Source organism: Haliotis rufescens, unplaced genomic scaffold (genome assembly GCF_023055435.1).
Source record: "Haliotis rufescens isolate VD_foot unplaced genomic scaffold, xgHalRufe1.0.p SCAF_61, whole genome shotgun sequence".
Taxonomy (NCBI): domain Eukaryota; kingdom Metazoa; phylum Mollusca; class Gastropoda; order Lepetellida; family Haliotidae; genus Haliotis; species Haliotis rufescens.
This window is the reverse complement of record NW_025964346.1, coordinates 140200-263697: the sequence shown is the minus strand read 5'-3', so window position 1 is coordinate 263697 and position 123498 is coordinate 140200. Positions and strand designations below refer to the sequence as shown.

Here is a 123498-nt window from a genome sequence, read left to right as displayed (position 1 = left end):
GGGAATCAAAACAGTGGCAATTAAACTTTCACGTCGATTACCAGTTATCGCCATCGTCTTAACAGCATGTGCCACGTGATCACGCGCACCGTTTCAGTTATACAAATTACGTTATTTAGTATCTCGGGCATCCAACTCAATTTATTTATTCATCAAAATGAATAAGAAATGCTAATTTTAACTTGTCGTCTGCAAACTGACAAAACACAACATTCGCCAAATTCGATCTGGATCCTCAATTAACACTGTATGTGCTGTGGATTTCGCGATGTTTACTGGGTTATGCAGCAATAGAAACTAACAGTTTTACTCCACTAGTCCTTACAATGATAGCATATAGCAAAACCCTAGGACAGACAATCCAGTGATTGATATCATGAGCATCGATCCACGCAGTTGGATACGATGACGTGCATCAACCAAGTCAGTGAGCCTGACCACTCAATCTCGTTAGTCACCTCTTAAGACAAGCATGGGTTGCTGAAAACCTATTCTAACCCAGAATCTTCACGGGACTATTGCAGTTATAACATATAGCAAAACCCTTAAAATTGTCAAATTTCTACTAGTCCTTACGATACCATAACTATTGGGCAGTTTGGTAAAGACTGCCGGACTAGTGCCAATTCCTAACGCTGTTATGCAGTTTTTGAAATATAGCTCAAATAGGTTTGAGTATTGTATTTTGGTGAAGAAATGACAGACAGTAAACTATAAGCGAACTGAATGTGCATCATCGTGTTGTTTGATTTATATTTTCTTGTGAATTAGTCACGTGACACCGCCCGCCTCTCTTTACGAAGACCCGGGTTCGATTCTTGACATGGGTACAATGTGTGAAGCCCATTTCTGGTGTCCCCCGCCGTGATATTGCTGGAATATTGCTAACAGCGGCGTTAAACCATAATCACTCACTCACTCACTGAAGAAGAGAGGGTACTAGGGTCGCTTTATGTCATCAGAAGCAATGATTAAATGTGAAAGTGATACCCACAAAAGGCCCCTCCTCTGGGAAAAATAAATAGTTGAACCAATTTTCGAACTCAGTCTTCACAAGTATCTCTTAGATAGACGCGCAAACTTTCATCTATGTAACTTCAGTAGTTTCTCAGAAAACGTGTCCCCATTTCACGCAGTATGTACGTAAACCAGTCTGGACCAGACAATCCAGTGATTATGAGCATCGATTTATGCAAATAGGGTACGATGACTACATCAAACAAGTCAGCAAGCCTGAAAATTCGAGTTTTTTCTCGTTACATCGATTATTTTCTCTTTGCTTCGATGTTTTTCTCGTCATTCGATTTTATTCTCGTTATTTCATTTTTGAGGAGAAATTTTGAATTAAAAATATAGATATTCTGCCAAATTGGCATATCATTAGGCTTTCGTAAACACATGTGAACGTTGTGCGAGGATTGTGTTCACAGCACTGGGGCTTGTCACGCAAACATTAGCAGCAAGAGCACTGGCGGGGTTATTGGGTGGTCAGGCTCGCTGACTTGCTGGATGCATATCATCGTATCCTAATTGCGTGGATCGATGCTCATGATGTCAATCACTGGATTGTCTGGTCCAAACTCGATTATTTACAGACCGCCGTTATATAGCTGAAAAAATATATTGCTGAGTGCGGCGCTAAACAACAAACAAACAAACATAGCATAATAGTACTGACCCGTTACGGATCCGATTGTCTTATCTTACCATTTTGATTCGCTTTCGTGGCATTATAATTAAGAGAAATCGATTCGAACTTTGTCCGCTCTTTTATAAATGTTTTACAGAAAAGGTTGTTTCTAAGGTAAACTTTGTACACGGAATATTTCAGAAATAACACGACAGGAATGGCGAAAACCAGTCGGTGGCACAATGACATTCTCTGTAAGCGTTCATTTCGCTCTTTTTAGCATAACGTTAGTGTCTTCAAACGTTTCATTTCTTTGTCAAAAGTCATTTTTGTTGGTGAAATTTATAAAGACACATTACTACAATGTTTTGAACCGGTGCAGAAAGAAAAGAAGAAACTTAAAAACGAATAAGTTGTGTCTTGATCTGTATTATTACTGTAGCATATAAACAATCGTGTGTGTAATATGCTGTGTTTGTGTTGTGTTTATTTTAATGCCCTATAAGCTTCCCGTTTAATTAATATATTTGTAGTAAATGTCGATGCCAACAGCAACCCAAACATCCTTGAACGAGGTAGAATAAGACTTTAGCAATCCATGCTTGCCGTAAAAGGCGACGATGCTGCATGTTATCATATCCCAATTGAGTAGATCGATGCTCGTGATATTAATCATATGATATAGTGATATTATTGGTCCAGACTAGATTACTTACAGACCGCCGTCATATAGCTGAAATATTGCCGACAACAAACAAACTGAAGGAAACTGAATGAAGCACTGGTAAAATCTATCCATATATACAAACCTTGGATATCCTTTGGGTATTCAAAATATACACAATTGTCAGTATTTTGGTTCAATGAAATGTATAAAATTGTATAATGGGATTTCCGTTGTGTAACCACCTGATTTAGCCACCTGTATCAAACTTGCTCTTTCTACCACGATTTCAAAGAGCGTCATGCAACGCTTGGTCAGAAGTTGTTTTATCAAGGTTACAACATTCAAGGTCTCAGTGAAGTTTTCAAACAGTGTTATGGTAAAAATGTGGAGGAGAGTTCCAAATTTGACACATCAGTGCCAAAAATGATGTCCGATGCAATTTCCTATTTTGACTTGTATCATACGTTCCCATGTTTCTTCAGGCGAACACTTGACTTGCCTGTGTATGTATTTGTGACGCGTGTCACTGATTGGGCAGGATACGCTCACCTTTTCGCGAACGCCTGGCATCATCACTATTTGATAGTTATTCATAAACACTTCCTCATGATATGGTCGGAATCGTACAATCGGCTCTGGTTATGGCAAATATTTCCTGTGGATATGGGAAGGGATTTGTTGCTGTTATTCCAAATGTCACCCAGAGATTAGCCGTGCCTGACGGTGACGTGGAAGCACAACTGGGCGAATTGCTGGTCGTAGGGGCATTGGTAAGCGTTATTTAACGTTAAACTAAAGTGTTTTTTATGAGGACGATATAGCTAACCAATCATTGTGCGCTGTTCACATTACAAGAACAAGTGTGTGAGAATCATGCTCCCAACAAACAAACAAAAAACATCCAAAGAGAGCGCCACGCATATTGTAATGTACATATTGTAATCTAAACAATAGCGAAGATCTGTATCTTTTCACTTGTGCCTGTCCGACCCACACCTAGCCAGCTGCGTTCCTGCGATTCGTTCACACCTAGCCAGCTGCGTTACTGCGATTCGTTCACACCTAGCCAGCTGCGTTCCTGCGATTCGATCACACCTTGCCAGCTCCGTTCCTGTGATTCGTTCAAACTCATCCCTGATTCAGACTCGACATTCACCCCAAACACACACTTACTTCCCGTTATCTTGCCAATAACCACTTGCATTGGCCGCTTTTATCAAGTAACTAATTTTTCTAGACATGTGTTTCGGAAAGGCATTTCTGGAGATCCCTCCAGAAATAGACCTGAAGGAATATCACAGCAAGCAGTTGATCATGTTGACCTTGGTCTGAGGGACACATCTCTTCCACTGATCAACACTCCCGCTGGACATAAGAAAAGTCATTTACAAGTCTGCACAAGTTTCAGGTTTATTTACTGATTGGCTAGTACTCTTCAGCCATGGAAATAACTGATCAACTCTCTGGCTGGACATAAGAAAAGTCATTTACAAGTCTGCACAAGTTTCAGGTTTATTTACTGATTGGCTAGTACTCTTCAGCCATGGAAATAACTGATCAACTCTCTGGCTGGACATAAGAAAAGTCATTTACAAGTCTGCACAAGTTTCAGGTTTATTTACTGATTGGCTAGTACTCTTCAGCAATGGAAATATATGATCAACTCTCCGGCTGGACATAAGAAAAGTCATTTACAAGTCTTCACAAGTTTCAGGTTTATTTACTGATTGGCTAGTACTCTTCAGCCATGGAAATAACTGATCAACTCTCTGGCTGGACATAAGAAAAGTCATTTACAAGTCTTCACAAGTTTCAGGTTTATTTACTGATTGGCTAGTACTCTTCAGCCATGGAAATAACTGATCAACTCTCTGGCTGGACATAAGAAAAGTCATTTACAAGTCTTTACAAGTTTCAGGTTTATTTACTGATTGGCTAGTACTCTTCAGCCATGGAAATAACGGCTAGTGCTGTTTGTGGTGTCATCACAATCCCATGACGTGACAATAGGACCATGGCATTGTCCAGCTTTAAAAGACTGATAACTTTGCCACGGTGCTGTACACCTGTCAAATTGCCATCGATGGCAACTTAGAGGGGTCCTGTGATGCCTCCCCACATCATTTCCCTCCCAACCGACGCATGCAGAACGTTGACAAAACAGTCAATGTAACGTTCAACCCGACGTCGATAAGCACGCTGACGGTCGATCACGGCAACGTTTCTGTATGGATGGCTGCCTCCACCTAGCTACCGGACTCACTGCACATGTGGTCATCTGGGCATTGCACATCCTGTCTGTACCTAGATACCGGAGTCACTGCACATGTGGTCATATGGGCATTGCACATCCTGTCTGTACCTAGTTACCGAACTCATTCACTACACATGTGGTCATATGGGCATTGCACATCCAGTCTGTACCTAGCTACCGTCCCTCACTGCACATGTGGTCATCTGGGCATTGCACATCCTGTCTCTACATAGCTACCGGACTCACTGCACATGTGGTCATCTGAGCATTGCACACCCTGTCTGTACCTAACTACCGGACTCAGTACACATGTGGTCATCTAGGCATTGCACATCCTGTCTGTACATAGCTACCGTCCCTCACTGCACATGTGGTCATCTGGGCATTGCACATCATGCCTGTAACTAGCTACCGGACTCATTCACCACACATGTGGTCATCTGGGTATTGCACGTCCAGTCTGTACCTAGCTACCGAACTCATTCACCACACATGTGGTCATATGGGCATTGCACATCCTGTCTGTACCTAACTACCGGGCTCACTCAGTGCACGTGTAGACATCTGGGCATTGCACATCCTGTCTGTACCTAGATACCGGACTCACTGCACACGTGGTCATATGGGCATTGCACATCCTGTCTGTACCTAGCTACCGAACTCATTCACTACACATGTGGTCATATGGGCATTGCACATCCAGACTGTACCTAGCTACCGGACTCACTGCACATATGGTCATCTGGGCATTGCACATCCTGTGTGTACCTAGCTACCGGACTCATTCACTACACATGTGGTCATATGGGCATTGCACATCCAGTCTGTACCTAGCTACCGGACTCACTGCACATGTGGTCATCTGGGCATTGCACATCCTGTCTGTACCTAGATACCGGACTCACTCACTGCACATGTTGTCATATTGGCATTGCTACATCCTGTCTGTACCTAACTACCGGGCTCACTTAGTGCACGTGTAGACATCTGGGCATTGCACATCCTGTCTGTACCTAGATACCGGACTCACTGCACACGTGGTCATATGGGCATTGCACATCCTGTCTGTACCTAGCTACCGAACTCATTCACTACACATGTGGTCATATGGGCATTGCACATCCTGTCTGTACCTAGCTACCGGACTCACTGCACATATGGTCATCTGGGCATTGCACATCCTGTGTGTACCTAGCTACTGGACTCATTCACTGCACATGTGGTCATATGGGCATTGCACATCCAGTCAGTACCTAGCTACCGGACTCACTGCACATATGGTCATCTGGGCATTGCACATCCTGTCTGTACCTAGATACCGGACTCACTCACTGCACATGTTGTCATATGGGCATTGCTACATCCTGTCTGTACCTAACTACCGGGCTCACTCAGTGCACGTGTAGACATCTGGGCATTGCACATCCTGTCTGTACCTAGATACCGGACTCACTGCACACGTGGTCATCTGGGCATTGCACATCCTGTCTGTACCTAGCTACCGGAGTCACTGCACATGTGGTCATATGGGCATTGCACATCCTGTCTGTACCTAGCTACCGAACTCATTCACTACACATGTGGTCATATGGGCATTGCACATCCAGTCTGTACCTAGCTACCATCCCTCACTGCACATGTGGTCATCTGGGCATTGCACACCCTGTCTGTACCTAACTACCGAACTCACTGCACATGTGGTCATCTGGGCATTGCACATCCTGTCTGTACATAGCTACCGGACTCACTGCACATGTGGTCATCTGGGCATTGCACACCCTGTCTGTACCTAACTACCGGACTCAGTACACATGTGGTCATCTAGGCATTGCACATCCTGTCTGTACATAGCTACCGTCCCTAACTGCACATGTGGTCATCTGGGCATTGCACATCATGCCTGTAACTAGCTACCGGACTCATTCACCACACATGTGGTCATCTGGGCATTGCACATCCAGTCTGTACCTAGCTACCGAACTCATTCACCACACATGTGGTTAGGTACAGACAGGATGTAGCAATGCCCATAGTAACAAGGATGTGCACCAATAGTGGATGTGTATGTTATGCAGCTGTTATACTTCAGGTGGTGAGACTGACGGGAATAACAAGGATGTGCACCAGTAGTGGATGTGTATGTTCTGCAGCTGTTATACATCAGGTGGTGAGACTGACGGGAGTAACAAGGATATGCACCAGTAGTGGATGTGTATGTTCTGCAGCTGTTATACATCAGGTGGTGAGACTGACGGGAGTAACAAGGATGTGCACCAGTAGTGGATGTGTATGTTATGCAGCTATTATACATCAGGTGTTGAGACTGACAGGGAATAACAAGGATGTGCACCAGTAGTGGATGTGTATGTTCTGCAGCTGTTATACATCAGGTGGTGAGCTCGACAGGGAATACCAAGGATGTGCACCAGTAGTAGATGTGTATGTTCTGCCGCTGTTATACATCAGGTGGTGAGACTGACGGGAGTAACAAGGATGTGCACCAGTAGTGGATGTGTATGTTCTGCAGCTGTTATACATCAGGTGGTGAGCTCGACAGGGAATAACAAGGATGTGCACCAGTAGTAGATGTGTATGTTCTGCCGCTGTTATACATCAGGTGGTGAGACTGACGGGAGTAACAAGGATGTGCACCAGTAGTGGATGTGTATGTTCTGCCGCTGGTATACATCATGTGGTGAGACTGACGGGAATAACAAGGATGTGCACCAGTAGTGCATGTGTATGTTCTGCCGCTGTTATACTTCAGGTGGTGAGCTCGACAGGGAATAACAAGGATGTGCACCAGTAGTGCATGTGTATGTTCTGCCGCTGTTATACTTCAGGTGGTGAGCTCGACAGGGAATAACAAGGATGTGCACCAGTAGTGGATGTGTATGTTCTGCCGCTGTTATACTTCAGGTGTTGAGCTCGACAGGGAATAACAAGGATGTGCACCAGTAGTGGATGTGTATGTTATGCAGCTGTTATACACCGGGTGTTGAAATAGCTAGGTACAGACAGGATGTGTGTACCTAGCTACCGGACTCATTCACTACACATGTGGTCATATGGGCATTGCACATCCAGTCTGTACCTAGCTACCGGACTCACTGCACATATGGTCATCTGGGCATTGCACATCCTGTCTGTACCTAGATACCGGACTCACTCACTGCACATGTTGTCATATGGGCATTGCACATCCAGTCTGTACCTAACTACCGGACTCACTCACTACACATGTGGTCATATGGGCATTGCACATACTGTCTGTACCTAGCTATTTCAACACCCGGTGTATAACAGCTGCATAACATACACATCCACTACTGGTGCACATCCTTGTTATTCCCTGTCGAGCTCACCACCTGAAGTATAACAGCGGCAGAACATACACATGCACTACTGGTGCACATCCTTGTTATTCCCGTCAGTCTCACCACCTGATGTATAACAGCTGCAGAACATACACATCCACTACTGGTGCACATCCTTGTTACTCCCGTCAGTCTCACCACCTGATGTATAACAGCGGCAGAACATACACATCTACTACTGGTGCACATCCTTGTTATTCCCTGTCAGTCTCAACACCTGATGTATAACAGTTGCAGAACATACACATCCACTACTGGTGCACATCCTTGGTATTCCCTGTCAGTCTCACCACATGATGTATAACAGTTGCAGAACATACACATCCACTACTGGTGCACATCCTTGTTACTCCCGTCAGTCTCAACACCTGATGTATAACAGCTGCAGAACATACACATCCACTACTGGTGCACATCCTTGTTATTCCCGTCAGTCTCACCACCTGAAGTATAACAGCTGCATAACATACACATCCACTACTGGTGCACATCCTTGTTACTCCCGTCAGTCTCACCACCTGATGTATAACAGCTGCAGAACATACACATCCACTACTGGTGCACATCCTTGTTATTCCCTGTCGAGCTCACCACCTGAAGTATAACAGCGGCAGAACATACACATCCACGACTGGTGCACATCCTTGTTACTCCCGTCAGTCTCAACACCTGATGTATAACAGCGGCAGAACATACACATCCACTACTGGTGCACATCCTTATTACTCCCGTCAGTCTCACCACCTGATGTATAACAGCTGCAGAACATACACATCCACTACTGGTGCACATCCTTGTTATTCCCTGTCGAGCTCACCACCTGAAGTATAACAGCGGCAGAACATACACATCCAAGACTGGTGCACATCCTTGTTACTCCCGTCAGTCTCAACACCTGATGTATAACAGCGGCAGAACATACACATCCACGACTGGTGCATATCCTTGTTATTCCCGTCAGTCTTACCACCTGATGTATAACAGCTGCATAACATACACATCCACTACTGGTGCACATCCTTGTTATTCCCTGTCGAGCTCACCCCCTGATGTATAACAGCTGCAGAACATACACATCCACTACTAGTACACATCCTTGTTACTCCCGTCAGTCTCACCACCTGATGTATAACAGCTGCAGAACATACACATCCACTACTGGTGCTCATCCTTGTTATTCCTGTCAGTCTCAACACCTGATGTATAACTGCTGCAGAACAAACACATCCACTACTGGTGCACATCCTTGTTATTCCCTGTCGAGCTCACCACCTGAAGTATAACAGCGGCAGAACATACACATCCACGACTGGTGCACATCCTTGTTATTCCCTGTCGAGCTCACCACCTGAAGTATAACAGCGGCAGAACATACACATGCACTACTGGTGCACATCCTTGTTACTCCCGTCAGTCTCACCACCTGATGTATAACAGCGGCAGAACATACACATCTACTACTGGTGCACATCCTTGGTATTCCCTGTCAAGCTCACCACCTGATGTATAACAGCTGCAGAACATACACATCCACTACTGGTGCTCATCCTTGTTATTCCCGTCAGTCTCAACACTTGATGTGTAACAGGTACAGAACATACACATCCACTACTCGTGCTCATCCTTGTTATTCCCGTCAGTCTCAACACTTGATGTGTAACAGCTACAGAACATACACATCCACTACTGGTGCACATCCTTGTTACTCCCGTCAGTCTCATCACCTGATGTATAAGAGATGCAGAACATTGACATCCACGACTAGTGCACATCCTTGTTATTCCCCGTCAGTCTCAACACCTGATGTATAACAGCTGCAGAACATACACATCCACGACTGGTGCACATCCTTGTTACTCCCGTCAGTCTCATCACCTGATGTATAACAGCTGCAGAACATGGACATCCACGACTGGTGCACATCCTTGTTATTCCCCGTCAGTCTCATCACCTGATGTATAACAGCTGCAGAACATGGACATCCACGACTAGTGCACATCCTTGTTATTCCCCGTCAGTCTCATCACCTGATGTATAACAGCTGCAGAACATGGACATCCACGACTAGTGCACATCCTTGTTATTCCCCGTCAGTCTCAACACCTGATGTATAACAGCTGCAGAACATACACATCCACGACTGGTGCACATCCTTGTTACTCCCGTCAGTCTCATCACCTGATGTATAACAGCTGCAGAACATGGACATCCACGACTAGTACACATCCTTGTTATTCCCGTCAGTCTCAACACCTGATGTATAACAGCTGCAGAACATGGACATCCACGACTAGTGCACATCCTTGTTATTCCCCGTCAGTCTCAGCACCTGATGTATAACAGCTGCAGAACATACACATCCACGACTGGTGCACATCCTTGTTACTCCCGTCAGTCTCATCACCTGATGTATAACAGCTGCAGAACATTGACATCCACGACTAGTGCACATCCTTGTTATTCCCCGTCAGTCTCAACACCTGATGTATAACAGCTGCAGAACATACACATCCACGACTGGTGCACATCCTTGTTACTCCCGTCAGTCTCAACACCTGATGTATAACAGCTGCAGAACATGGACATCCACGACTGGTGCACATCCTTGTTATTCCCCGTCAGTCTCAACACCTGATGTATAACAGCTGCAGAACATACACATCCACGACTGGTGCACATCCTTGTTACTCCCGTCAGTCTCATCACCTGATGTATAACAGCTGCAAAACATGGACATCAACGACTAGTGCACATCCTTGTTATTCCCCGTCAGTCTCAACACCTGATGTATCACAGCCGCAGAACATACACATCCACGACTGGTGCACATCCTTGTTAATCCCGTCAGTCTCATCACCTGATGTATAACAGCTGCAGAACATGGACATCCACGACTAGTGCCCATCCTTGTTATTCCCGTCAGTCTCAACACCTGATGTATAACAGCTGCAGAACATGGACATCCACGACTAGTGCACATCCTTGTTATTCCCGTCAGTCTCAGCACCTGATGTATAACAGCTGCAGAACATGGACATCAACGACTTGTGCACATCCTTGTTATTCCCTGTCGAGCTCACCACCTGAAGTATAACAGCTGCAGAACATACACATTAAACTTGTAAAGTAAAATTTAATCCCAATAAAACAGAAGCAATTCAATTTTCAAGAAAACTGAACGTCACTCTCCTGCCTGATATGTTCATGAATAACGTAAAAATAAAGAAAGTTAATAGCCACAAACACCTCAGGCTAACTTTACAAAGTGATGGGCATTGGCATAGCCATTTTGAAAATCTAACTGCCAAGGTTAGCCCACTGATAAATAGCTTTCGTAGTCTGAAATATCATTTGAACAGACACAGTCTACATACGCTCTATTGTTCATTCATATTACCCTTGTTTGATTACTGTGACCATATATGGAATAATTGCACCAAGGGTCAAGAATTATCCCTAGAAATGTTATATCTAGATGCACGAAGGGCAATATGTGGTGCCGTGAGGGGCACAAGTCAAACAAAAATATATAACAAAACCGGTCTTTCCTCCTTGGCTGAAAGACGACACTTTCACAAATTATTCATTTTTCATAAAATGAAAAGTGGGACAGCGCCAAGTTATTTATGTGATATGGTACCTGTAAAAACCTTGGATCGCCCACATTATGAAACACGTAACACTAACGAATATTATAAGTCTAAATGCCGAACTGAATTATTTGAAAAATGATTTTTAACTTCCAGTTTCCGCCTGGAATGTACTAGATTCTACTCTGAGAGCAGCCGCTTCATTATCTCAGTTTAAAAAAAACTGTATAACAGTAGTAAATCAGAAGTGCCTGACATATTTTAAAATATTGGTTCACGCGTTCATCAGATAATCCACCCTAAGTTAAGACTGGGATGTAGTGATCTAAACGGTCAGATATTTGAAAAATTTATAAGCGATAATCCTGAATGTCCATGTGTTTTTTTCAATGAAAGCGCTTCACATTACCTATATACTTGCCCAAATAATAGTGAGATTAGATCTGAAAGCTAATATTATGTTAATGGATATGACCTTCGAACCGTCCTGTTTGGTAACGTCAGCCTAGACAAGGAAATACTGCTGAAATTTTTGACTCTTTACATCATTGTTTCTCTATGAGCAAAATATTTGTCTAAGCATGCACTCTTATATATCTCACCAACAACTGTTTACCTTTGATTTTCCACATATAACTGAAGTCTATACTACTGTATTATAATACTTCTGCTGCTTGTTTGAATTTTGTTGGGGAGAGATATTTAGATAGGCTCTGCCTGTATATCAGTCCCCTTTCACAGTACCAAGTGGAAATAAATATTGTTTACAAAAAGAAAGAAAAAAAGGTGAAACTGTTTCAATTATCACAAGGGTCTCTACAGAGTAATGCATATGCCGTGATTAATTATTACTAAGGTTCTTGAAGTAACGTACCGGATGAACTGATCACAACAGGTAAGACAGCTTTGAGGTGATTCAAATAACTGTCAGGCCTCGGTACGGTAAAACCTACATGACAATTCTTTGTGTGGTATGTCGCTCCTATTTGGGTAAATACGGTTAACTATTTATAGCCATTAACATTAAATGAAAATAAATATGTAGATCATATGCGGTAGACTGCGCAAACTGTGTAGATGAGGAACATGACATTTACTTAAGACGGTAAACGTTAATATTTGTGGTTTCAGAAATAATTATCCAGCATAATAACTTCGGTAAACACGGAAAGTAAATACTTGATCCAAATAAAGATATGAATGTTCGCGGTGGAAGATATAGCTCAGTTTTAGTTGGTGTAATTATTAGTTTTAGTGGTGATAGTTTGGGGACTATGGTAATGAATCACGGCGGCTTTGTTGCGCGCAGTTCCTGAATATATACAGAGCTAGACGATAGCAGCTAATGTAGTAAATACGGTAATTGTTTTCCCAAACGGTGCGCATTTGAATAGTCATTGTTATGATAAACAGAGACTGACTATAACTGTATTTAAATGACTACGGTAGTGAAATTGGCGTATAGGCTGGGTTGTACCGTATACAACTGTATGAGGGACGGTGCTATTTACAATATATTCAAATACTTACTTCGTGATGACAAAACCTAAACAATACGGAATGCGTTATTATAGCCTATTCTGTAAGCACACACGGAAGGTAAAGCTGCTCGTATAACCTTTGAACGGTGGACTAACGGAAAGTATGGAATAAGCGACCTACGTATAAAATATATCTTGCTTCGGCAGTTGTGTTAACTCTGGGAACGGTTTGTGACTAAGCTCATATACGCTACACTACTGCACGAAAATATAAACATTATATGCATCTGGCATTTTGAACAGATGACATTAGACATAGAAGGGGGATATAATCATGGATGTCGAAACATAGGAGAGAAATATTGGTTTTGACGCATTATACTTAAAACATCACTGGACAGTGCCTGAATATTAAACGGTAAATTATATTAAATGAGCAGTCATTTAGAACTTGTACACATTAGATTGAGCATTACAATATGGCAATTCTGATTCAACTTAACATTTTCTAGATAATGATAACAATGACATAAGAAGTTAAGTCATAAAATAGGAATATTTAAATTTTCTTCCCTTGAAACAAGAGAGGAGAGAGCTGTGAGGACCTTAGGGTTTATTCAAGCAAATGTGCCGAGGACCGACACCCAAGGAGTTATATACCCCCACAACTCTACTGGTATCACATTAACAATTACTTTAATGTTGTAATGTCCGTCCGGTGGTAATAGAACAGTATCAGTATTGCATAACAAATGTTGATTTTAATTACAGTTTTAGATGATGGTCACAACCTGCGCCGGCTGGTAACAAAACATTAATCAAGAGAACAAGGGCTGGGGCGGACGTCCGCGCTGATTGTATCTGTGATCACGTCATTTACTGTTCGCGTGAATGAGCTCGCCAAGGGGCAGCCGTCATGGTTGGTTGGTTGGTTGGTTTGTTGCTTTACGCCCCACTCAGCAATATTCCAGCTATGTGACGGCGATCTGTAAATAATCGAGTCTGGACCAGACAATCCAGTGAGCTTCGTTCCACGAAATTTGGATTGATGGCATACATCAACCGAATCAGCGAGCCTGACCACCCGATCCCGATAGTCGCCTAATACGACAACCATAGTCGCCTTTAACGGCAAGCATTTCTGTTATGTTAGTAAATGATTAATGGCAATACAATATATCCATGATTTGGTCGCTATCCTTTTCGTTTGTAAAAAATTGTTTTTGAAAGGGAATAGTGTTCAGGTTACTATAGGGACGAACGGACGCCCTTACATTACCACAAACAACGTAGGACCAAACTCTCTAAGCAAACAAACAGTAACCCGTGACAAGGATATGCAACATTTTACGGTCATACATACAGAAATATGTGATGCAGATTGTTCTTGTTTTGTTTGTTGTTAAACGCCGCACTCAGCAATATTACAATTATATGACGTTGGCCTTTAAATAATCGAGTGTGGACCAGATAATCCCGTAAATGCCGTCATGAGCAGTGATCTACGGAACTGGGCTACGATGACATGCATCAACCGAATCAGCGAGCCTGACCACCCGATCCCGTTAGTCGCCTATTACGACAAGCATAGTCGCCTTTTACGGCAAGCATTTCTACCCCGGATCTTCACGGGTCGCCGTCATGGCAGACCAATGGCGATACAAACGAGAAATACTGGTCTAGCGACTTTCGAATTTACGTATTTAGGTGAAGTTTAATTTCTGAAAATTTGTGAAAAATATAAAAAGTATAATGAAATAGATGCACTGTAATACAAGTATAAACAAGCAGGAGAAACGTTGCAAGCTTTTTCTTTATTTCATGAACTTTACATGATTTATTGCATATTAAATCTGAAAGAACACTTATTTCAAGGTAACTAGATTCGAAATGTAAACCTAAGGCAACAATATCGATATATCAAGGGTGGTAGTACAGAATATTTTGCATATTTAAACCAGTCACTGAATCAAGCCAGGATCCCTCCTTTACCGGGTGTTGCCCAACCTGAAAAATAAAACATGTAATTCCTACAGATGTTCTTTATTACACAGAAGACTTATGACACACTCCCTCAGTATAAAATCTATACCACTCTCCGCTCATATAATCGCCTTTTATCTCGCACCTGCGGCACTCTCCACTCATTTACACACCCCTTATCTCAAACCTGGACCACGCTCCACTCATTAATAAACCCCTTATTTCGCACTTGCACCTGGACCACTCTCCACTCATATCATCGCCTTTTATCTCGCACCTGCGGCACTCTCCATTCATTTACACACCCCTTATCTGAAACCTGGACCACGCTCCACTCATTTATACACCCCTTTTCTCGCACCTGCACCGCTCTCAACTCATATAATCGCCTTTAATCTCGCACCCACAGCACTATCCACTCATTTATACACCCTTTTTCTCGCACCTGGACCACTCTCCACTCATTTATACACCCCTTATCTCGCACCCGCAGCACTATCCACTCATTTATACACCCCTTATCTCGCACCTGCACCACTCTTCACTCATTTATACACCCCTTATCTCGCACCTGCAACACTCTCCACTCATTTATACACCCCTTATCTCGCACCTGGACCACTCTCCACTCATTTATACATCCCTTATCTCGCACCTGCACCACTCTCCACTCATTTATACATCCCTTATCTCGCACCTGCAACACTCTCCACTCATTTATACATCCCTTATCTCGCACCTGCACCACTCTCCACTCATTTATACACCCCTTATCTCGCACCTGCACCACTCTCCACTCATTTATACACCCCTTATCTCGCACCTGCACCACTCTCCACTCATTTATACACCCCTTATCTCGCACCTGCACCACTCTCCACTCATTTATACATCCCTTATCTCGCACCTGCAACACTCTCCACTCATTTATACATCCCTTATATCGCACCTGCACCACTCTCCACTCATTTATACATCCCTTATCTCGCACCTGCACCACTCTCCACTCATTTATACATCCCTTATCTCGCACCCGCAGCACTATCCACTCATTTATACATCCCTTATCTCGCACCTGCAACACTCTCCACTCATTTATACACCCCTTATCTCGCACCTGCACCACTCTCCACTCATTTATACATCCCTTATCTCGCACCAGCACCAATCTCCACTCATTTATACATCCCTTATCTCGCACCTGCACCACTCTCCACTCATTTATACATCCCTTATCTCGCACCTGCACCACTCTCCACTCATGTATACACCCCTTTTCTCGCACCCGCAGCACTATCCACTCATTTATACATCCCTTATCTCGCACCTGCACCGCTCTCCACTCATTTATACATTCCTTATCTCGCACCTGCACCACTCTCCACTCATTTATACACCCCTTATCTCGCACCCGCAGCACTATCCACGCATTTATACATCCCTTATCTCGCACCTGCACCACTCTCCACTCATTTATACACCCCTTATCTCGCACCTGGACCACTCTCCACTCATTTATACATCCCTTATCTCGCACCTGCACCACTCTCCACTCATTTATACATCCCTTATCTCGCACCTGCAACACTCTCCACTCATTTATACATCCCTTATCTCGCACCTGCACCACTCTCCACTCATTTATACACCCCTTATCTCGCACCTGCACCACTCTCCACTCATTTATACACCCCTTATCTCGCACCTGCACCACTCTCCACTCATTTATACACCCCTTATCTCGCACCTGCACCACTCTCCACTCATTTATACATCCCTTATCTCGCACCTGCAACACTCTCCACTCATTTATACATCCCTTATATCGCACCTGCACCACTCTCCACTCATTTATACATCCCTTATCTCGCACCTGCACCACTCTCCACTCATTTATACATCCCTTATCTCGCACCCGCAGCACTATCCACTCATTTATACATCCCTTATCTCGCACCTGCAACACTCTCCACTCATTTATACACCCCTTATCTCGCACCTGCACCACTCTCCACTCATTTATACATCCCTTATCTCGCACCAGCACCAATCTCCACTCATTTATACATCCCTTATCTCGCACCTGCACCACTCTCCACTCATTTATACATCCCTTATCTCGCACCTGCACCACTCTCCACTCATGTATACACCCCTTTTCTCGCACCCGCAGCACTATCCACTCATTTATACATCCCTTATCTCGCACCTGCACCGCTCTCCACTCATTTATACATTCCTTATCTCGCACCTGCACCACTCTCCACTCATTTATACACCCCTTATCTCGCACCCGCAGCACTATCCACTCATTTATACATCCCTTATCTCGCACCTGCACCACTCTCCACTCATTTATACACCCCTTATCTCCTCACCTGCACCACTCTCCACTCATGTATACATCCCTTATCTCGCACCTGCACCACTCTCCACTCAATTTATACATCTCTTATCTCGCACCTGCACCATTCTCCACTCATTTATACACCCCTTATCTCGCACCCGCAGCACTATCCACTCATTTATACATCCCTTATCTCGCACCCGCAGCACTATCCACTCATTTATACATCCCTTATCTCGCACCTGGACCACTCTCCACTCATTTATACATCCCTTATCTCGCACCTGGACCACTCTCCACTCATTTATACATCCCTTATCTTGCACCTGCACCATTCTCCACTCATTTATACATCCCTTATCTCGCACCTGGACCACTCTCCACTCATTTATACATCCCTTATCTCGCACCTGGACCACTCTCCACTCATTTATACATCCCTTATCTCGCACCTGGACCACTCTCCACTCATTTCTACACCCCTTATCTCGCACCTGGACCACTCTCCACTCATTTATACATCCCTTATCTTGCACCTGCACCACTCTCCACTCATTTATACATCCCTTATCTCGCACCTGCACCACTCTCCACTCATTTATACACCCCTTATCTCGCACCTGGACCACTCTCCACTCATTTATACATCCCTTATCTTGCACCTGCACCATTCTCCACTCATTTATACACCCCTTATCTCGCACCCGCAGCACTCTCCACTCATTTATACACCCCTTATCTCGCACCTAGACCACTATCCACTCATTTATACATCCCTTATCTCGCACCTGGACCACTCTCCACTCATTTATACACCCCTTATCTCGCACCTGCACCACTCTCCACTCATTTATACATCCCTTATCTCGCACCTGCACCACTCTCCACTCATTTATACATCCCTTATCTCGCACCTGCACCACTCTCCACTCATTTATACATCCCTTATCTCGCACCTGGACCACTCTCCACTCATTTATACACCCCTTATCTCGCACCCGCAGCACTATCCACTCATTTATACATCCCTTATCTCGCACCTGCACCACTCTCCACTCGTTTATACACCCCTTATCTCGCACCCGCAGCACTATCCACTCATTTATACATCCCTTATCTCGCACCTGCACCACTCTCCACTCATTTATACACCCCTTATCTCCTCACCTGCACCACTCTCCACTCATTTATATATCCCTTATCTCGCACCTGCAACACTCTCCACTCATTTATACATCCCTTATCTCGCACCTGCACCACTCTCCACTCATTTATACACCCCTTATCTCGCACCTGCACCACTCTCCACTCATTTATACATCCCTTATCTCGCACCTGCACCATTCTCCACTCATTTATACATCCCTTATCTCGCACCTGGACCATTCTCCACTCATTTATACACCCCTTATCTCGCACCCGCAGCACTATCCACTCATTTATACATCCCTTATCTCGCACCTGCACCACTCTCCACTCATTTCTACACCCCTTATCTCGCACCTGGACCACTCTCCACTCATTTATACACCCCTTATCTCGCACCTGGACCACTCTCCACTCATTTATACACCCCTTATCTCGCACCTGGACCATTCTCCACTCATTTATACACCCCTTATCTCGCACCTGCACCACTCTCCACTCATTTATACACCCTTTATCTCGCACCTGGACCACTCTCCACTCATTTATACACCCCTTATCTCGCACCTGGACCACTCTCCACTCATTTATACATCCCTTATCTCGCACCTGCACCACTCTCCACTCATTTATACACCCCTTATCTCGCACCTGGACCACTCTCCACTCATTTATACATCCCTTATCTTGCACCTGCACCATTCTCCACTCATTTATACATCCCTTATCTCGCACCTGGACCATTCTCCACTCATTTATACATCCCTTATCTTGCACCTGCACCATTCTCCACTCATTTATACATCCCTTATCTCGCACCTGCACCACTCTCCACTCATTTATACACCCCTTATCTCGCACCTGCACCACTCTCCACTCATTTATAAATCCCTTATCTTGCACCTGCACCACTCTCCACTCATTTATACACCCCTTATCTCACACCCGCAGCACTTTCGACTCATTTATACATCCCTTATCTCGCACCTGCACCACTCTCCACTCATTTATACATCCCTTATCTCGCACCTGCACCACTCTCCACTCATTTATACATCCCTTATCTTGCACCTGCACCATTCTCCACTCATTTATACACCCCTTATCTCGCACCCGCAGCACTTTCCACTCATTTATACACCCCTTATCTCGCACCTAGACCACTATCCACTCATTTATACATCCCTTATCTCGCACCTGCACCACTCTCCACTCATTTATACACCCCTTATCTCGCACCTGGACCACTCTCCACTCATTTATACATCCCTTATCTCGCACCTGCACCACTCTCCACTCATTTATGCACCCCTTATCTCGCACCTGGACCACTCTCCACTCATTTATACATCCCTTATCTCGCACCTGCACCACTCTCCACTCATTTATACACCCCTTATCTCGCACCTGGACCACTCTCCACTCATTTATACATCCCTTATCTCGCACCTGCACCATTCTCCACTCATTTATACATCCCTTATCTCGCACCAGCACCACTCTCCACTCATTTATACACCCCTTATCTCGCACCCGCAGCACTATCCACTCATTTATACATCCCTTATCTCGCACCTGCACCACTCTCCACTCATTTATACACCCCTTATCTCGCACCCGCAGCACTATCCACTCATTTATACATCCCTTATCTCGCACCTGCACCATTCTCCACTCATTTATACATCCCTTATCTCGCACCTGGACCATTCTCCACTCATTTATACACCCCTTATCTCGCACCCGCAGCACTTTCCACTCATTTATACACCCCTTATCTCGCACCCGCAGCACTTTCCACTCATTTATACACCCCTTATCTCGCACCTGCACCACTCTCCACTCATTTATACATCCCTTATCTCGCACCTGCACCATTCTCCACTCATTTATACACCCCTTATCTCGCACCCGCAGCACTTTCCACTCATTTATACACCCCTTATCTCGCACCTGGACCACTCTCCGATCATTTATACATCCCTTATCTCGCACCTGGACCACTCTCCACTCATTTATACTTCCCTTATCTCGCACCTGGACCACTCTCAACTCATGTAATCGCCTTTAATCTCGCACCTGCACCGCTCGCCGTTCCTTAAAACACCTTTACCTCTTACCTTCTTTTTTTAAAGTGCATGGCTTCATTTCAAACAAATAAATCGTACACAGTTTACCTGGAGGAGTTCTAAACGTGGGCGCCTCTCACTTCTTGTAATAGTGCAGCCACCCTTTCTCCGCCTTGCCCCCGGAACCCTTGGCAGCCTGGAGTTGGCAGAGAGAAGTTTCCTTGTGGTGGAAGAAAGCCTTACACTTGGGGTTCCCCAGACAGTGAAAGCTGCAAGCCCCCAGGTCCAGCTTAGTCTGTGGCATGACGACGTTGGACGTCACTATCTTGCCGTCCATGGCGGGGAGTCTGTCAAACAAGCTCTGCTCCATCTGGGCGGCGACGCAGGGCGGGAACACAAGGAGGGTGGCCAGGAATACCAACATAATGTGTTCTCTCCCTCGTTCACAAATGTCTGGAACAATGTTATACATGAAGCTACAATATTGATGACAAAAAGCAACACAGGTGTACATTTTCCAGGTAACGCTTGACGGGATGTTACGTGTTTGGCCTGGCGACAACGTTACACCAGGGACACAGGGGACAGGGCTACAAGGCAAGGCGTACAACGTTATATCATGTGCCCTGATAGGGACAGGGCGACACGGCAAGGAGTACAACGTTATATCATGTGCCCTGGTAGGGACAGGGCTACAGGGCAAGGCGTACAGCGTTATATCATGTGCCCTGATAGGGACAGGGCTACACGGCAAGGCGTACAACGTTATATCATATAGCCTGATAGGGACAGGGCAACACGGCAAGGCGTACAACGTTATATCATGTAGCCTGATAGGGACAGGGCAACACGGCAAGGCGTACAACGTTATATCATATAGCCTGATAGGGACAGGGCTACACGGCAAGGCGTACAACGTTATATCATGTAGCCTTACAGGGACAGGGGTACACGGCAAGGCGTACAACGTTATATCATGTAGCCTGATAGAGACAGGGCGACACGGCAAGGAGTACAATGTTATATCATGTAGCCTGATAGGAACAGGGCAACACGGCAAGGAGTACAACGTTATATCATATAGCCTGATAGGGACAGGGCGACACGGCAAGGAGTACAACGTTATATCATATAGCCTGATAGAGACAGGGCGACACGGCAAGGCGTACAACGTTATATCATATAGCCTGATAGGAACAGGGCGACACGGCAAGGAGTACAACGTTATATCATGTAGCCTGATAGGAACAGGGCGACACGGCAAGGAGTACAACGTTATATCATGTAGCCTGATAGGAACAGGGCGACACGGCAAGGAGTACAACGTTATATCATATAGCCTGATAGGAACAGGGCGACACGGCAAGGAGTACAACGTTATATCATGTAGCCTGATAGGAACAGGGCGACACGGCAAGGCGTACAACGTTATGTCGTTTGACCTGATAGGGGCAAGGCGACACGGCAAGATATGCAACGCCGTCAGAATTTACACACATTTCCATAAACGAAAACCTGGACCACCCCCCTCTAAACCCTTTTCCTTGAACTGCAACTGCAGTTGGTCTCGAGTCCACAACTAAGGCAATATTACATTTGGTACAGCAATGAAACACATGTTATTAAACTAAAACAATTTTCATAATTGGCTTACATTTTAACTGCAACTACACGCTACCCAAGTGCGTCAGTCCTCCTCTGATGTCTGTGCCCATATGTTTCTCGGAGGTACACACAGTTGCCTTGGCTGTGTATCAGTATTGGCATGGGAACGTCTCTCAACAGAGAGAAATAGGCAAAGAGATATGTTAGTAAATGATTAATGGCAATACAATATATCCATGATTTGGTCGCTATCCTTTTCGTTTGTTAACATTTGGTTTAGGAGGGGATAGTGTTCAGGTTACTATAAGGACGAACGGACGCCCTTACATTACCACCAACAACGTAGGACCCAAATCTCTAAGCAAACACAGTGTAACCCATGACAAGTTATCAAGGATATGCAGCATTTTAAGGTCATACATGAAGAAATATGTGATGCAGATTGTTCTTGTTTTGTTTGTTGTTAAACGCCGCACTCAGCAATATTACAATTATATGACGGTGGCCTTTACATAATCGAGTCTGGACCAGATAATCCCGTAAATGCCGTCATGAGCAGTGATCTACGGAAAGGGCTACGATGACATTCATCAACCTAGTCAGCGAGCCTGACCACCTGATCCGTTTTGTCGCCTCTTACGACAAGCATAGTTACCTTTTACAGCCAGCATGAGTTGCTGAAGACCTATTCTATCCCGGATCTTCACGGTTGGCCAGTATGTGTGAGCTGGCTCACTGTGTGTCACATTACCCCATTGGAGTACAAACCCTTATCCATCACACAAACTTCATGTCATAGTGGTGTTGACACCGTGCTTGAACACTAGAGGGACTCGTACAGCACGCTTTACAACGGTAGTGATAACAGCTCGTTTGATGAAGACCACTATAAGAAAGTGTGTGAACGTGTAGGTAACGGTACAGAGCACGTGCAGATGGATACGCTTGAGCACAACATGCCCATCTCGTACCAGGAGGTCGAACGAGCGGTTTTGCACACCAAAAAAGGCAAGCTGTCGGTCTGGATGGTGTACCAGTTGAAGTTTTTACAGAACTCTCGCTGCATAAAATTATTGCATAAATTAGTCAGTTACTGTTTTGATTATTCTGTATCACCTGCACAGTGGAGCAAACGACTTATTAGCCCTATACTAGCAAGCCACTTCTTGATGTGAAGTAAACTGATATCAAATTTTGCCTCTCTCCACCTTCCCGAGGCAAGAGAGTTAACTGAATTTTGTTGTACTTTTATTTTTAAATGCGGCCAGGTAGGCCTGTTTTTGTTAGATATATGCCTAGTGCTTTAAAGGTTTGTAAGTCATTTAGGGGGTTTAGTACCGTTGCTAGTGTCATTTGATTGCTGCAATTTAGTTTGGATTGGAGTGTTGTGCTGGTAGCGTGTGCAATATAGTAATCCGTTTCTTTTCAGTTCCAGTGGGGGCATTTATGTTTGGTTTTGTGTTTTTTTTAATTTCGTGTAGGTGGGAGTTTAACTGAGTGCGGTCTGTTTGTAGGTTTAGTTATTACTCACTTTTGGGGGTTTATGATGGATTTTTGTTTTTTCGAGTGGCTTTTGTAGCAGGTGATTTAGTTTGCAATCAAATTTCTGATAGTTTTTTGCCACTTTTAGAAGATGTTCTCCTTTGTGATACTTATAATTTCGTTTTCACCCAGTGTACTATTCACACAACATATATATAGTCAACTGTCTCGCATTGAGAGGCTTGTTGACACAGCTGTCCACGTCTTGAGTAAACAGGCTTTCATGTAGGTTAACCAGCCGACCGCAATAGACAGGCCAATAATATAATACAAAAAGGGTTTTTGTAACCTTAGATAATTGCTATGATTATCAAAAGGTATGTTACTATTGAGATATGTTAAGATCATGTTTGTATATAGAGTTGTTACACACAGTCAGATCGACCTAATTTTAGCGAGGGTATTCCCCGATATTGTACCACGCATTGTAATCCCTTTCGGTCGTTTCCTGTGACGTCATCGTTCATCACCGCTGAGGTGATGTGGTTCTAACCAGTGTGTGAAGTATTCACTGCAACATTCAGTGTGTGAAGTATTCACTGCATCATTCAGTGTGTGAAGTATTCACTGCAGCATTCAGTGTGTGAAGTATTCACTGCAACATTCAGTGCGTGAAGTATTCACTGCAACATTCAGTACGTGAAGTATTCACTGCAACATTCAGTACGTGAAGTATTCACTGCAACATTCAGTGTGTGAAGTATTCACTGCATCATTCAGTGTGTGAAGTATTCACTGCATCATTCAGTGTGTGAAGTATTCACTGCATCATTCAGTGTGTGAAGTATTCACTGCAGCATTCAGTGTGTGAAGTATTCACTGCAACATTCAGTGCGTGAAGTATTCACTGCAACATTCAGTGCATGAAGTATTCACTGCAACATTCAGTGTGTGAAGTATTCACTGCAACATTCAGTTCGTGAAGTATTCACTGCATCATTCAGTGCGTGACGTATTCACTGCAACATTCAGTGCGTGAGGTATTCACTGCATCATTCAGTGTGTGAAGTATTCATTACAACATTCAGTGTGTGAATTATTCACTGCATCATTCAGTGTGTGAAGTATTCATTGCAACATTCAGTGTGTGAAGTATTCATTGCAACATTCAATGTGTGAAGTATTCACTGCAACATTCAGTGGGTGAAGTATTCACTGCATCATTCAGTGTGTGAAGTATTCATTGCAACATTCAATGTGTGAAGTATTCACTGCAACATTCAGTGCATGAAGTATTCACTGCAACATTCAGTGCATGAAGTATTCACTGCAACATTCAGTGTGTGAAGTATAAACTGCAACATTCAGTTTGTGAAGTATTGACTGCAACATTCACTGCGTGAAGTATTCACTGCAACATTCACTGCATGAAGTATTCACTGCAACATCAGTGTGTGAAGTATTCACTGCAACATTCAGTTTGTGAAGTATTCACTGCATCATTCAGCGCGTGACGTATTCACTGCAACATTCAGTGCGTGAGGTATTCACTGCAACATTCACTGCATGAAGTATTCACTGCAACATTCAGTTTGTGAAGTATTCACTGCAACATTCACTGCGTGAAGTATTCACTGCAACATTCACTGCATGAAGTATTCACTGCAACATCAGTGTGTGAAGTATTCACTGCAACATTCAGTGTGTGAAGTATTCACTGCATCATTCAGCGCGTGACGTATTCACTGCAACATTCAGTGCGTGACGTATTCACTGCAACATTCACTGCATGAAGTATTCACTGCAACATCAGCGTGTGAAGTATTCACTGCAACATTCAGTTTTTTGAAGTATTCACTGCATCATTCAGCGCGTGAAGTATTCACTGCAACATTCAGTGTGTGAAGTATTCATTGCAACATTCAATGTGTGAAGTATTCACTGCAACATTCAGTGTGTGAAGTATTCACTGCATCATTCAGTGTGTGAAGTATTCATTGCAACATTCAATGTGTGAAGTATTCACTGCAACATTCAGTGCATGAAGTATTCACTGCATCATTCAGTGCATGAAGTATTCACTGCAACATCAGTGTGTGAAGTATTCACTGCAACATTCAGTTTGTGAAGTATTCACTGCATCATTCAGTGCGTGACGTATTCACTGCAACATTCAGTGCGTGATGTATTCACTGCATCATTCAGTGCGTGAGGTATTCACTGCAACATTCAGTGCGTGAGGTATTCACTGCAACATTCAGTGCGTGACGTATTCACTGCAACATTCAGTGCGTGAAGTATTCACTGCAACATTCAGTGCGTGACGTATTCAATGCAACATTCACTGCGTGGGGTATTCACTGCAACATTCAGTGTGTGAAGTATTCACTGCATCATTCAGTGTGTGAAGTATTCACTGCAGCATTCAGTGTGTGAAGTATTCACTGCAACATTCAGTGCGTGAAGTATTCACTGCAACATTCAGTACTTGAAGTATTCACTGCAACATTCAGTACGTGAAGTATTCACTGCAACATTCAGTGTGTGAAGTATTCACTGCATCATTCAGTGTGTGAAGTATTCACTGCATCATTCAGTGTGTGAAGTATTCACTGCAACATTCAGTGTGTGAAGTATTCACTGCAACATTCAGTGCGTGAAGTATTCACTGCATCATTCAGTGCGTGAAGTATTCACTGCAACATTCAGTGCATGAAGTATTCACTGCAACATTCAGTGTGTGAAGTATTCACTGCAACATTCAGTTTGTGAAGTATTCACTGCATCATTCAGTGCGTGACGTATTCACTGCAACATTCAGTGCGTGAGGTATTCACTGCATCATTCAGTGTGTGAAGTATTCATTGCAACATTCAGTGTGTGAAGTATTCACTGCATCATTCAGTGTGTGAAGTATTCATTGCAACATTCAGTGTGTGAAGTATTCACTGCAACATTCAGTGCATGAAGTATTCACTGCAACATTCAGTGTGTGAAGTATTCACTGCAACATTCAGTTTGTGAAGTATTCACTGCAACATTCACTGCGTGAAGTATTCACTGCAACATTCACTGCATGAAGTATTCACTGCAACATCAGTGTGTGAAGTATTCACTGCAACATTCAGTTTGTGAAGTATTCACTGCATCATTCAGTGCGTGACGTATTCACTGCAACATTCAGTGCGTGATGTATTCACTGCATCATTCAGTGCGTGAGGTATTCACTGCAACATTCAGTGCGTGAGGTATTCACTGCAACATTCAGTGCGTGACGTATTCACTGCAACATTCAGTGCGTGAAGTATTCACTGCAACATTCAGTGCGTGACGTATTCAATGCAACATTCACTGCGTGAGGTATTCACTGCAACATTCAGTGTGTGAAGTATTCACTGCATCATTCAGTGTGTGAAGTATTCACTGCAGCATTCAGTGTGTGAAGTATTCACTGCAACATTCAGTGCGTGAAGTATTCACTGCAACATTCAGTACTTGAAGTATTCACTGCAACATTCAGTACGTGAAGTATTCACTGCAACATTCAGTGTGTGAAGTATTCACTGCATCATTCAGTGTGTGAAGTATTCACTGCATCATTCAGTGTGTGAAGTATTCACTGCAACATTCAGTGTGTGAAGTATTCACTGCAACATTCAGTGCGTGAAGTATTCACTGCATCATTCAGTGCGTGAAGTATTCACTGCAACATTCAGTGCATGAAGTATTCACTGCAACATTCAGTGTGTGAAGTATTCACTGCAACATTCAGTTTGTGAAGTATTCACTGCATCATTCAGTGCGTGACGTATTCACTGCAACATTCAGTGCGTGAGGTATTCACTGCATCATTCAGTGTGTGAAGTATTCATTGCAACATTCAGTGTGTGAAGTATTCACTGCATCATTCAGTGTGTGAAGTATTCATTGCAACATTCAGTGTGTGAAGTATTCACTGCAACATTCAGTGCATGAAGTATTCACTGCAACATTCAGTGTGTGAAGTATTCACTGCAACATTCAGTTTGTGAAGTATTCACTGCAACATTCACTGCGTGAAGTATTCACTGCAACATTCACTGCATGAAGTATTCACTGCAACATCAGTGTGTGAAGTATTCAATGCAACATTCAGTTTGTGAAGTATTCACTGCATCATTCAGCGCGTGACGTATTCACTGCAACATTCAGTGCGTGAGGTATTCACTGCAACATTCACTGCATGAAGTATTCACTGCAACATTCAGTTTCTGAAGTATTCACTGCAACATTCACTGCGTGAAGTATTCACTGCAACATTCACTGCATGAAGTATTCACTGCAACATCAGTGTGTGAAGTATTCACTGCAACATTCAGTGTGTGAAGTATTCACTGCATCATTCAGCGCGTGACGTATTCACTGCAACATTCAGTGCGTGAGGTATTCACTGCAACATTCACTGCATGAAGTATTCACTGCAACATCAGTGTGTGAAGTATTCACTGCAACATTCAGTTTGTCAAGTATTCACTGCATCATTCAGTACGTGAAGTATTCACTGCAACATTCAGTGTGTGAAGTATTCATTGCAACATTCAATGTGTGAAGTATTCACTGCAACATTCAGTGGGTGAAGTATTCACTGCATCATTCAGTGTGTGAAGTATTCATTGCAACATTCAATGTGTGAAGTATTCACTGCAACATTCAGTGCATGAAGTATTCACTGCAGCATTCAGTGCATGAAGTATTCACTGCAACATCAGTGTGTGAAGTATTCACTGCAACATTCAGTTTGTGAAGTATTCACTGCATCATTCAGTGCGTGACGTATTCACTGCAACATTCAGTGCATGAAGTATTCACTGCAACATTCAGTGCATGAAGTATTCACTGCAACATTCAGTGTGTGAAGTATTCACTGCAACATTCAGTTTGTGAAGTATTCACTGCATCATTCAGTGCGTGACGTATTCACTGCAACATTCAGTGCGTGATGTATTCACTGCATCATTCAGTGCGTGACGTATTCACTGCAACATTCAGTGCGTGAGGTATTCACTGCAACATTCAGTGCGTGACGTATTCACTGCAACATTCAGTGCGTGAAGTATTCACTGCAACATTCAGTGCGTGACGTATTCACTGCAACATTCACTGCGTGAGGTATTCACTGCAACATTCAGTGTGTGAAGTATTCACTGCAACATTCACTGCGTGACGTATTCACTGCAACATTCAGTGCGTGAGGTTAGAAGGGAATGACAAGGAAATACATGTAAATAGTGGAACTCGACCCGAATTATTTGGGAGTCACACCATGTACATATCCTTTGTTCTCGTGGTGTATTTTCCCATCGGCTTGTTTCTAGTTGAGGCTTTTTTTGTATAAACACATTAATAACTAGTTGGTATTCAACAGCCATTACATTTTATGTGTGCACAGTCTGGCTTTAACGCTACAATAAAAATACCAATGTTTGAAAGTACTTGTAGAAATCCTTTTGTCAGAGTTGCAGAGTAGTTCTTTCTGGAGCCAGGTTAGACTTGTGTTGAGTATTGTTACTAGTAACACCGACACCTGCTCTTTTGTAGTTGTCATGGCAATTGGACATTTAATATTTAACCCTTTGGTACAACCACTGGCGAGTGTAACTTATTTTGATAGGTCTCTTTTATAACTATGACTCATTAGGTTTTATAGAGTTTCAATAACCTTACTCCATTACTGATAATCATAAACGCACACATACACTTCTGAAATGATGTACTCGGACGATCTGTGAGGGGCGATTACAAATAATTCAAATATTCAATGTTCTTCCGGTTGTTTGTGACAAATAGCTAGTTGACATTCCGAGTGTATTTGATTTCAGAGTTTGTACTTTCTCCTTCCCTGACATTGTATTGACTGCCTTGTCAACAACCCTTCTCTCTCCCCACTACCAACACATGTGCCCGCCCCCGTCGTACAACAACCCCTGCCCTGACCCGATCTGACCCCCCCCCCCCTCCCCCCCCCCCCCCCCCCCCCCCCAAACACACACACACAAACACTCACACTACCCACACATGTGGCCCCGTCGTACAACACCCCCTGCCCTGACACACACAACACACTACCCACACATGTGCCCCCGTGGTACAACAACCCCTGCACTGACACAGAAACACCCCCCCCCCCCCCCCCGCACACTACCACCACATGTGCCCCCGTCGTACAACACCCCCTGCCCTGACAACCTCCCCCACTACCCACACTTGTGCAACAACTCCTGCCCTGACACCACCCCACCCCCCACTACCCACACATGTGCCCCCGTGGTACAACACCCCCTGCCCTGACATCCCCCCCCCCCACTACCCACACATGTGCCCCCGTCGTACAACACCTCCTGCCCTGACACCCCCCCCCCCCCACTACTCACAAATGTGCCCCCGTCGTACAACACCCCGTGCCCTGACCCACACAACCCACTACCCACACATGTGCCCCCGTGGTATAACACCCCCTGCCCTGACATCCCCCCCCACTACCCACACATGTGCCCCCGTCGTACAACACCCCCTGCCCTGACCCACACAACCCACTACCCACACATGTGCCCCCGTGGTACAACACCCCCTGCCCTGACATACCCCCCACTACACACACATGTGCCCCCGTCGTACATCACCCACTGCCCTGACACCCCCACCCGCCCCCCACTACCCACACATGTGCCCCAGTCGTACAACACCCCCTATCCTGACCCCCCCCCCCACCCGCCCCCCACTACCCACACATGTGCCCCAGTTGTACAACACCCCCTATCCTGACCCCCCCACCAGCCCCCAACTACCCACACATGTGCTCCCGTTGTACAACACCCCCTACCCTGACACACACCCCACCCCAACTACCCACACATGTGCTCCCGTGGTACAACACCCCCTGCCCTGACATTCCCCCCACTACCCACATATGTGCTCCCATGGTACAACACCCCCTGCCCTGACATCCTCCCCCCCCCCCCCCACACACAACCCACTACCCACACATGTGTTCCCGTGGTACAACACCCCCTGCCCTGACATCCCCCCCCCCCCCCCCACTACCCACACATGTGCCCCCGTGGTACAACACCCCCTGCCCTGACACACACACCCCACTACCCACACATGTGGCCCCGTCGTACAAACTCGTGTGGCGAACTTGCTGTCAACTGTCTACATTAAGTCACGCAATCTGTAGTGACCATATGTTATATTATTGTCAACTGTTTACATTAAGTCACGCAATCTATCATGACCATATGTTATATTATTGTCAACTGTTTACATTAAGTCACGCAATCTATAATGACCATATGTTATATTATTGTCAACTGTTTACATTAAGTCACGCAATCTATAATGACCATATGTTATATTATTGTCAACTGTTTACATTAAGTCACGCAATCTATAATGACCATATGTTATATTATTGTCAACTGTTTACATTAAGTCACGCAATCTATAATGACCATATGTTATATTATTGTCAACTGTTTACATTAAGTCACGCAATCTATAATGACCATATGTTATATTATTGTCAACTGTTTACATTAAGTTACGCAATCTGTAATGACCATTTGTTATATTATTGTCAACTGTTTACATTAAGTCACGCAATCTATAATGACCATATGTTATATTATTGTCAACTGTTAACATTAAGTCACGCAATCTATAATGACCATATGTTATATCACTGTCAACTGTTTACATTAAGATATGCAATCTATAATGACCATATGTTATATAATTGTCAACTGTTTACATTAAGATATGCAATCTATAATGACCATATGTTATATTATTGTCAACTGTTTACATTAAGATATGCAATCTATAATGACCATATGTTATATTATTGTCAACTGTTTACATTAAGATATGCAATCTATAATCACCATTTGTTATATTATTGTCAACTGTTTACATTAAGATATGCAATCTATAATGACCATATGTTATATCACTGTCAACTGTTTACATTAAGATATGCAATCTGTAATGACCATATGTTATATCATTGTCAACTGTTTACATTAAGATATGCAATCTATAATGACCATATGTTATATTATTGTCAACTGTTTACATTAAGATATGCAATCTATAATGACCATATGTTATATTATTGTCAACTGTTTACATTAAGATATGCAATCTATAATGACCATATGTTATATTATTGTCAACTGTTTACATTAAGTCACGCAATCTATAATGACCATATTTTATATCACTGTCAACTGTTTACATTAAGACATGCAATCTATAATGACCATATGTTATATAATTGTCAACTGTTTACATTAAGATATGCAATCTATAATGACCATATGTTATATTATTGTCAACTGTTTACATTAAGATATGCAATCTATAATGATCATATGTTATATTATTGTCAACTGTTTACATTAAGATATGCAATCTGTAATGACCATATGTTATATTATTGTCAACTGTTTACATTAAGATATGCAATCTATAATGACCATATGTTATATTATTGTCAACTGTTTACATTAAGATATGCAATCTATAATGACCATATGTTATATTATTGTCAACTGTTTACATTAAGATATGCAATCTATAATGACCATATGTTATACAATTGTCAACTGTCTACATTAAGATATGCAATCTATAATGACCATATGTTATATTATTGTCAACTGTTTACATTAAGATATGCAATCTGTAATGACCATATGTTATATTATTGTCAACTGTTTACATTAAGTCACGCAATCTATAATGACCATATGTTATATTATTGTCAACTGTTTACATTAAGTCACGCAATCTATAATGACCATATGTTATATTATTGTCAACTGTTTACATTAAGTCACGCAATCTTTAATGACCATATGTTATATTATTGTCAACTGTTTACATTAAGTCACGCAATCTATAATGACTATATGTTATATTATTGTCAACTGTTTACATTAAGTCACGCAATCTATAATGACCATATGTTATATTATTGTCAACTGTTTACATTAAGTCACGCAATCTGTAATGACCATTTGTTATATTATTGTCAACTGTTTACATTAAGTCACGCAATCTATAATGACCATATGTTATATTATTGTCAACTGTTTACATTAAGTCACGCAATCTATAATGACCATATGTTATATCACTGTCAACTGTTTACATTAAGATATGCAATCTATAATGACCATATGTTGTATTATTGTCAACTGTTTACATTAAGATATGCAATCTATAATGACCATATGTTATATTATTGTCAACTGTCTACATTAAGATATGCAATCTGTAATGACCATATGTTATATTATTGTCAACTGTTTACATTAAGATATGCAATCTGTAATGACCATATGTTATATTATTGTCAACTGTTTACATTAAGTCACGCAATCTATAATGACCATATGTTATATCACTGTCAACTGTTTACATTAAGATATGCAATCTATAATGACCATATGTTATATTATTGTCAACTGTTTACATTAAGATATGCAATCTATAATGACCATATGTTATATTATTGTCAACTGTTTACATTAAGTCACGCAATCTGTTATGACCATATGTTATATTATTGTCAACTGTTTACATTAAGATATGCAATCTATAATGACCATATGTTATATTATTGTCAACTGTTTACATTAAGATATGCAATCTGTAATGACCATATGTTATATTATTGTCAACTGTTTACATTAAGATATGCAATCTGTAATGACCTTATGTTATATTATTGTCAACTGTTTACATTAAGATATGCAATCTATAATGACCATATGTTATATTATTGTCAACTGTTTACATTAAGTCACGCAATCTATAATGACCATATGTTATATTATTGTCAACTGTTTACATTAAGATATGCAATCTGCAATGGCCATGTGTTATATTATTGTCAACTGTTTACATGAAGTCACGCAATCTATAATGACCATATGTTATATTATTGTCAACTGTTTACATTAAGATATGCAATCTATAATGACCATATGTTATATTATTGTCAACTGTTTACATTAAGTCACGCAATCTATAATGACCATATGTTATATTATTGTCAACTGTTTACATTAAGTCACGCAATCTATAATGACCATATGTTACATCACTGTCAACTGTTTACATTAAGATATGCAATCTATAATGACCATATGTTGTATTATTGTCAACTGTTTACATTAAGATATGCAATCTATAATGACCATATGTTATATTATTGTCAACTGTCTACATTAAGATATGCAATCTGTAATGACCATATGTTATATTATTGTCAACTGTTTACATTAAGTCACGCAATCTATAATGACCATATGTTATATTATTGTCAACTGTTTACATTAAGATATGCAATCTGTAATGACCATATGTTATATTATTGTCAACTGTTTACATTCAGTCACGCAATCTATAATGACCATATGTTATATCACTGTCAACTGTTTACATTAAGATATGCAATCTATAATGACCATATGTTATATTATTGTCAACTGTTTACATTAAGATATGCAATCTATAATGACCATATGTTATATTATTGTCAACTGTTTACATTAAGATATGCAATCTATAATGACCATATGTTATATTATTGTCAACTGTTTACATTAAGATATGCAATCTGTAATGACCATATGTTATATTATTGTCAACTGTTTACATTAAGATATGCAATCTATAATGACCATATGTTATATTATTGTCAACTGTTTACATTAAGATATGCAATCTATAATGACCATATGTTATATTATTGTCAACTGTTTACATTAAGATATGCAATCTATAATGACCATATGTTATATAATTGTCAACTGTCTACATTAAGATATGCAATCTATAATGACCATATGTTATATTATTGTCAACTGTTTACATTAAGTCACGCAATCTTTAATGACCATATGTTATATTATTGTCAACTGTTTACATTAAGTCACGCAATCTATAATGACTATATGTTATATTATTGTCAACTGTTTACATTAAGTCACGCAATCTATAATGACCATATGTTATATTATTGTCAACTGTTTACATTAAGTCACGCAATCTGTAATGACCATTTGTTATATTATTGTCAACTGTTTACATTAAGTCACGCAATCTATAATGACCATATGTTATATTATTGTCAACTGTTTACATTAAGTCACGCAATCTATAATGACCATATGTTATATCACTGTCAACTGTTTACATTAAGATATGCAATCTATAATGACCATATGTTGTATTATTGTCAACTGTTTACATTAAGATATGCAATCTATAATGACCATATGTTATATTATTGTCAACTGTCTACATTAAGATATGCAATCTGTAATGACCATATGTTATATTATTGTCAACTGTTTACATTAAGTTACGCAATCTATAATGACCATATGTTATATTATTGTCAACTGTTTACATTAAGATATGCAATCTGTAATGACCATATGTTATATTATTGTCAACTGTTTACATTAAGTCACGCAATCTATAATGACCATATGTTATATCACTGTCAACTGTTTACATTAAGATATGCAATCTATAATGACCATATGTTATATTATTGTCAACTGTTTACATTAAGATATGCAATCTATAATGACCATATGTTATATTATTGTCAACTGTTTACATTAAGTCACGCAATCTGTTATGACCATATGTTATATTATTGTCAACTGTTTACATTAAGATATGCAATCTATAATGACCATCTGTTATATTATTGTCAACTGTTTACATTAAGATATGCAATCTGTAATGACCATATGTTATATTATTGTCAACTGTTTACATTAAGATATGCAATCTGTAATGACCATATGTTATATTATTGTCAACTGTTTACATTAAGATATGCAATCTATAATGACCATATGTTATATTATTGTCAACTGTTTACATTAAGTCACGCAATCTATAATGACCATATGTTATATTATTGTCAACTGTTTACATTAAGATATGCAATCTGCAATGACCATATGTTATATTATTGTCAACTGTTTACATGAAGTCACGCAATCTATAATGACCATATGTTATATTATTGTCAACTGTTTACATTAAGATATGCAATCTATAATGACCATATGTTATATTATTGTCAACTGTTTACATTAAGTCACGCAATCTATAATGACCACATGTTATATTATTGTCAACTGTTTACATTAAGTCACGCAATCTATAATGACCATATGTTATATCACTGTCAACTGTTTACATTAAGATATGCAATCTATAATGACCATATGTTGTATTATTGTCAACTGTTTACATTAAGATATGCAATCTATAATGACCATATGTTATATTATTGTCAACTGTCTACATTAAGATATGCAATCTGTAATGACCATATGTTATATTATTGTCAACTGTTTACATTAAGTCACGCAATCTATAATGACCATATGTTATATTATTGTCAACTGTTTACATTAAGATATGCAATCTGTAATGACCATATGTTATATTATTGTCAACTGTTTACATTAAGTCACGCAATCTATAATGACCATATGTTATATCACTGTCAACTGTTTACATTAAGATATGCAATCTATAATGACCATATGTTATATTATTGTCAACTGTTTACATTAAGATATGCAATCTATAATGACCATATGTTATATTATTGTCAACTGTTTACATTAAGATATGCAATCTATAATGACCATATGTTATATTATTGTCAACTGTTTACATTAAGATATGCAATCTGTAATGACCATATGTTATATTATTGTCAACTGTTTACATTAAGATATGCAATCTATAATGACCATATGTTATATTATTGTCAACTGTTTACATTAAGATATGCAATCTATAATGACCATATGTTATATTATTGTCAACTGTTTACATTAAGATATGCAATCTATAATGACCATATGTTATATAATTGTCAACTGTCTACATTAAGATATGCAATCTATAATGACCATATGTTATATTATTGTCAACTGTTTACATTAAGATATGCAATCTGTAATGACCATATGTTATATTATTGTCAACTGTTTACATTAAGTCACGCAATCTATAATGACCATATGTTATATTATTGTCAACTGTTTACATTAAGTCACGCAATCTATAATGACTATATGTTATATTATTGTCAACTGTTTACATTAAGTCACGCAATCTATAATGACCATATGTTATATTATTGTCAACTGTTTACATTAAGTCACGCAATCTATAATGACTATATGTTATATTATTGTCAACTGTTTACATTAAGTCACGCAATCTATAATGACCATATGTTATATTATTGTCAACTGTTTACATTAAGTCACGCAATCTGTAATGACCATTTGTTATATTATTGTCAACTGTTTACATTAAGTCACGCAATCTATAATGACCATATGTTATATTATTGTCAACTGTTTACATTAAGTCACGCAATCTATAATGACCATATGTTATATCACTGTCAACTGTTTACATTAAGATATGCAATCTATAATGACCATATGTTGTATTATTGTCAACTGTTTACATTAAGATATGCAATCTATAATGACCATATGTTATATTATTGTCAACTGTTTACATTAAGATATGCAATCTATAATGACCATATGTTATATTATTGTCAACTGTTTACATTAAGATATGCAATCTATAATGACCATATGTTATATAATTGTCAACTGTCTACATTAAGATATGCAATCTATAATGACCATATGTTATATTATTGTCAACTGTTTACATTAAGATATGCAATCTGTAATGACCATATGTTATATTATTGTCAACTGTTTACATTAAGTCACGCAATCTATAATGACCATATGTTATATTATTGTCAACTGTTTACATTAAGTCACGCAATCTATAATGACTATATGTTATATTATTGTCAACTGTTTACATTAAGTCACGCAATCTATAATGACCATATGTTATATTATTGTCAACTGTTTACATTAAGTCACGCAATCTATAATGACTATATGTTATATTATTGTCAACTGTTTACATTAAGTCACGCAATCTATAATGACCATATGTTATATTATTGTCAACTGTTTACATTAAGTCACGCAATCTGTAATGACCATTTGTTATATTATTGTCAACTGTTTACATTAAGTCACGCAATCTATAATGACCATATGTTATATTATTGTCAACTGTTTACATTAAGTCACGCAATCTATAATGACCATATGTTATATCACTGTCAACTGTTTACATTAAGATATGCAATCTATAATGACCATATGTTGTATTATTGTCAACTGTTTACCTTAAGATATGCAATCTATAATGACCATATGTTATATTATTGTCAACTGTCTACATTAAGATATGCAATCTGTAATGACCATATGTTATATTATTGTCAACTGTTTACATTAAGTCACGCAATCTATAATGACCATATGTTATATTATTGTCAACTGTTTACATTAAGATATGCAATCTGTAATGACCATATGTTATATTATTGTCAACTGTTTACATTAAGTCACGCAATCTATAATGACCATATGTTATATCACTGTCAACTGTTTACATTAAGATATGCAATCTATAATGACCATATGTTATATTATTGTCAACTGTTTACATTAAGATATGCAATCTATAATGACCATATGTTATATTATTGTCAACTGTTTACATTAAGATATGCAATCTGTAATGACCATATGTTATATTATTGTCAACTGTTTACATTAAGATATGCAATCTATAATGACCATATGTTATATTATTGTCAACTGTTTACATTAAGATATGCAATCTATAATGACCATATGTTATATAATTGTCAACTGTCTACATTAAGATATGCAATCTATAATGACCATATGTTATATTATTGTCAACTGTTTACATTAAGATATGCATTCTGTAATGACCATATGTTATATTATTGTCAACTGTTTACATTAAGTCACGCAATCTATAATGACCATTTGTTATATTATTGTCAACTGTTTACATTAAGTCACGCAATCTATAATGACCAGATGTTATATTATTGTCAACTGTTTACATTAAGTCACGCAATCTATAATGACTATATGTTATATTATTGTCAACTGTTTACATTAAGTCACGCAATCTATAATGACCATATGTTATATTATTGTCAACTGTTTACATTAAGTCACGCAATCTATAATGACTATATGTTATATTATTGTCAACTGTTTACATTAAGTCACGCAATCTATAATGACCATATGTTATATTATTGTCAACTGTTTACATTAAGTCACGCAATCTGTAATGACCATTTGTTATATTATTGTCAACTGTTTACATTAAGTCACGCAATCTATAATGACCATATGTTATATTATTGTCAACTGTTTACATTAAGTCACGCAATCTATAATGACCATATGTTATATCACTGTCAACTGTTTACATTAAGATATGCAATCTATAATGACCATATGTTGTATTATTGTCAACTGTTTACATTAAGATATGCAATCTATAATGACCATATGTTATATTATTGTCAACTGTTTACATTAAGATATGCAATCTATAATGACCATATGTTATATTATTGTCAACTGTTTACATTAAGATATGCAATCTATAATGACCATATGTTATATAATTGTCAACTGTCTACATTAAGATATGCAATCTATAATGACCATATGTTATATTATTGTCAACTGTTTACATTAAGATATGCAATCTGTAATGACCATATGTTATATTATTGTCAACTGTTTACATTAAGTCACGCAATCTATAATGACCATATGTTATATTATTGTCAACTGTTTACATTAAGTCACGCAATCTATAATGACTATATGTTATATTATTGTCAACTGTTTACATTAAGTCACGCAATCTATAATGACCATATGTTATATTATTGTCAACTGTTTACATTAAGTCACGCAATCTATAATGACTATATGTTATATTATTGTCAACTGTTTACATTAAGTCACGCAATCTATAATGACCATATGTTATATTATTGTCAACTGTTTACATTAAGTCACGCAATCTGTAATGACCATTTGTTATATTATTGTCAACTGTTTACATTAAGTCACGCAATCTATAATGACCATATGTTATATTATTGTCAACTGTTTACATTAAGTCACGCAATCTATAATGACCATATGTTATATCACTGTCAACTGTTTACATTAAGATATGCAATCTATAATGACCATATGTTGTATTATTGTCAACTGTTTACCTTAAGATATGCAATCTATAATGACCATATGTTATATTATTGTCAACTGTCTACATTAAGATATGCAATCTGTAATGACCATATGTTATATTATTGTCAACTGTTTACATTAAGTCACGCAATCTATAATGACCATATGTTATATTATTGTCAACTGTTTACATTAAGATATGCAATCTGTAATGACCATATGTTATATTATTGTCAACTGTTTACATTAAGTCACGCAATCTATAATGACCATATGTTATATCACTGTCAACTGTTTACATTAAGATATGCAATCTATAATGACCATATGTTATATTATTGTCAACTGTTTACATTAAGATATGCAATCTATAATGACCATATGTTATATAATTGTCAACTGTCTACATTAAGATATGCAATCTATAATGACCATATGTTATATTATTGTCAACTGTTTACATTAAGATATGCATTCTGTAATGACCATATGTTATATTATTGTCAACTGTTTACATTAAGTCACGCAATCTATAATGACCATTTGTTATATTATTGTCAACTGTTTACATTAAGTCACGCAATCTATAATGACCATATGTTATATTATTGTCAACTGTTTACATTAAGTCACGCAATCTATAATGACTATATGTTATATTATTGTCAACTGTTTACATTAAGTCACGCAATCTATAATGACCATATGTTATATTATTGTCAACTGTTTACATTGAGTCACGCAATCTATAATGACTATATGTTATATTATTGTCAACTGTTTACATTAAGTCACGCAATCTATAATGACCATATGTTATATTATTGTCAACTGTTTACATTAAGTCACGCAATCTGTAATGACCATTTGTTATATTATTGTCAACTGTTTACATTAAGTCACGCAATCTATAATGACCATATGTTATATTATTGTCAACTGTTTACATTAAGTCACGCAATCTATAATGACCATATGTTATATCACTGTCAACTGTTTACATTAAGATATGCAATCTATAATGACCATATGTTATATTATTGTCAACTGTTTACATTAAGATATGCAATCTATAATGACCATATGTTATATTATTGTCAACTGTTTACATTAAGATATGCAATCTATAATGACCATATGTTATATTATTGTCAACTGTTTACATTAAGATATGCAATCTATAATGACCATATGTTATATAATTGTCAACTGTCTACATTAAGATATGCAATCTATAATGACCATATGTTATATTATTGTCAACTGTTTACATTAAGATATGCAATCTGTAATGACCATATGTTATATTATTGTCAACTGTTTACATTAAGTCACGCAATCTATAATGACCATATGTTATATTATTGTCAACTGTTTACATTAAGTCACGCAATCTATAATGACTATATGTTATATTATTGTCAACTGTTTACATTAAGTCACGCAATCTATAATGACCATATGTTATATTATTGTCAACTGTTTACATTAAGTCACGCAATCTATAATGACTATATGTTATATTATTGTCAACTGTTTACATTAAGTCACGCAATCTATAATGACCATATGTTATATTATTGTCAACTGTTTACATTAAGTCACGCAATCTGTAATGACCATTTGTTATATTATTGTCAACTGTTTACATTAAGTCACGCAATCTATAATGACCATATGTTATATTATTGTCAACTGTTTACATTAAGTCACGCAATCTATAATGACCATATGTTATATCACTGTCAACTGTTTACATTAAGATATGCAATCTATAATGACCATATGTTGTATTATTGTCAACTGTTTACCTTAAGATATGCAATCTATAATGACCATATGTTATATTATTGTCAACTGTCTACATTAAGATATGCAATCTGTAATGACCATATGTTATATTATTGTCAACTGTTTACATTAAGTCACGCAATCTATAATGACCATATGTTATATTATTGTCAACTGTTTACATTAAGATATGCAATCTGTAATGACCATATGTTATATTATTGTCAACTGTTTACATTAAGTCACGCAATCTATAATGACCATATGTTATATCACTGTCAACTGTTTACATTAAGTCACGCAATCTATAATGACCATATGTTATATTATTGTCAACTGTTTACATTAAGATATGCAATCTATAATGACCATATGTTATATTATTGTCAACTGTTTACATTAAGATATGCAATCTGTAATGACCATATGTTATATTATTGTCAACTGTTTACATTAAGATATGCAATCTATAATGACCATATGTTATATTATTGTCAACTGTTTACATTAAGATATGCAATCTATAATGACCATATGTTATATAATTGTCAACTGTCTACATTAAGATATGCAATCTATAATGACCATATGTTATATTATTGTCAACTGTTTACATTAAGATATGCATTCTGTATTGACCATATGTTATATTATTGTCAACTGTTTACATTAAGTCACGCAATCTATAATGACCATTTGTTATATTATTGTCAACTGTTTACATTAAGTCACGCAATCTATAATGACTATATGTTATATTATTGTCAACTGTTTACATTAAGTCACGCAATCTATAATGACCATATGTTATATTATTGTCAACTGTTTACATTAAGTCACGCAATCTGTAATGACCATTTGTTATATTATTGTCAACTGTTTACATTAAGTCACGCAATCTATAATGACCATATGTTATATTATTGTCAACTGTTTACATTAAGTCACGCAATCTATAATGACCATATGTTATATCACTGTCAACTGTTTACATTAAGATATGCAATCTATAATGACCATATGTTGTATTATTGTCAACTGTTTACATTAAGATATGCAATCTATAATGACCATATGTTATATTATTGTCAACTGTCTACATTAAGATATGCAATCTGTAATGACCATATGTTATATTATTGTCAACTGTTTACATTAAGTCACGCAATCTATAATGACCATATGTTATATTATTGTCAACTGTTTACATTAAGATATGCAATCTGTAATGACCATATGTTATATTATTGTCAACTGTTTACATTAAGTCACGCAATCTATAATGACCATATGTTATATCACTGTCAACTGTTTACATTAAGATATGCAATCTATAATGACCATATGTTAAATTATTGTCAACTGTTTACATTAAGATATGCAATCTATAATGACCATATGTTATATTATTGTCAACTGTTTACATTAAGATATGCAATCTGTAATGACCATATGTTATATTATTGTCAACTGTTTACATTAAGATATGCAATCTATAATGACCATATGTTATATTATTGTCAACTGTTTACATTAAGATATGCAATCTATAATGACCATATGTTATATAATTGTCAACTGTCTACATTAAGATATGCAATCTATAATGACCATATGTTATATTATTGTCAACTGTTTACATTAAGTCACGCAATCTATAATGACCATATGTTATATTATTGTCAACTGTTTACATTAAGTCACGCAATCTATAATGACTATATGTTATATTATTGTCAACTGTTTACATTAAGTCACGCAATCTATAATGACCATATGTTATATTATTGTCAACTGTTTACATTAAGTCACGCAATCTATAATGACTATATGTTATATTATTGTCAACTGTTTACATTAAGTCACGCAATCTATAATGACCATATGTTATATTATTGTCAACTGTTTACATTAAGTCACGCAATCTGTAATGACCATTTGTTATATTATTGTCAACTGTTTACATTAAGTCACGCAATCTATAATGACCATATGTTATATTATTGTCAACTGTTTACATTAAGTCACGCAATCTATAATGACCATATGTTATATCACTGTCAACTGTTTACATTAAGATATGCAATCTATAATGACCATATGTTGTATTATTCTCAACTGTTTACATTAAGATATGCAATCTATAATGACCATATGTTATATTATTGTCAACTGTCTACATTAAGATATGCAATCTGTAATGACCATATGTTATATTATTGTCAACTGTTTACATTAAGTCACGCAATCTATAATGATCATATGTTATATTATTGTCAACTGTTTACATTAAGATATGCAATCTGTAATGACCATATGTTATATTATTGTCAACTGTTTACATTAAGTCACGCAATCTATAATGACCATATGTTATATCACTGTCAACTGTTTACATTAAGATATGCAATCTATAATGACCATATGTTATATTATTGTCAACTGTTTACATTAAGATATGCAATCTATAATGACCATATGTTATATTATTGTCAACTGTTTACATTAAGATATGCAATCTGTAATGACCATATGTTATATTATTGTCAACTGTTTACATTAAGTCACGCAATCTGTTATGACCATATGTTATATCACTGTCAACTGTTTACATTAAGATATGCAATCTATAATGACCATATGTTATATTATTGTCAACTGTTTACATTAAGATATGCAATCTATAATGACCATATGTTATATTATTGTCAACTGTTTACATTAAGATATGCAATCTGTAATGACCATATGTTATATTATTGTCAACTGTTTACATTAAGTCACGCAATCTGTTATGACCATATGTTATATTATTGTCAACTGTTTACATTAAGATATGCAATCTGTAATGACCATATGTTATATTATTGTCAACTGTTTACATTAAGATATGCAATCTATAATGACCATATGTTATATTATTGTCAACTGTTTACATTAAGATATGCAATCTATAATGACCATATGTTATATTATTGTCAACTGTTTACATTAAGTCACGCAATCTGTTATGACCATATGTTATATTATTGTCAACTGTTTACATTAAGATATGCAATCTGTAATGACCATATGTTATATTATTGTCAACTGTTTACATTAAGATATGCAATCTGTAATGACCATATGTTATATTATTGTCAACTGTTTACATTAAGATATGCAATCTGTAATGACCATATGTTATATTATTGTCAACTGTTTACATTAAGATATGCAATCTATAATGACCATTTGTTATATTATTGTCAACTGTTTACATTAAGTCACGCAATCTATAATGACCATATGTTATGTTATTGTCAACTGTTTACATTAAGATATGCAATCTATAATGACCATATGTTATATTATTGTCAACTGTTTACATGAAGTCACGCAATCTATAATGACCATATGTTATATTATTGTCAACTGTTTACATTAAGATATGCAATCTATAATGACCATATGTTATATTATTGTCAACTGTTTACATTAAGATATGCAATCTATAATGACCATATGTTATATTATTGTCAACTGTTTACATTAAGATATGCAATCTGCAATGACCATATGTTATATTATTGTCAACTGTTTACATTAAGATATGCAATCTATAATGACCATATGTTATATTATTGTCAACTGTTTACATTAAGATATGCAATCTATAATGACCATATGTTATATTATTGTCAACTGTTTACATTAAGATATGCAATCTGCAATGACCATATGTTATATTATTGTCAACTGTTTACATTAAGATATGCAATCTATAATGACCATATGTTACATAATTGTCAACTGTCTACATTAAGATATGCAATCTGTAATGGCCATATGTTATATTATTGTCAACTGTTTACATTAAGATATGCAATCTATAATGACCATATGTTATATTATTGTCAACTGTTTACATTAAGTCACGCAATCTGTAATGGCCATATGTTATATTATTGTCAACTGTTTACATTAAGTCACGCAATCTATAATGACCATATGTTATATTATTGTCAACTGTTTACATTAAGTCACGCAATCTATAATGACCATATGTTATATTATTGTCAACTGTTTACATTAAGATATGCAATCTGTAATGACCATATGTTATATTATTGTCAACTGTTTACATTAAGTCACGCAATCTATAATGACCATATGTTATATCACTGTCAACTGTTTACATTAAGATATGCAATCTATAATGACCATATGTTATATTATTGTCAACTGTTTACATTAAGATATGCAATCTATAATGACCATATGTTATATTATTGTCAACTGTTTACATTAAGATATGCAATCTATAATGACCATATGTTATATTATTGTCAACTGTTTACATTAAGATATGCAATCTGTAATGACCATATGTTATATTATTGTCAACTGTTTACATTAAGTCACGCAATCTGTTATGACCATATGTTATATTATTGTCAACTGTTTACATTAAGATATGCAATCTGTTATGACCATATGTTATATCACTGTCAACTGTTTACATTAAGATATGCAATCTATAATGACCATATGTTATATTATTGTCAACTGTTTACATTAAGATATGCAATCTATAATGACCATATGTTATATTATTGTCAACTGTTTACATTAAGATATGCAATCTGTAATGACCATATGTTATATTATTGTCAACTGTTTACATTAAGTCACGCAATCTGTTATGACCATATGTTATATTATTGTCAACTGTTTACATTAAGATATGCAATCTGTAATGACCATATGTTATATTATTGTCAACTGTTTACATTAAGATATGCAATCTATAATGACCATATGTTATATTATTGTCAACTGTTTACATTAAGATATGCAATCTATAATGACCATATGTTATATTATTGTCAACTGTTTACATTAAGTCACGCAATCTGTTATGACCATATGTTATATTATTGTCAACTGTTTACATTAAGATATGCAATCTGTAATGACCATATGTTATATTATTGTCAACTGTTTACATTAAGATATGCAATCTGTAATGACCATATGTTATATTATTGTCAACTGTTTACATTAAGATATGCAATCTGTAATGACCATATGTTATATTATTGTCAACTGTTTACATTAAGATATGCAATCTATAATGACCATATGTTATATTATTGTCAACTGTTTACATTAAGTCACGCAATCTATAATGACCATATGTTATGTTATTGTCAACTGTTTACATTAAGATATGCAATCTATAATGACCATATGTTATATTATTGTCAACTGTTTACATGAAGTCACGCAATCTATAATGACCATATGTTATATTATTGTCAACTGTTTACATTAAGATATGCAATCTATAATGACCATATGTTATATTATTGTCAACTGTTTACATTAAGATATGCAATCTATAATGACCATATGTTATATTATTGTCAACTGTTTACATTAAGATATGCAATCTGCAATGACCATATGTTATATTATTGTCAACTGTTTACATTAAGATATGCAATCTATAATGACCATATGTTATATTATTGTCAACTGTTTACATTAAGATATGCAATCTATAATGACCATATGTTATATTATTGTCAACTGTTTACATTAAGATATGCAATCTGCAATGACCATATGTTATATTATTGTCAACTGTTTACATTAAGATATGCAATCTATAATGACCATATGTTACATAATTGTCAACTGTCTACATTAAGATATGCAATCTGTAATGGCCATATGTTATATTATTGTCAACTGTTTACATTAAGATATGCAATCTATAATGACCATATGTTATATTATTGTCAACTGTTTACATTAAGTCACGCAATCTGTAATGGCCATATGTTATATTATTGTCAACTGTTTACATTAAGTCACGCAATCTATAATGACCATATGTTATATTATTGTCAACTGTTTACATTAAGTCACGCAATCTATAATGACCATATGTTATATTATTGTCAACTGTTTACATTAAGATATGCAATCTGTAATGACCATATGTTATATTATTGTCAACTGTTTACATTAAGTCACGCAATCTATAATGACCATATGTTATATCACTGTCAACTGTTTACATTAAGATATGCAATCTATAATGACCATATGTTATATTATTGTCAACTGTTTACATTAAGATATGCAATCTATAATGACCATATGTTATATTATTGTCAACTGTTTACATTAAGATATGCAATCTATAATGACCATATGTTATATTATTGTCAACTGTTTACATTAAGATATGCAATCTGTAATGACCATATGTTATATTATTGTCAACTGTTTACATTAAGTCACGCAATCTGTTATGACCATATGTTATATTATTGTCAACTGTTTACATTAAGATATGCAATCTGTAATGACCATATGTTATATTATTGTCAACTGTTTACATTAAGATATGCAATCTATAATGACCATATGTTATATTATTGTCAACTGTTTACATTAAGATATGCAATCTACAATGACCATATGTTATATTATTGTCAACTGTTTACATTAAGTCACGCAATCTGTTATGACCATATGTTATATTATTGTCAACTGTTTACATTAAGATATGCAATCTGTAATGACCATATGTTATATTATTGTCAACTGTTTACATTAAGATATGCAATCTGTAATGACCATATGTTATATTATTGTCAACTGTTTACATTAAGATATGCAATCTGTAATGACCATATGTTATATTATTGTCAACTGTTTACATTAAGATATGCAATCTATAATGACCATATGTTATATTATTGTCAACTGTTTACATTAAGTCACGCAATCTATAATGACCATATGTTATATTATTGTCAACTGTTTACATTAAGATATGCAATCTATAATGACCATATGTTATATTATTGTCAACTGTTTACATGAAGTCACGCAATCTATAATGACCATATGTTATATTATTGTCAACTGTTTACATTAAGATATGCAATCTATAATGACCATATGTTATATTATTGTCAACTGTTTACATTAAGATATGCAATCTATAATGACCATATGTTATATTATTGTCAACTGTTTACATTAAGATATGCAATCTGCAATGACCATATGTTATATTATTGTCAACTGTTTACATTAAGATATGCAATCTATAATGACCATATGTTATATTATTGTCAACTGTTTACATTAAGATATGCAATCTATAATGACCATATGTTATATTATTGTCAACTGTTTACATTAAGATATGCAATCTGCAATGACCATATGTTATATTATTGTCAACTGTTTACATTAAGATATGCAATCTATAATGACCATATGTTACATAATTGTCAACTGTCTACATTAAGATATGCAATCTGTAATGGCCATATGTTATATTATTGTCAACTGTTTACATTAAGATATGCAATCTATAATGACCATATGTTATATTATTGTCAACTGTTTACATTAAGTCACGCAATCTGTAATGGCCATATGTTATATTATTGTCAACTGTTTACATTAAGTCACGCAATCTATAATGACCATATGTTATATTATTGTCAACTGTTTACATTAAGTCACGCAATCTATAATGACCATATGTTATATTATTGTCAACTGTTTACATTAAGATATGCAATCTATAATGACCATATGTTATATTATTGTCAACTGTTAACATTAAGATATGCAATCTATAATGACCATATGTTATATTATTGTCAACTGTTTACATTAAGATATGCAATCTATAATGACCATATGTTATATTATTGTCAACTGTTTACATTAAGATATGCAATCTGTAATGACCATATGTTATATCATTGTCAACTGTCTACATTAAGATATGCAATCTATAATGACCATATGTTATATCATTGTCAACTGTTTACATTAAGATATGCAATCTATAATGACCACATGTTATATTATTGTCAACTGTTTACATTAAGATATGCAATCTATAATGACCATATGTTATATCATTGTCAACTGTCTAACGATTTCAACATTTAATATAAACACAAAGGTGGCAAAGATTTAGCACACATTGACATCTATTTGGTTCGATATCTGGTTAGTTTGTTCTAACATGATATATAACAGTGAAACAGACCATATTACTTGCTAAAGGACGATGGACGTTTGTAATCCATTCTTGTTCCCAAACTTCTTCTACAGTGGAATGAATATATGATTGGTTGGTTGGTTGGTTTGTTGTTTAACGCCGCACTTAGCAATATTCCAGCTATATGACGGCGGTCTGTAAGTAATCGATTCTGGACCAGACAATCCAGTGAATATATGAACAGTATGTACATGCTCACTCTGTTATTACCATCAGAATTCACTTAATACAATATGTTTCTGTATAAATTGTCACAGCAAAATAATAACCAGTCTTGATTATTCACCGAAACATACTTTTACTGGCGTCAAGGGCATCAATCAGTGATGACACCATGTGTTCACGACAAGACTAAGCATGTGCTGCCCTACCAGTAGCACTCACCATGAACATTGTGTGCATAAGTGCCTGACACCGCACAGCAGTACTCCTGTCATGCGATGGCAGCATGTAAACAAACCAGACAATCAAGTGATCGATGAACAAGATAATCCAGTGACAGGATAGTGCATTTACTGTTTTTGTTGAAACTGATAAAAACGATACGTTAATTTTAAATTACTTCGGGGCCCTTTACATGAACAGACTTATCAGGTAAAGAAAGAAAGCAACGGTTTCTGCTACAAAATGCCATTCTGACTTTGATACAAAGGGGCCATAGCCATCGTCACGCCCTCACATGACTCAACACATGAACTTGTGTCAACATGATGCTGTGTCCTCCTCATGTGACACAGGGAGACACACACACGATGTCCAGCTGAACAATAGCTGCACTAATGTATCTGAATCGGCTTAGATTTCAATACGGAGGAAACAATAATAGTGTTTTTATAATGATAATGATCCGTTCATGTTATCAAGAATAAGAGCGCCTTCCTGCTGACACCATATGTTCTTTCCTTGAAACAAAATGTACAAGTAAATAACAGAAAACATATACATGGATACATTTATTCTGTATGTATGATTCCATTGCAAGATTGTAAGAGTCTATATAGTTAAGTATATGTAAGCACCATACACTGCAAGAAGGAATTACTGACTTGTCTGTACTGTACATAGGGTCAAGATTCTCCATACCTGTGCCATACCTGTGACTGCATTGGTTTCCTGGCAAGTCAGACCACACACTGGTGACTGTCAACTGCTGTGCCATGTACATTGAGGAAATAGTTTCAATCAGGTAAAATCTGGCGTTTATCGAGGTCCATATCAGCACTATTTTCCTTGACTATCCACAGAAATTCGGATCATTGCCACAAGCCGAAGGACAATGGAAGTCCATCTGCTTGTACGGTATGTTTTACAAGATCGACAGGGATACAACGAACCGTTTCTACATAGTTGTTTGATGTAGCGCAAACTATGTGAGATAATAGACATGACTCTGAGAAAGACAGGTATTTACTGAAACGGAAACTGGTACACTCATACATGTTGATAAGTCTGTAGACTTTGTTTAGAATACTTTAGAATGAAAAGTTACTGTGAGTCCTCCCTTGGTGACAGATATGTCACAACTGTTGTCGGGTCATCAACAAACACATCCCGTATTGCTCGAATGTATGATGAGTGGCCTTCAGCAGAAGCCCCGGATGTAGCATCCTTTTCATCTTCGACACCACTGGACACTGGGAAGTACTCACCAAGAGCAGGTGTGGCTAGTTCGGTCTCCTCTTCGTCCCCTAAATCACTGGATACTGGAAAGTACTCAACAAGAGTGGGTGTGGCTTGTTCGCTCTCCTCTCTGTCCCCTTCATCACTGGACACTGGGAAGTTCTCACCAAGAGTGGGTGTGGCTAGTTCGCTCTTGCCTCTGTCCCCTAAATCACTGGACACTGGGATGTACTCACCAAGAGTGGGTGTGGCTTGTTCGCTCTCCTCCTCCGCCCCCTTCTTCTTTTCTTTCTTTTCCCTCTTCTCCTTCTCCTCCTCCACCATGTTGTTTGGGTTGTTTGGGTTTCTCCCGGGAAGCTCTGGGTCCACATCATCATCATGTATTTCATAGTACCTGTGTATCACCTGGTAGTCATGTGTAGGCACCTGTCCAGCATCAGTGACCATCCCAGTTTCCAGTTGGTTTCTCCCGGGAAACTCCGGGTCCATGTCTTCGTCGTGTAGTTCATAGTATCTGTGTAGACCCTGGTACTCCAGTGTAGGCAGTGACACCTGTCCACTAGCATTGACCATCACAGCTTCCAGTGGACGACGCCTGTATAAACAGTATTATTGTAAATACAAACAAGGCTTTGGGCGATATCAAACATGTATACACTACAGATAGTACCTTTCTGTGTTATGTGACACGCCACATGGCAGCGTGCATTCTCGTTTGTGTGTTCTGTTGTATTACGAGAAGAAGATTTGTGCATGTACAAAGTTCGATAATCAGTGCCTTGAGTGTAAATGGTACAGCTATTCAGCTTCAGAGGTAGAGAGATTATGATGTCATTTGAGCATTGTGATGCAAATTCATTGTAGATAAGATATCAATTGATCCTACCAAGCGATATCTCCAGTGGAAGCCAGTTTCAGTTTATTTCATTTGCGTTGGTACGATCGCGTTGGTGTTTAACTTTTAGTATAATTTGCTGTTCAGTGAACGTTCAGTGATTATTGTTGGACTCTGTAACCTCAATGTTGAATTGTACAGATTGAAGAATACAAATACTGACCTTTGTGCAGCAACGCGTTTGCGGTAACGCACACACTGTCTCAACGCTATACAAAACACAATTGCTGCAAGGATTCCAATAATGATACCAAGGATTCTGATAATGATACCATTTGTCTTCGGAGCTTTGGAAAGCATAAAATGAAAGGATAAATGTAATAAATATGTGTCGATGGACATCAGTAATATCATATACACATCTTGAATGCATGATAATCAAATTCAGTATCAATACACAGTAACAACATGTGTGAATGTTTATAAAAGTATTTTAGTCTGGCCACATGCATTCGGAAGGGGCAACATGAAACGGGTCAAAACAGAAACAACATGCTGGTTACATATCAAATCATACATAAGGCATACATTAACACAACAAAACAAAGGAACCTCAGCATGGCAACATAACATCGCTTAAAAATGCTACCTGCTTTCATTTTAAATGGACAGTGGATGTCATACAAGTCATTATAATGGATACATGACAATTAGCTTACCTGTGTTACAAGGAGCAGTTTGACGGCATTCCTCTATGGAGCAGTTGCCTGTACAGGAGGGATCACACCCGCTGATAGTGCACCCCTTGATGCATGTTCCAGTCTTCTGATGACACACCCCGTCACGACACACTGCACACGTCTGGTCACACACTTCCCCATACCAGCCCTGGCTGCATCCATGTGTACAGGATCCGGTGTTTGAGTAACAGGTGTGATTGAGGCACGTCTCAGAACACGGTGTACAGTTTTTCCCGAAATATCCAATCTTACATCCTTCAACACAGGCACCTGTCAGGTCGCACCTGTGGTTCAAACAGTTAGCGTCACATCGAGATGAACACGTGGGTCCGTACCATCCATCTTCACAACCACGTGTACACTCGCCGCTCTGGTTGTGAGAAGTCGGTGTACAAAAGTTGACTGTATCCTTATCACTGCAATTCAGTGGACATGTGTCAATAATTGACATACAATTATCACTGCATGGCTCAATGCAAAACATTTCGTAAAATATTGATGAACACTCCTTCAAGCATTCACTGTCACAACTTCCTGAACAGTGTGCGCAGGGATGTTCACAGTCCCGACCAACGTATGGAGGGTGACACTCCTCACATGTTCCTGTGACCCTGTTGCAGGATCTACATCTGCTGGAGCAAGGTCGACAGCCAGAACCGTAGTAGGAGTCAACACATCCAGACACACAGGTGGAGTTCAGCTTGCAGTATTTCTCCTCACACCCACCAGGACATTCTGTACAATTATCAACGGGAGGATCACATGGTATGATGCAGTTTGTGCCTTGGAAACCAGTAACACAGCCTTCAGAACATCGCTCAATCCCCCCATCTGTGATTTCACACGTGTTATGTCGACAACCGTCGCTGCACTTGATACTGCACCGTTTGTCCCAATAGCCAGGGTAACACTTGAGACATTGCCCAGTCTTCTCGTCACACTCTGCACAGTGCTGAATATCAGTGCAGTTGGCAGCTGGAAGAAAATAACTTCTCCTTTATAGTGTATTCCAGAGCACACAATGGTGTTCAAATACATCTAAACTACAGGTTCATGTGAATGATGAACCCCAAGTCTGGCACCCTATATCATACCTGTGTAGATATTCCCACTGACAATACATCTCACAGCATATTCCTGCTCTGCGTGTATCACTATATTAATTGTTTGATCCAAGAACTTGTACTAGTGTCAAATCACATAATGCCACATACAGGGACATTATCTTAAGTGAGGAAGAAATCTGCCAAAACAAGGCATCAGCACCATTAACTTTTGGCTTGACTCTAACACCTGAAGACATATACATTCCGCTTTTGTAGTGGATTCCAAAGATCCATTAACATCCACATGTACATTGTATATATATATATGGATCCAGCAAATGTACCACCAAATCCCTGTCTCACAGATTAACCATAAGCCTTGATAGAATAAAGGATGGACTTTGCCTTGTACTGCATATGTACTATATCTGTTTTTCAGGTGAACATTTGACTTGTCTTTGCCTGTGTTTGTGACGAGTGGCACCGGAGGGCCAGGATACGCTCATGTTCAAGAACACATCCGGTTTCATTAAAGCGTTATGGTGATTTCTTGTGATTATGAAAATGGGTTCTTCGCTTATTTTTTGTTTATAATCCAGGCTGAACCTTCTCGACCACGACAGTGAAGGTAAAACCAATACATACGCTGTAGAAATATTCACGAATACACTGTATAGCAACGTAATTCTGATTTACCTTGTGTTCCAGTAACCATACAAGCAAAGGCTAGGTACATAAAGGGAACCATTTGGTGTCTGAAACATAAAGAAGTATATACATACACAAACTCAACATGATACTGGCGATACGGGATCGTTTGTTGGTCGTGTGTACAGATGTTCTATAACTAAATGAATCCCTTATAGACTATTACAATCAATCAACCATCGCTTTGTCACTTCATTGGAATCTTGATGGCATACATGTACTTTTACACATGACATATCCATGAAATACCTTTACACATGACATATGCATGATATACATTTACACATGACATATGCATGATATACCTTTAAAGATCACATATGCATGATATACCTTTACCCATGACATATGCATCATGTACCTTTACACATGACATATGCATCTTATAACTTTACCCATGACATATGCATGATATACCTTTACACATAACATATGCATGATATACCTTTAAAGATCACATATGCATGATATACCTTTACCCATGACATATGCATCATGTACCTTTACACATGACATATGCATCATATAACTTTACCCATAACATATGCAAGATATACCTTTACGTATGAAATATGCATGATATACCTTTACACATGACATATGCATGATATACCTTTACCCATGAAATATGCATGATATACCTTTACCCATGACATATCCATGATATACCTTTACACATGGCATATGCATGATATACCTTTACACGTGACATATGCATGAGATACCTTTACACATGACATATGCATGATATACCCTTACACATGAAATATGCATGATATACCTTTACCCATGGCATATGCATGATATACCTTTACACATGACATATGCACGATATACCTTTACCCATGAAATATGTATGACATACCTCTACACATGACATATGCATGATATACATTACCAATAACATATATGCATGAGATACCTTTACACATGACATATCCATGATATACCTTTACCAATAACATATGCATGTTATACCTTGACACATGACATATGCATGGTATACCTTGACACATGACATATGCATGCAATACATTACCCATAACATACATGCATGACATACCTTTACACATGACATATGCATGATATACCTTTACACATGACATATGCATGATATACCTTTACACATGGCATATGCATGATATACCTTTACCCATGACATATGCATGATATACCTTTACCAATGACATATGCATGATATAGCTTTACACATGGCATATGCATGATATACCTTTACCCATGGCATATGCATGATAAACCTTTACCCATGACATATGCATGATATACCTTGACATATGACATATGCATGATATACCTTGACACATGACATATGCATGATAAACCTTTACACATGACATATGCGTGATATACCTTTTCACATGACATATGCATGAAATGTCTTTACACATGACATATGCATGATTAACCTTTACACATGACATATGCGTGATATACCTTTTCACATGACATATGCATGAAATGTCTTTACACATGACAAAAGCATTACATATCACAGATCATCACACATGAGATACACATGACAGACCGGCACACATGACACAGACATGACAGACCTTCACACATGACACAGACATGAAATAACTTTGCACATGACACACATACGACATATCTTTATACAAGACACACACATGACATACCTTTACAGCACACGTATGACAGACCTTTACACATGATATACGCATGACTAACCCTTGCACATGACACTCACATGACAGATCTTTATACATGACACAAGCATGACATACCTTTACACACGACAGGGACCTTGCACATGACCCATGTATGACACACATTTACACATAACACACACATAACATACCTTTACAAATGACATACATTTTAAAACGTGACATACACATTACATACTTTTACACATGATACACGCATGACAGACCTTTACACATAACGTACGTATGACATATGTTTACAACGACATACCTTTACAGATTAATACATGACATACACATGACACAGACATGACAGACCTTCACACATGACACACACATGACATACCTTTACACATGACACACACATGACATACCTTTACACATGACACACGCATGAAATACCTTTACACATTTTACCTGCATGACATACCTTCACACGTGACACATACATGGCATACCTCTACACATGACACATACATGACATACCTTTACACATGACACACGCATGACACACCCTACCCATGACACACACATGACATACCTTTACACATGACACACACATGACATACCTTTACACATGACACACACATGACATACCTTTACACATGACACACGCATGAGATACCTTTACACATTTTACCTGCATGACATACCTTCACACATGACACATACATGACATACCTTCACACATGATACACGTATGACACACCTTCACACATGACACACACATGACATACCTTTACACATGACACACGCATGAGATACCTTCACATATGATACAAATGTGACATACCTTCACACGTAACACAGACATGACAGACCTTTACACATGACATACCTTGGCACTAGTATCAGGAGCGAGAGCTAGCTACAATGAGAGGTACGTGATAAAAACTACCTTCTGACTGAGTTCAGAATCCCGTTAACTGTGCTTCACGTGGACCCCCAGTGTCATTGTATGAGCCATTGTTATTGTATGATAGATGCAGTTCCTGCTCAGTGTGAGTCACAGGTTTCGCTCGCGACTGCCACCTTTCTGTTTCCTGGCTGCACCACAGCCGTAAAAATAAAACATGTAATGCGTGAATATCACGTGTGGAAGCAGGAAGCTTTCAGAGAAATGTTGCTGGCCTTGTTACTTCTACTTTGGTAATTTGGAAGTTGATATATTCAACTCAACGTCAACTCATAACCCTCAAGTAAATAGTGTTGTGTGGTGGTTTGTGTCGGTTGGTGTCTCCCACTGAGTGACAGCTTATTCAATTTAAATCCAGGATTGCATGTTATTATTTTTCTTTATTTGCGATTACTAAAAGGACTGAATTAAACATAGTTAATTAAATAAAGCGACAAAACTCTTAACATTGCCAATAGAAATCTCTGCATAAACCGAATCGATTGTACGATTCTGAGCATACCATGAGCATGTGTTAATGAATCATGGGATATACCATGTTTCCTTGTTTGATCAGGTGCATACTTGACTTGCATCTGCATGTGTTTGTGATATGAACCGTTGGTAGGGCAGGATACCCTCAACTTTTCGCGAACACCAGGTCACACATAACTATTTAAAAGTGATTCATTGACGTGAGTCTCAAGTAGTCGGAATCCCACAATGGATTGTGCTTTTAGCGAAGATTTCGTATGATTATGGAAAGGGTTTGATTGCTTGTGTTTATAAGACTACTGTCTGTTTGCACGCTTTCTCTGATAATATATTGTTCTTTCGCGTTGCCTTTTATGCTTTTGGGAATCTGTTTCGGAGGATAATCTGGAGCGGTTATTTTCTGACGATGATTTTAAATATTTCTAGATTATATGTGAGTGGAAGGGAATTGCGTATCTGACCATTATCGAATGATATCAGATCATCGATATACCGGAGGCTTAAGTTGAAATTCTTGGCCAAATCCCCTCGTTTTTCTTATACGTTTGCACATAGAAATGGATCAGCGAATAATGCAGCAAAGTTGTGCCCATGGAAAAACTTTAAAATATAAAATATCTGTGGTCACCACATTTAGTAACAAATGCCCGTTAATTGAAGAATTCCGGACTATCCTTACGTTTCAGAGATTGTACAAATACAAGTCAAACCTTTGAGTTTTTGAGGTTCCACATGGTGTTAATTCCACTCAGATAGTTTCTGTTAATATAAAACAAATCCTTTTTTGTTGGTATTAATGATTAAGGTGAACCTTTGACACAGGGATTTCGTGATATATTTCCTGGATGCAGCAATATATCTCTTTGTGGAGATTTTTGTGGAGCTTTGGAACCGAGCACCAAGGAGTAATGGACAGGTCTTCAGGTTTTAGAGTCAAGCGAAAAGTTACTAATACTGATGTGTGGTGTTGGCACATGTCTTCCTCCACGTTCTGGTCTTAAGAATGTGTCACTTTTTCATATATTACTTATACCAAGTTCTTTCATAACACAATTACAATATGTGGACGTCTGTGGTAGACAATAGTTTCTGTGTATTTTGATAATGTTTGATTAATTACCTGCTTTACTTCATAATAATGTTCTTATGGGCATTTCAGGTAAACAAACATCTATTGAACTTATTTCAGATTTATTAAGCGGTTATTTTCATTGATTTACATACAATTGGATTTGTCATTTCAGGCTGCGTTAGGTACTTTAGGTGTCGTGAGTTGGGCGTCATCAGTAAATCCCCAGTCTTTTGTTCACCTCACGGGGTGTGTCAACTGCAACGTAGGGTGGACAGATATATCTTGGTTGATCAATCAAAGTTGAAGCTTAGGTATTTGCCTATTTGGGTTTAAAATGTTAGTGTCCTCCTTATATGTCTTGTATTTCACTCCCGCTTCATCCTTCACTGCAAAGGATACACTACCAGCAATTAAAAGGTTAGTATTCAAAGTTATTATTGTGGTGTATACATGCCAGTATGATATATAAACCATTGAAAATAAATAAATACCTTTATGATATACCTATCAATGATATGAGGCATTTTGCATGCGCGTTAGAGCCAACATGGAGACGGTCATATCACAGGAGGTGTAATAACCAGACCCGTATTAAACCCCCTGCCGGGCTGATCTGGCTTATCAATGCATTTTGAATGGACCAGCGATATCAGCCTTGGTGATAAAATAATTCGAGATACGTCCCTTCGTGTGTCGCCTGCTCGTCTGCTCAGCGAGCCTTCCCTTGACGATGACATCCAAACAAGGTGAAAATGTTTTGCATTCACTTGCAGATAGATAGAATCATTTTACAATTTGATGTGGTATATGATAAAGAGGTCATGATATGTTAGTTGTCATATCATACCCCATATCAACCCTCGACCCCCATATCAGCATACCCTCGCGTTCATATGGGCTTGGTATGGTGTATGATATGAAAACTGCCTATATAAACCTCCAAATATCCCATTAATAGTACTTTACATGTTATATGAGCTAGTGTTTGTGTGTGGTGAGTATGGGTGCCTTTTACAGATTGGGTCAGCAACCAGGATATGGGTGCCTGTTACAGATTTGGTGTCACGACCAGGATATGTTGCATACAGCAAAACCATAACATTTTATTACTTGGCTTGGTATCCGTGTATCTTGATCTATTGTCCAGACATGTAGAACAAGATGGATGTAATATAAGTGTTATTTGTTACTGAAAGTGATATGTATATTTTATACATGCATAGAGTTACTGTCAGAGATTGAACATGGTTTTTTTAGATTCTATTTTATATTTCCTGATATGGTTTTATTGTTTCAGGCTGACGGTTCAGCATCACACCCAACAGCTGTTGGTGGTCATGTGGGACGCTACCTTCATCGGCTAAAACGTATGGCTGTTACATAGTTTGAGTGAGCGAGTGAATATAGTTCAGTGAGTGAGTGAGTGACAGTGAATACAGTTAGGGTGAGTGGGTGAGATTTGGTGAGTGAGTAAGTTTGGGTGAGTGACTGAATAAATGTTGAGTGAGTTGGTTGGGGTGATTGAGGGAGTGCGTAAGTGTTTCAGCTCCGAATTTCAGTACAGTATTGCAGAACAGTATTTCGGTTATATCACAGCAAAGCGACTTGACTGGGGAAAAATCCACTGGTTGCTGTAAAAGGGCGAACCGGTGCACAGCTAGACAAGTAGGCCATATATCATGAGGTGGTTTCCCCTCAACTAGCTGGAGCACTTGTCAGGCTGTGTGTATAGGTAGGGGGGCTGTTATGAGTTCACAGTGCTTGGTTACCTAATGTTTAGGTCAGTGTTATCTAGTGGGTCGAGATGTGCCTTGCTACAGTGTATTGCGCAGAACGGTGGACAAATCCTGATATATTGGTGAAGAAAAAAGAATTTAACAAGTAAGTGTATATCTGCCTAAGAACTGTGTTCCTTTCATTGGTGATGCAAAAGGAAAACACATCCTCTTTGTGATTGTATCTAACACGGAAGTCACGTACGTTCATTAGGAAATAAACGAGTGTGTGTTGTTTATCGTACAATAACACCCTGCAGGGAGAATCGCAGCCCCGAGTGTTTTATTCTCCTTGCAGTGTTTTTCTGTACGATAGACACCGACCACTAGTCGTTTATTTCTTATTTGAGGTATCAACATTACGTAGAGCGTCTTGGAGGATGTTGATAAAATGTGCAAACTTTAAAAATAGTTACCTAAATGTTCATAATGATGACTCCATGAATAGCATCCGACCTCGGCAATGTCGGACAAGTTCATTTGATGAACAGGTGGGTTAAGTTTGGTATTTCCCTCATATTCCCACAATCCTAATGTCGATTATCTGTACCTGTTTTCCTAACCCCAATTGTCATATATCTCCCACTTTGGGATGCGGTGGTTCGATCATTGCGTTTATCCTCGTTGACCAACTACATCTCCGGCGAACAACTCACTAGAGTCTTCCTTCTCCAAAATAACCTCGTCCAATATACGTCGTCATCACGTTGCAAGCGCATGTTCAAATATCCAGAAATGACGTCATGATAGAACAATGTGTAATCGTGACATAAACCACGCTTTCTTCTGTGTTCTTTGCGATTTATCGCGCAACTACCATATATATAGCAGTTTAAACCTAGAGTCGCCTGTCTGTATAAAAGTATACTTAATGTGATTTTATAATCCCATGATGTCGGACTCATTGGGTTGAACAATAAGTACGACATGCACGAACGTCATCCCGTGAGTTTTATAGCTGCTGTGATCTACATTATTCAACATGCGTTGAAATGCATATAAACAAGCACCACACAACGAAAACCTTCAGCCTGAATCAAAACTTGCGTTGCTATGGCAGGGCAATATGTTCGATCAATAGATCAGGTTTCAACCTAAAGAGAGACCCGAGAAGATCCGGGGTAGAATAGGTCTTCAACAACCCATGGGATCGGATTGTCAGGCTCGCTGATTTGGATGATGCAGGTAATCGTATCCCAATTGCGTGGATCGATGCCAATCGCTGGATTGTCTGGTCCAGACTCGATTATTTACAAACCACCGTCATATAGCTGGAATATTGCGGAGTGCTGCGTTGAACAACAAATAAACAAACAAACACTAGCAGACACAAACCATACCACCCGTGACATGACTGTCACTAAGGTCATGTTGACCCGATGTCTTATCAGTTGTTACACGTACACTTCACATAACATTGTTTGATCAGGGTAGGTCGACTATGGTTATTTCCGTTTTAAGAGTGTCCATAACTGAAGTCAGGCAGTATGTATCGACAGGGAGTGGCATTTTAGTAACTTGCACTTTCCTGTGATAGGTGTCGCTGCCTTCTAGTTTTTACCCACTTCTGCTATGAACGTTTTCCAAACCCCTGAATAGTTGAGTGACAATGGCCTCATGTGACACGTGGTCGACCTCTAACTGTGAAGTAAAACAGGTTGATGAAATATTACGTGTACATGTAGTGTATGTGGTGCAAAATGGAATGCAAAGCTCATTTAATTATTTTTGGGTTATAAATTGTGACAAAAACTTTAAGAATCGAAATAGTGTTTGGATTACAAACAAAAAAGAAAAACTGAAATTAGTTAATAAGAACATTTTAACCATATTCAAGGTTTGCGTGAAGGTGAAGAACACACTTGAAAAACAGACAGTTCGACTTTCTGTTCCAGTCACTTAGAAACATGTATACTGAGTTAAATTAAAAACTTCACATTTTAAAAAGTAATCCCGTATATGATATACAACGGACAAATGTATCAGAGAAGGTAATTTTTAATCTTTAATGTCCAAAGAAGGATTTTAATTAACGGTGGTAACCATAATTTGTTCCAAGCACCTACGGTATTCAGTAATAACATCAACAGTTTTAATCATAAGTCCCAAGCACGATAATTTGATGGCACACAAGTTCAGTAGCGTGTATGGCCACCATGTGCGTTGACAACAGCCACACAACGCCTCCGCATGGACCTTGTGATGCTTGTGATCACATGATTAGGAAGACGACACCATTGTTGCTGCAAAATGGAGCCAAGATCTTTCAAATTCTGTGGTTGGTTCTGGAGAGTGCGCAGCCTTCTGCCAAGAGCATCCCAGACGTGTTCGATGGGATTGAGGTCGGGAGACCTTGACGGCCAGTCCATGACGTTGACTCCCGCATTCTGAAGGAAATTCCTTGTCAAAATTGCTGTGTGGGGTCCGGCATTGTCGTGTTGGAAGATCAAACCGGGTCCATGTGCCGCCATAAAAGGCAGAGGTTCTGGTGCCAGTACCTGGTCGCGGTAAGCAGCAGCGTTGAGGTTGCCACGGATGACAAGAAGCCTGGAACGCGCATTGCCACAGAAACCACCCCACACCAAAACACTTCCACCTCGAAATCTGTCAACTTCCTGTACACAACACTGGGCGTAACGTTCATGACGGCGCCTCCACACCCTCGCCCTAACCCTAACATCAGCAAATCGAAGATTAAATCGGGATTCATCACTGAAGACGACTTGATTCCAATTCCACTGAGTCCATCGTAAGTGTCGCTGTGCCCACAATTGACGTTGACGTCTGTGTAATTGAGTCAGAATCGGCCCGCAGTATGGCCGTCGAGCTTGAAGGTGAGCAGTTCTCAGACGGTTTCGAACAGTTTGCGCACTCAGTCTACCCCTAAACAGTTCATTTCTGGTTGATGTAGCCGTCAAAAGCGGTTACGGAGGTGACGTAAGACAATCTGAAGATCCTCTGCATGTGACGTCACACGTGGTCGACCTGGCTGAGGGCGATCAGCGGTGGTACCCGTTTGCTGTAGACGTGTGTGTAAATCATAAACAGTCCGTCGACTACAACCCATCGTCCTTGCGACTTCGGCTACAGACGTTCCCATCTGCAACATGCTGATGTCACGTTCACGCGCACATTTGAAAGGCGTGGCATGACAAATGGCCGTAAAGACTTTTGTTTTCGTGTGTTTTTCTTTTTTTGTTAATGACTGCTAACAAGTGGAACACGTGCGGTATTATGGCCAAGTGACCAGTTGCACGTGAAAAAACACTTTTGCCACAAAAGTGCTGTGCACATGGTTTTGATCGAATTACCTGCACAAAAACGGGTGTTATCTGAAGACAATACGTGACTATTACAATAAGGGCCCACAATGATAACTGGTCAAAATGTTAAAATTTTAGGATTGTGCTTTTAATTTGGTTCAGTATATATACACACAATACTTGCACCATGTACTTACACCACAAACTTGCACTATATACGTAAACCATGAACTTACACAATGAATTTACACCACGCACATACATTATATACTTACACTTTGTACTCACACTATGTGCTATTCACTCACACTATTGTCTTACACCATCTCCTTACTGTATGTACGTACCCCATCTACACACACTGAATGCTTACACTATGTACTTGCGCGACATAGTTACACTTTATTCCTACACAATGTACCAACATCATGTAAATACAGCATGTACTGACACAATGTACGACCCATGAAGATCCGGGGTAGAAAAGGTCTTCAGCAACACATGCTTGCTGTAAAAGTTGACTATGCCTGTCGTAAGAGGCGACAAACGGGATCGGATTGTCTGGCTTGTTGACATGGTTGATGCATGTCATCGTATCCCAATTGCGTAGATCGTTGGTCATAATATTAATCACCGGATTGCCTGGTCAAGACTCGATTATTTAAAGACCGTCGTCATATAAATGGAGTGTGGCGTTAAACAAACCAACCAACCATCTAACCAACACAATGTACATACACCACGTACTTACACCATGTACTCCCACCACGTACTTACACCACGTACATACACAACGTACATACACCATGTACTCACACCACGTACTCACACCACGTACTCACACCATGTACTCACACCATGTACTTACACCACGTACATACACAACGTACATACACCACGTACTTACATTATGTCCTCCCACCACGTACTTACACCACGTTCTCACACCACATATATTCACCACGTACTTACACTACGACTTTACACCACGTTCTTACACAACGTACACACACCAAATACATACACCATCTTACTTTCACCACGCACTTACACCACGTACTTACACTACGTACTTACACCACGTTCTTACACCACGTACATACACCACGTACTCACACCACGTATATTTACCACGTATTTACACTACGGATTTACACCACGTAAATACACTACGTACTCACACTACGTACTTACACCACGTTCTTAGACCAAGTACTCACACCACGAACATACACAACATATTTACACCCCATGCATACACCACGTACTCACACCACGTACATAGACCACGTACTGACACTACGTACATACACCACGTACATACACCACATATATACACCATGTACTCACACTACGTACTTACACCACGTTTTTACACCACGTTCTCACACCACGTACACATACCACGTACATATACCACGTACTCACTCCACGTACTTACACCACTAACAGACACCACATAGATACACAACGTACTTACACTTCGTACTTACACCACGTACATACACCACGTTCTTACATCACATACTCACACCATGTTCTCACACCACATACATACACCACGTATTCACACCTCGTCCATACACCACGTACTCACACCACGTACATACACCACGTACTTACACCACGTACTTACACCACGTACTTACAAAACGTATTTACACCACGTACTTACACCACGTACTGACACCACATACTTACACCGAATACTTACACTACGTACTTACACCACGTTCTTACACCACGTTCTCACACCACGTACTTACGCCAGGTACTTACATCACGTAGATACACCACATACTTACACCACGTACATACTGCACGTACATACACCACGTACTCACACCATGTGCTTACGTACTTGCTCTATTTACTTACACTGTGTACTTACTCCATTTACTTACACTACATGCTTACCACATACTATACTTACACGACGTACTTACATGACGTACTTACACACTGTACTTACACAACGTACTTACACGACGTACTTACAGGACGTTCTTACACACTGTACATACACTATGTACTTACATGACGTACTTACACTACGTGCTTATGCGGTGTACTGACACTACGTTATTGCACCCTGAACCTAATCAATGCATACACCAGCAACTTACACGACGTACTTACACGACATACTTTCACGACATACTTACACAACGTACTTACACAACGTACTAACAAGACGTACTTACCCACTGTACATACACCATGTACTTACACGACGTAGTTACAGGACTTACTTTAACAACGTACTTACACAATGTTCTTACACCATGTATTTACAGACTATCAAGAGCCTCTGGAGAAATCATGGGAATGTGTTGATTCTGGTTTCATGATGTGGTTGTTATATAACTTCTCTGTAAGTTTGCATGTTGACCTATAGTTGCTTCAGCTTCACAGCACACTAGTGTCACGTTTAAGTTTTTTTTGTGTTACAGAATGGATTGTGTACATGCTGTGATGTTTGGCTCGTTGCTGATCATTAAATGTAAGTGCATTTTTCAAATTGACAGGGTACAGATACAAACTTGTTATGATTATTATTATTATGTTATTATGTTACGGGACGTTATATGTGCGCGTGCGTGCATGCGTGCGTGTGTCTGTGTGTTCGAATATAAAACCATATGTATATATATTTCCTACACCTCTATTAAGTATCTAGCAATTCCATTGGTAAATCCGTACCACGTGACGAAACAGTACATTTCAGACTGCCTCAACCGTGAGTTTGTTTTGTGGCCTTTGTTATTTTCAATAGACCTGTGTTTGATATATTGTCCGAACAGTGGAATTTGGTTGCCAACAGTAAATGGTTATATGATCCAGAATGAGAATGTTTTGACCGACGTGAGGCAGGTCTACGACCCTTTCTACATAACTGCTCATTTAACTGCTGTTTTCAGTTCCTGCAGTACAGGATGTCACGGCGTGCGAGTGGGGCAAGTATGGACATAACTGTGACCGACTATGTTCAGATCACTGTGGACTTCATCATGGCAGAAACCTACGACACTGTCAGAAATATAGTGGGAAGTGTTCAGAAGGGTGTGTTCGTGGTCGGCATGGTGACCACTGTGATCAACTTTGTAGTCAGAACTGCATCAAGGCCACGTGTAACCAACCCTACGGGGGATGTACAATCGGGTGTATAGATGGATACGCTGGATATTTCTGTAACATAACAACAGGTGTACAGATACAGCTCTATACACAAATTCTGATATCAGTGTTTTCATGATACCTATTTTATCTCGCACGTTCATATCTCAGATTAATTTGGCAAATCAACACAATTGTGTCTCAAAAACAAACAATCTATTAATGACATGTATACAGTCGAAAATCATGTTTCTTTCATTACTTAATCGCAGATGTCACAAAATTCGACCATAACCAACATTGTTTTGCTGCACAAAACCCTGCATTCAGGAGTACAACATGTTAACATCAACAATGCATATGTGGTGTAGATTAATGGTTCAAGTGCATGCATGACTAAACAAACCGCATTGTTTCCAGTTTTCGTGTTTCTTGTCATACGAGTGAAATTTATGAACAACTAAGAAATGATTATCCTTTTTCTCTGTTGAGGGGATTATTGTTCTGTCCTTAGTTAAGATTAACTTTCAAGTAATGGTTAATAGACCACATTTCATCAAACGGTTTTCATTGAGGAGACTTTTGCAGGACTTTCTGCGCGAGAATGTGGACACTTATTAGATTACGTTTCAATGTAATTATTTTTATGAGTTTAAAACACAAAACTTCACCCAAGGGAGTAAATCTTGTCCCTTGCAGATTTAATGCAACAAATATTGTCCACATTAATTTGAAAGGAACTCATCCTCTTAACTTCTGCTTTCAGTTTCTGCAGTACATGGTGTCCCGGTGTGCGAGTGGGGCAAGTATGGACACAACTGTGACCGACTATGTTCAGATCACTGTGGACTTTACCTTGGCAGAAACCTTCGACCCTGTCACAAAGATACTGGGACGTGTTTACAAGGGTGTGTTCGTGGTCGGCATGGTGACCACTGTGATCAACTTTGTAGCCTGAACTGCATCAACGCCATCTGCAACCAAGGCAACGGGGGGTGTACCATCGGGTGTATGGAAGGATACAGTGGATATTTCTGTAACATAACAACAGGTACACAGACACAGCTCTATACACAAATTCTGATATCAGTGTTTTCATGATACCTATTTTATCTCGCACGTTCATATCTCAGATTAATTTGGCAAAACAACACAATTGTCTCTCAAAAACAAACAATCTATTAATGACATGTATACAGTCGAAAATCATGTTTCTTTCATTACTTAATCGCAGATGTCACAAAATTCGACCATAACCAACATTGTTTTACTGCACAAAACCCTGCATTCAGGAGTACAACATGTTAACATCAACAATGCATATGTGGTGTAGATTAATGGTTCAAGTGCATGCATGTCTAAACACACCCCATTGTTTCCAGTTTTCGTGTTTCTTGTCATACGAATGAAATTTATGAACAACTAAGAAATGATTATCCTTTTTCTCTGTTGAGGGGATTATTGTTCTGTCCTTAGTTAAGATTAACTTTCAAGTAATGGTTAATAGACCACATTTCATCAAACGGTTTTCATTGAGGAGACTTTTGCAGGACTTTCTGCGCGAGAATGTGGACACTTATTAGATTACGTTTCAATGTAATTATTTTTATGAGTTTAAAACACAAAACTTCACCCAAGGGAGTAAATCTTGTCCCTTGCAGATTTAATGCAACAAATATTGTCCACATTAATTTGAAAGGAACTCATCCTCTTAACTTCTGCTTTCAGTTTCTGCAGTACATGGTGTCCCGGTGTGCGAGTGGGGCAAGTATGGACACAACTGTGACCGACTATGTTCAGATCACTGTGGACTTTACCTTGGCAGAAACCTTCGACCCTGTGACAAAGATTCTGGGACGTGTTTACAAGGGTGTGTTCGTGGTCGGCATGGTGACCACTGTGATCAACTTTGTAGCCCGAACTGCATCAACGCCATCTGCAACCAAGGCAACGGGGGGTGTACCATCGGGTGTATGGAAGGATACATTGGATATTTCTGTAACATAAAATCGGGTACACAGATACATCTTCTTTGATGGATATTTAGAAGTTGGAGTTCGAGGTAAGGATAAAAATATATGGATGAGCAACTTCTTCAATTGTAATAAAGAAGTGGTTCATCCATAAATTCTTATCCTTTCTTACACATTATACAGTTCTCTATCATATAATGGGCAGGTTTGTCAGCAGGATAAAGCCAACGGAACAGTGCTATAAACAGATCCTGATAAGTTATGTGTAGGGGTTAAGTCGGAATATAAGTACTTGGTATAGATGTTGAGAAGATGGCATACAGAAGATTGACAGCTCCTAGTTTCTTACGACTATTTGGATATTAGATGTAAATGTGCATCACGTTTTGACATAATCCAACATTATTTTTGGTTGATTTTAAACCAATAGATAATTAGTGATTACGTGATTTAACATGTGAACTCTTCACTAAAGTGCGCTTCAATAGTGACACCCTATATGCAAGGGAAATTACGAGTGCCTTGTATGTCGGCTTCCTTTTAATGAGAAATGTTAACGTACATGAGTGTGACTTATTTTTATTCTACGATTTCACTGACTGTACTAATGGTATACTTATAAAGCGATACTGTCTTCTATGACATAATAACATGTCATACACTGTCTTACAAAACATTCTGTTAATCCAACTCATTGGCCTCGTGGATAAAACATTCACGAATTCATTCAAAATCCGATTCACCACCTTCTTAATAGAAGATGCTTAAAGGGGGGCAAATGTCTGTAATGTCTGTAACATACATAACATGCAATATTGTGCTATATTTCACATCATTACAACACTGGGTGGTTTAGAGCGAGTGAGAACAGAGTATTTGAAGATTTAGACACAGTGTTGATTGGCTTACAGACACAAAGTGTTGTGTACTGAATGCAAAGAAGAAACATGTTCTGTTTTAATACCAAGTGCAATTGTCGATTATACCAAGTTTACACAGACATGTTTGTGTGGTGAATATTCTGTGGATTAGTTTGCATTGACAATCTCTATATCTGTCGTCTGTTTTCTATTGTAGATTTTTAATCTTCGTAAAATACTCTGTTAAATATTCAGGTTTACCAAGTTTCCCATTTGCTGAGTGCATGGTCTGTTGAAGCTTGTATGTTATAACATGATCAGCTGTGTATAAATCGGCATTCGTCTGGCTTGAAATTCAGCTAACTGTATCAGTTGATTTTTTCTGTAACAGCTTTTATCATGACCTTTGACGTCAGCAACAATAGTGGTTTATGATCAGATCCTTGACTTTTATTTATTATTCACAATAAGTTTCATTTGTCATCTAAAAGCTAAGAATAGGGCATGATTCTGTCTGTATTCAATTAGTACCATAGTTTCTTGTATAAATTATATCGGACGCAATTTCCGATTGGATTATATGTCCCCGTGAACAATTTCCTTGCCTTTACATGTGTTTGTGACGGATTTCACCAGTGAGGTAGGATAAGCTCACTTTTTCGTGAGTGTCATCAATATTAGATTGCGATTGATGAACACATTCTCACGATATAGCCGGAATCGTAAAATGGTCTCTGCTTGTCTTATCATTTTGGAAATTGTTGTGTCTGCTGAATGGTAAATGCCTCCCTCTCGTGTATTTCCATTGACTCCAACTGCAGGATTTCATTAAATGGGATGTGAGCCGTGGATATGTACTTACATGTATATACAGACGCATTATCATATAGTGTTCTACCAAGCTGTAACTGTGTTGCAGTGACCACTGGCTACAGACCATGTGACTGGGGCAGGTTGTGTGCAGGGATATGTACTTACATGTATATACAGACGTTTTGTCTGATAGTGTTCTCACTAGCTGTGTCTTTGTTACAGTGTCCACTACCTACAGACCATGTGACTGGGGCAGGGTGTGTGAAGGGATATGTAATGACATGTATATAAAGACGTTTTGTCTGATAGTGTTCTCACTAGCTGTGTCTGTGTTGCAGTGACCACTACCTACAGACCATGTGACTGGGGCAGGATGTGTGCAGGGATATGTACTTACATGTATATAAAGACGTTTTGTCTGATAGTGTTCTCACTAGTTGTGTCTGTGTTGCAGTGTCCACTACCTACAGACTATGTGACTGGGGCAGGTTGTGTGCAGGGATATGTACTTACATGTATATACGGACGTGTTGTCTGATAGTGATCTCAGTAGCTGTGTCTGTGTTGCAGTGACCACTACCTACAGACCATGTGACTGGGGCAGATTTGGGGAAACATGCGATCAAGGCTGTCCTCCAGGTTGTGCCCTGGGTTCCGACAGAAACACCAACTACTGTCAGACTGACACTGGAACGTGCACTCGGGGATGTCGGCGTGGTTGGCATGGCGACCGATGTGAGAACCTCTGTGGCCGGAACTGCATTGCGGACTCCTGTTATCAAGGAAGCGGACATTGTACCCATGGCTGCAGAGGGATATATACAGGAGAGTTCTGTGAAGCAGAAACGGGTAAATAGGTCGAACCCAATCACGATACTATCCTGCTGAGTCACCTGAGAAGCGTCAAGTAGTGTTAGGCTCTCGAGGCCAGTTAATGAATAAAATAATATTTGTTCAATTGGACAAAAGAAGATTAAAGTTTCAACATAGTGAAAAACAGTATGTTTCAAATACAAAATTTGTTGAATGTAAGCCATTGGAAATTAACCTTCTATACCTAATATTTATTCTACTTAATCCCATAGAGTTTTCGGTTACAGGTGAGGGGCACAACAGACAGATTATTTAGTCATATTGTGGTTGTGTGTTGTAGGTGAGTGGCACATTAGACACGCTAATTAGTCATATCGTGTTTGTTACAGGTGAGGGTCACATTACACAGATTATGCACTGGATGTGGATGTTACCTGTTGCGGTCTTAATCTTTTCGACAATTTGTTGCTGGAAGAGGTGAGTTTACTTTGTGTGGGTCGGGTTCTAACCTGACACTACTTCACCATCTAGATTATGATCAACTCATTTTGTTCAGCGTAACTTTGACGTATTTTACATGAGTAAAATCTTGTACTAGAATCTACAATTTTTCAGTTGTGCGAACACACGAATGTTACTCTTTATTTTCCATGATGCCATCCTTATCAGTAATGGCAATTGTATCCGGTCGTTCACTGATGACAATTTTAATTCAGCACACGACATGGTTTTTATGGAAAATGTGAATATGTATTTGTGTGAGTTAGCCAAAATTGGTTAGTGTTTAAGAGGAAATATCAAGCAGGTGCCCTGTGTTTTATGACGCACATATCTTTGCAGTGCACGATGTAGAAGGTTTGACAAAGGGTTTAGGTGGCTGATAAGAAGGTAATTCTCACGAAGACTTGTTCTTTAAAGCACGCGGTAGTATCTTCTCTAAATGATTGTTGGTAGTGTTGCTGAAGAGGTGGGTGAGTAAGTTTGATGTAACGCCGCATTCGGCAGCAGTTCAGTTATATCGCGGCGTGTAAGCTTGATGTGGGAGGAAAGCCCGAAGTGATGCAGGTCTCAGATGTTTGCCACTTTGTTGAAACCCACGAACACGTGTATGCTGCTGAGAAACCAAAAGACGTTAAAAGATGGTACTTGTTGCTACCCTGTCTGGAGCTCGGCATTAAGGGGCTAAAACAAGGACTGGTCGGCTCGGAGTCAGTATATTATGTCTGAGTGGGGTATTCATGTTAAACTGCGGCATGGTATCTCAGTGAGCTGGCACTATAAATCGACATCAGTCCGGACTAGTACAAGCAGCCACACAAACACACACACGTACATGCACGTCGCTATATAAGTGCAATAATCTTGAAAGCGACGTTAATCCCCATTTCACCTCACCTCACCATGGGTATAATGTTGTACTCGAATCACAAGATTTCAGTTTTACGAAGACACAAATATTATTCTATATTTACCATGTTGCCATCAGTGGCAATTGTATTCGGTCGTTAATTGATGCCAATTTTTATTCAACACATGACATGGTTCTACTGGCAAATGTGAATACGTATTTGTGTGGGGTAACCCCGAAGGGTTTGGTGTATACGAGGAAATGTCAAGCAGGTACCCTGTGTATTAATAACTAAATCTATTTGCAGTGCTCGATGTAGAAGAACGCTAGACGAATGGTTTACACGGCTTATGGGAAGGTAATTTCCATGAAGAATTGTTCTTTAAAACATGCGGTAGTATCTTCTCTAAATGATTGTTGGTAGTGTTGCTGAAGAGGTGGTGAGTAAGTTTGGTTTATAGTAGTTTCAGTTATATCAAGGCGTGTCGGCTTGATATGAGAGTAAAGCCGGAAGTGATGCAGGTCACAGACGTTTGCTACTTTGGGACACCCACGGACATGGTTATGGTGCTTACAAAGCTAGACACAAAGTCAGGGTGATCTGGGATTCATACGATCATAGTTTTTAGCAATGCCCGAATGACCTCCTCTGTTCAGTAGAACAAATTGTAGCGTCTATGACAACTGACATGACCGTGTCCCCTTGTTACTAAAAAACACTCCATTACTTTATTTAGATATTGCAGTTTTACTTACCCCCTCTTTTATTCTTTTTCAGGAATCCCAGTACTTGTAAGTGCCATTTTACTTTTTTCAAATATTTCTTGAAGCATAATTTGACAATATACAAGTATGCATCTAAGCATCTTCTAATGGAAGCAGCCATCTGGTGAACAGTTTGATTTGGGAATGTGGACGTTCTTGTTTCACATTTTACGACTGCCTCTGCACTATAGCCACAACCAGCATGTGGCGGCAATGTCAGGTTACTTGTCTGGGAATCTAGCAAAGGAAATTCATTATGTCTCAGATTATTCAAGTTGATATTTTCAACAATTCACAATGCTATCTCTGACAGCCACGTAATCCACCATTCACTCAGCCAACCTCTAGGACAGTCAGGTAAATTCAAAACAACCAAACAACACACGGATGATAGTATGACAACACAACCAAACAACACATGGATGAAAGTACGTCAAATTACGAGACTGCAAGACGCTGTTTCATCCTTCAGATAGGAATATGTTCGGAAGAACAATATACTATTTCAAGAAACCTTCATATTCCGTGACTAATGCGTTGTCACCAACTAATCAGCAATGGAAACTTATTATCGATAACCCTGTATTATAATATTTTATGTCATGCAGAAATCGAGATATCTTCCACATTAGACTTGTTGCTTTGAATTAAACTATATGACGTAGGTGCTGCCTCACAGCCTTCATATCCCGCACTCCAGACAAGGACATTTAAAAGCGTCATATGAATATGGTGTGAACATTCATATCTCAAAAAAGTGTCAAAGTATTTCATCGAAGATAACAGACACAAATTGCATAAAATAGATAATACAACGTGAAATATACTTAAATTGTGGGAGCATTTGTTCTCAATGAAAACAGCAAAATCTTGTTTGTATCCCCCTTGCATGTTTCCATTTTAAATACACTATTTCAACCTGTTGAACTAGTATGTAACTCACGTACATTATAGCCATGCTAACTGACGACATAAAGACACTTTACTACTTTAAAAATGAAATTGCAAAACATTGAAAACACAAGTTCAAACTAAATCGATGCAAAACACATCGTCCTAACACAACAATGCTCTATGCAGAAAGTGATACACGTCTGATTTATTTATAAAGTGCAAAAAAGTGAAACAAACGTGTCGTTTAGGCAGCCGAAACAACATGTGCATAAAGTATTTTAACGATACGGACGGAATGTTTGACACTGATAAAAAACAACATCACAGAAATGCCCCACGTGACACCTGAACAACGGGGGCGGGCCCTGGGTATGATACAGAGCCACCCATGTCCACAGTGCTGGAACGTTTGGTTGCTCCCGTGTTGCTGTAACGAACCTGATACAACGTCACAGACAGACATCAGGCAGGCCAAGAACAGGAAGACCCAGGGTAATCACGCCAAATTGAGACCGGGACTTGCATGCTTTGCATCTCCCGAATCGCTTCCTGACAGAGACGTCATCACTGAGTAGTATAGGTAACAGGGGTTCTGGACCACTTCCACTGGAGCCAGATTTATATACCTATACCACCGCTAAAGGGGGGACTTTTTATGTGTAAATGATTATGCGATTCAACGATCGTCATGATATAAAACTAATTTCATTATTATATATTTACTTATGTAAGCATTCTTCTAAATGTTGGTTTTGGCACGGAATGAGTTTTTGTCTCACAGCTCTGCGATACTTTCTATACAATCCAAGTCTCAACTCCCTCTCCTTCTCTATTCGATGTTTTATGTCGCTTATTTGATGTAATCGAAATCCATCAACTTCATCAAGCGCTGGATATAAATCCATATTATTATTACATCATATAATAGTCTTTAATTGGTCTTGCTTAAATGTTTTGAGAGTAAACATAAACCTTATCAAATGTATGTTATACGGCATGAATATCTTAGTAAGAGAAATGCTGTCACTTTTAATAATTTGGACCCCCTCAAGGGTTGCAACAGGTGATGCTCCAATATGAATAATACTGCAACGTTGACGTTGGTGTTTCTTTAGCCATTTAATCGATAGACCTTGTAATATTTCGAAGGCATCTTCCTGTGCATCTCCGAACAAGACTTCAATAATAAGCATAGAAAGATTAGGTATTCTGTTTAATATCATTGAATTCAGTAACCGAATTTAAACTTACTTTTTTTATGCCGGACAACTATATAACATATGACCTGGGTTTTCTGGTAGGGGAGAGACTAACACACTTTTTCGTTTTGACGGGATATAAGCCCCGAGTACGACCCCACTATTTATTGTCTTAGTTAAATTATGTGCCTTACCCGTCATCACATACGGTGGGGTAATGACGATATTCAGTAGCCACTCGATGTTTGCTTCGACCATAGTCCATTTATTATCATCGTTGCGAGTAAGATTGTATGAAGTGTTTTTATTGAGTCTACTAACGTCGACATCGCTTATATCTCCTAGATTACCTGTGAATGTAACTTCTTTCCGCTTGTATACATTACCTTTTAAGTGTAAAATTGTATTACATTGTCTGAGTGTTCCAGGGCCTGATGAATCAACCATTATTTATAATATGGAGTGTTACACTCAAGTATCCTATATGTACAGGTTAATGTTTTGCATCTAATACAGAAATTTTGAGATCTGAAATAATACCATGCTTTAATTTTTTATATTGTAATGATGAGAAAGATTCCGTTCCACCACTCTGATTTTTCATCTTTGACTGGAACAGCTCTGAGTAGAGTTGAAGGACTTTCGAGTTGAATATTATCTGTGGTGCTTATTTGATCAAGATGGATGCACAACTCTTTATAGGGAACTAATTAAACTCCCGCAAATGTTGTCTCGATTAATGTTAGTTCTTCTCTAAATCCAAGTGTAATTCCCACGTTCATGAAAAGCTTTACACCCTTTTCTCCAGCGTTCAAATCAGCATCCCATTCGACTCATTTTGTGTCAGACTAATACCATTAGGAGGCGACTGTGTGGATAGTAAGACTGTAGTTAGACTTACAGTATATCACTCCACACTGCATTAATTATGGAGGCGGCTGAATGGATGGTAAGACTGTAGTAAGACTTACAGTATATCATTCCACACCCCTCAATTATGGAGGCGGCTCTGTGTATGGAAAGACTGTAGTTAGACTTACAGTATCTCACTCCACACTGCATTAATTATGGAGGCGGCTGTGTGGATGGTAAGACTGTAGTAGGACTTACAGTATATCACTCTTCAGCCATTAATTATGAGGACGGTTGTGTTGATGGAAAGACTATGTAGTAAGACTTATAGTATATCAAACCACACTGCAGTAATAATGGAGGCAGCTGAATGGATGGTAAAACTGTAGTAAGACTTACAGTATATCACTCCACACCCCTTAATCATGGAGGCGGCTCTGTGCATGTAAAGACTGTAGTTAGACTTACAGTATCTCACTCCACACTGCATTAATTTTGGAGGCGGCTGGATGGATGGTAAGACTGTAGTAAGACTTAGAGTATATCCCTCCACACCCATTAATTGTGGAGGCGATTGTGGATGGTAACACTGTAGCATGACTTACAGTATCTCACTCCACACCTATTAGTTGTGGAGGCGACTGTGTGGATGGTAAGACTGTAGTTAGACTTACAGTATATATATCCACACCTATTAATTATGGAAACGGCTCGATGGATAGTAAGACTGCAGTAAGACTTACAGTATATCACTCCACACCCATTAATTATGGAGGCGATTCTGTGGATGGTAAGAATGTAGTTAGACTTACAGTATATCACTCTACAGACATTAATTATGAAGACGGTTGTGTGGATGGAAAGACTGTAGTAAGACTTATAGTATTTCACTCCACACTGCATTAATTTTGGAGGCGGCTGGATGGATGGTAAGACTGTAGTAAGACTTACTGTATATCACTCCACACCTATTAATTGTGGAGGTGACTGTGTGGATAGTAAGACTGTAGTAGGACTTACAGTATCTCACTCCACACTGCATTAACTATGGAGGCGCTGGATCGATGGTAAGACTGTAGTAAGACTTACAGTATTTCACTCTACACCGCACTTATTATGAAGGCGATAGTGAGGATGGTAAAACTGTAGTAAGACTTACAGTATATCACTCCACACTGCATTAATTATGGAGGCGATTGTGTGGATGGTAAGACTTTGGTTAGTCTTACAGTATATCACTCTACAGCCATTAATTATGAAGACGGTTGTTTGGATGGAAAGACTGTAGTAGGACTTACAGTATATCACTCTACAGCCATTAATTATGGTGGCGATTGTGTGGATGGTAAGACTGTAGTAAGACTTACAGTATATCACTCTACACACACTAATTATGGAGGCGGCTCTGTGTATGGAAAGACTGTAGTTAGACTTACAGTATCTCACTCCACACTGCATTAATTATGGAGGCGGCTGGATGGATGGTAAGACTGTAGTAAGACTTAGAGTATATCCCTCCACACCCATTAATTGTGGAGGCGATTGTGGATGGTAACACTGTAGCATGACTTACAGTATCTCACTCCACACCTATTAGTTGCGGAGGCGACTGTGTGGATGGTAAGACTGTAGTTAGACTTACAGTATATATATCCACACCTATTAATTATGGAAACGGCTCGATGGATAGTAAGACTGCAGTAAGACTTACAGTATATCACTCCACACCCATTAATTATGGAGGCGATTGTGTGGATGGTAAGAATGTAGTTAGACTTACAGTATATCACTCTACAGACATTAATTATGAAGACGGTTGTGTGGATGGAAAGACTGTAGTAAGACTTATAGTATTTCACTCCACACCTATTAATTGTGGAGGCGACTGTGTGGATGGTAAGAGTGTAGTAGGACTTACAGTATATCACTCCTCACTCATTAATTATGGAGGCGATTGTGTGGATGGTAAGACTGTAGATAGACTTACAGTATATCACTCCACACTCATTAATTATGGAGGCGATTGTGTGGATGGTAAGACTGTAGTAGGACTTACAGTATCTCACTCCACACTGCATTAATTATGGAGGCTGCTGGATGGATGGTAAGACTGTAGTAGGACTTACAGTATCTCACTCCAAACCCATTAATTATGGAGGCGATTCTGTGGATGGTAAGACTATAGTAAGACTTACAGTATATCACTCCACACTCATTAATTATGGAGGCGACTGTGTGGATGGTAAGACTGCAGTAAGACTTACAGTATATCATTCCACACCTATTAATTGTGGAACCGACTGTATGGATGGTAAGACTGTAGTTAGACTTACAGTATATATCTCCACACCTATTAATCATGCAGACGGCTCGATGGATATTAAGACTGCAGTAAGACTTACAGTATTTCACTCCACACCCATTAATTATGGAGGCGATTGTGTGGATATTAAGACTGCAGTAAGACTTACAGTATATCACTCCACACCCCTTAATCATGGAGGCGGCTCTGTGCATGTAAAGACTGTAGTAGGACTTACAGTATTTCACTCCACACTGCATTAATTATGGAGGCTGCTGGATGGATGGTAAGACTGTAGTCGGACTTACAGTATCTCACTCCAAACCCATTAATTATGGAGGCGATTCTGTGGATGGTAAGACTATAGTAAGACTTACAGTATATCACTCCACACTCATTAATTATGGAGGCGACTGTGTGGATGGTAAGACTGCAGTAAGACTTACAGTATATCATTCCACACCTATTAATTGTGGAACCGACTGTATGGATGGTAAGACTGTAGTTAGACTTACAGTATATATCTCCACACCTATTAATTATGCAGACGGCTCGATGGATAGTAAGACTGCAGTAAGACTTACAGTATATCACTCCACACCCATTAATTATGGAGGCGATTGTGTGGATGGTAAGAATGTAGTTAGACTTACAGTATATCACTCTACAGACATTAATTATGAAGACGGTTGTGTGGATGGAAAGACTGTAGTAAGACTTATAGTATTTCACTCCACACCTATTAATTGTGGAGGCGATTGTGTGGATGGTAAGAGTGTAGTAGGACTTACAGTATATCACTCCTCACTCATTAATTATAGAGGCGATTGTGTGGATGGTAAGACTGAAGTAGGACTTACAGTATTTCACTCCATACTGCATGAATTATGTAGGCGGCTGGATGGATGGTAAGACTGTAGTAAGAATTACAATATATCACTCCACAACTATTAATTATGGAGACGGCTGGATGGTAAGACTGTAGTAAGACTTACAGTATATCACTCCACACCTATTAATTAAGCAGGCGATTTTGTGGATGGTAAGACTGTAGTAGGACTTAGAGTATCTCATTCCACACTGCATTAATTATTTCACTCTACACTGCACTTATTATGAAGGCGATAGTGAGGATGGTAAAACTGTAGTAAGACTTACAGTATATCACTCCACACTGCATTAATTATGGAGGCTGCTGGATGGATGGTAAGACTGTAGTAAGACTTACAGTATCTCACTCCACACTGCATTAATTATGGAGGCAAATTTGTGGATGGTACGACTGAAGTTAGACTTACAGTATCTCATTCCACACTGCATTATTTATGGAGGCGCCTGGATGGATGGTAAGACTGTAGTAAGACCTACAGTATATCCTTCCACACCTATTAAATATTGAGACGGCTGGGTGGATGGTAAGACTGTAGTAAGACTTACAGTATCTCACTCCACACTGATTAATTATGGAGGCGATTGTCTGCATGGTAACACTGCAGTAAGACTTACAGTATATCACTCCACACTGCATTAATTATAGAGGCGGCTGGATGGATGGTAAGACTGTAGTAAGACTTACAGTATATAACTCCACTAATATTAATTATGGAGACGGCTGGATGGTAAGACTGTAGTGAGACTTACATTATATCACTCCACACCCATAAAATATGGAAACGGCTGGATGGATGGTAAGACTTTAGTAAGACTCACAGTATATCACTCTACACCCATTAATTATGGAGGCGATTGTGTGGATGGTAAGAATGTAGTAGGACTCACAGTATTTCAATCCACACTGCAGTAATTATGGAGGCGACTGGGTGGATGGTAAGACTCTAGTAAGACTTACAGTATTTCACTCCACACCTATTAATTGCAGAAGCGACTGTGTGGATGGTAAGACTGTAGTAAGAACTTACAGTATCTCACTCCACACTACAGTAATTATGGAGGCGGCTGGATGGATGGTAAGACTGTAGTAAGACTTACAGTATATCATTCCACCCTGCAGTAATTATGGAGGCGACTTTGTGGATGGTAAGACTGTAGTTAGACTTACAGTATCTCACTCGACACTGCATTAATTATGGATGCGGCTTTGTGTCTGGTAAGACTGTAGTTAGAATTACAGTATCTCACTCCACACTGCATTAATTATTGAGGCGGCTGGATGGATGGTAAGACTGTAGTAAGACTTACAGTATCTCACTCCACACTGATTAATTATGGAGGCGATTGTGTGGATGGTAAGACTGTAGTTAGAATTACAGTATCTCACTCCACACTGCATTAATTATGGGGGCGGCTGGATGGATGGTAAGACTGTAGTAAGACTTACAGTATATAACTCCACTAATATTAAATATTGAGACGGCTGGATGGATGGTAGGACTGTAGTAAGACTTACAATATATCAGTCCACACCTATGAATTGTGAAGGCGACTGTGTGGATGGTAAGAGTGTAGTAGGACTTACAGTATATCACTCCACACTCATTAATTATGGAGGCGATTGTGTGGATGGTAAGACTGTAGTAGGACTTACAGTATCTCACTCCACACTGCATTAATTATGGAGGCTGCTGGATGGATGGTAAGACTGTAGTAAGACTTACAGTATCTCACTCCAAACCCATTAATTATGGAGGCGATACTGTGGATGGTAAGACCGTAGTAAGACTTACAGTATATCACTCCACACTCATTAATTATGGAGGCGACTGTGTGGATGGTAAGACTGCAGTAAGACTTACAGTATATCACACCACACCTATTAATTGTGGAGGCGACTGTATGGATGGTGAGACTGTAGTTAGACTTACAGTATATATCTCCACACCTATTAATTATGCAGGCGGCTCGATGGATATTAAGACTGCAGTAAGACTTACAGTATATCACAACACACCCATTAATTATGGAGGCGATTGTGTGGATGGTAAGACTGATGTAGGACTTACAGTATTTCACTCCATACTGCATTAATTATGGAGGCGGCTGGATGGATGGTAAGACTGTAGTAAGAATTACAATAAATCACTCCACAACTATTAATTATGGAGACGGCTGGATGGTAAGACTGTAGTAAGACTTACAGTATATCACTCCACACCTATTAATTATGCAGGCGATTTTGTGGATGGTAAGACTGTAGTAGGACTTACAGTATCTCACTCCACACCTATTAATTGTGGAGGCGACTGTGTGGATGGTAAGACTGGAGTAGGACTTACAATATCTCACTCCCCACTGTATTAATTATGGAGACGGCTGGATGGATGGTAAGACTGTAGTAAGACTTACAGTATATCACTCCACACCTGTTAAATATTGAGACGGCTTGATAGATGGTAAGACTGTAGTAAGACTTACAATATATCACTCCACACCTATTAATTGTGAAGGCGACTGTGTGGATGGTAAGAGTGTAGTAGGACTTACAGTATATCACTCCACACTCATTAATTATGGAGGCGATTGTGTGGATGGTAAGACTGTAGTACGACTTACAGTATATCACTCCACACCTATTAATTATGGAGGCGACTGGGTGGATGGCCAGACTCTAGTAAGACTTGCAGTATTTCACTCCACACCTATTAATTGTAGAAGCGATTGTGTGGATGGTAAGAATGTAGTTAGACTTACAGTATCTCATTCCACACTGCATTATTTATGGAGGCGGCTGGATGGATGGTAAGACTGTAGTAAGACTTACAATATATTACTCCACACTGCATTAATTATGGAGGCGACTCTGTGGATCACAAGACTGTAGTAAGACTTACAGTATATCATTCCACCCTGCAGTAATTATGGAGGCGACTTTGTTGATGGTAAGACTGTAGTTAGACTTACAGTATCTAACTCCACACTGCATTAATTATGGAGGCTGCTGTGTGTCTGGTAAGACTGTTTCAAGACTTCCAGTATATCACTCGACACTGATTAATTATAGAGGGGACTGTGTTGATGACAAGACTTTAGTAAGACTTACAGTATATCATTCTACGCTGCAGTAATTATGGAGGCGACTGTGTGGGTGGTAAGACTGTAGTAGGACTTACAGTATCTCACTCCACACTGCATTAATTATGGAGGCGAAAATGTGGATGGTACGACTGTAGTTAGACTTACAGTATCTCATTCAACACTGCATTATTTATGGAGGCGCCTGGATGGATGGTAAGACTGTAGTAAGACCTACAGTATATCCTTCCACACCTATTAAATATTGAGACGGCTGGATGGATGGTAAGACTGTTGTAAGACTTACAGTATATCACTCCACACCTATTTATTGTAGAGTCGACTGTGTGGATGGTAAGACTGTAGTTAGACTTACAGTATCTAACTCCACACTGCATTAGTTATGGAGGCTGCTGTGTGCCTGGTAAGACTGTTTCAAGACTTCCAGTATATCACTCGACACTGCATTAATTATAGAGGGGACTGTGTTGATGACAAGACTTTAGTAAGACTTACAGTATATCATTCCACGCTGCAGTAATTATGGAGGCGATTTTGTGGGTGGTGAGACTGTAGTAGGACTTAGAGTATCTCACTCCACACTGCATTAATTATGGGGGCGGCTGGATGGATGGTAAGACTGTAGTAAGACTTACAGTATATAACTCCACTAATATTAATTATGGAGACGGCTGGATGGATGGTAAGACTTTACTAAGACTCACAGTATATCACTCTACACCCATTAAGTATGGAGGCGAATGTGTGGATGGTATGAATGTAGTAGGACTCACAGTATTTCAATCCACACTGCAGTAATTATGGAGACGGCTAGATGGATGGGAAGACTGTACTGAGACTTACATTATATCACTCCTCACTGCATTAATTATGGAGGCGACAGGGTGGATGGTAAGACTCTAGTAAGACTTACATTATATCACTCCACACCCATTAAATATGGAGACGGCTGGATGGATGGTAAGACTGTAGTAAGACTTACAGTATTTCACTCCACGCCTATTAATTGCAGAAGCGACTGTGTGGATGGTAAGACTGTAGTTGGACTTACAGTATCTCACTCCACACTACAGTAATTATGGAGGCGGCTGGATGGATGGTAAGACTGTAGTAAGACTTACAGTATATCATTCCACCCTGCAGTAATTATGGAGGCGACTTTGTGGATGGTAAGACTGTAGTTAGACTTACAGTATCTCACTCGACACTGCATTAATTATGGATGCGGCTTTGTGTCTGGTAAGACTGTAGTTAGAATTACAGTATCTCACTCCACACTGCATTAATTATTGAGGCGGCTGGATGGATGGTAAGACTGTAGTAAGACTTACAGTATCTCACTCCACACTGATTAATTATGGAGGCGATTGTGTGGATGGTAAGACTGTAGTTAGAATTACAGTATCTCACTCCACACTGCATTAATTATGGGGGCGGCTGGATGGATGGTAAGACTGTAGTAAGACTTACAGTATATAACTCCACTAATATTAAATATTGAGACGGCTGGATGGATGGTAGGACTGTAGTAAGACTTACAATATATCAGTCCACACCTATGAATTGTGAAGGCGACTGTGTGGATGGTAAGAGTGTAGTAGGACTTACAGTATATCACTCCACACTCATTAATTATGGAGGCGATTGTGTGGATGGTAAGACTGTAGTAGGACTTACAGTATCTCACTCCACACTGCATTAATTATGGAGGCTGCTGGATGGATGGTAAGACTGTAGTAAGACTTACAGTATCTCACTCCAAACCCATTAATTATGGAGGCGATACTGTGGATGGTAAGACCGTAGTAAGACTTACAGTATATCACTCCACACTCATTAATTATGGAGGCGACTGTGTGGATGGTAAGACTGCAGTAAGACTTACAGTATATCACACCACACCTATTAATTGTGGAGGCGACTGTATGGATGGTGAGACTGTAGTTAGACTTACAGTATATATCTCCACACCTATTAATTATGCAGGCGGCTCGATGGATATTAAGACTGCAGTATGACTTACAGTATATCACTCCACACCCATTAATTATGGAGGCGATTGTGTGGATGGTAAGACTGTAGTAAGACTTACAGTATATCACTCTACACACACTAATTATAGAGGCGATTGTGTGGATGGTAAGACTGATGTAGGACTTACAGTATTTCACTCCATACTGCATTAATTATGGAGGCGGCTGGATGGATGGTAAGACTGTAGTAAGAATTACAATAAATCACTCCACAACTATTAATTATGGAGACGGCTGGATGGTAAGACTGTAGTAAGACTTACAGTATATCACTCCACACCTATTAATTATGCAGGCGATTTTGTGGATGGTAAGACTGTAGTAGGACTTACAGTATCTCACTCCACACCTATTAATTGTGGAGGCGACTGTGTGGATGGTAAGACTGTAGTAGGACTTACAATATCTCACTCCCCACTGTATTAATTATGGAGACGGCTGGATGGATGGTAAGACTGTAGTAAGACTTACAGTATATCACTCCACACCTGTTAAATATTGAGACGGCTTGATAGATGGTAAGACTGTAGTAAGACTTACAATATATCACTCCACACCTATTAATTGTGAAGGCGACTGTGTGGATGGTAAGAGTGTAGTAGGACTTACAGTATATCACTCCACACTCATTAATTATGGAGGCGATTGTGTGGATGGTAAGACTGTAGTACGACTTACAGTATATCACTCCACACCTATTAATTATGGAGGCGACTGGGTGGATGGCCAGACTCTAGTAAGACTTGCAGTATTTCACTCCACACCTATTAATTGTAGAAGCGATTGTGTGGATGGTAAGAATGTAGTTAGACTTACAGTATCTCATTCCACACTGCATTATTTATGGAGGCGGCTGGATGGATGGTAAGACTGTAGTAAGACTTACAATATATTACTCCACACTGCATTAATTATGGAGGCGACTCTGTGGATCACAAGACTGTAGTAAGATTTACAGTATATCATTCCACCCTGCAGTAATTATGGAGGCGACTTTGTTGATGGTAAGACTGTAGTTAGACTTACAGTATCTAACTCCACACTGCATTAATTATGGAGGCTGCTGTGTGTCTGGTAAGACTGTTTCAAGACTTCCAGTATATCACTCGACACTGATTAATTATAGAGGGGACTGTGTTGATGACAAGACTTTAGTAAGACTTACAGTATATCATTCTACGCTGCAGTAATTATGGAGGCGACTGTGTGGGTGGTAAGACTGTAGTAGGACTTACAATATCTCACTCCACACTGCATTAATTATGGAGGCGAAAATGTGGATGGTACGACTGTAGTTAGACTTACAGTATCTCATTCCACACTGCATTATTTATGGAGGCGCCTGGATGGATGGTAAGACTGTAGTAAGACCTACAGTATATCCTTCCACACCTATTAAATATTGAGACGGCTGGATGGATGGTAAGACTGTTGTAAGACTTACAGTATATCACTCCACACCTATTTATTGTAGAGTCGACTGTGTGGATGGTAAGACTGTAGTTAGACTTACAGTATCTAACTCCACACTGCATTAGTTATGGAGGCTGCTGTGTGCCTGGTAAGACTGTTTCAAGACTTCCAGTATATCACTCGACACTGCATTAATTATAGAGGGGACTGTGTTGATGACAAGACTTTAGTAAGACTTACAGTATATCATTCCACGCTGCAGTAATTATGGAGGCGATTTTGTGGGTGGTGAGACTGTAGTAGGACTTAGAGTATCTCACTCCACACTGCATTAATTATGGGGGCGGCTGGATGGATGGTAAGACTGTAGTAAGACTTACAGTATATAACTCCACTAATATTAATTATGGAGACGGCTGGATGGATGGTAAGACTTTACTAAGACTCACAGTATATCACTCTACACCCATTAAGTATGGAGGCGAATGTGTGGATGGTATGAATGTAGTAGGACTCACAGTATTTCAATCCACACTGCAGTAATTATGGAGACGGCTAGATGGATGGGAAGACTGTACTGAGACTTACATTATATCACTCCTCACTGCATTAATTATGGAGGCGACAGGGTGGATGGTAAGACTCTAGTAAGACTTACATTATATCACTCCACACCCATTAAATATGGAGACGGCTGGATGGATGGTAAGACTGTAGTAAGACTTACAGTATTTCACTCCACACCTATTAATTGCAGAAGCGACTGTGTGGATGGTAAGACTGTAGTTGGACTTACAGTATCTCACTCCACACTACAGTAATTATGGAGGCGGCTGGATGGATGGTAAGACTGTAGTAAGACTTACAGTATATCATTCCACCCTGCAGTAATTATGGAGGCGACTTTGTGGATGGTAAGACTGTAGTTAGACTTACAGTATCTCACTCAACACTGCATTAATTATGGATGCGGCTTTGTGTCTGGTAAGACTGTAGTTAGAATTATAGTATATCACTCCACACCCATAAAATATGGAAACAGCTGGATGGACGGTAAGACTGTAGTAAGACTTACAGTATATCACTCCACACCTATTAATTGTGGAAGAGTCTGTGTGGATGTAAGACTGTAGTTAGACTTACAGTATCTCATCCCACACTGCATTAATACGGAGGCGGCTGGATGGATGGTAAGACTGTAGTAAGAATTACAGTATATTACTCCACACTGCATTAATGATGGAGGCGGTTGCATCGCTGGTTAGACTGTAGTAAGAATTACAGTATATCACTCCACACCTATTTTTTAAGGAGGCGATTTTGTGGATGGTAAGAGTGTAGTATGACTTACAGTATATCACTTCACACTGATTAATTATAGAGCCGATTGTGTGGATGGTAAGATTGCAGTAAGACTCACAGTATATCACTCCACACTGCATTAATTATGGAGGCGACTGTGTGTCTGGCAAGACTGTAGTAAGACTTAAAGTATATAACTCCACACCTATTAAATATTGAGGCGGCTGGATGGATGTTAAGACTGGAGTAAGACTTGAAGTATATCACTCAAACACCTATTAAATATTGAGACGGATTGATGGTAAGACTGTAGTAAGAATTACAGTACATCACTCCACACCTATAGATTGTGGAGGCGATTGTGTGGATGGTAAGACTGTAGTTGGATTTACAGTATATCTATCCACAACTATTAATTATGGAGACGGCTGGATGGATGGTAAGATTGTAGTAAGACTTACATTATATCACTCCACACCCATAAAATATGGAGACGACTGTCTGGATGGTAAGACTGCAATAAGACTTACAGTATATCACTCCACACCTATTAATTATGGAGGCGATTGTGTGGATGGTAAGATTGTAGTAAGACTTACAGTATATCACTCCACACCTTATTAATTATGGAGGCGATTCTGTGGATGGTAAGACTGTAGTAAGGCTTACAGTATATCACTCCACACTGCAGTAATTATGGTGGCGACTGTGTGCATGGTAACACTTACAGTATATCCCTCCACACCAATGAATTATGCAGACGGCTGGATTGATGGTAAGACTGTAGTAATACTTACACTATATCACTCCACACCAATTAATTGTGGAGGGGACTGTGTGGATGGTAAGACTGTAGTAAGACTTACATTATATCACTCCACACCCATAAAATATGGAGACGGATGAATGGATGGTAAGACTGTAGTAATACTAACAGTATATCACTCCACACCCATTGATTGTGGAGGCGACTGTTGTGCATGGTAAGACTGTAGTAAGACTTACAGTATATCACACCACACCTATTAATTATGGAGGCGATTGTGTGGATGGTAAGAGTGTAGTAAGGCTAACAGTATATCACTCCACACCCATTAGTTTTGGAGGCGATTGTGTGGATGGTAAGACTGTAGTTAGACCTACTCTATCTCACTCAACACTGCATTAATTATGGAGACGGCTGTGTGGATGGTGTGACTGTAGTTAGACTGTAGTCACGTTTTTGATAAGTTTGTTACTAATATTTTGGCCGTGTCGCCGTTAAATATGCCGACATGTATGGATCCTACATGGGACATTGTCGCATTGTTTCACTTGCAGAAACAGATAAAGGTAGCAACGCCTGACATTTGTTTGCCTGACTCTATCTGACCAGCACAATAAGAGATGCTGGTCCTGCCCGATGTGCGTTATCGGTTTGACCCTTGGAATTTTTTTCAAAGACAATGGAACTTGGTCCGTTAGTTGTGACATTCCCTTATTTCACTAATTCCAATTATTGATATGTGGTATGTAACCTGATAAGATGTTTGTAAAACTTTGTTTGTCCATTTTCCCCGTGTTAAAATATGTATGCGCATTTGTAATTATAGTGACTGAGTTCGATCCCTGGGCACATTCACCTATAATCATTCTAGTAAAATAAGCAGGCACTACTGATTAGCGCGACAACGCGACATTTCATCTTTAAGTCAGTTGCGGAGTGAATAGTGTCGCGACGTCTAAGTGGTTTACTTTTCAGTTTCTCATTAGATTATTGTCTGGCGATTCATGAATATTAGCGTGACGGCTGGATGGATGGTTTCTAAGACTGTAGTAAGACTTACAGTATCTCACTCCACACTGCATTAATTATGGAGGCGACTGTGTGGATGGTAAGACTGTAGTAAGACTTACAGTATATCACTCCACACTGCAGTAATTATGGAGACGGCTGTGTGGATAGTAAGTCTGTAGTTGGACTTACAGTAGATCACTCAACACCAATTATTTATTTATGGTTGGTTGGTTGGTTTGTTGTTTAACGCCGCACTTGGCAATATTCCAGCTATATGACGGCGGTCTGTAAATAATCGAGTCTGGACCAGACAATCCAGTGATTAATGTCATGAGCATCGATCCACGCAATTGGGATCGATGACATGCATCAACCAAGTCAGCGAGCCTGACCATCTGATCCCGTAAGTCGCCTTTTACGACAAGCATAGTCACATTTTATGGCAAGCATGGGTTGCTGAAGACCTATTCTACCCCGGAATCTTCACGGGTAATTATTTATGGAGACGGCTGTGTGGATGGTAAGACTGTACTAAGACTTACAATATATCACTCCACACCCATTAATTATGGAGGCGACTGTGTGGATGGTAAGACCGTAGTAAGACTTACAGTAGATCACTCCACAACAATTAATTATGGACGCGACTGTGTGGATGGTAAGATTGTAGTAAGGCTTACAGTATAGAAATTATGGAGGCGGCTGGGTGGATGGTAAGACTGAAGTTATACTTACACTATATCACTTCACACCCATTAATTATAGAAACGGCTGTGAGGATGGTAAGAATGTAGTAAGACTCACAGCATATCACCCCACATCCATTAATTATGGAGACGATTGTGTGGATCGTAAGACTGTACTAAGACTTACAGTATAGCACTCCACACCAATTATTTATGGAGGCGAATGTGTGGTTGGTAAGACTGTAGTAAGACGGAAGTATATCACTCCACACCCATTAATTATGGAAGCGATTGTGTGGATGGTAAGACTGTAGTAAGACTAACAGTATATCACTCCACACTGCATTAATTGTGGAGACGGCTGTGTGGATGGTAAGACTGTAGTTAGACTGTAGTCACGTTTTTGATAAGTTTGTTACTAATATTTTGGCCGTGTCTTCGTTAAATATGCCGACATGTATGGATCCTACATGGGACATTGTCGCATTGTTTCACTTGCAGAAACAGATGTAGGTAGCAACGCCTGACATTTGTTTGCCTGACTCTATCTGACCAGCACAATAAGAGATGCTGGTCCTGCCCGATGTGCGTTATCGGTTTGACCCTTGGCAGTTTTTTTCAAAGACAATGGAACTTGGTCCGTTAGTTTTGACATTCCCTTATTTCACAAATTCCAATTATTGATATGTGGTATGTAACCTGATAAGATGTTTGTAAAACTTTGTTTGACCATTTTCCCCATGTTAAAATATGTATGCGCATTTGTAATTATAGTGACTGAGTTCGATCCCTGGGCACATTCACCTATAATCATTCTAGTAAAATAAGCAGGCACTACTGATCAGTGCAAAACGCGACATTTCATCACTAAGTCAGCGGCTGAGTGAATAGTGACGCGACGTCTAAGTGGTTTACTTTTCAGTTTCTCAATCAATCAATCAATGTTTTATTCCAACAAACCACCATATGTGGTACAGGAACAATACAAATAAAGTTATAACATAAACAATTAATTGTAGTGATCACTTTGTTAGTTGTAGGTTATAGTGTTGTACTCATCTTCTGACAGCATTATTAATAATTCTTATAAATCTGGAAATATTTTTCACGATTAAGCAATTATTTTAGGTAAACAAAACCTTGAGCTTTGCGAGATTCGGCCATTTACAAAGATAAATTGGAATATAATGTGATCTCATGGTATCAAAAAAGGAGCATTTAAATAAATAATGAAACTCGTCGGCTATCGCCGGTGAGCTACATAGGTTACAATTTCTATTGATTCTGGGTATATTTTTCCAGCGGCCTGTCTCTACAGGTAAATAATGATTCGATGTCCGAAATGACATAATAGGTCAAGAGAAATAATCAGGTAACAGGAGGTATTTTTCAAACGACGGTAAATCTTTGAACAATTTATAGTAATTACCTTTTGAACTTTTATCTATATCATCCCTCCATTGTTGTATAAAATGATCTTTAAGTACTGTTTCTACCATAGAGACAAGCCACTGTTTACAAACGCAACCAGGATTATCAAATACATATGTCAAGCCACAATTGTTTAAAATACTTTTTATGTGAGATATCCATACGTTACTATTACTAATATTGAGGGTGTGATCTAATTTGAACAGTTTAAGGATGCGTAATGACAACTTGAAAGGAGAAGATACGGTTTCTAAATTATACCAAAATGAGATCATTCTTTTAGCAATTGTAATGTTCACAGGAAAACGTCCATGTTCACCGTAAACCATAAAGTTAGGAGTTGATGATAGCAACCCAGTAGCAAACTTTAGAAATTTAAGGTGAAATTTTTCAATGTTTATAACATTTTCACAACCCCATATTTCACATCCATACAAGGCTATAGGTAGTATTAAGATATCAAACAATTGGATTACAGTATCAAGTGCTAGATTGAGGTTTCTTGATTTTTTCAGGAGTGCAAACATGGCCTTTTTGGAGCTAGACAGTAAATCGTTTATTGCGGTATTAAATCTTCTATTGCGATGAAAGTTGATACCTAGATACGTATAATTATCTACAATTTCAATTGGTTTAGAATCAAATTGAAAAGATAATTTAGATTTTTTACCCACGCCTCCTCCAAATATAATAATCTTAGTTTTGGCAATGTTAACATTGAGTTTCCACACATCGCAGTATTGTTTGAACACATCAAGAGAATTTTGGAGATCTTTCTGGGATTCACCTAAAAGTATCGCATCATCTGCGTACAACAAAATAAAGAATTAAATACACATATACATATAATCATCATGAACACAAGTGATGTCAACGCCCCTACAAACTTTGCTCTCAAGATATACATCTAAATCATTGAGAAAAATCGAAAATAATAATGGAGAGAGATTTTCTCCTTGTCGAACCCCGGAATAACTATAAAAGAAGTTAGAAATTTGGTTATCAACCATAACGCAAGATTTTATATTACTGTACATGTTTTTCAGTAACTTGAAGAATCTCCCCGTTATATTGTATGATAACATCTTGTACCATAGGCCTACTCTCCAAATACTGTCGAACGCTTTTGTGAAATCAATAAAAGCACAAAAAAGTTTTCGTTTTGATTTTTTGAAATACTGATTTAGCATATTTAAGATGAATATATTATCAAGTGTTGACATATTTTCTCGAAAGCCAGCCTGCGATGAGCTAAGAATTTCATTTGATTCTAAGTAACTATTTAATCTGGAATTCAAAAGACAAGTAAATAACTTTCCTAAACAGCTCAGAATGGTAATGGGCCTGTAAGAGTTCGGGTCAAGAGAGTCACCTTTTTTCTTATATATTGGGCGAATCACTCCCGTCAACCAAGAGTCAGGGATAACACCAGTGGATAAAATCAAATTAAAAAACGAAACGTAAAAGTCACCCAGAATATCAATTGAATCAATCAAATAATCATTTTCAATTAAGTCAAGGCCTGAGGATTTATTACGCTTCAGTCGCGAGATAGCTGAGCGTATTTCTTCTTAAGTAATATCTCTGTTGAGAGTCGAGTTATCATATGAACAGGGGTTGAGATCTTCTTCTATAACATCATTGTCGCTGAGGTATGAGGCATTAATCGATTTGAAAAAAATATTAAATACTTCTATGTTCGGTGTTAGTGAATTATTATCATTCACCTGTGAATTAAGTGTTTTCCAGAACTCTTTGGGCGACTGTTTAAATTTATTACGTAACATTATACTTGTTTCATATTTATGATCCCTTATATGCTTATTTAAGCATTTCTAATACAACTTGCCATGATGGCGATACATTGAATAATTTACTTGATTACGAACTTTTTTGAAACGACGTTTCGATTTACGGTAAAGCCGTCTAATGTCCCGACATTCCTTACTGAACCAGGGCTTATTCGTCTTGACGCGCTTACGTGTTTTAACGGGAGATGTAGTTCGTTTGACTCCGAAGGTAGTCCGTGCGGCATCGACCAGCACGTGCGTTATGTCCTCAGCTAACCTATTGACCTCAGTATCGACATCAACATCAACACTGTCATAACAAACAGCATCACTTCTATCTCGCAACTGTCTTATAACTTCTACATCAATGTTATTTCGGAATACACTAGCCCTATCAATATTGTAGCGTCTAGGCCTGTTTCCGGTATTAGTTTTTGAAGAATTTAAAGTCTCAGAGACAGATTCATCTCTCTTTTTAACCTTACTCGCCAGCGATAGGGTAACAGGGCAGTGTACATCTGATAGCACAGGTGAGAAATCAAGAACATCAAAGTCATTAATCAAAGGCATACAAGCAGCAGAGACAATGATTCGATTACTTTCTGGCGATTCATGAATATTAGCGTGACGGCTGGATGGATGGTTTCTAAGACTGTAGTAAGACTTACAGTATCTCACTCCACACTGCATTAATTATGGAGGCGACTGTGTGGATGGTAAGACTGTAGTAAGACTTACAGGATATCACTCCACACAGCAGTAATTATGAAGACGGCTGTGTGGATGGTAAGACTGTAGTTAGACTTACAGTAGATCACTCAACACCAATTATTTATTTATGGTTGGTTGGTTGGTTTGTTGTTTAACGCCGCACTTGGCAATATTCCAGCTATATGACGGCGGTCTGTAAATAATCGAGTCTGGACCAGACAATCCAGTGATTAATGTCATGAGCATCGATCCACGCAATTGGGATCGATGACATGCATCAACCAAGTCAGCGAGCCTAACCATCCGATCCCGTTAGTCGCCTTTTACGACAAGCATAGTCACATTTTACGGCAAGCATGGGTTGCTGAAGACCTATTCTACCCCGGAATCTTCACGGGTAATTATATATGGAGATGGCTGTGTGGATGGTAAGACTGTAGTAAGACTTACAGTATATCACTCCACACTGCAGTAATTATGGAGATGTATGTGTGGATGGTAAGACTGTAGTTAGACTTACAGTAGATCACTCCACACCAATATTTATGGTTGGTTGGTTTGTTGTGTAACGCCGCACTTGGCAATATTCAAGCTATATGACGGCGGTCTGTAAATAATCGAGTCTTGACCAGACAATCCAGTGATTAATGTCATGAGCATCGATCCACGCAATTGGGATCGATGACATGCATCAACCAAGTCAGCGAGCCTGACCAACCGATCCCGTTAATCGCCTTTTACGACAAGCATAGTCACATTTTACGGCAAGCATGGGTTGCTGAAGACCTATTCTACCCCGGAATCTTCACGGGTAATTATTTATGGAGACGGCTGTGTGGATGGTAAGACTGTACTAAGACTTACAGTATATCACTCCACACCCATTAATTATGGAGGCGACTGTGTGGATGGTAAGACTGTAGTTAGACTGTAGTCACGTTTTTGACAAGTTTGTTACTAATATTTTGGCCGTGTCGCCGTTAAATATGCCGACATGTATGGATCCTACATGGGACATTGTCGCATTGTTTCACTTGCAGAAACAGATAAAGGTAGCAACGCCTGACATTTGTTTGCCTGACTCTATCTGACCAGCACAATAAGAGATGCTGGTCCTGTCCGATGTGCGTTATCGGTTTGACCCTTGACAGTTTTTTTCAAAGACAATGGAACTTGATCCGTTAGTTGTGACATTCCCTTATTTCACAAATTCCAATTATTGATATGTGGTATGTAACCTGATAAGATGTTTGTAAAACTTTGTTTGACCATTTTCCCCATGTTAAAATATGTATGCGCATTTGTAATTATAGTGACTGAGTTCGATCCCTGGGCACATTCACCTATAATCAGTCTAGTAAAATAAGCAGGCACTACTGATTAGCGCGACAACGCGACATTTCATCACTAAGTCAGCTGTGTGGATGGTAAGACTGTAGTAAGACTTACAGTATATCACTCCACACTGCAGTAATTATGGAGACGGCTGTGGGGATGGTAAGACTGTACTAAGACTTACAGTATATCACTCCACACCCATTAATTATGGAGGCGGCTGTGTGGATGGTAAGATTGTAGTTAGACTGTAGTCACGTTTTTGATAAGTTTGTTACTAATATTTGGGCTGTGTCGCCCTTAAATATGCCGACATGTATTGATCCTACATGGGACATTGTCGCATTGTTTCACTTGCAGAAACAGATAAAGGTAGCAACGCCTGACATTTGTTTGCCTGACTCTATCTGACCAGCACAATAAGAGATGCTGGTCCTGTCCGATGTGCGTTATCGGTTTGACCCTTGACAGTTTTTTTCAAAGACAATGGAACTTGATCCGTTAGTTGTGACATTCCCTTATTTCACAAATTCCAATTATTGATATGTGGTATGTAACCTGATAAGATGTTTGTAAAACTTTGTTTGACCATTTTCCCCATGTTAAAATATGTATGCGCATTTGTAATTATAGTGACTGAGTTCGATCCCTGGGCACATTCACCTATAATCATTCTAGTAAAATAAGCAGGCACTACTGATTAGCGCGACAACGCGACATTTCATCACTAAGTCAGCTGTGTGGATGGTAAGACTGTAGTAAGACTTACAGTATATCACTCCACACTGCAGTAATTATGGAGACGGCTGTGTGGATGGTAAGACTGTAGTAAGACTAACAGTATATCACTCCACACCCATTAATTATGGAGGCGGCTGTGTGGATGGTAAGATTGTAGTTAGACTGTAGTCACGTTTTTGATAAGTTTGTTACTAATATTTGGGCTGTGTCGCCGTTAAATATGCCGACATGTATGGATCCTACATGGGACATTGTCGCATTGTTTCACTTGCAGAAACAGATAAAGGTAGCAACGCCTGACATTTGTTTGCCTGACTCTATCTGACCAGCACAATAAGAGATGCTGGTCCTGTCCGATGTGCGTTATCGGTTTGACCCTTGGCAGTTTTTTTCAAAGACAATGGAACTTGATCCGTTAGTTGTGACATTCCCTTATTTCACAAATTCCAATTATTGATATGTGGTATGTAACCTGATAAGATGTTTGTAAAACTTTGTTTGACCATTTTCCCCATGTTAAAATATGTATGCGCATTTGTAATTATAGTGACTGAGTTCGATCCCTGGGCACATTCACCTATAATCAGTCTAGTAAAATAAGCAGGCACTACTGATTAGCGCGACAACGCGACATTTCACCACTAAGTCAGCTGTGTGGATGGTAAGACTGTAGTAAGACTTACAGTATATCACTCCACACTGCAGTAATTATGGAGACGGCTGTGGGGATGGTAAGACTGTACTAAGACTTACAGTATATCACTCCACACCCATTAATTATGGAGGCGGCTGTGTGGATGGTAAGACCGTAGTAAGTCTTACAGTATATCACTCCACACCCATTAATTATGGAAGCGACAGCGTGGATGGTAAGACTGTAGTAAGACTTACAGTATATCACTCCACACGCATTAATTATGGAGGCGACTGTGTGGATGGTAAGACTGTAGTAAGTCTTACAGTAAATCACTCCACACCCATAAATTATGGAGAAGGCTGGGTGGATGGTAAGACTGTAGTAAGACTTACAGTATATCACTCCACACTGCATTAATTATGGAGACGGCTGTGTGGATGTTAAGACTGTTGTAAGATTACAGTATATCAATCCACATCCATTATTTATGGAGACGGCTGTGTGGATGGTAAGACTGTAGGAAGACTTACAGTATATCACTCCACACCCATTATTTATGGAGACGGCTGTGTTGATGGTAAGACCGTAGTAAGACTTACAGTATGTCACTCCACACCCATTAATTATGGAGGCTAATGGATGGATGGTAAGACTGTAGTAAGACTAACAGTATATCGCTCCACACTCATTAATTATGCAGGCGAATGTGTGGATGGTATGTAAGAGTGTAGTAAGACTTACAGTATATCACTCCTCACCCATTAATTATGGAGACGGCTCGGTGGATGGTAAGACTGTAGCAAGACTTGTACGATGTCTTTTGACGTGTGATTAATACAGATGTTGAAAGAACGGAAAATGTGTTTGGTACAACACTGGTAGGGCCTGCCACACTGGAGGGCGCCATGTACTTCTGGTAATAGAACATAACGGTGTGCATCGATTCTCACAGACATGAATACATGATTAGATATCTTATCTAAATACATGGACGCGGCAATGAAAATAACAAACAAATATGTAGCAAATTAATTCACCTGTATTTAGGAAGGTTTACTTTTCATATATTACTCATATGCAGACATTATGTGATTTTGCTTTCAGTGTAGTAAAAATAATGTTCTTGCATGTTCTGTGTTTAGGTTCCAAAACAACAAATATCTATTTACTGTAATCTTTTTTATCAAAGAGAGGCATTGTATCTCAGCAAGTGCGCATAAAGGCAGTGTACAGCAAAACACTTAGATTCCAACATAAGAAATAGGATTCAAGAATTGTTTCATGTTATGATGTATAAAGACACATGGGGTAGATGAGCAACTATCTAGGTGTGTGTTGTAAACTAGGACTGATTTGGGAACAAATCGTTATTTGGTTAAAAATTGGGATATTTTTAAGTTCTTAGTTTCTTCAAGAGTTCTGTAGCATCAGTGTAATAATATAAAACTAAGCATTAAAACTCTTCCTCTTTATTGGTCCTGTTATCAGTGAAATACAGGTTACCACTACAAAGCCATACAATTAGTTACATTAACATGAGTTGGTAAAGTTTGTATTCCGATTTGGGAATGTTTACTGACATTTGCTGCCGAATATCGGCTTCAGAGCAGATCCATACTTATAAATCTCCGTGTTACTGTGTATTATGTCATTTATAACGATTTACCAATCACTGAGCTACCTGATATGTATGCCTCTTCTACAAACGTGTTTAAATCGTATTCATGAGTGAACATTGTCATAGGCAAAAGATTTGTTGAATGACAACAAGTTATCTGAGGCCACGTGTTTTAATGTTGATCATATGCTATATATAGTTGTCTGACCACCTTATTCTGTTTCAGCCTCAAGTGATCCGAGTCAGGATCTTAGCCGAGGCGAGAGAATGTCACTGGTCCAAGTGACGACACAAGAGTCTCATCTACACGGTAGGTGGGGGGACCAAGCATGTGGTAGACAGTGTCATTGTCCAACTTTGTAGGATATTTGGTCAGATCATCATATCAGCTAGATAGCTTAGACTCTACTCCGCAAATGTCCTATAAACAGTCTCTAAAGGTTGATGCACGTATTCTCTTATTATCCTATTAATTTCAAACAATGTCAACTACCATCATACATCTCAATCCAACAAGCAGGTGTATAGACACACGGGTTAGATGAACAACAATCTACACTTGTGTTGTATTTTTATGAGAGTCATTTAATTTTTTTGACAATCACAAAACTACTATACTTTCCCTTCTGCTATTACAAACGTATTGTAAATCTAGTTCTGTAGTAAACGTTTCACAAGCCATCAAACCGGTTGAATACGAATAAATTGTCTGTGACCAATATAAATAATGCTTACGTGCTATATATAGTTTCCTAAACAACATATTCTGTGTTTCAGCCTCGAGTGACCCGAGCCGGCGCAGGAGGGATCCACGGCTCTCCACTGCTTCCGGCGGTAGGTGGTAGAACCAAGCAGGCAGAAAGCTCACACCTAATCTTTCATTAAAACAGTGTATTCAATGTACAAGCTGATATAAAGCAATGTCATAATAGATATCATATTATCTGAATCATTCCAAACAGCAATTGCACTGACCGTGTCTGAATATCATCTTATAAAGCTCAGTACAACTCACCAGCCCTACACAGAATAATGTTACAACTACTGGATGTAGAAGAAAGCACAAATGTTAAGTGAAAAGATTGTTGTTAGTTCTTTACATAAACCTCTCCCCTCATCGTAATATTGTTGTCATCCAAACAGAAAGTGGTTCATCATGTATCGACGTTACTGTCAAGTATCAACACTTCGAGGTGTGAACACAGTAGATGTATGACAAAGATGTCTGGATGTGTACAGAGTGTTACTTTGTGTTACAGGGACTCAATCACAAGCAGACTACGACCTATTCTACGCCAGCAGGGACGGGGACCCGAAGGAGGTGAAGCGGCTCCTGACAACAACGGGAGTCAAAGTCAACTGTAGAGAGGGATTCAGGAGTCTGACACCGGTGATGGCGGCAGCAGACAGGGGACACAGAGAAGTGGTGAAGCTCCTGGTGAAGGAAGGAGCTGATGTGTCAATGGTGGACGAGTACGGTTACAACATCCTTCACTTCGCCTGTATTGGAGGAGACGTGGAGACGGTGAAGTTTGTGCTGTCTCTGAACGTGGTGGACATCAACAGTAGAGGAGGGGGGAGCAGGACACCGGTGATGAGGGCAGCATGGAGTGGACGCAGAGACGTGGTGGAGCTCCTGGTGAAGGCAGGGGCTGATGTGTCACTGGTGGACGTGCTCGGTTACAACACCCTTCACTGGGCCTGTCTGGGAGGAAATGTGGAGACAGTGGAGTTTGTGCTGTCACTGAACGTGGTGGACATCGACGCCAGGACCAACTCGGCGGACACAGCGGCCGTCATGGCGAGAGGCTGGGGACATCAGCGAGTGGTGCAACTGCTGGTGTCCTGTGGCGCTCAGTGACGTCAGTGTCGTGTTTGTGTAAACGGTAGAGGGGGACGTGTTGTTACTGACAGTGACGTGGTGTGCCGTGCACGTCGTCGTGTTATATATTCCCGTATTTGGTGAGAATGTTTGTTGTGTTTGAGGAGAATAAAACTTGATAAAAATATGTTTAGATATTTTGCCATTTGTTGTGTTTGGAACATCGTATGATATTAAGGTATGAAAATTGTTAACTGAGTGTAAATATTGATGATGTGTGATTGGTATGTGAAACCTGCATCTCGTGATATAATTAGTCTGTGTTAATTGTATGTGAGGAGTTTATAATTAGTGGTGAAAGAGACAACAAACTGTTTGTTTACATCTCGCTGCACTCTGTGACCTCAGAATGAGCCAAGGTTCGCCTAGCTGACGTGGCGCCAAATGTACAATGACAGTGACGTCACACTGTCGATGACAGTACGGCATTGTGGCCTCGCACCAAAATGACCGGCTGTTTTCTCTGCCAAAACAGGGCGGCACAATGCAGGCTTCATGGCATATGCATACAACACATGGACTTTGTGGTAGATATAGGCCTAGTTTAACAAGGGAAATATACATCTTTTTTATGGTGTTACTTTTAATGTGCAAATTATTGCTGCGTGACCTTAAAAAATAAAAGCAACAAAACCTTTTCCATATTAATAAGTAATATCTGCCAGAAACAGAATCCGACTATATGATTTCATATTTCTTCACACTGTAACCAACTTTTATAACTTTCAACTAGAGTTCGTTGTCGTTACGATTGTATCTAATTTTAGCAAATCCCAAAGGTATATTGATAGATTGTACGAGTAGGATTATTTTTTGTTCATGTGATTATGAATCACTATCAAATAGTGATGATACCTGGTGATCGAAATAGTTTATTATTTGTTCATTTGTTGTTTAAACCCCTGGATGCCAGAGGGACATATATGTCCTTCCTCTACAACCCTCACTTTGAAGTCGAATAAAATTCAAAATACATTACCCACACAAATACACTTCACAGTTTTGAATAAGGTGGGAAATTCCCTGTTCTGTGATATCATCCACTGGCATTTTAGGCCAAGCAAGAGTACTACAAATTACCTCTGAAAATTAGAAACATCGTAAATGTCGCCATTTTTAACACATTACTAAATCACTGCTCACGGCGTTATTTACAGCATGTTTTGAAATCTAAATTACGGATATTTACTCGGAAAAAATGAATTTCAAAAAGTGCATATTAGTGATCACGGGCATCTGTCTTTTATCAAATCACCAATGATCGTTCCAAAACGTCTCCGATAACCCTAGAATCGTTTCGAATGTTTTGGAAAATACGCAAACACGATCGCCAAAGTGAACTTTCCGCCATATTGGATAGTGTTTACAAAATCATGTTTCAGGTACACCGGTTATGAGACGCCTGTAACATCATGTATATTTCAAACTTAGCGTCGATAGACACCCCCTTGAATTCCTCATACATTTAAGAATGACATTACCAATGGTCTTTGTCACCAATACAAAGTGGCTACATGAAATCAAGCAAGATAAGTTAGGTGTGAATACGAACGCTGTGCTCGAAAAATTGCACTTCAGATTTTATAGTATATATATAGTATAGCATTTTCTCCTAATTTCAGCTATCCATTCGTCTATTCGTTCAAGATATTGGCTCAACATTTGTCAAAGTTACGGTCCTGTGTGACGCCATGACTGACGCAAAATCACGCACAACGACAACAGTATTTATCGGAATATTTGACTATTTCCGTTGATTTCAATGAAAAATAGAACAACAAATAACAGGACACAGATTGTCAGAATGTTTCTGATTACTGATTAACGATCCCTGAATCACCGAAGGTCACCTCGTAAAACGCCGCGTACTGTTGACAGTGAACAGCCATTTTGTAAAAGTCAGTCACCAGTAGTGATGTCGTACGTCAACATTGTTGTACATATTTGGTAATTTCTTTGAGGTGAAAGTTCTAGTATGAAAGTACATAGGCCGTGGGCTAGGTATGACCCACGAGCACCCCCTACACATCCAAACCCCACTTAATTTTTTTAAAGCCCATAAACATACTAAACATGATTTTGAATGTTAACAAGAAAAAAGTTGGGACGAACTTGTTGTTACAGCCTTTCAAAGTATGGTACCCTATATCGCGTTTTCGCCCGGTTTTGCCGTATATCACTTGGGGGTATGATTACGTTTTGGGTTGTCATCTCACTAGTGATCCACTGATCTTCAAGTGTGATATACCACTGGAATCCATATATAAATACCTCTCCAATGAGGTATCAATAATTGGTATTGAGTGAATATGGACCAACCCATGGCAAATCGAACGTCATACATCCCGACGAAACTAAATTCTTCTCGCAGAAACCTTTAACCCGGTATATGTTCTAGGTACGTGTGCCTGAATCCACTATAATCTTCTAACACATGTTCCAGTACATCTCTTAAAGTACTTACTTAACATGGCAGTTCGGATACATTGCGGGTGAATTATTTCCACTTACCTTACATACTACAAAGTCATAAAACTTCTAAAGAGCAGCAAACTGATGTAAGTGGTGTTGATCATGATAACCTAAGTTTATTGTTTTGCCCCTCAGACAACGGACATTATCTCTAGTCCAGATTTACACCGCCACATCAGGCTTTTCTCCACCATCCACCTGACACGCCGTGATAAAACTGGAATACTGTTCACAGCAGCCTTAAACCCAACTCACTCACTCATTCAATCAATCACTCAATCAATCACTCTATCACTCAGACATATTCTAATCTTCTATCCCAAACTATAGCCTAGTCTTATTGTTAAGAGATACGAGGTCGTCTCGTGGGGTTCGGCTCAAACTGATATCACACCAAGGTATTTTTGTGACCAGAAACTCTATGACCTTTTTGCTGATATACTTGCAGATGGCAACTACATGCTATACCTATGATGAAACAAGAGTATTTCCTTCTACCACACAGATCTGCACCTGAGGTGGCTCCACTCAGACTTGTGTCCTAACCTTCCCCGCTCACCTCAGCCCCTTAGTTTTTATAAAATGACTCACAGGTGCCACGCTTGTAAACAAACTACCAAACTGCACTTACAGTGTTGGCCAACCTACAGTGAGTGAGTGAGTTGGGTTTAACGCCGCTTTTAACAGTATTCCAGTTATATCACGGTGTGTCAACTTAATGTGGGAGGAAAGCCCGAAGTGATGCAGGTCCCAGATGTTTACCACTTCAGTGAAACCCACGAGCACGGGTATGCTGCTGACAAACCTAGAAACATAATCGGGGCGAACCCACAATCATAGGTTTCTGGCGTGCCCAAGGGACGCAACTCTGCACAGCGAATCGCGGCGCCTTAGACGACTGGGCCACCCGTGCCCCCGGCCAACCTACAGCATCTCTGTAAAGATGACTCTGATATATAACAGATGACTTCACAAAAGCATTTTGTTTGACACAGCTGAACCCACATTAAGTGAGTAAGTGAATATAGTTTCAGGGAGTGGGGGGATATAGTTTCAGTGGATGAGTAAATATAGTTTGAGTAAGTGAGTGAATATAGTCTCAGTGAATTAGATGAGTTATGGAATATAGTTGTGGCAGACTCAAGTATGTTTAAATATGTACATAACTTTTAATTAAGATTTGTCAGTATGTTAGTAATAAGGAGTAAGGTGGTATGACCCTGTTGTCATTTACTTAATTAGATAAGTACCATTTGATATTTACATTTAACAAAGAATACAGTATCAGTTTGAATAATTATGTTTTATACGTCAGCATTTTATATGTTAAACATCCATTCCACAGCGCTGAAATATTATTAAGCTTTCTCTCAGTTTAACCAATTGCAACACTGTATGCTTTTGACTCTATGATCCAGTGCGTCCTGGCCCAGTCTATTGGCTCCTGATAGGGCAAGCTGGACGACTTCATTGTTTAGATTTTATACTTTAGAAATGAGTTGCTACTTCGCGTCTTAAGGAAGGACATATCTTTCAGTATATTTACTACGGCTGACGTAGTACCTGCCTTTGTACTGTATAAGTTTATGCCTACGCGGGCGTGGTGTTACCTGTCGATTAAAAAATTGAAACAATATGTTAACCGAGAAGTTTGTTTTTAAAAGAATATAGTGTGAAACAAACAAACAACCAACAAATGGTGTAAAATAAACAAATGTATTACAAAATTCACAAGGTCTTTAAATCAATACAAATTACAGCACAGCAATTATAATGGCAGTACAAAACAGAGGGATAATACAATATTCAATGACAGTATATAGAGTCTTAAATGAACTCCTTACATCAGCAGACAGGGGTAACGTAGGCTTGCTTGTTCTACTGGATCTGTCCGCAGCATTTGATACCATAGACCCCATCAAACTTTAGGATTGCTTACACTATCAGATACGACCAGAAGGAAATGCTCTCAAATGTTTTATATGGCTGATATCTAGTTTTGGTGAAGCTGGTAGTGTATTGCTTTTCTGATTTGATTGATTAGAAACATAATGTATCGTGTATATATTTATAGGTATAGATGAAGTCGCAGTAAATATCTCATGTTATAGCCTATCTGTACAGTAATGGCAAGTAGATGTGAATGTATATCGGTATGTTGATTGATGTATCTGGGTAAGTGCTGGTGTATGAGCTTTGTGTGTTTGATATGAGTTGGTGAGTGAGTGAAGAGAGTTGAATGAGTAAGTGAATATAGTTTTGATGAGCGAGTGAATATAGTTAAGTGAGTGAGTGAGTGAGCGAAAAAAGTTTGAATGAGTGAGTGAATATAGTTGAGTGAGTGAAAATAGTTTGAGTGAGTGAGTTAATATAGTTGAGTGAGTGAAAATAGATATTGTTAGACATAGAAGGGGAATATAATCATGGATGTCGAAACATAGGAGAGAAATATTGGTTTCGACGCATTATACTTAAAACATCACTGGTCAGTGCCTGCGTATTAAACTGTAAATAATATAAAATGAGGAGTCATTTAGAACTTGTATACAGTAGATTGAGCGTTACAATATGGCATTTCTGATTCAACTTTACATAATGATAACAATGACATAAGAAGTTAAGTCATAAAAGAGGAATTTTTACATTTTCTTCCCTTGAAACAAGAGAGTAGAGAGCTGTGAGGTCCTAAGGGTTTATTCAAGCAAGTATTCCGAGGACCAACACCCAAGGAGTTATATACCCCCACAGCTCTACTCGTATCACATAAAGAATTACTTTAATGTTGTAATTTCCGCCCGGTGGTAATAGAACAGTATCAGTATTGCCTAACAAATGTTGATTTTACTTACAGTTGTAGATGATGGTCAAAACCTGCGCCGGCTGGTAACAAAGAGAACAAGGGCCGGGCGGACGTATGCGCTGATTGTATCTATGATTACGTAATTTACCGTTGGTTGGTGGGTTGGTTGTTTTTGTTGTTTTACGCCGCACTCAGCAATATTCCAGCTATGTGACGGCGATCTGAAAGTAATACTGGACCGGACAATCCAGTGATTAATATCATGAGCTTCGTTCCACGAAATTGGGATTGGTGGCATGCATCAACCGAGTCAGCGAGCCTGACCACCCGATCCTGTTAGTCGCCTCTTACGACAAGCATAGTCGCCTTTTACGGCAAGCATGGGTTGCTGAAGAGCTATTCTACCCCGGATCTTCACGGGTCGCCGTCATGGCAGACCAATGGCGATATAAACGAGAAATACTGGTCTAGCGACTTTGGAATTTTAGAATTTCCTAGGTTAAGTTTAATTTGTGAAAAATATAAAAAGGTATGATGAAATATATGCACTGTAATACAAGTATAACCAAGCAGGAGAAACGTTGCATGTCTTTTGCTTTATTTCATGAAATTTACAGGATTGACTGCATATTAAATCTGAAAGAACACTTATCTCAAGGTAACAAGATTCGAAATGTATACTTATAGGCAACACTATCGATATGTCAAGGACGGTAGAACAGAACATATTGCATATTTAAACCAGTCACTGAATCAAGCCAGGATCACTCCTTTACCAGGTGTTACCCAACCTGCAAAATAAAACATGTAATTTCCTACAGATGCTCATTATTACACAGAAGACTTATGACACACTCCCTCAGTATAAAATCTATACCAACCTCCACTCATTAAAACGCGCATTTAAAAAAAATAAATAATAATCACATTCGGTGCCCCGATTTTACACCAGACCCTACAGGACCACGTGGCTGGCCTAACGGGTGGTAGTGTGTGCAGGCCTAGTGGACATTACTTGGGCAGAGATTCTGATATTCGCTCATCATTACATGGGTTACTTGTTAATAATGTGTACATGACACTCAATCTCCTTAACATAGTTCATTAAATGTGCATAACATTTCAAGAAAAGACATAATATGTTTTCGTAAGCAGAAGATAATTGAGTATTGTTTCGCTTTTTCCACTCAAAATAATTCTGTATCTCTGTACTATCCACTCATGTATACACCCCTTATCTCGCACATGGACCACTCTCCACTCATATAATCGCCTTTAATCTCGCACCTGGACCACTCTCCACTCATATAATCGCCTTTAATCTCGCACCTGGACCACTCTCCACTCATGTATACACCTCTTATCTCGCACCTGCACCTCTCTCCACTCATAAAATCGCCTTTCATCTTGCACCTGGACCACTCTCCACTCATATAATCGCCTTTAATCTGGCACCTGCACCTCTCTCCACTCATATAATCGCCTTTAATCTCGCACCTGCAGCAATCTCCACTCATATAATCGCCTTTAACCTCGCACCTGCACCACTCTCCACTCATATTATCGCCTTTAATCCCGCACCGGCACCGCTCGCCGTTCCTTCAAACACCTTTACCTCTTACCTTCTTTTTGTAAAGTGCATGGTTTCATTTTAAACAAATAAATGGTGCACAGATTACCTCGAGGAGATCTGAACGTGGGCACCTCTCACTTCTTGTAATAGTGCAGCCACCCTTTCTCTGCCTTGCCCCCGGAACCCTTGGCAGCCTGGAGAGAGGTTTCCTTGTGGTGGAAGAAAGCCTTACACTTGGGTTTCCCCAGACAGTGTAAGCTGCAAGCCCCCAGGTCCAGCTTAGTCTGTGGCATGACGACGTTGGACGTCACTATCTTCCCGTCCATGGCGGGGAGTCTGTCAAACAAGCTCTGCTCCATCTGGGCGGCGACGCAGAGCGGGAACACAAGGAGAGTGGCCATGAATACCAACATAATGTGTTCTCTCCCTCGTTCACAAATGTCTGGAACAATGTAATACATGAAGCTACAATATTGATGACAAAACAGCAACATAGGTGTACATTTTCCAGGTAGCGCTTGATGGGATGTTACGTGTTTGGCCAACGTTACACCAGGCACATAACGGGGCTACTCGGCTACAGAGCTACTTGTCTCATCTGAAGGATACAACATGCCCTCATGTGGACAGGGCTACTCGGCTACAGAGCTACTTGTCTCATCTGAAGGATACAACATGCCCTCATGTGGACAGGGCTACTCGGCTACAGGGCTACTTGTCTCATATGAAGGATACAACATGTCCTCATGTGGACAGGGCTACTCGGCTACAGGGCTACTTGTCTCATATGAAGGATACAACATGCCCTCATGTGGACAGGGCTACTCGGCTACAGGGCTACTTGTCTCATATGAAGGATACAACATGCCCTCATGTGGACAGGGCTACTCGGCTACAGGGCTACTTGTCTCATCTGAAGGATACAATATGCTCTCATGTGGACAGGGCTTCTCGGCTACAGGGCTACTTGTGTCATCTGAAGGATACAACATGCCCTCATGTGGACAGGGCAACTCGGCTACAGGGCTACTTGTCTCATCTGAAGGATTCAACATGCCCTCATGTGGACAGGGCTACTCGGCTACAGGGCTACTTGTCTCATCTGAAGGATTCAACATGCCCTCATGTGGACAGGGCTACTCGGCTACAGGGCTACTTGTCTCATATGAAGGATACAACATGCCCTCATGTGGACAGGGCTACTCGGCTACAGGGCTACTTGTCTCATATGAAGGATACAACATGCCCTCATGTGGACAGGGCTACTCGGCTACAGGGCTACTTGTCTCATATGAAGGATACAACATGCCCTCATGTGGACAGGGCCACTCGGCTACAGGGCTACTTGTCTCATCTGAAGGATACAACATGTCCTCATGTGGACAGGGCTACTCGGCTACAGGGCTACTTGTCTCATATGAAGGATACAACATGTCCTCATGTGGACAGGGCTACTCGGCTACAGGGCTACTTGTCTCATATGAAGGATACAACATGTTCTCATGTGGACAGGGCTACTTGTCTCATCTGAAGGATACAACATGCCCTCATGTGGACAGGGAACCTCGGCTACAGGGCTACTTGTCCCATATGAAGGATACAACATGCCCTCATGTGGACAGGGCTACTCGGCTACAGGGCTACTTGTCTCATCTGAAAGTTACAACATGCCCTCATGTGGACAGGGAACCTCGGCTACAGGGCTACTTGTCTCATCTGAAAGTTACAACATGCCCTCATGTGGACAGGGCTGCAGGGGAAGGCGTAAAACGTTATATCATGTGCCCTGATAGTGACAGCGCGACACGGCAAGGAGTACAACGTTATATCATGTGCCCTGATAGGAACAGGTAGACACGGCAAGGCGTACAACGTTATATCATGTGCCCTGATAGGGACAGGGTGACAGGGCAAGGCGTACAACGTTATATCATGTGCCCTGATAGCGACATGGCGACACGGTAAGGAGTACAACGTTATATCATGTGCCCTGATAGGAACAGGACGACACGGCAAGGCGTACAACGTTATATCATGTGCCCTGATAGCGACATGGCGACACGGCAGGGAGTACAACGTTATATCATGTGCCCTGATAGGAACAGGACGACACGGCAAGGCGTACAACGTTATATCATGTGCCCTGATAGCGACATGGCGACACGGCAGGGAGTACAACGTTATATCATGTGCCCTGATAGGAACAGGACGACACGGCAAGGCGTACAACGTTATATCATGTGCCCTGATAGGAACAGGACGACACGACAAGGCGTACAACGTTATAGCTTGTGCCCTGATAGGAACAGGACGACACGGCAAGGCGTACAATGTTATATCATGTGCCCTGATAGGAACAGGACGACAGGGCAAGGTGTACAACGTTATAGCTTGTGCCCTGATAGGAACAGGACGACACGGCAAGGCGTACAACGTTATATCATGTGCCCTGATAGCGACATGGCGACACGGCAGGGAGTACAACGTTATATCATGTGCCCTGATAGGAACAGGACGACACGACAAGGCGTACAACGTTATAGCTTGTTCCCTGATAGGAACAGGACGACACGGCAAGGTGACAACGTTATAGCGTGTGCCTTGATAGCGACATGGCGACACGGCAAGGAGTACAACGTCATATCATGTGCCCTGATAGCGACATAGCGACACGACAAGGAGTACAACGTTATATCATGTGCCCTGATAGGAACAGGACGACACGGCAAGGCGTACACCATTATAGCTTGTGCCCTGATAGGAACTGGACGACACGGCCAGGCGTACAACGTTATATCATGTGCCTGATAGGAACAGGACGACACGGCAAGGCGTACAACGTTATAGCATGTGCACTGATAGGGACAGGGCAAGGCGTACAACGTTATATCATGTGCCCTGATAGCGACATGGCGACACGGCAAGGCGTACAACGTTATATCATGTGCCCTGATAGGAACAGGACGACACGGCAAGGCGTACAACGTTATATCATGTGCACTGATAGGAACAGGGCGACACGGCAAGGCGTACAACGTTATAGCAAGTGCACTGATAGGGACAGGGCAAGGCGTACAACGTTATATCATGTGCCCTGATAGGGACACGGCTACACGGCAAGGCGTACAACGTTTTATCATGTGCCCTGATAGGGACAAGGCGACACGGCAAGGCGTACAACGTTATATCATGTGCCCTGATAGGAACAGGACGACACGGCAAGGCGTACAACGTTATAGCTTGTGCCCTGATAGGGACAGGGCGACACGGCAAGGCGTACAACGTTATATCACATGCCCTGATAGGAACAGGACGACAGGGCAAGGCGTACAACGTTATAGCATGTGCCCTGATAGGGACAGTACGACACGGCAGGCGTACAACGTTATATCATGTGCCCTGATAGGGACAGGGTGACAGGGCAAGGCGTACAACGTTATAGCATGTGCCTGATAGGAACAGGACGACACGGCAAGGCGTACAACGTTATATCATGTGCTCTGATAGCGACAGCGCGACACGGCAAGGCGTCCAACGTTATATCATGTGCCCTGATAGGGACAGGGCGACACGGCAAGGCGTACAACGTTATAGCATGTGCCTGATAGGAACAGGACGACACGGCAAGGCGTACAACGTTATATCATGTGCCCTGATAGCGACATGGCGACACGGCAAGGAGTACAACGTTATATCATGTGCCCTGATAGCGACATGACGACACGGCAAGGAGTACAACGTTATAGCATGTGCCTGATAGGAACAGGACGACACGGCAAGGCGTACAACGTCATATCATGTGCCCTGATAGCGACATGGCGACACGGCAAGGAGTACAACGTTATATCATGTGCCCTGATAGCGACATGACGACACGGCAAGGAGTACAACGTTATATCATGTGCCCTGATAGGAACAGGACGACACGACAAGGCGTACAACGTTATAGCTTGTGCCCTGATAGGAACTGGACGACACGACAAGGCGTACAACGTTATATCATGTGCTCTGATAGCGACATGGCGACACGCCAAGGAGTACAACGTTATATCATGTGCCCTGATAGGAACAGGACGACACGGCAAGGCGTACAACGTTATAGCTTGTGCCCTGATAGGGACAGGGCGACACGGCAAGGCGTACAACGTTATAGCATGTGTCCTGATAGGGACAGTACGACACGGCAAGGCGTACAACGTTATAGCTTGTGCCCCGATAGCGACACGGCAAGACACGCAACGCCGTCAGTATTTTCACACATTTCCATAAACGTAAACCTGGACCACCCCCCTCCAAACCCTTTTCCTGGTCTGCCACTCAAGTCCACTACTAAGGCAATATTTCATTTGCCTGGTACAGCAATGAAAAACACGTGGTTATTGAACTAAAACAATTTACATAATTGGCTTACATTTTAACTGCAGCTGCACGTTACCTAAGTCCTCCTCTTGTATCTGGGCCCATATGTTTCTCTGAGGTACACACAGTTGCCTTAACTGTGTATCAGTATTGTCATGGGAACGTCTCTCAACAGATAGAAATAGGCAAAGAGATATGTTAGTAAATGATAAATGGCAATACAATATATCCATGATTTGGTCGCTATCCTTTTCGTTTGTAAACATTTGGTTTAGGAGGGAATAGTGTTCAGGTTACTATAGGTACGAACGGACGCCATTACATTACTACAAACAACGTAGGACCAAACTCTCCAAGCAAACACAGTGTTACCCATGACAAATTATCAAGGATGTGCAGCATTTTACGTTCATACATGCAGAAATATGTGATGCAGATTGTTCTTGTTTTGTTTATTGGTAAACGCCGCACACAGCAATATTACAATTATATGACGGTGGCCTTTAAATAATCGAGTCTGGACCAGATCATCCCGTGATTGCCGTCATGAGCAGTGATCTACACAACTGGGCTACGATGACATGCATCAACCTAGTCAGCCATCCTGACCACCCGATCCGTTTTGTCGCCTCTTACTACAGGCATAGTTACCTTTTACAGCCAGCATGAGTTGCTGACGACCTGTTCTATCCCGGATCTTCACGGGTGGCCAGTATGTGTGAGCTGGCTCACTGTGTGTCACATTACCCCATTGGAGTACAAACCCTAATCCATCACACAAACTTCATGTCATAGTGGTGTTGACACCGTGCTTAAACACTAGAGGGACTCGTACAGCACGCTTTATAACGGTAGTGATAACAGCTCGTTTGATGAAGACCACTATAAGAAAGTGTGTGAACGTGTAGGTAACGGTAGATAACGTGCAGATGGATACGCTCGAGCTCAACATACCTATCTCGTACCAGGAAGTCGAACGAGCGGTTTTACACACAAAAAAAGGCAAAGCTGTCGGTCTGGATGGTGTACCAGTTGAAGTTTTACAGAACTCTCACTGCAAAAAACTATTGAATAAATAAGTCAGTTACTGTTTTGATTATTCTGTATCACCTGCACAGTGGAGCCAAGGATATATTAGCCCTATACCAAAAGATAAAAGTGTCCCGACTGATCCTGGGAAGCAAGCCACTTCTTGATGTGATGTAAACTGATATCAAATTTTGCCTCTCTCTTGACAATATGATGTAGCTTATTTGGTCCAGAAAAGACTGCTGTGTGTTTAGGTTTATGATAGATGTTAGGGAGGTTTGTTTCCCAACCGTCTGTTGGCATGGTTACCCTTGAACTGAACCCAGTGCTTACCTACTTACTTACTTAAACTAGGAATTTAACGTGCACTTTCCGACATATGCGTATTTCGAGTACGGGCTCGCCAGGCCATTTAGTGTTTGATTGAAAAGGGTATGTCCGAAAAGGCTAGGCAATCTAGGTGGGGCTTGCTAGGGTTCCTTACTTAATTTTGAGAACAAATTTGAAATTTTGAAATATTCCATTCAAAAGGTGTAGAGGGTGTGGGGGTGGGATATGTGTGTGGGGGGGGGTGGGGGTGGGGGGGGGGAGACTAAAAAGAGTTTGTGTTTTTTTATAGGTTTAGAATTTAAGGGTTTATTGGCAGCTCGTTTGTTGTACTTTTATCTTTAAATGCGGCCAAGTAGGCGTGTTTTGATTAGATATATGCCTAGTGCTTTAAAGGTTTATAAGTCATTTAGGGGGTTAAGTACCGTTGTTAGTGTCATTTGATTGTTGCAATTTAGTGTGGATTGGAGCGTTGTTCTGTGTTGCTGGTAATGTGTGCAATATAGTATTACGTGTTCAGGCGTTTCTTTTCAGTCCCGGTGGGGGCATTTACTGATTTGGTTTGGTGTTGTTTTTTTTAATTTGGTGTTGGTGGGTGTTTAACTTAGTGTGGCCTGTTTGTAGTTTGGTTATTACTCTGTCAATTTTTTATTTAGGTTTTATGATGGATTTTTGTTTATTTGAGTGGCTTTTGTTGCAGGTGTTTTAGTTTGCAATCAGATTTCTGATAGTTATTTTGCCACTTTTGGAAGATTTTCTCCTTTGTGACACTTTTAATTTCGGTTGAACACAACTAATATATAGTCAACTGTCTCGTATTGAGAGGCTTGTTGACACAGCTGTCCACGTCTTGAGTAAACACGCTTTCATGTAGGTTAACCAGCTGATCTTGACAAACAGGCCCATAATATAACGCAAAAAGGGTGTTTGGTACCTTAGATAATTGTCCTCTTGCTATAATTATTAAAAGGTATGTTACTATAGAGATGTTTACATCATGTTTGTATATAAAGTTTTTACACACAGTCAGATCGACCTAATCTTAGCGAGGGTATTCCCCGATATTGTACCACGAATTGTAATCTCTTTCGGTCGTTTCCTGTGACGTCATCGTGCATCACCGGTGAGGTGATGTGGTTCTGTCCAGTGTGTGAAGTATTCACTGCAACATTCAGTGCGTGAGGTATTCACTGCAACATTCAGTGCGTGAAGTATTCACTGCAACATTCAGTGCGTGAAGTATTCACTGCAACATTCAGTGTGTGAAGTATTCACTGCAACATTCAGTGCGTGACGTATTCACTGCAACATTCAGTGCGTGAGGTATTCACTGCAACATTCAGTGTGTGAAGTATTCACTGCAACATTCAGTGCGTGACGTATTCACTGCAACATTCAGTGCGTGACGTATTCACTGCAACATTCAGTGCGTGAGGTATTCACTGCAACATTCAGTGCGTGACGTATTCATTGCAACATTCAGTGCGTGAGGTTTAAAGGGAATGACAAGTAAATACATGTAAATAGTGAAACTCGTCCCTGATTACTTGGGAGTAACACAATGTACATATCCTTTGTTCTCGTGGTATAGTTTCCCATCGGCTAGTTTCTAGTTGAGGCTTTTTTGTATATATACATTAATAACCAGTTGGCATTCAGCAGCCATTGCATTTTATGTGTGCACAGTCTGGCCTTAACGCTGCAATTAAAAACGCCATTTTTTTAGAGTACCTGTAGAAATCCTTTTGGCTGGCACCTGCACTCTCAGATTTGCAGAGTAGTTCTTTCTGAAGCCAGGTTAGACTTGTATTGTGTATTGTTACTTGTAGCAACACAGACGCCTGCTTTTTTGATTTGTCAAATCGTAAACGCATACATACACTTCTGAAATGATATACTCGGACAATCTGTGCAGGGCGATTACAAATATTTCAAATATTCAATGTTCTTCCGGTTGTTTGTGACAAATAGCCAGTTGACATTCCGAGTGTATCTGATTGCAGAGTTTGTACTTTCTCCTTCCCTGACATTGTATTGACTGCTTTGTCAACAACCCCTCTCTCCACACTACCCACACATGTGCCCCCGTGGTACAACACCCCCTGCCCTGACACCCTCTCCCCACTACCCACACATGTGCCCCCGTGGTACAACACCCCCTGCCCTGACACTACACACACCCCACTACCCACACATGTGCCCCCGTGGTACAACACCCCCTGCCCTGACACTACACACACCCCACTACCCACACATGTGCCCCCGTGGTACAACACCCCCTGCCCTGACACTACACACACCCCACTACCCACACATGTGCCCCCGTGGTACAACACCCCCTGCCCTGACACTACACACACCCCACTACCCACACATGTGCCCCCGTGGTACAACACCCCTGCCCTGACACCCTCTCCCCACTACCCACACATGTGCCCCCGTGGTACAACACCCCCTGCCCTGACACCCTCTCCCCACTACCCACACATGTGCCTCCGTGGTACAACACCCCCTGCCCTGACACTACACACACCCCCACTACCCACACATGTGCCCCCGTGGTACAACACCCCCTGCCCTGACACCCTCTCCCCACTACCCCCACACACACACACACTACACACACATGTGCCCCCGCCGTACACCCTCGTGTGGCGAATTTGCTGTCAACTGTCCACATTAAGTCATGCAATCTTTAATGATCATATTATATTATTGTTAGCTGCCTGTATTAATACATCTAATCTGTAATGAGTACATGCTAAATTATTGTCAACTGTCTACATTAAGACGTGCGATCTATAATGACCCTATGTTCTATTAATGTCAACTGTCTACCGATCTCAACATTTAATTTTAACACAAAGGTGGCAAAGATTTAGCACACCTGGGCGTCCATTTGGTTCTAACATGATATATGACAGTGAAACAGACCATATTACTTGCTACAGGATGCTGGATATCTGGTAAGTTTGTTCTAACATGATATATGACAGTGAAACAGACCATATTACTTGCTACAGGACGCTGGATATCTGGTAAGTTTGTTCTAACATGATATATGACAGTGAAACAGACCATATTACTTACTACAGGACGCTGGATATCTGGTAAGTTTGTTCTAACATGATATATGACAGTGAAACAGACCATATTACTTACTACAGGACGCTGAATATCTGGTAAGTTTGTTCTAACATGATATATGACAGTGAAACAGACCATATTACTTACTACAGGACGCTGGATATCTGGTAAGTTTGTTCTAACATGATATATGACAGTGAAACAGACCATATTACTTACTACAGGACGCTGAATATCTGGTAAGTTTGTTCTAACATGATATATGACAGTGAAACAGACCATATTACTTGCTACAGGACGATGGATATCTGGTAAGTTTGTTCTAACATGATATATGACAGTGAAACAGACCATATTACTTACTACAGGACGCTGGATATCTGGTAAGTTTGTTCTAACATGATATATGACAGTGAAACAGACCATATTACTTACTACAGGACGCTGGATATCTGGTAAGTTTGTTCTAACATGATATATGACAGTGAAACAGACCATATTACTTACTACAGGACGCTGGATATCTGGTAAGTTTGTTCTAACATGATATATGACAGTGAAACAGACCATATTACTTACTACAGGACGCTGAATATCTGGTAAGTTTGTTCTAACATGATATATGACAGTGAAACAGACCATATTACTTACTACAGGACGCTGGATATCTGGTAAGTTTGTTCTAACATGATATATGACAGTGAAACAGACCATATTACTTACTACAGGACGCTGGATATCTGGTAAGTTTGTTCTAACATGATATATGACAGTGAAACAGACCATATTACTTACTACAGGACGCTGGATATCTGGTAAGTTTGTTCTAACATGATATATGACAGTGAAACAGACCATATTACTTACTACAGGACGCTGGATATCTGGTAAGTTTGTTCTAACATGATATATGACAGTTAAACAGACCATATTACTTACTACAGGACGCTGGATATCTGGTAAGTTTGTTCTAACATGATATATGACAGTGAAACAGACCATATTACTTACTACAGGACGCTGAATATCTGGTAAGTTTGTTCTAACATGATATATGACAGTGAAACAGACCATATTACTTACTACAGGACGCTGAATATCTGGTAAGTTTGTTCTAACATGATATATGACAGTGAAACAGACCATATTACTTACTACAGGACGCTGGATATCTGGTAAGTTTGTTCTAACATGATATATGACAGTGAAACAGACCATATCCCTTGCTACAGGACGCTGGATATCTGGTAAGTTTGTTCTAACATGATATATGACAGTGAAACAGACCATATTACTTACTACAGGACGCTGGATATCTGGTAAGTTTGTTCTAACATGATAAATGACAGTGAAACAGACCATATTACTTACTACAGGACGCTGGATATCTGGTAAGTTTGTTCTAACATGATATATGACAGTGAAACAGACCATATTACTTACTACAGGACACTGGATATCTGGTAAGTTTGTTCTAACATGATATATGACAGTGAAACAGACCATATTACTTACTACAGGACGCTGGATATCTGGTAAGTTTGTTCTAACATGATATATGACAGTGAAACAGACCATATTACTTACTACAGGACGCTGGATATCTGGTAAGTTTGTTCTAACATGATATATGACAGTGAAACAGACCATATTACTTACTACAGGACGCTGGATATCTGGTAAGTTTGTTCTAACATGATATATGACAGTGAAACAGACCATATTACTTACTACAGGACCCTGGATATCTGGTAAGTTTGTTCTAACATGATATATGACAGTGAAACAGACCATATTACTTACTACAGGACGCTGGATATCTGGTAAGTTTGTTCTAACATGATATATGACAGTGAAACAGACCATATTACTTACTACAGGACGCTGGATATCTGGTAAGTTTGTTCTAACATGATATATGACAGTGAAACAGACCATATTACTTACTACAGGACGCTGGATATCTGGTAAGTTTGTTCTAACATGATATATGACAGTGAAACAGACCATATTACTTACTACAGGACGCTGAATATCTGGTAAGTTTGTTCTAACATGATATATGACAGTGAAACAGACCATATTACTTACTACAGGACGCTGGATATCTGGTAAGTTTGTTCTAACATGATATATGACAGTTAAACAGACCATATTACTTACTACAGGACGCTGGATATCTGGTAAGTTTGTTCTAACATGATATATGACAGTGAAACAGACCATATTACTTACTACAGGACGCTGGATATCTGGTAAGTTTGTTCTAACATGATATATGACAGTGAAACAGACCATATTACTTACTACAGGACGCTGGATATCTGGTAAGTTTGTTCTAACATGATATATGACAGTGAAACAGACCATATTACTTACTACAGGACGCTGAATATCTGGTAAGTTTGTTCTAACATGATATATGACAGTGAAACAGACCATATTACTTACTACAGGACGCTGGATATCTGGTAAGTTTGTTCTAACATGATATATGACAGTTAAACAGACCATATTACTTACTACAGGACGCTGGATATCTGGTAAGTTTGTTCTAACATGATATATGACAGTGAAACAGACCATATTACTTACTACAGGACGCTGGATATCTGGTAAGTTTGTTCTAACATGATATATGACAGTGAAACAGACCATATTACTTACTACAGGACGCTGGATATCTGGTTAGTTTGTTCTTACATGATTTATAACAGTTAAACAGACCATATTACTTACTACAGGACGCTGGATATCTGGTTAGTTTGTTCTAACATGATATATGACAGTTAAACAGACCATATTACTTACTACAGGACGCTGAATATCTGGTTAGTTTGTTCTTACATGATATATGACAGTTAAACAGACCATATTACTTACTACAGGACGCTGGATATCTGGTTAGTTTGTTCTAACATGATATATGACAGTTAAACAGACCATATTACTTGCTAAAGGACACTGGATATCTGGTTAGTTTGTTCTAACATGACTATGACAGTTAAACAGACCATATCCCTTGCTACAGGACGCTGGAGGTTTGTAATCCATTCTTGTTCCCAAACTTCTACAGTTGGAATGAATATATGATTGGTTGGTTGGTTGGTTTGTTGTTTAACGCCGCACTTGGCAATACTCCAGCTCTATGACGGCGGTATGTAAATAATCGATTCTGGACCAGACAATCCAGTGAATATATGAACAGTATGTACATGCTCACTCTGTTATTACCAACATAATTCACAGAATACAATATGTTTCTATATACATTGTCACTGCAAAAGAATAACCAGTCTTCATTATTCACCGAAACATACAAAGCACGTGCTGCCCTACCGGTAGCACTCACCATGAACATTATTTGCATAAATGCCTGACGCCGCACAGCAGTACTCCTGGCATGCGATGGCAGCATGTAAACAAACCAGACAATCAAGTGATCGATGAACAAGATAATCCAGTGACAGGATGGTGCATTTACTGTTTTTGTTAAAACTGATATAAACGATACGTTAATTTTGAATTACTTCGGGGCCCTTTACATGTACAGACGTATCAGGTAAAGAAAGAAAGCAACGGTTTATGCTACAAAATGCCATTCTGACTTTGATACAAAGGGGCCATAGCCATCGTCACGCCCTCACATGACTCAACACATGAACTTGTGTCAACATGACGCCGTGTCCTCCACATGTGACACAGGGAGACACACACACACGATGTCCAGCTGAACAATGGCTGCACTCATGTATCTGAATCGGCTTTGATTTAAATACGGAGGAAACAATAATAGTGTTTTTGTAATAATGATCCATTCATGTTATCAGGAATCAGAGAGCCTTCCTGCTGACACCATATGTTCTTTCCTTCAAACACAATGTACAAGTAAATAACAGAAAACATATACATGGACACATTTATTCTGTATGTATGATTCCATTGCAAGATTGTAAGAGTAAAAAAGTTGAAGTATATGTAAGCACCATACACTGCATTGTAAGAGTCTATATAGTTAAAGTATATGTAAGCATCATACACTGCATTGTAAGAGTCTATATAGTTAAAGTATATGTAAGCACCATACACTGCATTGTAAGAGTCTATATAGTTAAAGTATATGTAAGCATCATACACTGCATTGTAAGAGTCTATATAGTTAAAGTATATGTAAGCATCATACACTGCATTGTAAGAGCCTATATAGTTAAAGTATATGTAAGCACCATACCCTGCATTGTAAGAGTCTATATAGTTAAAGTATATGTAAGCACCATACCCTGCATTGTAAGAGTCTATATAGTTAAAGTATATGTAAGCATCATACACTGCATTGTAAGAGTCTATATAGTTAAAGTATATGTAAGCATCATGCACTGCATTGTAAGAGCCTCTATAGTTAAAGTATATGTAAGCATCATACACTGCATTGTAAGAGTCTATATAGTTAAAGTATATGTAAGCATCATACACTGCATTGTAAGAGCCTATATAGTTAAAGTATATGTAAGCACCATACCCTGCATTGTAAGAGTCTATATAGTTAAAGTATATGTAAGCACCATACACTGCATTGTAAGAGTCTATATAGTTAAAGTATATGTAAGCATCATACACTGCAAGAAGGAATTACTGACTTGTCTGTACTGTACATAGGATCAAGATTCTCCATACCCGTGCCATCAAACTGTGACTGTATTGGTCTCCTGACAAGTCAGACCACACACTGGTGACTGTCAACTGCTGTGCCATGTACATTGAGGAAATAGTTTCAATCAGGTAAAATCTGGCGTTTATCGAGGTCCATATCAGCACAAGGTTTCCTCGACTATCCACAGAAATGCGGCTCATTGCCACAAGCCCAAACACAATGGAAGTCCATCTGCTTGTAGGGTATGTTTTACAAGATCGACACCGATACAACGAACCATTTCTCAATAGTTGTTTGAAGTAGCCCAAACTATGTGAGGTAATAGACATGACTCTGAGAAAGACAGGTATTTACTAAAACTGAAACTGGTACACTCATACATGTTGATAAGTCTGTTGTCTTTGAGTAGAATACTTTAGAATGAAAAGTTATTGTGAGTCTTCCCTTGGTGAGAGATATGTCACAACTGTTGTCGGGTCATCAACAAACACATCCCGTATTGGTCGAATGTATGATGAGTGGTCTTCAGCAGAAGCCCCGGATGTAGCATCCTTTTCATCTTCGACATCACTTGAAACAGGGAAGTACTCATCTAGAGCAGGTGTGGCTAGTTCGCTCTCTTTTCCGCCCCTTCATCACTGGACACTGGGAAGTACTCATCAAGAGTGAGTGTGGCTAGTTCGCTCTCCTCCTCCGCTCCGTCCTTCTTCTCTTTCTTTTCCCTCTTCTCCTTCTCCTCCTCCACCATGTTGTTTGGGTTGTTTGTGTTTCTCCCGGGAAGCTCTGGGTCCACATCGTCACCATGTATTTCATAGTACCTGTGTATCACCTGGTAGTCATGAGTAGGCACTGACACCTGTCCACTAGCAGTGACCATCCCTGTTCCCAGTTGGTTTCTCCCTGGAAACTCCGGGTCCATGTCTTCGTCATGTAGTTCATAGTATCTGTGTAGACCCTGGTACTCCAGTGTAGGCAGTGACACCTGTCCAGTAGCATTGACCATCACAGCTTCCAGTAGACGTCGCCTGTATAAACAGTATTATTGTCAATACAAGCAAGGCTTTGGTCGATATCAAACATGAAAACACGACAGATACTACATTTTTGTGTTATGTGTATGGCAGCATGCATTCTCGTTTGTGTGTTCTGTTGTACTACGAGAAGAAGATTTGTGCATGTACAAAGTTGGATAATCAGTGCCTTGAGTGTAAATGGTACAGCTATTCAGCTTCAGAGGTAGAGAGATTATGATGTCATTTGAGCATGGTGATGCAAATTCATTGTAGATAAGATATTAATTGATCCTACCAAGCGATATCTCCAGTGGAAGCCAGTTTCAGTTTATCTCATTTGCGTTGGTGTTTAGCTTCTAGTATAATTTGCTGTTCAGTGAACGTTCAATGATTATTGTTGTACTCTGTACCCTCAATGTTGAATTGTACAGATTGAAGAATACAAATACTGACCTTTGTGCAGCAATGCGTTTGCGATAACGCACACACTGTCTCAACGCTATACAAAAACACAATTGCTGCAAGGATTCCAATAATGATACCAAGGATTCTGATAATGATACCATTTGTCTTCGGAGCTATGGAAAACATAAAATGAAAGGATAGATGTAATAAATATATGTTTTGATGGTCATCAGTAATTTCATATACACATCTTGAATGCATGATATATCAAATTCAGTATCAATACACAGGAACAAAATGTGTGTATGTTTATGAATGTATTTTTGTCTGACCACATGCAATCGGCAAAACGAAACAGGTCAAAACAGAAACAACATGCTGGTTACATATCAAATCATACATAAAGCATACATAAACACAACAAAACAAAGGAACCTCAGCATGGCAACTTAACATCGCTTAAAATTGCTACCTGCTTTCATTTCAAATGAACAGAGGATGTCAGACAAAACATTATGTTTGATACATGACAATTAGCGTACCTGTTTTACAAGGAACAGCTTGACGGCATACCTCTATGGAGCAGTTGCCTGTACAAGAGGGATCACACCCGCTGACAGTGCAACCCTTGATGCATGTTCCAGTCTTCTGATGACACACCCCATCACGACACACTGCACACGTCTGGTCACACACCTCCCCATACCAGCCCTGGCTGCATCCATGTGTACAGGATCCGGTGTTTGGGTGACAGGTTTGATTGAGGCACGTCTCAGAACATGGTGTACAGTTTTTCCCGAAATATTCAACCTTACATCCTTCAACACAAGCACCTGTCAGGTCGCATCTGTGGTTCAAACATTTAGCGTCACATCGAGATGAACACGTGGGTCCGTACCATCCGTCTACACAACCACGTGTACACTCGCCACTCTGGTTGTGAGAAGTTGGTGTGCAGTAGTTGACAGTCGCCTTATCACTACAATTCAGTGGACATGTGTTAGTAATTGACATACAATTTTCATTACACAACTCAATGCAAAACATTTTGTAAAATCTTGATGAACACTCCTTCAAGCATTCACTGTCACAACTTCCTGAACAGTTTGCACAGGGATGTTCACAGTTCCCGCCAACGTATGGAGGGTGACACTCCTCACATGTTGCTGTGATCCTGTTGCAGGATCTACATCTGCTGGAGCACGGTCGACAGCCAGATCCGTAGTAGGAGTCGACACATCCAGACACACAGGAGGAACCCAGCTGACAGTATTCCTCCTCACACCCACCAGGACATTCTGCACAATTACCAACCGGAGGATCACATGGTATGATGCAGTTTGTGCCTTGGAAACCAGTAACACAGCCTTCAGAACATCGCTCAATCCCCTCATCTGTGATTTCACACGTATTATGTCGACAACCGTCGCTGCACTTGACACTGCACCGTTTGTCCCAATAGCCAGGGTAACACTTGAGACAGTCCCCAGTCTTCTCGTCACACTCTGAACAATGCTGAATTTCAGTGCAGTTGGCAGCTGAAAGAAAATAATTGATTCTTAAAAGTGTATTTTTAAATGCTTCTATTGTTTTGGATAGTTATTCCAGAGGTTTTAA

General features: G+C 39.5%; 3 protein-coding genes and 1 long non-coding RNA gene across 4 annotated transcripts; 2 read left to right on the top strand and 2 right to left on the bottom strand.

Annotated features, from left to right (window-relative positions):
* Positions 1 to 14864: 14864 nt before the first annotated feature.
* On the bottom strand, positions 14865 to 22393 carry LOC125375893. Its single transcript, XR_007218835.1, has 3 exons — positions 22199 to 22393; positions 20653 to 20997; positions 14865 to 15006 (listed from the first exon to the last, which is right to left on the bottom strand). It is a non-coding gene; the product is annotated as an uncharacterized LOC125375893 (long non-coding RNA).
* Positions 22394 to 52327: 29934 nt separating this feature from the next.
* Positions 52328 to 54812, bottom strand: LOC125375892 (scavenger receptor class F member 1-like). The gene is made up of 3 exons (XM_048386854.1): positions 54684 to 54812; positions 52921 to 53916; positions 52328 to 52548 (listed from the first exon to the last, which is right to left on the bottom strand). The coding sequence occupies exons 1-3, from the start codon at positions 54733 to 54735 to the stop codon at positions 52328 to 52330; spliced, it is 1269 nt and encodes a 422-aa protein (XP_048242811.1). The 5' UTR covers positions 54736 to 54812.
* An 11525-nt stretch (positions 54813 to 66337) lies between these two features.
* LOC125375884 (multiple epidermal growth factor-like domains protein 10) lies at positions 66338 to 70987 on the top strand. Its single transcript, XM_048386819.1, has 5 exons — positions 66338 to 66386; positions 66805 to 67089; positions 67767 to 68051; positions 68729 to 69013; positions 70869 to 70987. Exons 1-5 carry the CDS (start codon positions 66338 to 66340, stop codon positions 70985 to 70987), a joined length of 1023 nt encoding a protein of 340 aa, XP_048242776.1.
* A 162-nt stretch (positions 70988 to 71149) lies between these two features.
* On the top strand, positions 71150 to 100292 carry LOC125375883 (ankyrin repeat and KH domain-containing protein 1-like). The gene is made up of 8 exons (XM_048386818.1): positions 71150 to 71495; positions 71849 to 71936; positions 72300 to 72347; positions 73115 to 73165; positions 73586 to 73599; positions 98510 to 98593; positions 99061 to 99117; positions 99543 to 100292. The coding sequence occupies exons 1-8, from the start codon at positions 71150 to 71152 to the stop codon at positions 100142 to 100144; spliced, it is 1290 nt and encodes a 429-aa protein (XP_048242775.1). The 3' UTR covers positions 100145 to 100292.
* The last annotated feature ends 23206 nt before the right edge of the window (positions 100293 to 123498 follow it).

Excerpts from the sequence above, each read along its gene's own strand:
- LOC125375892 (XM_048386854.1), bottom strand. The coding sequence starts at position 54,735 with ATGGTTCCCTTTATGTACCTAGCCTTTGCTTGTATGGTTACTGGAACA. Across the intron at positions 53,917-54,683 it reads TATGGTTACTGGAACACAAG|CTGCCAACTGCACTGATATT; the intron begins GTAAATCAGAAT and ends ATTTTCTTCCAG. Across the intron at positions 52,549-52,920 it reads AACTGCTCCTTGTAACACAG|CTCCGAAGACAAATGGTATC; the intron begins GTAAGCTAATTG and ends TGCTTTCCAAAG.
- LOC125375884 (XM_048386819.1), top strand. The coding sequence starts at position 66,338 with ATGGATTGTGTACATGCTGTGATGTTTGGCTCGTTGCTGATCATTAAA. Across the intron at positions 66,387-66,804 it reads CTCGTTGCTGATCATTAAAT|TTCCTGCAGTACAGGATGTC; the intron begins GTAAGTGCATTT and ends TGCTGTTTTCAG. Across the intron at positions 69,014-70,868 it reads TTTCTGTAACATAAAATCGG|TGTCCACTACCTACAGACCA; the intron begins GTACACAGATAC and ends TCTTTGTTACAG.
- LOC125375883 (XM_048386818.1), top strand. The coding sequence starts at position 71,150 with ATGTACTTACATGTATATACGGACGTGTTGTCTGATAGTGATCTCAGT. Across the intron at positions 71,937-72,299 it reads ACAATTTGTTGCTGGAAGAG|TGCACGATGTAGAAGGTTTG; the intron begins GTGAGTTTACTT and ends ATATCTTTGCAG. Across the intron at positions 99,118-99,542 it reads GCTCTCCACTGCTTCCGGCG|GGACTCAATCACAAGCAGAC; the intron begins GTAGGTGGTAGA and ends TTTGTGTTACAG.